General features: G+C 46.9%; 2 protein-coding genes and 1 long non-coding RNA gene across 3 annotated transcripts; all 3 read left to right on the top strand.

The window, feature by feature from the left end:
* Window positions 1-14,788: 14,788 nt before the first annotated feature.
* Window positions 14,789-73,161, top strand: TRAF3IP1 (TRAF3 interacting protein 1). Its single transcript, XM_054069294.1, has 20 exons — window positions 14,789-14,960; window positions 17,449-17,517; window positions 21,007-21,168; window positions 23,172-23,312; window positions 23,468-23,959; window positions 25,107-25,184; window positions 30,625-30,700; window positions 35,887-35,985; window positions 40,246-40,336; window positions 40,858-40,941; window positions 41,550-41,670; window positions 41,812-41,848; window positions 42,681-42,757; window positions 54,268-54,491; window positions 57,054-58,352; window positions 61,305-62,624; window positions 63,742-65,221; window positions 65,397-65,636; window positions 66,673-67,047; window positions 71,966-73,161. Exons 1-15 carry the CDS (start codon window positions 14,838-14,840, stop codon window positions 57,217-57,219), a joined length of 2,040 nt encoding a protein of 679 aa, XP_053925269.1. The 5' UTR covers window positions 14,789-14,837; the 3' UTR covers window positions 57,220-58,352; window positions 61,305-62,624; window positions 63,742-65,221; window positions 65,397-65,636; window positions 66,673-67,047; window positions 71,966-73,161.
* A 12,031-nt stretch (window positions 73,162-85,192) lies between these two features.
* ASB1 (ankyrin repeat and SOCS box containing 1) lies at window positions 85,193-97,907 on the top strand. The gene is made up of 4 exons (XM_054069293.1): window positions 85,193-85,238; window positions 85,663-85,810; window positions 91,997-92,141; window positions 93,920-97,907. The coding sequence occupies exons 1-4, from the start codon at window positions 85,202-85,204 to the stop codon at window positions 94,100-94,102; spliced, it is 513 nt and encodes a 170-aa protein (XP_053925268.1). The 5' UTR covers window positions 85,193-85,201; the 3' UTR covers window positions 94,103-97,907.
* Window positions 97,908-102,748: 4,841 nt separating this feature from the next.
* LOC128852556 (uncharacterized) lies at window positions 102,749-115,223 on the top strand. The gene is made up of 3 exons (XR_008450506.1): window positions 102,749-102,913; window positions 114,269-114,363; window positions 114,454-115,223. It is a non-coding gene; the product is annotated as an uncharacterized LOC128852556 (long non-coding RNA).
* Window positions 115,224-122,816: the final 7,593 nt, after the last annotated feature.

Below are 122,816 nucleotides of genomic sequence, written 5' to 3' on the forward strand. Positions count from 1 at the left end.
TTTCAGTGGGGTTGAACCAGGCAGCCTCCTGAGTTCCATTATTCTCCAGCCTATTCTCCAGGTGACGTGGACTTCGCTGCATCCAAGAAAGCCCAGTAACTGGTGATCCTTGTAGAGTTTATTAGGCAGTTGCAAATCATTCATAACTAAACTGAACTTCAGGTCAAATGAATATAAAGTTATCTCGGAAAAATGGTGAGACAACTAATCCAGGAACACTCAGCACAGGTGTAAGTTGTCTTGTAAAAAGGCCCTCAAGAGAAGGAGGAATCGGGTTCTAGTGTTCAGGCTGATCAAGTCATTCCAAGTTATCCTTAACAGCTGCACTTCTGAACCTGCAGCCTTAAATGAAGATAAAAGTTCTCTGCATCCACCAATATTCTGCCTGGTGTTCAGATCCCATTGGGACCTGTGGCTCCAACTCAGTTCTTCCACAGAACTTCGTGAAGGACACAGGGCTCATAACTAGACACTGACCACAGCTCTGGATGCTTTGGGTCAGCTCCGTGCTCTACCGTTTATCGTATAGGACACAGGAAGGCTATGGTGACAAAGGGAAAATAAACCTTATTTCTAGCCACAATTCCATCTTTTCTATTTGTTTTTTATGTTCCTCAAAGTTAAAAGGAACAAACTGTGAAGGATCCAGCACAGCAGCTCCTAATATTCCAGCACAAAGACAACTGAAATAACTTCGGGTTATTCACAGCTTTTGAAAGGCAAGCGAGCAAATAAGACACTTTAAATCGTGCCAAAAATTGCTAGAAACATCAGATGGAAAATTGTACTTTTCAGAAAAAAACCCAATTATGAAGAGAATTCAGCTCTTATTTCTCTTCCGATATTAGACAACATCAATACAAGCACCAATATTTAATACTAACTCTTCTTCTAAAGAATCTTCTTCCAATTCAACATCACAGATGCCAGCAACCTTTTCAACTTTTTCCAGTCAGAGAATGCGATCAAAGATCGCTTACGCTGCTCAGGGAGCTGCTCTTGGATTTCAGCCGCACCCATTTAAAGAAAGAAGTTTTATTTACATCAAGTAAATCTAACACATTCCAGCAGTTGATTGCATCTTGGCACAAAGGGAAAGGAAAGAACCAACCAAGCAAGCAGTAATAACTACCTTAAAATATCCTACGACAGACATAACCTAGAAAATACTGCACATCATGAGCAACAACGGGCATTAAACCTCGTCTGAATTCCTGCCTCCCGGACTACCCTGCAGACACCACCGTGAAAGCAATAACTGATGGCTTTTTGTATTCAGTAGCCACCCTGTGGTGGCAAATGAAGCCGTGTTAATATTGCTTTTCACAGGAAAGCAATGCTAATAATTATAACGAGTAACAAGTTGTTGCCTCTCCAAATATTATACCAAATGTAACCGTGCTCGAAAGGACACTCTCAATGATGGTTTTCATCAGGGCAATTACTGCAGTCAGCCCTAATGCATCTATATTTCACCTCGTTAACAAGCAGGCATCATGACAGCTACAAGCTCCCACCTGTACTGCAGCTCCTTGTGCCCCTTCAAAGCCGAGACTGAGGATCAGTGGAGGTTTGCAGAGCATTCACTCCGACACACAGAGCTACCTTCAAACCTCCCCAATGCCGTAAATGAAGTTCACTATTCCTCGGGGCATCCACACCGAGTTAGAAGAAAAGTTTGCCCCACGATCAAGGCTTGTGCCGAGGGCTCAGTTACACCCTCAGACTTGTCTTTAGAGCATCATCTCAGGTGAGACCCAGCGAGACATCCCTGGAGCACCTTTTGCTCTCAAGGGCACTACTGGCTTCAGTATATTTGTCATTAAGCTGAAGTAATAAACAGACAAAACAGGTAGTAAAGAGGCACAATATAGGCATCACTTTTCATAAAGAACAGAGGTTATCGTATTCCCTTTCAGTTTCAAGAGGAGCATCACTAGATACATATCTGGTCACTCACCATTTCCATTTTAGTTTTGAAAGCATGCTATTATTTGATAATCAAAATTATTTGACAGCAATCAAAAGAAGCATTTTGAAGTACATGTGGCCTTTTGTTGGGAAATGGTTAAGTGAACAAGGACATGAGGATGTTGAGAAAGGGATTGAGGAATGGCTGGATGAGCAAGGGCATGGGTCAGTGGACTGAACCTTGAGTTTCGAGTACATCATATGGGAACGGTAATGAGCTTTGAGTCCTTGAGTATTAATGAGCCCCAAGTCCTTGAGTTTTAAATACATTCTGTAAAGACAGTAAAACATCAAGATAAGGAACTTTTGAGGGCCAAGCGGATCCTTCACAAGGAAGCAAGATGAAATATTGCGCACAGCTGTAACCGCAAGGCAACTATGAAGAAATAAACAAAGTCTGAAGCTCTAGCATGGCCACAACGAATCAGTATTAGACAAGTGTTTGTACTAACCAATCAAGTTTAGGGAATGACTAAGTAGAATGTAGTGAAAGATATATAAACCGCAACTGTAATCAATAAAGTCGAAGCTTGCTTTATCACTCATATTGAGTCGTCCGCTTGCTTCCCTCGCCCGTCGCAAGTGGCGCCCGAACAGGGACCCCCAATCCCTGTTTCCACCGGACGGCGAGCTCGGTGAAGCACTGGTAAGCAGCGACCAGGGGGCGGAAGATCGGCAACACTGAATCAGTACTTACGATCCGCGCCTGAACCCGGCTATCTACGTGAGGAGGTTCGCCGGCCGAGTAAGAGACTACCTACTCGTGAGTAAAAAGGCTGCAACCTTTCATGGCTGGTCCATGAAAAAGGGTCTGGACTGGCTAACGTAAGAGGGTCTGTTAAAGCACGCGTGCAATGGAACGAGAGGTAGCATTTGAAATTCTACGCTTTTTAGAAAAGCGGGGAGCAGGTCCAATTAAGGACTTAATAGACGAGTGGAAAAATTACAGAGATTCTTTGTAAAAGTCGGGAAAAGCACCGGGATACAGCGACCGGAAGGCGAAGATTAAGAGCTTATGATTTCGTTAGGGATCGTTGCACTCTAGTTCGAACGCCTGAATCGTCAAAAAGGGATCCGCCACCCAACATCATAAGGCTTTGGAGAGATAAGACGGAACAGGGCTACACGTAAGACTTTATAAATTTATAAGGGGTTTTTTTCTCTGACCAGAAATGGATAAAGAAGTGGCTTATGAAATATTACAGAGCTTCTTAGAGAAGCGAGGACTTGACTCACAATATCTCAAACAACTTGCGGGCCTCATTGCCTTAGGAAAAACTAAGGGATGTTTTAAGGATCCAAATGAATTATTTGAGGAAAGTGAACGGCGCAAATTTGGGAACGTCCCGTGGGAGGCACTTATAGATGATGATAAAACTGCAAAGAGACTAACGAAAGCTTGGAGAGAGATTATAAATTGTATAAAATGTTACAAGGTAGAAAAACAGTTAGATATTGAAATCCAACACCAGAAAATAATAGCGAGGAATCAGAGGAGGAAGAAGATGCCACGAAAATGCTGTAACAACCAAGGACTGTTACCTGTTAAACAATTGATACAAACCTTATTTTGTGGTATATGTGCATGTTTTGAGTGTTTGTGTGTGTTCTTGTGCCATGTGTAGTTTAAATATTCTACCATCATGCTGTTCTTATTGACCGGTCGTAAACAATATTGTATAGGTATATTAAGCCAGCTCTCAAAAGAGTGGTTTTGTGTGTGTGTATGCGTGTGTGTGTTTAAAGCGCTTTAAACGTTTGTAAGACTTGCAAATTGGGTTTTGGTTATATTGAGCCTCTGTTTTGATTAATCTTTAAAATGCAACTCTGAAACCTTTCAATCTCAAACGTCCACTAAGCCGGCAAACAGGTAGATTTACCTGGGACCTTTGAAGTGAAAGGCTGCAGAGGACAAGATTTTAAAATACATAAAAAAAAAAAAAAAAAAAAAATAGAAAAAAGAAAATATGAAATACAGAAAGAAAAACAGAAAAGGAAATGGAAAAAGAAAAAAAAAATAGAAAAATAGAAAAAAAAACAAACAAACAAACAAAAAAATGGAAAAAAACCCAGCCCTGTGGCTGTGTGTGTGAGTTCCCCCCCCCCCGCCCCCCATCGCCCCCCCTCTTACTCCTGTAAGGTTTTTTATTTTGTTTCAGCTTGGGAGTTTCTATCTCTCTCCAGGGGAGTAACAGTTTAGGAAGAACACTCTGCATTCCAGTGTCCCTTATCAGATCAGCAGCTGCTGGGTCCTAGTGCAGACAACTGTAAAGGGAATTTTAGCCAGATACTAATGAAGACATGATTGGAGAGTCCAAAAGGAGTATCCTCTGAGAGTAAAAAAAAAAAAAAAAAAAAAAAAAAACAAAAACTGCAAAGGAATAGAAAAGTTAATGCATTTGCAGCCTTCAGAATTCCCATATAGGTAAAAAACAGACAAAAGAAGCCAGGGGGTAAACCGTTAACATTAAAGAACCAAGGAAACAAGCAACCCAGCATGCATTAGAGACGTGTGACAACGCGTCTGCTTGTCACAAGCAGGACAACAAATGCTCCTGCTTGGATCTTCTTCACAGCCTCCTCAGTAATAAGAGATTGAAAAGCACACAAGGTTTCGCTCCAAGCTTTTGGTCCTATTGGTAGCGGTTTAAGTGTTTTGGTTAGTAGGTCATTCGAGTGTCACTTTGCAAAGTCTTTTTGTGTAACCTGGTGTTATTAATTCTGATTTTACTGGACAAATACAAGCTATGGTTTATATTCCTTTCCCACCTGTGTATATCACCCAAAGCAGTTGTGTTACTCAATTAATACCATTTCAAAGATTGTATTAGAGAAAATAGGCCTTCAAGTCGCACCTGGAAAAAATTCAAACCTGGAAATATTTTAAGTGGAAAATTTTGAATGCTACAATTGAACCCCAGCAAGCCAAATTGTAAACAGTAGTTAAAACAATTTACAAAAGCTAAATCTTATTTGTGTATAACTAATGCAGAACTAAGTCCATTATTTGATCTTCTTAAGGGAGGACATGGCTTTAAAAGCACCTCCAGCGATGCACAACAAACTTTGGGTGGAATTGAAAAAGCCATTGCTCAGAAAAAAGCCCATAGACGACTTGATGGTCATCCAATATGTATGTTCTTGTTATTCTGTGTCAGGCATTTGCTGATCATAGACTTAAAGGACTGTTTCTTCACTATTCAGTTACATCCTAATGACACTCAAGGCTTTGCATTCACTTTACCCACAATCAATAGGGAAGGACCTGATTTGGGCTTTGAGTGGACAGTATTGCCGCAGGGCATGAAAACTAGCCCCACTTTGTGTCGGTTGTTTGCGGATAATGCTTTAAGAGAAATAAGGCGTGCATGGCCACAAACCATGATCTATTACTATATGGACGATATTCTTTTTGCACAGAACCGGCCATTTACCACTCAACAAGAGAAATATTTGGAGACACAATTAACTACACATAATTTGATTATAGCAATGGAAAAAATTCAACGTTCCCCTGTTTGGAAATATCTAGCATGGAACATAACGAATTCTCAAGTACAACCACAAAAATTAACCTTTTGCACTTCGCTTACAACAGTTAATGATGCTCAACGACTTTTAGGAGACCTGCAACAGTTGCGACCTATAGCAGGAATCCCCAATGATGAACTAGATGCTTTGCGTCCTCTTTTAAAAGGAACTGATCCAGCACGGAAAATTACTTTAACAATCGAACAACGACAAATGATACAACGCCTTAGTGAAACTCTTGTCGACCGCACAGTGGACCGTATAGATCCCAACTTGCCTGTGGACCTCACAATTCTCCAAGAGCGATCCCAATTTATCAGAGCCCTTACGCAAATAAAGAAAAAGGGGGAGATTAGAGTACTCGAATGGATCTTTACAATGGATGCATCATGATCTGAATGTAGTAACGGACTCCATGTATGTTGCCAATATAGTGAATCGTGTAGAAGATGCTCGAATAAAAGAAATACACAATCAACGCTTGTTTGATTTAATTCGACAACTACAATCAGCTATCCGACAACGAACGTGCCCTTTTTGCATAGTACATATTAGAAGTCATATGTGGACAGAAGGACTTGGAGAAGGAAATTATAGAGCAGATCAACTTGTATCTTTGGCCGCACCACTGAGTGATTTTGTGAAGGCACGAGAAGCACATAATGCCTTTCACCAAAATGCACGAGGACTACATCGACAATTCAACATTACGATGGAGGAAACAAAAGGAATTGTCCGCGCCTGCCCTACATGCAGTCATCAGGGACCTGGTTTAGGGTTAGGTGTAAATCAAAGAGGTCTCAGATCTCAAGAATTACAGCAAATGGACGTGACCCATTTTGCTGCATTCGGCAGATGGAAATATATACATGTCACCATAGACACTTATAGCAAATATATATGGGCCTCTGCGCAAACGGGTGAAAAGGCACTCCATGTTATAAGACACTTAACACAATGTTTTGCCATTATGGGAGTGCCTCAGGCGATAAAAACAGATAATGGTCCAGCATATACTAGCACGAGGGTTCGAAGATTTTTACAAATATGGGGAGTACGGCATACTACTGGTATTCCACACTCCCCCACAGGTCAAGCTATTATTGAAAGGGCTCATCAAACCCTAAAACGATATCTTCAAAAATTCATGGATCTATCTGATGTTCAAGAACGATTAGCAAAGACTCTCTTTGTTTTAAACCATGTATGTATATTTGGAGATCAGAAAGAACTATCAGCATGGATCCATAGTCATGATAGTGATGAGCAAAAGAATCCACCAATGTTTGTTATGTACAGAGATCTAACAACGGGAACCTGGATGGGGCCAGCAGAAGTTAGGTATATGGGAAGGGGTTATATGTGTGTGCTTACCCCCACAGGACCAAAATGGATTCCCAGTCGTTGGACTAAAGCTTCTATAGCTCCTGGTACCCCATCTGGCCCCGGCATTGATAATACCGCTGACCAGCAAGAAACTGCAGAAGAATAAGCAGGAATTTGAAAAAAAACGCCTATGCAACTATCGCGAAACATTCCGATAGAGGAAGACAGAAGAAGAATAGAAGAGAAGTTGTTGCTGACTCTACGACCGTCGCTGGCACAATTGAAAGGATACTCAGAAACCATCGACAGGATGATAAAGCACTGCCAGACTTTTGAAGGTCTAACTATAACTATTGGACAGTTGTCAGAATTTTATATACAAGGACCAGCGGGAAAAAATTGTCTTGACTGTAATAATCCATGTTGCGCCGCTTGGGTAGCTTTAAATTGCGGGGGGTTGTGGTAAGATTTTCTGGATAGAACAATCTTTTGTACGGGCTTTATGGTGTAATAGATGTGAATTTAATCATAACTTTAATAGCTGGCAGAGAGAACTACAGAAACAAACAGGACTAGCATTGACCGCAGCCTTAGCACTATTTGAAGCATCTGAGCAGAAAATATTGGCTTTTGGGAATTGAAAAACATTGTTAAATGAATTACAATTCAGAGCAGATCATGTATTATCTCAAAAAGATGTAAAAAGGTGCTGCCCGTAACACAGCATTCTGTGGTGGGACCCGTTAGAGGGGATCCTGACAAAGAATTGGACCAGTGTTTAAGCAAACTGCAAAAGTTGAAACTGCAAAACTTGGAACAGTAAGAGTTAAGAGGAGTAAGAGGAGAAAGAGAAAATAAAATGAGGCTTAATTGTGTTGCATTGCTTAGTAGTATTATAGCCAGCATAGTGGGAATCACACGCTTTAATCAGCCAAGAGATAACATTTGGGTAACATTAGCAAGCCAAACTAACCAATCGTCGCTTTGCCTTAGCTTAGGAGGGGTTACTAATCCTTTTCGAACTTGCTTGGTAGGTCTGCCTGTCTGGAATCCCAAGGAATTCTGTGGTTTAGTAGACGATGATACGCTATGCCAAAATCTATCCACTGTAAAAATAATGGGGGGGAGAGTTAAAGTAGACCCATTCCGAGAGGATGCTTATCAACAGTGTCAACTGATACTGTCCCTTAACACCACTTTGCACTCTCCTCCTGAAGAATTGGACCTTTTCGGGAGGGCTAATGCCAGTCTGTCTAACAAATCCCTGGGTGGCTGGGTCGGTTTCACTCCTGTCAAGCCTGTAGACCCAAGCATTATCATAGAGACCAGAAGATCTTGGGCCACCCTAGATTCTCGTCTAAAATGGACTGATGTGATCACACAAATGTATACCGGTTGTAATGCCAGCAGCATTACTTCCCCAAGAAAACTGCCCACAGGACATATTGGGTATGCTTACAACGGATGTGCAAAGCGTAAATCATGCAGTGCTGCAAGATAGAGCTGCTATAGATTTCTTGCTCTTAGCACAAGGACATGGACGTGAAGAATTTGAGGGAATGTGTTGCATGAACTTGACCGATCACTCAAAGTCTATACATGCAAAATTAAGAAAGTTGCAACAAGGCCTGCATCAGTTAAAGCAAGAAGATGGGTGGGGAATTGATACTTGGCTACAATCGATGTTTGGACCATTATCTCCTTGGCTCCTCTCAGTGATCAAGGAAATCTTGCGTGGGGTAGGCCTGGTATTATTAGTAATAATCGCTTTTAAAATAAGCTATCATTGTATTATGCAAAGCTTGGCTAAGAATCATACTGCTTTGCTTGTTCAAAAAGAAAAAGGGGGAAATGTTGGGAAATGGTTAAGTGAACAAGGACATGAGGATGTTGAGAAAGGGATTGAGGAATGGCTGGATGAGCAAGGGCATGGGTCAGTGGACTGAACCTTGAGTTTCGAGTACATCATATGGGAACGGTAATGAGCTTTGAGTCCTTGAGTATTAATGAGCCCCAAGTCCTTGAGTTTTAAATACATTCTGTAAAGACAGTAAAACATCAAGATAAGGAACTTTTGAGGGCCAAGCGGATCCTTCACAAGGAAGCAAGATGAAATATTGCGCACAGCTGTAACCGCAAGGCAACTATGAAGAAATAAACAAAGTCTGAAGCTCTAGCATGGCCACAACGAATCAGTATTAGACAAGTGTTTGTACTAACCAATCAAGTTTAGGGAATGACTAAGTAGAATGTAGTGAAAGATATATAAACCGCAACTGTAATCAATAAAGTCGAAGCTTGCTTTATCACTCATATTGAGTCGTCCGCTTGCTTCCCTCGCCCGTCGCAGCCTTTTCACCCTTGGACTTCTAAATAAGTCTTCACACCAAAATAATTCCCCATTTTAGAGAAAAAATACATAATTCCATCAAGCCCTCAAAAAAATACCCACGATGAAGCTCTTTTCAGTATTACAGTCAAAAAGTATCCTTGTACAATTCTAATAAGGATATTTCCTCTAGTAGATTGGCAGCTTTACATTGCTTCAACACAGGATATTCCTGTGAATCAGATGAGAACCGGTCATTTTAATCATAATTAAAGGTCCTCCTCCCCTGCAATATGTACGGAGCATCCTTTGTTTACTCAGCAGGTGCTGCCTGCAGGCTTGCCACAATGCAGCTGAACTGCCGCTTCATTTTAGGCAGAGGTTAAACAAACAAACAAAAAAATAGGATTAATGACTTAGCGCTTTCAGCCCTAGAAGCCAAACTTGCCAGAACCCGGATTTGAGAAAGCTATACTCTAAGCGTGCAATGCCCCTTCTTCCCATTGGGGTCTCACGGATGGGTCACACAGCACAACGCCGCAGTTTGAGAAGGTTATTTCCACTTCTATTCCATCAAATAAAGAACGCTGAGAAACACTTCCTCAACGCTAAGCGAGCATCTTTCTGCTTCATTTTCCATCACAAAATGACACTACGTACAGAACAAAATGTGCAAAGGAACACAATAAAAAAAGCCCCAAACAGGGTCCCTGCACGCGACTCTCGATGATGCTGATTTTCTTGCAGACCACCACCTGCTCTACCAGCCAGAGGCGCACCCCCCGAGAAATCTGAAAGTACCTTTGCATCCAGCTGTCTAAATCGATGCACCACCCGCCTTTTTCGGCGACATCCAGCGGCAGGACGGTGAGCGCTGCGGTGGGGTGCCCATCTGAGGCGGTGGGGCACTTCCCTGTGACGGGAAAAGCCTAGGAAAACCTAAACGGGAGCGGGGCCGGCGGCGCTCGGCTCCTGCCACGTGGCAGCGGACGGTCCCGCGCGGTGCCTGACGGGAGGGGGCGGTCCCGGCGGATACCGCGGGAGATTTAAACGGCGACTGGGAGCGCGGCAAATGGGAGCGCGGCACGTTATTACAAAGGGACAGTTTGAGCGGCAGTTCGAGCAGGAAGGGCTCAGGGAGAGGCTGGTGGCTGACCATGGTGGCTACCAGGCAGAAGATTAAAACTGCTCCGGGTGCTGCAGCGAGCAGGGTGGATACTGCCACCCAGACAGAGCCTCAGTGGGTCCATGCAGCCACGCAGACCCTGGGCTGTAGGCAGTGCCCCCCTCCCACACCAGCCCGTGCCTCTGGTACCGGCTACGCTTGTGGGAGCTGTGCACGAGTCGCAGAACTCCTTCACATGGTGGCAGAGCTGAGGGAGGAGGTGAATAGGTTAAGGACTATCAGGGAATGTGAGAGGGACATAGATCTTTGGAGCAGTGCCCTCGCACAAACCCAGCAGGCTGCTGGAGCCAATGCGGCGGAGCAGCTTGATCCTATAATCTGTGAGGCAGGGGGAACAAGAGATGGGGGATGGCAGCAGGTTCCTGTCCGGCGTAGGAAACCTGCTCCCCCCACCCAGACAATTAACCCCCAGATAGCCCTCAGAAATAAATATGAAACGCTGCAGGAGGAACCTATCCCCCAGGAAGAAGCAGAGGAAGAAGGAGATGGTCCCCACAGCCTAGAAACGTTCCCTAGGCTCCAGCATCCTCGGAGGGCCCTAAAAACATCCTCTGTCAAGAAAAAGAGGAGAGTGATCGTCTTAGGGGACTCCCTTCTTAAAGGAATGGAGGGTCCCATCTGCAGACCGGATCCGCTCCACACGGAGGTCTGCTGCTTGCCGGGGGCATCAGTGAGGGACATCAATAGAAAACTCCCTTCCTTGGTGAAGGAAACGGATTACTATCCCCTGTTAGTATTTCAAATAGGTAATGATGACTTACAGCGCAGAAAGCTGAAAGCCATCAAAAGAGACTTCAGGGCTTTAGGGAGGATGATGGAGGGCTCTGGAGCAGAAGTGGTGTTTAGCTCTATCCCAATACTAAGGAATACGGAACAGGAGGTCAGGAACATACAGATGATTAATGCCTGGCTCCGAGCCTGGTGTGAGGAGAGAGGCTTTGGCTTCTTTGATCATGGGGTGACCCACCCACCCCCAGGTTTTCTTACTAGGGATGGGTCATGCTTGTCTCCAAGGGGGACTAAAGTTATCTCTAAAAATCTAGTTAGGCTCTTAAATAGAGCTTTAAACTAGATGTGAAGGGGGAAGGGGAGGAGACCAGGCTAGTTGGGAATGAGCCTGGAAGTGGGAAACCGGTGGCTGAGAAATGGTGTGCTGGAGAGGACCACCAGTACACCATAACAGGGCAAGTGAGGGCGAGTACAAGTGGGGACAGTAAGGATGAAACTGGGTCTGTGGAATTAGTTATTCCAAGGACCAGTCAATCGAGAATAAACTCTCTTCCCTTTACGAGGGCTGAAGGTTCATCAGCCCAGCTGAAGTGCATTTACACCAATGCACGCAGCATGGGCAATAAGAAGGATGAGCTGGAAGCTGTTGTAGGGCAAGGTGACTACTATGTCATTGCCATCACAGAAACGTGGTGGGATGACTGACATAACTGGAGTACAGCTATGTTGGGATATAAACTCTTCAGGCGGGACAGGAAGGGTAGGAAAGGAGGCGGGGTAGCACTCTATGTCAAAGAGTGCTTTGATACTCTTGAACTGGATTACAGTGAGGATGGGATCGAGTGCCTATGGGTTAAAATCAGAGGAGCCCACAAGAAGGGGGACTTTGTGATAGGAGTCTGTTACAGACCACCCAGCCAAGAAGAAGCAGCTGATGAGCTCTTCTATAAACAGCTGGGGACAGTCTCTAAATCTCTGCCTCTTGTCCATGTGGGAGATTTTAACTTTCCAGATGTCTGCTGGGAGTACAATACAGCGGAAAGGAAACAGTCTAGGAGGTTCCTGGAGTGCATGGAAGACAACTTCCTTGCACAACTGGTTAATGAACCAACAAGGGAGGGTGCCTTCCTAGACCTGCTGTTTGTGAATAGAGAAGGTCTTGTTGGGGATTTGACGGTTGGAGGACGCCTGGGATTAAGCGATCATGAGATGATAGGGTTTTCAGTTCTCGGTGGGATTAAGAAGGGGGTTAGCAAAACAGTCACATTAAACTTCCAGAGGGCAGACTTTGGCCTGTTCGGAAGGTTGATTAGCAAAGTCCCGTGGGAAACAGTCCTTCAGGGCAAGGGAGCCCACGAGGGTTGGGCGCTCTTGAAAAATGAAATCCTAGCAGCTCAAGAGCAAACCATCCCTGTGTTCCGGAAAAGGAGCCGGCGGGGAGAAAAGCCAGCTTGGTGGAGCAGGGAGATCTCAAGAGGTGTCAATAATAAGAAGAAGCTCTATGAGCTTTGGAGGAAAGGACAGGCATCTTGGGTGGACTACAGGGACGAAGTGAGATCGTGCAGGGAAAAAATCAGGAGGGCCAAGGCCCAACTAGAAATAAAACTCGCTAAGTCTGTGAAAGACAACAAAAAGTCTTTCTACAAGTACATTAACAGGAAAAGGAGGACGAGGGAGAATATCCAGTCTCTAGTGGATGCAGAAGGAATAACAGTGACAGGGGATAAGGACAAGGCTGAGGTACTTAATGCCTTCTTCGCCTCAGTCTTTAATAGCAAAGAAAGTTGTTCCTTCTGTTTACAAATCCAAGAGTTAGAGGGGCAGATTGAGGCTCCCGTGATCCAAGAGGAGGCGGTTAGAGACTCGCTTGCCCAGCTAGATGCCCACAAGTCTATGGGGCCGGACGGGATCCATCCAAGAGTATTGAAGGAGCTGGCGGATGTCCTTTCCAAACCCCTATCCATCATCTTCCAGAGGTCCTGGCTGACTGGGGAAGTTCCACTAGACTGGAGGCTGGCTGATGTTGTGCCCATATACAAGAAGGGTTGCAGAGAGGATCCGGGGAACTACAGGCCTGTCAGTCTGACCTCAGTGCCGGGGAAAGTCATGGAACAGGTAATCTTGAGTGCTATCATGAAGCACATGCAAGAGAACCGGGTGATCAGGCCCAGTCAACATGGGTTTACAAAAGGCAGATCTTGCCAAACTAACCTGATCACCTTCTATAACAAAATGACTCAACTACTGGATGGGGGAAAGGCTGTGGCTGTAGTCTTCTTGGACTTCAGTAAAGCCTTTGACACAGTTTCTCACAGCATTCTGCTGCAGAAACTGTCAGCCTCTGGCCTGGACAGGCGCACACTCTCCTGGGTTGAAAACTGGTTGGATGGCCCAGAGAGTGGTGGTCAATGGAGTTAACTCCAGCTGGAGGCCAGTCACAAGTGGGGTTCCCCAGGGCTCAGTACTGGGTCCAGCTCTGTTCAATGTCTTTATCAATGACCTGGACGAAGGCATTGAGTGCACCCTCAGCAAGTTTGCAGATGACACTAAGCTGGGAGGAAGTGTCGATCTGCTGGAGGGTAGGGAGGCTCTGCAAAGGGATCTGAACAGGCTGGACTGCTGGGCCGAGACCAATGGGATGAGGTTTAACAAGGCCAAATGCCGGGTCCTGCGCTTGGGGCACAACAACCCTATGCAGCGCTACAGACTGGGGGAAGAGTGGCTGGAGAGCTGCACGGAAGAGAAGGACCTGGGGGTGCTGGTTGACAGCCGACTGAACATGAGCCAGCAGTGTGCCCAGGGGGCCAAGAAGGCCAACGGCATCTTGGCTTGGATCAGAAATGGGGTCACCAGCAGGGCCAGGGAGGTTATTCTCCCTCTGTACTCAGCACTGGTGAGACCGCACCTTGAATACTGTGTTCAGTTCTGGACCCCTCACCGCAAGAAGGATGTTGAGGCTCTGGAGCGTGTCCAGAGAAGAGCAACAAAGCTGGTGAGGGGCTGGAGAACGTCTGACGAGGAGCGGCTGAGAGAGCTGGGGTTGTTTAGCCTGGAGAAGAGGAGGCTGAGGGGAGACCTTATTGCTCTCTACAACTACCTGAAAGGAGGTTGTGGAGAGGAGGGAGCTGGGCTCTTCTCCCAAGTGACAGAGGACAGGACAAGAGGGAATGGCCTGAAGCTCCGTCAGGGGAGGTTCAGGTTGGATATCAGAATAAAATTCTTCACAGTAAGAGTCATTGGGCACTGGAACAGCTGCCCAGGGAGGGGGTCGAGTCGCCTTCCCTGGAGGTGTTTAAGGAACGGGTGGATGAAGTGCTGAGGGACATGGTTTAGGGAGTGTTAGGAATGGTTGGACTCGATGATCCAATGGGTCCTTTCCAACCTTGTGATTCTGTGTGATCCCAGAAGGATTTAAAGAGAGCGCAGACATGGCACTTTGTGACACAGTTTATTAGGCACGGTGCACTGGGCTGACAGTTGGACTGGATGAGCACAGATCTTTTCCAACCTTAAAGAATTTACGATTCATTTTGAAGATTTAATTGCTCAGATCGGCTGAGAGCCGCGGGGCGGTCTCAGGGCTTTGGGATGATCAGGGCTCTGCCTTCCCCGCCCCCCCCCCCCGCCGCCTCCCCCCGTTGCCATGGCCGCGCTGCGCCCTAGCAACCGCCCCCCCCCCACACACCGCGCGTGCGTAGCTCCCTCCGCGGTGCACGCCGGGAAGGCGGCGGTCCACCGTCGGCGGTGCGGGAGCTCCGGCGGGCGATGGATGAGGCTGTGGTGCGGCGGACCCAGGAGTCGCTGGGGCGCGTGATCCGGCGGCCGCCGCTCAGCGAGCGCCTGCTCGGCCGGCCGCCCTTCCGCTACCTGCACGACATCCTCGCCGAGGTGCGCCCCCTGTCGGCGGGGAAGGGCCGCTGCGGGGGGGGGCTCTGCTGGGGGAGTCCCGAGTGCAGGGGTTGGGGGGGCGCTGCTGGGAGAAGGGGGTCTGCACAGCTGGGAGGTCCCCACTGTGGCATTGGGGCGCTCTCCTGGGTGAGGGGTGTCCCCACTGTGGCATTGGGGAGCTCTCCTGGGTGAGGGGTACCCCACTGCAGGGTTGGTGGGTGCACTGCTGAGGGAAGGGGTCTCCGCTGCAGGAGGGATCCCGAATGCAGAGTTGGGGGGCTCTGCTGGGTGATGGGTTCCTACTGCGGAGTTCAGGGGGCTCTGCTGTGTGAGGGGTCCCCACTGCTGGGGGGCTCTGCTGTATGGTTTGGGGGGGGGGGTCTGCTGGGGAAAAGGGGTCCCCAGGTGCAGGGGGTTTGAGGACCCTGCTGGGGGAAAGGGGTCCCCTCTGCAAGATTCGGGGGGTTCTACTGGGAGGGGAGTTCCCACTGTAGGAAGGCCCCTACTGTGGGGTTGGAGGGAACTTTGCTGGGTGGGGGGTCCCTACTGCAGGGCTCAAAGGGCTCTGCTGGGGGTGGGGGGTCCCTACTGAAGGGTTCAAGGGGCTCTGCTGGGGGTAGGGGGTCCCTACTGCAGGGTTCAAGGGGCTCTGCTAGGGGTGGGGGGCCCCTACTGCAGGGTTCAAGGGGCTCTGCTGGGGGTGGGGGGTCCCTACTGAAGGGTTCAAGGGGCTCTGCCTGGGAGTAGGGGGTCCCAATTGCAGGGTTCAAGGGGCTCTGCTGGGTGAGGGATCCCTACTGCAGGTTTCAATGGGCTCTGCTGAGTGAGGGGTCCCTACTGCAGGGTTCAAGGGGCTCTGCTGGGGTGGGGGGTCCCTACTGCAGGGTTCAAGGGGCTCTGATGGGTGAGGGGTCCCTACTGCAGGGTTCAACGGGCTCTGCTGAGGGTAGGGGGTCCCTACTGCAGGGTTCAACGGGCTCTGCTGGGGTGGGGGGTCCCTACTGCAGGGTTCAAGGGGCTCTGCCTGGGAGTAGGGAGTCCCAATTGCAGGGTTCAAGGGGCTCTGCTGAGTGAGGGGTCCCTACTGCAGGGTTCAAGGGGCTCTGCTGAGGGTAGGGGGTCCCTACTGAAGGGTTCAAGTGGCTCTGCTGGGGTGGGGGGTCCCTACTGCAGGGTTCAAGTGGCTCTGCTGGGGTGGGGGGTCCCTACTGCAGGGTTCAAGGGGCTCTGCTGGGGGTGGGGGGTCCCTACTGCAGGGTTCAAGTGGCTCTGCTGGGAGTAGGGGGTCCCTACTGCAGGGTTCAAGTGGCTCTGCTGAGTGAGGGGTCCCTACTGCAGGGTTCAAGGGGCTCTGCTGAGGGTAGGGGGTCCCTACTGCAGGGTTCAAGTGGCTCTGCTGAGTGAGGCATCCCTACTGCAGGGTTTTGGGGGCTCTGCTGGGAGTAGGGAGTCCCTACTGCAGGGTTCAAGTGGCTCTGCCGAGGGTAGGGGGTCCCTACTGCAGGGTTCAAGTGGCTCTGCTGGGGTGGGGGGTCCCTACTGCAGGGTTCAAGGGGCTCTGCTGAGGGTAGGGGGTCCCTACTGCAGGGTTCAAGTGGCTCTGCTGGGGTGGGGGGTCCCTACTGCAGGGTTCAAGGGGCTCTGCTGGGGGTGGGGGGTCCCTACTGCAGGGTTTTGGGGGGTTGCTGTGCTGGGGTAGTCCCCAGCGCAGGGTTTGGGAGACTCTGCTGGGTGAGGGGTCCTCCCACTGCAGGGTTTTGGGGGCTCTGCTGGAGGGTCCCTACTGTGTGGTTTAGGGGGTTCTGCTGGGGGTGGGGAATGTCCCCCAGTTTGGGGGGAGGTGTCCCTGCTGTGGGATTTAGGAGGCTCTGTTGGGAGGAGTGTCGCCAGGCATGGGGTTTGGAGGTGTGTGTCCCCACTGTGGTGTTCCAAGATATCTGCTAGGGGAAAGGGGTCCCCACTGTGGGGTTTGGCAGGCTCTGCCATGGGGGGTGTCCCTGGGTGCAGGGCTGTCCCCTGGTGCTGGGCATTGGGGTGTCCCCCAGCTTGGGGTGCTCTGCTGGGAGGTGTGTCCCCAGTTGCAAGAATGTCCCCTGGCATGGGGTTTGGAGGTGTGTGTCCCCACTGCAGGGTTCAGGGGCCTCGGGGGGGGTTTGGAGGCTCTGCTGCGTGGTGGGGGTGGTGCCCCCCCCAGGGGTTCCCCACTGCAGGTGTTTACGTTGTGCACCTCCCAGGTTTGTCAGCTATCAAGGTTTCAGATGGAGTTAAATAAGAAGGGAGGCCTGAGCCATAAGCAAGGATTAAGGCTCATCATTCCAGGGTGTGTTTAGGGACACAGCAGCTCTCTGAACCTGCTCTAGAAATAGTTATGAGCAAGGTGTCCCCTCTGGAAGCAAATAAAGCCAACATATTCACTGTTACCAGACAGGCTTTATTGAGCAGAGGCTGTCAGGTGTTCCTAACTTAATATATTTCTTCTGTTTTGAAGGTAATTAGAGTGACAGGTTTTCTGAAAGGACTATACACCGATTTTGAATTGAAGTCGGATAACGTTAAGGTGGGTATGAAGCTTCCTTATTAGCTGTAACGTTACTACTCTTTGAAACCTACCACGGGGTACTCGTGCTCTTCCCTGCATTCGACATCAAAGACCTGCCTTTAGTTTTGTGAAGAACTTGTAAAAGCTGTTGCCTGTTGCTTGTGTTACACGTGGGGTGCACACCTACAGGTCGCGTTTGTGGGTGTGATGCACACACGCTGCGGTGTGTGAAGAACTGTTTCTGTACCAATCTCGGAACAGCAAAACCAGCTCTGGAATTCCAAAATGCTGTTGTGTGACAGGTGAAAATAATCGTTAGGTAGCCAGATTGCCTTGAAGTAGCTAGGTATTGATAATCAATCACAAACACACAGAGTGTGTCTTTTTAAAGGGTCCTCTGGTCTCCCAGTTGAATGTATGGTTTTATGTTTATTGCTTTATATATGAGTGTGTATATACGCATACATCTATATATACGCTGTATACATCTATGCAGTAAATACTCTTGCTTAACATTCCAGGGCTTAACAAAGTGTTTGTCTACTATGTGCATTCCACAGTAGGTTTATTAAAGTATGCAAATCGCAAATTACTGAAAGAAGAGGTTAATGTTGTTACTGAAAAATGCTTTTCTGAAGTATAAGAGTGACTTTAATCTTTGCTGCTCTCTTATTGTCTCCATCTTTGAGCTGATGTTGGCTTCATCTGCTGGCTTGATTGGAAACTTCGGTTGCTTATTCATTGCAAGTAGCGCAGTGTTTGTGTGTTGCTAGTTAGTAAGCTCATCCCTTGGCGATTGTTTAATGTAGCAACTGAAAAGTATGAGGTCTGTGAGCCTGGCTTGTCACTCATACAGCTGGTTGTATGGGTGTTTTATGTACTTCTTGCAGCTCATTATTGATCCGATATGTGTGTTTATTTCTGTGACTGTTCTTACTGTTGTCAGGATATCAAATCTGAGTTAGTTACACAATGAACTGTTGGTTTTGTTGGTGCTGGCCCTGCTGAAGCTTGTCAGTAGTTTCTAAGACCAAGGGTGGCTTGGCATATGCTTCCTCTTCTCTGGAAAGCATTGTGTGTTTTATTTGTGGATCGAAAAAGCAGATTTCCTAGCAACTCCTGAGTCTGTCTTTGTACCTACGTACGTGATGGCTGTGAAATTGCATCAGCCTTGAGTGAGCCTCTCAAGCGTTTCTTTCACAGTCCATGAGATCATGATTTTCAAGAGTTCAGGCAGAGGAGATCAAAATGCTGCAATGCGAGGGGAAGTGTCTCTAGCTTGTGTTCCCCTTCTCAAGACAATGGTCAGGAGAAAGACGTGGCTGTCACCAGGTGCTTCTTTACAATGATTTCTGTTAGAGTTATAGAAGATCAAGAGAGTAATCTTTACATAGAGACCAAGACTACCTGCGGAGAGCGAGAGCCCAGGAGCAGCAGCCGAAGTCCGTGTTGGGAATAGCTGTATATATTTCCATGTGAGGGTGATCTGCTGTATGTAACTCTAGGGAATGACACTTACCTGGTGTGATGATCCAGCAGCAGGTCCATGGACTTGGAATGGGCAGGATGCTCTTTTAATCTTCCACATCAGCTTTATATGGATACACACAGAAAGTCTGTATACATAAATAAAAAGCCTTACTTACCACTTGGAACAGTGGAGGTACCTTTGTTTGAAAGCTACCCAATAATGAATGTTTTCTTAAGCTCTCAGCAGTGTTTCACGTGTTTGTTTCTGTTTTGATAGAACCTTATTTAGTGATGCGGGTGGGAGCCCTAGATTTCTCCCTGGGTGCTGATTTCTGACACGGACAGAACACACCGCTACTGTAAATACTGAAAGTGATGAGGATAGCAGAGAAGATTTTAGATCTTTATTTGGAAACTTGTTTGGTTTAGACTAGTGTCCTGTCTCCTTCCCTAAATTAATCGATTGCACATGTCTTTGGAAGGACGGACAGCGATGTTAACAGGAGTTTGCAGTATTTCCTTCCTTTCTTTTTTTTTTTTCATTTTGGAGTGTAGGGAGCACTGATGAGGGTGAAGTGTTCCTGAAGTTAATGGGGGCAATCTGAAAATCCCAGCTATGTGACAGTTGTTTGTTTTAGTCCTTTTGGAAGAGTCAAAGTATCCTGACTCCGGAGACTCATCCCACGCGTTGAACTCTCATTCACGTGCTTGCAGCAGAACCTGGTTCTTGTTTACTGAGAGTGGCTCTGTGACTCGAGATAAGGCATGAACCAGTGTCACAGGGACAGGTAGTGCGCCCGGTGGCCTATCAGAGAGTTGGCCTCACTCGGTGGAGGAGATACTGGCTTCTGTTGCTTCCCTAGGTCAAATTTGATCCAGGTCGTTTTGGATCCATGCACCTGAGATACTCGGACAATAAGTGCAGTGCAGCATCAAGGGCTTTACTGCATAATTACAATAGGTTCTTTTCTGAATTAACTGGAATGGCAGCGGACTGCTTTTCAGTTATCAGTTGAATGCTGTGGTTTGTATTATTTTGAACCAATGCCTATTAGAGCAGAAATACAGAATTCTTCTCACATGGGTTTGCTTTTTCACAGACTAGTAAAATACTTTATAGAGAGGAGGCTACTGTGCTGGGCCTGATTAATATTCCTTGGATATTATTATGTTTATTAATAAAACCCTTTTTTTCCCCTTGAGTATTCTGCAACTGCAGGGACTTCACACCATGATTTCATTCTCTGCGCCTGGAACCCTCCAATAAAATTGTACTTGGTGGGGGTTGGTTTATTTTGTCTTTGTTTTTTATATGCTTTTGTATAATCACCAAAAGATGATATCCCTACTGAAGGGCACTTGGGGAATGTTGTTTGTCAAGTGTAATTATAAAACTAAAACACATCTGCTAACTGTGGAGATAAAAATGTGCTCCTATATCTCTTTCCCACCATCTTCCATATGTTTTCTTTACTCATTGTTAAGTCTGGCTTGTAAAGTATGTGTACAAGCATGTAGGTCCTCAATTTAGACTCCTTTAAGTCTCACAACTTTGGGACTTCTGTGCTGAAAAACGTTCAAGGCAAGAACTGTCCTTCTGAGCAGTATCTGCTGTAACAATCCCATTGTGACCCTTCAGTGGTTCTCTTGGTAATACTTGCATGGTTTGTTAAACACAACTTTGTCGTCTTTAACATGCGGTCTGTGAAAACAGAGGGCCAAAAGATTTATAGTGGTCTTAAAGTGCATTGGAGCTATGTGATAAACAGATAAAGAAGACAAAGTTATACTTGCACTTTGGTCATTCTGCCTCAATGTTCACCCCTTATTAATGCTGTCATTTATTAATCAGAAATAAGTAGCAAACTGCAAATTGGGAGCAGCCCTCTTTCCTGACCATACAAACCCTGTGCTGCTCTTGTTGCACAGATTCTTTCTGCAGCTGGCCCTCCCGTCAGGCTTTTTCTGGTGTTTAGGTGGTGTGTGGAATTATTTTGTTGGAGTCTCAACATTGCTTCTTAATTGCTCTTTCACCAGGATAAAGATGCCAAAATCAGCTTCCTTCAGAAGGCGATTGACGCTGTTGTAATGGTAACAGGAGAGCCACTGTCGGTAAACCCAGCGCGTGTGGTGGCTGGACACGAACCGGAGAAAACCAACGAATTTCTGCAAGCCATTGGGAAATGCTGCTTAAATAAGGCATGACATCACTATATAGATTTTGTACCCATTGTGATATATTATCAGAGCTTATCTGTAAGAGGCTTTATTGATGCTCATCTGCTATTTTTGCCTAAACAAGATAAATGTTGGGTCAGCACTTAGGGCAATACTAACAGCAACAGAGAGAGACGATCTGATCCTCAGCATGGTTTGAGCCAGATCCCCGTGCAAATACATTCTGGGTGGTTTAGTGCTTTAAATGTATACTGTTTTTTATTTTTCATCTTATTATTTGGTTATTTAATAATGTCTGTGAGCCTTGAAGAACAATATGAAGCTTCAGACCTTTTAACACATCAGTTATATGACCAGATGCTGCCACATTTATTGCCTTTAAAATTTCGGTGAAATCTCTAATTCTGTAATGAAAGTTATTTTCTACTGTGCTGCTACCTTTTTTTTTTTCTTAACTTTTTTGAGTAAGGAAATAGAGCAAAGGAGAAATTTGGTAACCTGGTAAAGATAACTGCAGGGGTAGGTCTTAAAATAATTGTTACACTCTTAAAATAATTGATGCATTAGAAGAAATGGGGAGTCTTTGCTTGTAGGTGTTACAGAGATTTTTTGAAATATAAAGTTATTGCCTCAAATCCTTGAATTAATGAGTGTGAAGTCTGTCACCATGAAATGCTGAAGTATTTGTAGGCTGTCTGCAAGTTTAGTTTGGATTATCTTTGTCTGATAATCTGCTTATTTGAATTTATATGATTTTCTTTTAATTAGTGGAGTGCTTTGAGCTTCTTCCTTCTGAATTTCTTGACATCGGAGTAGGGGAGGCTGATAAACATAGGGAGGGGATAAGAGGATAGGGCAAGTTTGAAAACGTTCTTGATTGCTCAGCCCCGTAGAACATTGTGATGAGATTTAATACCCAGAGGATATAACCTCCCCATCTGAGTTAAGATAATGAGCTTCTTGGCTTTTATTGTGAAACATAAGCCTGATATCCGTTGTGGAAAAGATTTCCTTCAGTCTCTAGCTTGATACTTCAGCGCTGAGCTGAGCATGCTGCTTGGAGTTACTTAGTTCAGGCAAGCGTTGCTCACGTGCAGATGTTAGTGTCCAAATGTGAAACCCCTCAAAACCTTCTAGTTTTTCATTTACAAACCAGGAGAGAATTGGAAGTCAGCCCCTGGAGTAGTTTTAGTGATCTAAAAGCTTCCTGTCTCAGGAAGGAGAATTCCCTGCAATGTGATGATTTTTTTTTTAACTTTTTTTTTGTTAGTATTTAGTCAAACTCGCTGCCACTTGGGCACACAAACTTGTCTTGTTGTCCAAATGATCTGAATAATAATTACTTGTCCTCCTCACAGGTGGGCTAGATGCCTGTACTAGGTACTGTAACTTCAGCTTATTGCAAGCAAGAGTTACTTTTGAAAGAAATTCTTACTTCAGTAAGAATTAAGTTCAATAAGTAAGAATTTATTTATTGAAAGTAATTGTTAATGTGGTTTTCTTTTCTTTAGTGACCATTGCTGACTGAACAAGTATTAGGTGAAAGTGGAGTGGCCCAAGAGTGGTGGCAGATACAGTACAATGTGGTTTTAGCGATGTTTAACGAATCTGGCAGTCTGGTATAAAGATTTGGCAGTCGTTTACCTGACCATTTTGAGAAGTATTTAAGTTGTTGCAATGAGAATTGTTATTGTGCTATAATGCATAAAAAGCACTATATATTTATGTGGCTCTGGTGCATATAATCATATTATTACAAGAATTACAAGAAGTTGTTTGACATATGAGCATTGTTACTCCCGTAAAAGGCTTCCAAAAGAGCAGAAATATCTTTATTCATAAAAAAATAACAAAAAACCCCCCAAACGTCCCCTCCCCATCCCCACTCTGTAAATAAAATAAAAAATAACAGAATAAACCCAAACACCCACTCCCCACTCTGTAATATTGATTACAGAGTTAGGAAGAAAGAAGATATTTAACAAAATAATTTACTCATTTCAATTTTTTTCTATTCCTTGCAGCTGTCCAGTGATGCTGCTGTTAAAAGGATCTTAGCTGGGGAAAGAGCTGGTGCTAAAGGGAAACCTCCGTCCTCTAAGTCTCGTGATAGTGAAGGCAGAGAATCCAAACCAGAAGAACAAAAAAGCCATAAAACCAAAGAAGTGGGTGTTTGCAATATTTGGGGGGGGTGCAGGGGCCACCACTCTTTGTGGGTCTGGGGGTTGTTTTGGTCAACTTGCAGTTTTATCTGTGGAAAGTAACTGCATGATAGTTGCCATGTATTGGGATTAATGTTTAGTTTTTGCTTTCTTTTTAGCGTCGAGGAGACACTGAAATTAAAGACAGAAGCTCAAGCAGAGGCAGAAAACCCGAAGGAGATTTGAAAGAGAGCAAAGAAAGAGAAAAGGAGAGTGATAGACAGAAGGATAATGAAGACAGGCACAAGGACCCCAAAAGAGACACTTTTAAGGAAGGAGAAAAACAAGAAAGGGAAAGAAACAAAAGCAGAACAACCAAGGAAGGAAGAGACACAGAAAAAAACAAAGGAAAAGGAGACATAGAGCGAGAAGATGATCTTGAGCGTGATAAAGGACAGGAAAGAGAGGAAAAAAGTGGAGGAAGAGAAAAGGACAGATTGAAAGAAAGAGAGAAAGATAAGGCTAGGGACAGAGAACGAGAGAAGGACAGAGAGAGAGGTAAAGATAGAGAGAAAGACAGAGATAGAGGTAAAGGTCGGGAAAGGGATGGACACAGGGACAAAGATGAGGAACATCCAAGAGAACATGGCAAGCATAAAGCAGAGAAAAAGGTAATTGAAATCTTATTTCAGAGAACAATAGCTTTTGGCCTGCTATCGAACATTTGTTGTAATGACCTTGCCTGTTTACATTCTCTGCTCACCTAACAGTCAAGTACTTTCTTCAACTGCAATTACTCTCATGAGGTGAAAGCGTAGATGTGGATTTGATCTGGTAAGAGTGTGACTGAGGCTGTGTGGATAACTTCATCTCTGTTGTGATATATCTCGATTTGAGCCATCTGACTCAACTGACTGTGCTTCCTGAACATCTAACAAGCATCTTTTCTGAAATCTGCATGTCTGAATTCTCCTGATCACATTAGATTGTGTATAACAAAGAGGGGTGGCAGCGACTGTTGGAGCTGCGTGCTTATATCCTCCTGTGTCTTCTGACTAATTAGTGCTGTGATTGCAGCCATAGCTGGCTTTTAGGGAAGATGGGGTTGAAGAGAGTTCCTTTGGGCCATGACTAGTCCCTTCTGAGTTTACTCCTGTAGCAGGACACACAGGATGGAGTTGCACATCTGTATTTTTCTCTGGCTTTGTAGATTAAACCACTCACTTCCAGTTTGGTGGGTTTTTTTTTCTTTAAAGAGCTGTTGGGAAGCCCATCTAGATTCTTGCAAGGGTACTCAGTTTGCAGTGGACTCCACACATCATGTTATATCTTTGAGAAGAAGCACATCCACCATTTCCCCATATTTGACGCCTTATTAGTAAAGTCCTAAATTGCCTTAAGAACCATCTCTTCACTGCTTTTCATTTGTTATTTTCATCTTCCTCCCCTCTCCTCTAAATAGTTCCTGTTCTCCTTTTCTGTTCTGCTGCGTGCTGGTTGGTGGTAGAATTCGGACATCAAAGGTGTTTCTGTCAGGGAGTAGCTTAATATCGTTAGATGTGAGAAAGCACTTCTGTCAATACCCGTCTACTGGACTTAAGGATTCTTGCCTTCCCAGTATGACTTGGAAAGAACAATGTTTAGCTGTTGATTTTGCTCAGTTGTTGTCCTCCGTGGTGGAGACAAGGTAAAGCGAGCAGGTAGATGGGTAAGAACACCGTGCTCGGTTCTACTCTATGCTCATTTCCCCTTTCAGGTGGTTCAGGTAAGTAGTTTGTTTCTCATCACGCTGAATCTAACGCAATTCATTTCTTTCAGTCTGCAGATTCTGAGGAATCCACACTTAGAAAAACGCCGAGGCCAACTAACGGCAGCAAGTGCCAGCCAGCTAGTGAGGTTAGTAGCACAAAACATCTGAAGGTGAATATTGAAAGTATTGCATTTTAGAATGATTTGGGAGCCTGCATGAAAGGAATGTAGGATTGAAAGATAGGTAGATGACAAGTTTTAGAGCTGTAAAGTAGGTGCTTGCCTGGTTGTTTGGTTTTTCTCTTTGTTTTTTTGAAGTTCTTCTAAGCTCGGATGAAAGGTCTGTTCAGTTTATTTCATTTCCAGACTTTTTTTTTTTTCTGGGTACTTCAGGAAAAATATTTATTTGTTCAAAATTTTCTTTTTGCTCTTCTGAGTCTTTCCTGGAAAGCTGTTAGGTTTTCTTTTATTGTACTTAAACAGAAGTTACTGTTTCGGAAAGAAAATTGAGTCCAATGTTGTGTTGAGCCTGTATTTCGCAGCTGGATGATGGTAGAGCAGAACAGCAAGTCAGTGATTGCCTCTGAACAGTAGCTGCTGCTTGTGATACTGTTTCGTCTGCATTTGCTGCTTCTTGGTGACCTGAGGCAATCCAGGGAATTATGGAGCCATATGGCTGAATGTTTAACGAGTGAGACTTCAATAAATTACCCCAAAGCAGCTTGGGCTAGGGAAAAATAGGCAGGATCCCAAGTCTAGCAGGAGTCTTGGTTGAGTGTCTATGGGCCACTGACATCATCATGTCTTCTACATGAGATGACGAATTTATAGCTATTCTTTGACTGAAATCCAAGCAAACTTTTTAAATTATTGTCACTTGGAGGGAGAGCTTATAAAATAGTTTTTAGCCTGGAGCAAATTTTCATGGCCAAGTCAAACTTCCTGCAAATTGGGTCTATAATGGAAATTCTGAGCCTCATCCCAAACTGTCGTAGTGCTCTTGGGCACTGCAGTAATACACTAGGGCAGTAAAGTTTAATTTCCCATCTTAAGTGCTTTTGGGAGTGATTCCAAGGCATGTGGGTTTATTACCTTAAATTGAGATGACATGCTTTTCCTCTGCTTGCTTGTGTAACGGTAGATGCTGGTTAGTTTTTAGGTGATGAAAACGCACACTTTAGACCGGTGCATGACAAATGGTGGTCGTCTTAAGACTGTAGAAGAGAGGAACAAAATGAAAATGTTCCCAATGAATTTTTAGGGCTGGAGAGCTAAGATAGCTGCACGAAGTGATCTAGAGGAAATTCCAGCATTAAATAATTGGAAAGTGCATCTGATGGACTCGGGTCGGTCTTCCTGTCCTCACAGTAGTTTCACAGCAGGGTAGTGCCTTTATTTCCAGGGATTTACCTTGATTTAAACTACTGTAACTCTGTTGAGGTCGTGTGGTAGTGAAACAAGTGTATTGAATATAAGGGAAACAATTTATATCTTTAGGCACGTGAAAGAGTGTTGAATCATAGTTTGTAGTCTCTGCTGCGTAATTAATGAATCTTCAGCATCTTTAGCTTTTTGTAAATATAACACAAGTGAGAAAATCCGAAGCAGCCATTCTCAAGCAGTAGCTGATACACCAGTACCTATCATGTCGCCCACTCTCTTCTTGTCCTCTAACAGCTACAGTTGGACTTGATGATCTGACAGGTCTTTTCCAACCAAATGATTCTGTGGTTCTACGATTCTGTTCCAAGGACTGATCTGTTCTTCTGTTCCGGTTTGTTCCTGTCATGCTCACTTACTGTGGCTCCTACTCCTGTTCTGTTTATGGTCAAGCTCTTAGACACGGCTTCTTTTCCTTTCCAAGCCTGGTCTTATGTGACTTCACATCATAATGAGCTATTTGTCTTCCACCTGCTTCCTCTGAATTTGAAATAGGTCCTTTCTTCAGACACACTGCTTGGTAGCATCAGCATATGGAAACGGGGGGGAAAAGCAGTGGGGGAACTTTCATTTTGTTTGGGATGTCCATGAATTTTCAGGCAGAATGGCTTCTATCCTGCATTTACTTTAGAGGACAAATTAATTTCATAGAATCATAGAACGGTTTGGGTTGGAAGGGACCTTAAAGCCCATCCGGTTCCAATCCCCACCATGGGCGAGGCCGTCTTACACCAGATCAGGTCGCTTAAAGCCTCATCCAACCTGGTTTTGAACACCTCTTTTCGCGTTCTACGTGTACAGCAAAGCAATCACTTCAAGTTTAGTTTCTGGCTTTGCTCTGGTAAGATTAGAAGCCTAATTAAGATTCTATCAGTCTTCATGCAAGTCTTATTTTTCCTTGCTGCTCACTATCTGAGGCCAGCTTTAAGATACTGTTTAAATTTTGGTGGGTTGGCTTCTATTTTTTGAAACGTGTTTTTCTGGTACTGAAGGGACTTTGTGTGTTACCCAGCATGTAACGGTCACTGCATGGGTATCTAATATTCTGTGACTAAAAGAATGCACTTGTAAGTAGGAATTAAGAAGAGACATGACAGTTGGAAGAGGACTACTTGCTGCTTCATGGCTGGCTGTTGCATATGACGCTGTTTGTGATCGGAGCACGTTGAGCTGTGTTCTGTTAGCCCTGAGTCCATCGTAGGTAAGAGTTGTGTTTAAAATGGACACTTCATAGCACGGTGGATTGACCTTGTAAATCATAAAATTAACTTTGGCTTTTGACCAAAGGTCATAGAGCTTCTGAGCATATGGTGCTGTTTATCCGAAAGTGGCTGCAGAAAAGGGATGTCATTTACCCCTAAGGCCAAACACATGGGAAAAGGTCTTTTCCATTTTACAGATGGCTGCTGAAACTCTTGGCTAAAGCTTTTTGTAATATCCTGTCACTTTTGGCCACTTCTGTAATGACTTTTATTTTTGCCCTACAAACTGTATTGCTCTGCAACGGGTCACTTGAATCAGCCTCTAAATCATATCTAATGAACTTCAGTTTCTGTTGGAACTCATCTCGACTGCATAATGAAATATCTACCGAATGAAGAAAAAGACATGACTGTCATGAGGCAGCAGAGGGAATCGTTCCATGGAAATCTTCTGGACATGGCTTGAGTAGTTTTGTTCCAGTGCTGTGAATGACCCTCTCTTTTTTGTGTCGATTATTCATAACTGGCTCATAAAACAGAATTCCATCGTCGAAAGTCGTGTTTTAAAAAGTAGGATTTTTCTAATAGTTTTTGCATTTGAAAGGCTTTAATTAGCAGAAGCTGGCACCAGTGGAACACCACCCTGCAAACCTTCATTTGAGGAAAGGATGATTGAATGCTATTTTCCTAAGAAGTTTTATCACCGCAGCAGTCAAATTGATTTTTCTTCATAGCTGCTGCACATCAGTAAATTATGCCTGCTAATAACGATAGCCATCTCAGGAAGAAATACTAGAAATACAGACATTTTGAGGGAGAGATGGTTGAGTTAGATTCCTATTCACAGGCTTAATTCTTGTTTATTATTAGTGAAATATCAGTGGACCTGATGAATTAGAATCATAGAATGGATTGGGTTGGAAGGGACCTTAAAGATCATCCAGTTCCAGCCCCCCCCTGGATCAGGTTGCTCAAAACCCTACCCAGCCTGGCCTGGAACGCCTCCAGGGATGGGTCATCCGTGACTTCTCTGGGCAACCAATGCTTGTGCCTCACCACCCTCACAGGAAAACATTTCTTCCTAAGAGCTCATCGAAATCTTCCCTCTTTTGGCTTAAAACTGTTCTCCCTAGTTCTCATTTATGTTATTTTTAATAGAAAAGCAGCTGAGGGGGAAATCCTGTGAGGTGCTGAACATATTTCAGGCTTTTGTATAAAGTGCAGGATGTATTATAGGGATAGAAAGTGTAGAAGCAGAAAATGATTTTCCATAAATCACCAGTGCTTCATCTCTTGTGTTCACAGGTGGTTGCATCCTCTTCAGCAACAGATGTTGGTAATGAAATTGGGGTTAGGCAAGAGGATAGGGAAGTTAATAGAGGTGTGAATGGCTTGTTGGAAGCTGTGGTTTATTACTAGGTAAGTGGTTTATCAGGTATAGTGTGGTAAGAAGTGGGGAGCTCCGTGTGTGTGCATAGTGGGTTGGGTCCCATCACCATCTCTGGGATACGTATAAGCAGGAGTCTGCCCCTTCTGCTAGTCAGGAGTGGTGTAGAGGCATGGGCTGCCTCCTTCCTACCCTGATCTTGTATCCAGGAGCTTTGTTGGGCTTTGCACCTTCTCTGGAGGCATTTGGCCCCCAGTTATGCTTCAGGTAGAGTAGTAAAATTGTAGTGGAATCATAGAACCATAGAATCATTAAGGTTGGAAAAGACCTCTGAGATCATCAAGTCTAACCGTCAACACAACACCACCATGTCACAAAGTGCCACATCACATGTGTTTTAAACACCTCCGGGGTAGTACACCCTACGTGTAGCAGCTCTCATGGACCTATTCCTCTGCCTGCTCTTGCCAGGAGGTTATTTTGAGCCTTTTTGTAGGACAGGTGCTGTAGCTGCCTTGAGACTCTTTAGCCTGTGCACAGGCTCGGTTATTCCTTCGCACACAAGGGACTCTGCAGTCCAGGTGGCTTTGCCTCTTGGGACCGGTGTTGATCTTGTTTCCCAGGATGCTGCTCCTTGTGCACATCTTTTTCCCAGCCTGAAGACCTGCTGATTTAACTTGCTTCTTTCCAGGGACAGATGACCATTAAAACACGTAACATGCAGAAAGTATTGTCCATCAGATGTTCTTGACTTCAGGCCCTGCAAGAAAAAATGAAATTATTCTTGTATGTACCTGCCTGCTTTCATTTCCTTGCCTCTCTGAATCACTTTCAGGTCAGAGTCACTAAAGTCAGAATTCTCAAAAGTGTCCTGAATTTTCCTCCAGTTTGATATTTTCCGCTTTTGAACTCTGATCCTCCTTCCTGTACCAGCTGCGCCTTCAGATCATCTATTGCTTCTCTGCTGGCCCCATTTCTTAGTTTGTGCAGGATTTTTGTCCAGGGAGGTTGAGTCAATGACTATGCAAGTCTAGTGACACAGTTTTCTAGTGACACAGTTTTCTAGTGACACAGTTTTTCAGTCTTTGCTTTTATTTTGGCGTGAAAATGAAAACTTTTCCCAGAAGGTTAAAGAGGCACCGTGTGTCCAAAGTAGCTGAAACATACACGTGATTGGAAGCACCTTATTCCTTTCTGTAGGTCACTGGCAGCCAAGCATTGTATCCCATTGTAGATGCTCTACAGGTTTTACAAGGTTGCTCTGCCTTGGATACTCTTTGTTCACATTTGGAAGTTGTCTTTACAATAATGAAATCGAATCATACAGGTTCATTTAAAAGAAAATAGCTCGCAAGGATGCAGGAAATATACTCGCAGACTCTGAGAAAAACAACTTGACGTGTAATTAATTTTACATGTGTGCGGCAGTTCTATGAGTGAATATTTTTATGTATAATACATACAGATAAGGAAGCAGCACATGTTAGTTAATTTTATATATAAATATATAATTTTTAATGTAAAATTATATACATTTGTGGCCTTTTCTTCTTTGAAGAATGAAGATACTGCAGGAATATCAAGGCAGCCTTCAACGAAAGGATCAAGGCAGCGTGCCAAACCCAGAGGAGAAGGTAACTAGAGGGAGGATATTATTTCTATTAAATATACTGGAGGGTTATTGAACAGGAATAGCATAAATACTTAAATATCCATGTTTATTATTTTCAGTGCTCGTTTTATACTCCCCATCTGCATTTATGAATCCAATAGGTAATTTTTTCTTCGTGTATTTGATACATAGAAAGTGGCACTCAGTTCAATTTTCTTGTGTTGCTCATGCACAATTGCAGATAGGAATTAAACCTGACCGTGATATTTATCGTGCTCTTTCTGAACGGGCTTTTTAGTTTATCTACGTCTATTTCTTTTTCTATTTCCTTCACAAGAACTGTTTCTTCACTTTATACTCTATCAAGTTTGGACAAATATGCCTTCCAAAACCTTGGGAGGTTTTTCTTTTTCCTGTCATTGAGGATTATTGGACAGTATGTCTGGGTTGCTAAAATTATTGCACATTACTTTTACATAAAGTCATGTGTAAAAGTTTGTTAAACATTCGCAGCAGAGCAATTTTTTTGTTTTAGTAATACTTAATATACATTGTTTAAGGTAGTTTTAGGAAGATGGAAGACATTTGTGAGGAAAGGTGTGCTTTCCTTTAGGGATAAATAATACATCCTGGAACCCATAATTTCTAACTTCATCACTTACTGGTGTTTAGGAGGAATGCTCTTCCTAAACTGGGCTAGGAAATCCAGGCTTCGTTTATTTTCAAGGATCTGAAGTGCTCATGTTTGGTCTATAGAAATTTTAGAAATCTGGGCTTTATAAATGAAAAGTTCGTATTTGTCAAAAAAAACCCCAACCAATGAAACAGCAACAACAAGAAAAGTCAGGTTCCCTGAGATTAAATGAGCACTGGCCAGTGCAAAAAGGAATTTCCTTGGGTCTTTGCTTGCTCAGCAGCACATTAAGCCATCCACTGTTGTGTAAACTTTCTGGGGTTGCTTCAGTGTAAAGGTGATTGGGTGAATTCAAGACTGGCAAAACCTTTCTGTGTGATTCCCATTGCTTGTGACAGTTACAATACTGCAAGTGAAAGCTGGAGAATGAGTGAGGATAAGGTGGTAAGTGGAACCTTCACGATTAGAGAAGATTCCTCCAAGTACTGACACAACGGCAGGTGTTGGTAGGTCTTTGACTCTGCGGTGTCTGTCATTACAGCTGTGGTCAAGTGTGTTGCACCTGGGCTGGTGTCAGGCCAGGACCTTGTGATCTGAGTTGGAGCAAGGAAGGTGAGCTGGGTGTTGGTATTGAATCCTATCTCGCATCATCTTCCACAGTAGCTTGGCCAGGTGTAAGGAACCAGGTCCTGTGGCATTTCTGTGGAAGGAGGCCAGATATTTAGTTGTTATTCTCAGGAAATGAGAATCTGTAGAAGGCCCATCTTTTTGTGGTGGCCAGGAGTAGCCCTTGGTAGCATTGCGGCCACCACCCCTGATGGGTGTGCAGTGCCAGAGCTGAGGTTGGATGGGGCCTTGGGCAGCCTGATCTAGTGTGACGTGTCCCTGCCCATGGCAGGGGGGTTGGAACCAGATGATCTTCCAACCCAAACTATTCTATGATTCTAAATAATTTTATCTGTTACGGTGCTTCATTGCAATTGGTTATGTCACCAGCTTTTGTATGTAAGTGTATTAAATGTATTTGCATGCTAAATGGGAACTAGATTCTCCTCAGAATATCCCAAGTACTCCATACTTTCCCATCAGGAAGAAAGGAATCTCTGTATGGCTAGTGTGTTGTGTATGAAAGCTATGGGAAAGAGCCGAGAGAAACACGTAAGTAAGGAATAAAACCAGAGCTCTTATAACAAGAGTGTAACTGCAATTTCTATTTGTATGGAAGTGCCCTTTCCCCATGTACTCCTATTTTGGTGACCTGGTTATTTACCCTGATTCAAGTTTTCTTGCAGTGGTTTTGTGTCCTAAGAGCTGGTGTTTTATTTCTAATGAAGAAATCGCTCTGCATAAATCAGTTTAACATCTTGGTTCAGAAGATAGAATAACACCTGTGAATTGATACCTGTTAAATAACTAATTCTGGCTAGAGACATACTGTTTAGACTAACAAAGCATGAAGATCTTTATGCACTTTGCCGGTATCGCTGTTGTTAATCTGTGTAAAGAGGTTTTGTGTTCCTCTGTCTTTGCAAGCATCCATGTTTTCTTTGGAATCGCATTTTAGCAGGTTTTCATGCGTCTGAGGCAAAATACTGAAGTCATATCAGAGCCTGGTTAGTGTTCTGGTGTCAACCAATCGCTGTGGATTCAAAAGGACTTGAGGGAAAAAAATCAAAAGGATGCTTAGGCACCTTAAATAATTTGAGAAAGATCTGGCACTGTGGGTATGAACATCTGTTGACTTAGGAGATTAATTCAAGTTGGTGCTCGAAAATTGAAAATTTTATGTGACGTCTCCTGTACTTATGTGCTATGAAGTTTTAATAATTTTGTAGATGAAAAATACGGTCTGGGTTCCATTAAATGTAGTCTTATTTTACTACTTAGTGATCCTTAGCTGATCCCATAACTATTTTATTTCCCAAGATTTGAATATTTCTTTTATATCCTGAACTGGCACTGAACTGCAGTGACATGACAGACATGGCCCATTTTATAGGATCATCCCTTCTTTAAAATCAGGATCCAGTTTTTCTGTTAAATGAAATACGGTTAACGACTTATCCCATGTTTTGGCTTTAAGGTAAATATTTTAAAGTACTCCGCTTTTCATGAAGCAGCAGGTCAATGCACTCAAGTTTCAGTTTATACAAGTGATGAATACTTTGGGGCATTAACCTTCTTCTTGTTCTAATGCAGCAGAGCTGCAATAGGCGAGTAAAGCTCAGAGATGCTCTGGTAAGTCATCCAGAAGATAGTAAAAGCCTTCCGGAGCCGTGCCAGTGCCTGTTGCGCACTGGTCTGTGCAGTTACTGGTGATGATGATCAGACCTTTCTGTATTTTTTGACATTAAGAACTGGTAAATAAATGCACAACAGGAGAAGACACAAGGGCTGGTGTCAACACTGGACTTATAATACAACTGAAGTGGTGAATGGAGGACTAGTTAAGCAAAACCAGGTTATATTTGCTACCCTAGTAATTAAAACAATCTATACCAACATTTGCTCACCTCTGTTATGAACAAATTCCTAATGGTATTGGAACAAATGTCTTGGGATTTTTTTTTATATGGTTAATATTACATTTATTACTTCTCAGGCAATGACTGGTTTTATAATTGTATTGTGCCTTGCAGCAAAGCTTGTATCACGCAACGGAGACCAGCTTTGCTAATTTAAAAATTGATTGATGAATTAAATGTAATTTTTTTTAAAAGTTGCAGTTGCTCTTAATTGAGATCTGAACAGGTTTCTTTTCACACACTGAATTAGTTCCTAAATGAAAATGATAAAGTGCTTCACTTTCACTGTTGGTTTGGCTCTCCTACTAAGCTCCAGACCTTACAGGTAACTTGTAGCATGTTTGCATAGGCTGGTGATGAATATTTAGATACTTCTTTCAGTTTTATTCAATGACAGCTCGTCCTGGCCTTAGTCAGCACAGGTGGATGGAGGTTCTGGTTGACCTCTCTCAACTGCGTGTTTATCTTCTCCTAAACTAGTAGACCTCAGTATTTCTATGGCTCTGGACTATATATCTTTGTGCCTGCTTCCTGTGGCATGGGTGAAGGAGTAGATCCTCCGCTATTGATCTCTATGTCCGAAAGCTTCAGCTTTATGTTGCCTGCAGTGGTTTCTTTGCTGGTTTTGGAAGCAGTGGATGTTTTGACCCAAGCATTAGGCAGGGCTCAATCTAATAAAACTTTTCCTGCATGCTTATAACTGTTTGCTGATTGTTCTGGTGGTGGAAACATTACCTGAGGTGTTCTGGCTGCAGACTAGGGCCCCGTGAATCTGTTCCTCACCTTTGCATTGCAGTTACCTGCTTGCAGATAAGGAGACTTGGAGGTGCTGTTCCTGGGCAGCACGTTGGGTACCTCTGTTTTAAACACGTGTGCTCTTTCTCCATCTGTAATCTTGTGTATTTCTGAATTTGTTCTGCTTCTGCTGCATTTTGAGGAGTGTGAGAATATCTTGACAAACTGTATGAATTGTTCAACTGTTCCTGACCGCTTGTGTTCCATGCACAGGTATATTTTAAGGAATGATGTATGAATTGTGCTGAATCATTTCTCCTTTGCATCCCTCTGTCCTGAATGTCTCTTCTTCCTGGGCAAATAAATAAGAAATGAGATGTATGCCTGAAAATTTCCGCTCTCTACCATTGCGTGTTACCTTTGCTTTTATCAATGTTGTCCTATTGTAACTGGGGGAATTAATTTATGATAATTGGTAGATGAAATGGTCAGTTATTTTTTTGCAAAAACAGAACTGGGGCCTACAAGAAAGCTGGAGAGGGACTATTCATAAAGGCTTGTGGTGATAGGACAAGGGGCAATGGGTATAAACTGGAGAGGGGCAGATTTAGATTAGACATTAGGAAGAATTTCTTCACCATGAGAGTGGTGAGACACAGGAACAGGTTACCAAGGGAAGTTGTGGATGCCTCGTCCCTGGAAGTGCTCAAGCCCAGGTTGGATGGGACCTTGGGCAGCCTGATCCAGTGGGAGGTGTCGCTGCCCAGGGCAGGGAGGCTGGAACTGGATGATCATTAAGGTCCCTTCCAGCCCAAACTATTCTATGAACTGTTAAATGAACAGCATTTGCGGGGTAGGGTCTCCTATGGCATTTCAAGCAATCTGTGGGGTTCAGCTAGCAGAAATCGGTTTTTCTGGCTTGAAATTTCTTAATGGCTTTCATAGGAAATGTGTTTATAGCTGAAGCTTTTGAAACAAACCAAAGTGTTTTATGCATTCCGAGTAGTATACAAACAATATTGTGTATTTTAGCAACTACTTAGGTAAATATTTCATCAGCTGTTAGGCTACTAAATAGTACCTGTAACTGTTTCTGAATTGAAGAAGTTGCCATTAGCTTGCTTGAGTTCAATCAGCGGTCATGTAAAAAGTCACTGTGATCTTTCATTGTTATTTATTTACACTCAGGATGGTTTAATAAACTAGGATAGCCCTTAAAGAAATAGGAAGTGTAACAGGTTCTTCGCATGGCTTTTTATTTAAAATTTTTATGGTATCTTTGGTTTCATTTGACTATAAACTGTTTTGTTATAGGAACCGTGGAAACAAAGAGCATGGCAGATAGGATTTCAGAGGAGAATGTCACTAAACTGCTGGAGGAAGCTGAACCAGGACGTGCAGTAAAACAGAAAGGTAGGGGGAATAAAAACTTGGCTGCCTTGGAAAGTCTAACTCAAGTGCTTTGGGGTCAAACTGGAATCCGTGCAGCTAAAGTGATTTAAGGAGGGTGATTTACACTTAATCCAACTGCTGCCTTGTGTTTTAATCACGTCTTGTGATTAATGTCCTGGTTTGAAAAATGTACATTCCCTGACCAAACAGTTACTTTATATTCTGTCCTTCCTCATTCTTATGCCAGTTTTCAGAGAAGCCAATGCTAACAGTGTCCCAAGGACAATGCAGGGATGCTTTGCCTGAATCCCTTGGCAACTTGTTCTATGCAATAACTGAATGATTGCTCACTGCCTTTTTGTACAAGTATTTGGGAGTCTCACTTAGTGTTTGCGTTTTACAGGATTTTGGAGGAAAATTCCAGTTCTGTATTCTTATTTCTCTATTTTTTTCAAGTTGAGTACAGCTCCCAAGACATACATTATTAATGAGGTATTTGTATTCAGCTACAGGATACATGAAGCCATGGAAGCAAAATGTAGGAGGAAGAACTGAGGTTTTAGCAAAAGCTGCATTTTTGTTTTTTTCTGATCCAGATGCTTGAGTGAGGTGAGAGAGTTGATACCACGTTTGTGGGAGGTCAGAGGCTGCTTCCCAGTCCACCTGTGGCCTTCAGGGCCTCCAGCTCTGTCAGTCTAATAAAACGTAGATGGTTGGCCAAGACATTTCTGTGGCCTTATACAACAGGAAGAACTTCCACGCTAATTCCCTTTAATCTCTTGGAGCAATTTTGTCTATTGGAATGTATCTGTTACGGAATATAACTTTACATTCCTTTATTTCTAATCTGGGGGTAGCCTCAGATTCATTAAGGTTTTGGATTGAATACTCAAGTGGCATGAGAATCAAATATTGTATTGGCTGTTCTTTCTTTTCAGGTTTATTCAATAAGATAGCGTAGCGTATGAGTGCACCAATGAGCCTTAATTTTCAGTGAGTTCTTATCAAGATGGAGTTCTCATTCATACATGTAATTACTTTCATAGTTAGAGGGTATAATCAATTACGACAGTTGATAAGAACAGTCATTGCAGATGGCGAAGTTAGATGCACATTTGGCAGTAATTGTAACTGAGTGCTCACCTTTCCTTTCTTGCTGTGTTCTCTTGTCTTTAACTGCAAGTGAAAGTTTTGAAAATTTCCAAAGGAAGAATCATTTATAGGATATTAAGAACATTGTTTACTGGCTGCAATAAACTTATTTTCCTGAATCTTTTGGAGTTCTAACAATACATTCTGCATCAGCCTTATATTGTGTTTCTGAGCATTGAGGCTCTGAACCTTTCTGTTGCGGGTTTTGATTTTTCATTATAGATGAGGATTTGTAAGGATAGCAGTTATTCTCCCTTGGTGTCCTCCATTTGGAATCCTCTCTAGTCCATGGCAGGCTCTTTAATAACATGTATATATTTAAAGCTTTCTGGCAAGAGGGTGTTTTGGCCTGCCTCAGCTATTTGCTGCACCCTGAAGTTACTTAGGTTCCAGTTTCTTTAGATACTTGCATGTAAATGCAACCCACTGTGGCAAGAAGGGAGGAACAGTTGTAGTTGAGGGTCTTTCCGTAATGTGTAGGTCTGCAGGAGGCTTTTTCATACACTGGTGGTTATGTAAGATTTTTCTGAACCATATTAAATGGTAAAATGAGCTTGTCTAGGAGTTTCACTGATGCAGTATATCTTCTCAGTTTTGGTGATCATAGAATCCCAGAATGGTTTGTGTGACAATAGAGTGAGAAAAGAACAGCACTGAACATTCTGATACTTCTATTAGAGCAAACAGAGCTTTTTAATAGACAAAGCACCTGGTAGTTTAATGGGTTATTTCCTTTAATGCTATGAATTATTGAATTTTTAAACTGTAACGAAACATAATTTGATTGTGTTTGAATGCTTTGAGTAGGCTTCGTCCAAGTAGCTTCTATTTAAAAGAATACAAAAACCATCAATGAAAATGCTTTGTGCTTTGAGTTAGCCGGTTAAAAAAAAGAAGTCATATTTATGAGCACTTTATGGGCTCTAACTTGAAAATAAGCAGAACCTGTGGGGAATGTTTTGCAGTACATTACAGGTAGTTATTGCAACAACCAGTTTAATAAAACATAGGTTTTCCATTTTCTTAATGCCAGTACATGACATCGTTTCCCTCTCCTATTACTCAGTGTGTTTGTGGCTTCTGTTCACGTTATAAGAGAAAGCAATCCACCGAACCTTTCCTTGAATAGCTGGCTAAGTTGGTCAGTGACAGACAGTGAATATGGAAATCAGGCACCTGTGAGGTGCCTGTGCAGCTCTGTGCTCTGTGCAGGTGTGGCAGCAATGCGCTGCTGTCACTGCTTTGTCACTGCTTTTGTGGGGCTGCAAAGAAGAGTTTAGAGGTGCTTTTAGCACACAAAGTAAATGAATGCTGGCAGGACTCCCTGAAAGTTGACTGTCTATCTCATGAGCAGCTGTTATGTCAGTGTGATGCATGTTGGGATGTAGCAAGAAATCAGCTGAGACCTTGACTGTGGCTGATACCTGCTCCTAAAGCTACATTCCTTCCGCGGGTTGCACTCCTCGCTTGGTAGTAGCTGTCCTTTTGAAAACAAAAGAGTTGGTTCTTGCAGGTGTTGTTTTCCAGGACTTGCATGTATAGAGAGGCACGGGAGGACTGTACATGCTTCCCAGAAAGCTGCTGTACTACAGGTTAGTGATGGCTTTCCAGCAGAAGCAAAGCTGTGCTATTAACAGGCTAAGTGTGTTACATTGAAAAGTAAAAAACCTGGATGGGCTTACACAGCTCCCTAAGCTTCTCTGCACAGGGACTGCCAGAAAGTTCTTCCTTCAGTCTGACTTACTTGAGTACCCAGAGTCTGTCCCAGCTCCTGTGGTTGTGTGTGCAGGCTCTGAGCAAAGCCTTTATGCAAAATCTAATGTTTTATTAAGGAGCAGGCCTCTGGTTTTTATTCCTTCATAGTTTTGTGAGCTCTATCATGTGGGAAAATTCATTTTGCTGTTTGGAAGGGAAATTTTGAAAACCCTTTGGCATCCATTAGGCGGAGATGCTGATTCGGTACCCAGGGAAGCGCAGGAAGCTCGTAGCGGTGCCGTGTTGCTGCCGCTACTTTCTGACTTGGACCTGGCTTGGCCTTAACATAGTGGCCGCTGCTGTACTAAAGGCTGTAGGACTGGCTGATGCATGATGGTTATTCCAGTAAAACTGAGGGAAAAATGAACATAGCAGTTAATTACATGTATTTACATACGTGTATTTATGTGTGTAGCATTACATGGAAGAAATACTTACTGACGGGATGTTCATCTGCTCAAGCTTTCCAGGTGAAATCCATGAATATGGAATGTTTTTTACCTACGGAAATTATTTGGAGATAGCCTAAAGCAGAAAGTGGTGAATGAAGTCCATAACCGTGCACGGTTAGGTTGGCAAGGCAAAGATGTCTTTAATCCTGCTCTCTTCCGCTATAGAGAGTGGTCTGAGCTGAGTTTGGCAGGGCCGGATTCACATCAGTAGCCACACTGAACCAGTCGGAGTAACTTGGTGGGGACTGATCAGCTGGGAAGGAGCGATTAAGCTGCTTCTGTCTGATTTAAATAGCAAATGGGGTCAAACCCTATGGTGGTCTTAGTTATGGTGGGGTTACAGAAGCAGCTCTCATCCTTGAATTGTAGACTCCTTGAGGTTGAAAGGGGTGGGTGAAGGTCAGCCAGTCCAACCCCATGCTCGAACCAGGGTTTACTAAGAAGAAAAAAGGAAGGTAAAGAAATAAAATCTTAAAAAAACCCCACCCAGAATAGAGAATATCAGGCTTTTAATACAACTTTTCCTCTTATGATTTTTTTACAATAAGCAGCTGGAAATATTGCAAATATTATCATGAAACCATGGAAGAATTGAGTGAGATGATGTCATTTGCACAGATGAGGGAATTTGACAATGTTTAGAAACGAGTAGAAAATAAAGAAAGTTGGAAAGTTTTTTTTTTTCAGTGTCCCTTTTGAATTGTGAATGCTCAGAGATGTTTAAAAACTGCAAGTTCACAAGTTATTGAACTTTTATATGCGCTTATAAGATTTTATTTCTGATTTTAGAAGTTTGTCATGTGATGTATTTCACGAGCGTGCATTCAAGTACAGTGCGGATAACATTCAAAATCCTGTTGTAAGAAAAGTTATATTTGCCTTGCCAGCTCAGCCAAAATTGTGCATTTGTTTTGTTTTGTAGAAGAAGAAGCGGAGAACGTGGCTCCAGAAAAGCCTGTAGTGTCTGAAAATGGTGAAGTACCTAATGATCTTCCACCCCAGCCTGTCCGAAGGTTCGTTCCTATCCTTGATTCTGCTTAAATCAAACAGTGATGTCTGTGGAGGGAATACAGCCAGTCCCTCTAAAAACAGCAGGGAACCTTGGATCAGGATGTTTCTGGAAGTGCTACCAAACCATAAGTATTATCCCATGTATGGTTCCCTTTATTCACTTTCATTTTCTTCTATTAAGAAAACTTTAACATTGTGAAGTGTTCCAGGCTTATTTTCTTAATCCATCGTTAATGATAAATAACTGTGTGGTGTACAGGTGACTTTTTTAGTGAGACGAATCTAGAGGCCTTTTGTTCATGGAATCACAGTTTTCTTTGGTCGAGGACACGTTTTCTAGATTTCCCTGGACTCCTACTAGGATAGCACTTACTGTGATATGGGATTGTATACTGGGGAGGTTTTCAGTGTTGCTGTGTTGGGTAATTTACTCAACTCTTGTCTGTACGTGTCAGTTCCTTTGGAGGACGTGTGAGGCTTCCTTTGATAGCATATGTGAAAAAGCCTCTTTTTGTTATTGCAGACGTATTCCCCGTCCTAGCAGTGCAAGACCAGCACCACCCCGAGTAAAACGTCAAGAAAGCGCAGAGGTCTTACCTCTAGAAAGGTAAGGGATGCAGGAGATGCAGAGCAGATGTTTCCAGCTCTGGTGCCACAGTGTTGTCAGACCCGTGCCTCACCTGCTGCTGTGAACAGCTTTAGGGTGCGTCACCTCACTGCTCGTTGATTCAGACTGGAAAATTCTAGTCGTCTTTATTTGTTTTCTTTTTTTTTGCAAATCCAGTGCATTATTTAAAAGCTGTGGTTGGTGGTCACATCTGGAAGTTCAAAAATATGATATAAGTATTCTGCCTTTTGGAACTTTGAAACATATAACCTTAGAATGTTCATCTAAATTGCCACTAGAAGAGATCTGTCAGACGTACAGCGAGTATCCCATGCTCAGAAAAGGCTGAAACAGCCGTTTGAAACTATGGCCAAAATGTCTGAACTTATCTCTGATCAGTGCCAATCACTAAAGGAATGTGTTTATAAAGAAAATGTACTTTTTTTTTTTTTTTATGAGGGAAGGGTGGCTTTTTTCAGAGATGGCCTGTGAATGGAAATGACAATTTGATGTGCTCTTAGTGGGAGGGAGGGAACTGCTGCCTCTTCTAGATCTGAGTAGGTTTGGACAGATCTTGATAAGTTTTCATTTGGTTTTGTGTCTTTCAGGAGTGGGAGTGGTAAACCAGTCTCAACCGTGATCATGGATCAGCAGGTTTCTGATGATGACGATGACCAGTTTGTGGTGGAGGCAGCCCCGACACTGCCAGAAATGCCGAACATAGAAATGGTCTGTGTTGGAAATAATAGAACTTTTTTCCATACTTTCTTTATAACTTGTTAAGTAGCTTCTAGCTGAGTATTTCTGAATAGTTGTATATTATAGCAATGCCAACTTATTGCAACTAAAGCTCTCTTCCTGCCTGTGTAGGAGCCAGAAGTGGAGCTAGTTGAGGATGACAAGCATGGTATGTTTGCTTTTACATATATTTGAATATATTTAGAATAAAATCATGGGTTTAAACCAAGTGCTGAACACTTAAAATGCTGAATAAAGCAGCAAAATACCTCCTGATGGTAGGAGCTTGCAACTTCTGCAAGAAAAACAGAAATTATTTCTAAAATGCACTCTTGTTTGCTTGAGCAGCTGGATTTGCAACTGCTGTTAAGTACGAATTTTCTATACATCTTTAATGTCAGCAGGATTTAAATTTCTGCATAGAAGTCATAAATTAATGTTTGTTTGAGTGTCAGGTACAGCTTGTCAGCTCTCAAAAATGAGATGAGATTGGCTGTTCAGGACAAGTTACAGAAAAGCTTTTAAAGAAATTAATGGACTGGTTCTTAACTAGATTTCATGCCTACTTGTGACCTCAGATCTCTTGATTTAGGGACTTCCATTATGGTTACACTGGATGTGATTTAGGCAGATGTAATTATCTGCATCCAAAAATTCGTGGCAAAGGAATCTACCTACCGACCTATTATGCAGTTCTTGAATTCTTCCAAAAGGGGGGTGCAAAGGAAAAGCCTTTGTGTTAATACAGCTCAAAGGTCTCATTCTGCACCAACAGTCCTTCAGTAAACAATACTGATGGTACAGTTTGGTTTAGAGGACACTGGAGAAAATAGATCAAATGCCAAATACCATGCATCTCATTAATTAAAATATGTTAGAAAATGCTGTTCAATTTGCTCAAAAATTTTTTTACGTTAAAACAAATTAAGCATTTGGGTTTGGTTTTGTCTTCTGAATGTTTGAAAAAAACAATGCTGAGAAATGTACTGATTTTTCAACAGGTGGACTTGTAAAAAGAATCCTAGAAACGAAGAAAGATTATGAGGCATCACAGAAATTATCAAAGATGACAGAGAGGGTAAGATGATAATGGCCTTCACAGAACTGTGAATATTAAGTATTGTCATGGGGACCTTTTTCTCTGCCTTAAATATGTTTTTCCGATTTATGATCCAGTTTTCCTCCTTAATATGTTTTGCTGCTTTTTTTTCCCCCCATTAGTCTGTCAGATGTCGTTACTCTCCCTGTGTAGCACTCTCTTTGTCACTTTTAATTATTATGGTTTGGGGTTTTTCAGTATTTAGTACAGGTTTTCAGGGAGCCTTTTTTAACCTATTCTTCTGTTTCCCAGAACAAGGTCTCTGATTTGATATGATTTGATTTTTTTCTACCATCAGTAGTTGGGAAAGGGAAGTTTTTGTTGTGGTGTGGGGGGGGGTTTGTTGATTTCTTTTGGGTTTTTTTGTTTGGTTTGCTTGTTTAGAAAGGGACTAGAAAGGCTCGAGCAGTGCAAATAAAAAGCAGAAGGTTGAACCCTCCTGATGTCAGTGTCTTTGTGTTAAAACTGGAGAGCTCTTGCTTTTTCATTCTTGCAAAGCTCACGTCACAAGAAGCAGCAAAAGGCAGAGTGGTTTAGATGGATTTTAATGATCCATCAGCCCTTTGGCAAGCTTCTAAATCACTCGGCTAGTTTGTGCTGGTGAGGAGGCACTGAGGAATGCAATGCAGAGTGCTGTTATTAAAACACAGACAGGTGCATAGTGGTTTGAAAAGGTGAATGCTTTTCATCAGCTCTTAGATCTGCAGTTCCAATCACATCTTCTCTTTTTTTTTTCAATATTAATTCAGTATTGTAGGTTTTTACTACCTATATTCTTTTCCAGGTGTGATGCGTAGCTTGGCATACTGTTCTAAAAGGCTGCATCTCATACCTCGAGAGTCCGGCTTTTCACGCAGCGTCAGGCTGTTCTGAGTAACTGCCTGAAATCAGCAGTGACTTTTGCAGCTTTGGCCCCTGGACTCTCTTTTGGCTTTATCCACTGCAGTAACTTGGCAGTGAGTAATGACCTTATGGTAGGATATGAGCAAAGGGTACAGAAGGAAAGAAATATCCCTGTGGAACTAAAACCGTGTAGACAGTAGAATGTTTTAAAAACCTGGTCTTATCTAGAATCTGTACAACTTTATAATCACCTCTATAATCTGCAGCAGTATCTTTTCTATCTGAAGTTTGGGACTGACTGAGTTCCAGGCCTGCTTGGCTGGAAGAAATTCCTTTCATGTATTGCAAGGGCTGATGTTAATGAAGAAAATTAATCCTTAAAATAGGAAAACACCTTTAGTTTCCTGCTCGTAATCCATGATGAACAGTGCAAGCTTTATCCAGCTTGCTGAATCAGATACCATTTATTATGAACGTGCGGCTCGTGATGTCCGTGTGCCAATCATTGAAACACTGTCAGTTATTTCTGGTGAATATATCTGGTGTGAAAATTTGTGTGCCTGAGTAAGTTCTGTCTTTATATAACTGTTTGGAGAAAAGAAGGTGAAAGAGTTGGTACTGGTCTGTTGATGCAGTAGCTCTGAAGCGGATGCCAGAGTGCACGTTGAGCGGGTGTTGGGAGAACAGGAGCTGCAGCTGTTCCTGGTTTTATTGCTAGGTGGAGCTCTGGAATCGGTCTCGAGAGGACCTTCTGGTGGTAACTGCATTTAATAACATCCTCTCCCAGTGCGCAGCTGTGCTGGAGGCTGCCCTGTTGGGTGCTGTCCTGCCAACTGCAGCACTGGGCACAGAAAGGGACAGTGGGCTTTGTGTTCAGGAAGGGCCCTCTCCTGTTTGTGCACAATTTTCTGGGTTTTTTTTTTGAATAACAGTAACTAGAACGATTCCCTTCTGACCCCTTAGATTTTTTTTAAATACACACGGACAATTGTGCCCTTCTACAATAACCATTTAGGCCTATTGCCCATTTCCAGTCTGAAATGTTCATTCGGTCCTTGTTTGTCTTTTGTTGCATCTTTTGAAGCACTGAGCCGTGTTAGCAGCACTGTAATAGGCAACTAATTCTGGAAAAAACTGTGCTGACTTCCCAGTCCATCACGTGAGAAGTTGCCTACAACAAAAGCTGCTGGAATATCACCTGCTCTCCTAGCCCAGCAGCTGCCTGATGCTGCAGTTGCTCTCTTGGCTGCTGCTGCTGCTGCAGTTGCTCTCTGCTGCTGCTGCAGTTGCTCTCTGCTGCTGCTGCAGTTGCTCTCTTTGCTGCTGCTGCTGCAGTTGCTCTCTTTGCTGCTGCTGCTGCTGCAGTTGCTCTTTGCTGCTGCTGCTGCTGCTCTCTTTGGCTGCTGCTGCAGTTGCTCTCTTTGGCTGCTGCTGCTGCTGCAGTTGCTCTCTCGGCTGCTGCTGCAGTCGCTCTCTTGGCTGCTGCTGCTTTCCAAATTATGTTGAGGAAGTCGTTGTGATGCAAAGAGGAGAAGCATAGTTTTCCTGAAAGCAGAGGAAAAAATCGATGGAAAAGATGATTTAAAATGCTCAGAGTTAGTGACTGGGACTTGACAGATGTAGTTTAGAAAGCATGAGCTGGAGACATGACTGAATCCTGGGAATTATTTTAGAGGGTAGAGATACTGTGACACAGGTGACAGTCAAAAATACATTTCCAACGTGGCATTGCCTCTGGGAATATTTCAGGGACAAGATATGGAGAGGTAGCAGGTGTGGTCTGTCATTCTCATGTGGCCCCTCGCATCATGAGCATGTCTCATTTCTGAGGGATGTTCCTAACGTGACAATGAGAATGGCAGCAGAACTTTTCCTTGCAAGACTGCAGCCCAGCAGTTTTGGGAAGAATAGTTCCTGGTCTGTGGAATCCCTTTGGAACAAGGCAGCAAAAGTAATTAAAAAGAAGGAAGAGTTTCAAGTGCTGTCTTCCTGCCAAGTGGTGTAGGCAGGCAGGTGGACCGATGTCCTGTGATGCTCACGGGACTGTGAGAATGGGTCAGGGAACTCTGGCCAGGGTGGGGTGTTCATACGGCTGTAAGTTTGGTGCCAGGTCCAGCTCCGCAGTCTGCTGGGAAGCAGTCTCAGTCTGAGACTGGACTGTTTCTCCCCAGACTGACAGCTCTTTTATTTAATTGGTTTTCCATCACACTCTCCAGAAGGAATATCGTCAACATCAGTGTGCAACTGTATTCCAAAAATGCATTATGCATCGGAGAGTAAAATCTTAGAATCATAGAATGGTTTGTGTTGGAAGGGACCTTAAAGCCCATCCAATTCCATCCCCCCTGCCATGGGCAGGGACACTTCCCACTGGATCAGGCTGCTCAATGCCTCATCCAACCTGGCCTTGAACACTTCCAGAGACAGGGCGTCCACAACTTCCCTGGGCAACCTGTGCCAGGGTCTCACCACCCTCATCGTGAAGAATTTCTTCCTAAGTCTAATCTAAATCTTCCTGCTCCCAATTTAAAGCCATTCCCTCTCATCCTGTCCCTGCACTCCCTGATAAAGAGCCCCTCTCCAGCTTTCCTGTAGCCCCTTCAGGTACTATAAGGTCTCCCCAGAGCCTTCTCTTCTCCAGGCTGAACAACCCCAACTCTCTCAGCCTGTCCTCATAGCAGAGCTGCTCCAGTCCTCTCATCATCTTCATGGCCTCCTCTGGACTCGCTCCAACAGATCCATGTCCTTCCTGTGCTGAGGGCTCCAGAACTGGATACAGGACTCCAGATAGGGTCTCACAAGAGAGGAGTGGAGGGGAGAATCCCCTCACTCGCCCTGCTGGCCATGCCTTTTTTGATGAGCCCAGGATATGGTTGGCCTTCAGGTAATTGTACTTCTGTCTGCTGCAGCAGGGTAACCAAAAGTTCAGTGAAAATTTGGAAGAATATTTGCTTTGGGGAGTTAATTATGATGAAATGAAGGTTCTCCTTGTGTTTGTCAGTAAGAACGTTCCTCTTCCCTCATTTTGTTAAACTATTCAATACATACAAAATTAATGAAATATTTTCCTAGTAATACTCATTAGTTTTTGAAGCCTGGTTCTGCTGCCAGCTGGGAAATGAAGGCAGAAAAAATGTCTGTAGTCTGAGTGCTGGAACTTTGGGCTTATACTTTATTAATAAGCTGATTAATGATCTGCTTGATTTATTATGGATTAATCAACTAGAAATTAGATTAAGTTAGTGAATTAATACATAATCCAAACGTAGGTCTGGTGAACTCCTGGGGATGTTTCACACTTCTAACTGCTGACTGCTGAGGAGCATTCATTTGCTTCGGAGCATTCCTCTAAAACCTTTTATGTGCTGCATTTCCCAAGCATGCATTTGCTTTTTAAGAAGTTTCAATAAAGAGAAAGGAGGAGAAAGGAAAGAAGATGGGGACTTTCATCGTCCAGGTTTTGCATGTGCAGAAACTTAAAATAATATACACAATTTGCAGGTCAAACAAAGAGGTCACTCTGGGAATACACAAGATTTTGCTGCCTTGATTAGCTGTGTTCAGCCTAACAAATTCCTAAAAAGACTTCCTAAATGTATTTGTTTAGATTGTAACCCTCTAATGTTAAACAGAGAAAGAAACAGATGTTACATTTTGTATTCCACTCCATTTATTTGATGTGTGGAAAATGCGGGCAGGTTATTAAATAGTGTAAGCAAGTGGGATCACAGAATTCCCATCTTTGCACTACCAAATACAGTTCACGGGCTTCAGAAAAGAAGCAGCTTTGAGGTTTCTGCTAGGAACAAGTGACATGAAATAGCTCAGCACCTGGATAATATTAACTTGAATTACAAATGTGAGAAATTAAGCATGGGATTCTAAGCTTAGAACAAATACAATCATTGCTGATTCTGTTTGTTTAAAGTTCTTCAGGTCGCTGACTTTTACATTAATCCATCAGCCGCAGGACACTGGGTGTCCCCCCCAGTCAGTGCAATTAGCAATGTGTCATGTTAACCAGATGTGTTTGGATGTCCCACCCTTTTAAGTATTTCGAAGGGTCTCACCATTCAAGACCACAGCTCCTCAGCATCTCGCCCGTAAGAAATGCTGACAGTAATATTTAATAGGAGTAACCTACAGAAGGGCTTTCATCTTTGCGTGCCAGCTCAGTTCACGGTGTGACGTTATCAGAGTGATCTGATTGAAGGTGCAGTGAGAAGTTTTCGGTGCAAGCATGCAGTTCCTGAAAAATGAGAACTGCACCTAGCAGATTGGTTATTACATTCATAGAATGTTTGGGATGGAAGAGACCTTAAAGCCCATCCAGTTCCAGCCCCCCATGGCAGGGACACCTCCCACTGGATCAGGTTGCTCCAAGCCCCATCCAGCCTGGCCTGGAACCCCTCCAGGGATGGAGCAGCCATGACTTCTCTGGGCAGTCTGGGCCAGGGCCTCACCACCCTCACAAGAAAAAAATTTCTTCCTAACATCTCATCTGAATCTCCCCTCTTTCAGCTTAAAACTTTTCTCCCTTGTGCTGTCCCTGCGCACCGATGAAGGCCCCCTCCCCAGCTTTCCTGGAGCCCCTTTCGGTACTGCAGGGCTGCTCTGAGCTCTCCCTGGATGAATGAGTGTGAGCGTGAGTGTCCTTGTTACGCTGCTGCCGGCTCACCGGGGCCCCACCTAATTGTGTTACCAGCTGTGAGCACGGGAACAGGATTTTTGTCACTCTTGTGATATGCCCGGCATCGCGTCTCCTCCGCTGTGCCCTTTGCACACAAGAACACAGGGTCTCCTCTGCTGTGGGGGCAGCGTCAGTGCAGCACAACGTGAGACGGCAGATGGATATGTTGAGAAGGAAGGATGTATAAAAGCGCATTGAGGCGGCTGTGGTTTCCATCCCTGGGAGAGGGCGCAGTACAGGTGACTGTCCCGTATTTTAGGGAGCTTATCACTGGATTTGGGTGGGGCATGACTGTGTGAAAGGAGTTGTTTAAGACAAGGAACAGGTTTATTGCAGATTGGTTTTGAACAGGAAAGAGTTTGGTTGTGGGCCCAGAGTTTCAGCAGCGTGAGCAGAAAAGGAAAGCTGGGCAGGACTGGCACCCCGTATGTCATTGTGGGTGAGTTAACAGTCTCTGCCGTCATTAATTACTGCTTGATTTGCCCCTTGGCGTGTGTTTGGTGAGCCTCGCCGGAGCCTGCTCAGCCTGCTGCACCAAATAATTGAGGTTTTATGAACGGGTTCTCCCCACCAAGGAGTGAATGTGGACGCAGGCAAACTGGCACTGGGGGCTCGGTTGGGGGTATTGTCTGTCTGGAAAGTCCAGTTCTTTTTAGAGGTATCAAACGTGAGCTGAAGGAAGAAGAAAAACCACCCCCGCCACCCCAAAAAAACCTTTCTGTGAAGAACTGGCCTCTTTTTATTGCCTTTCGGTGCTTTCCAACTCAGCAGCAGGTCAGACTGACTCTGGTAGAGCTAATGGTAAAGAACATCGTGTCTCCGATTCCTTGGCCTGTTACTGAACTCGGTACCTGGCATAGGCAGCCAAAGCATCGTGTTCATTTGAAATGATTTAACATTTACTGTTTTCCCTGTGTTTCTGTGAAAGAGTTTCTTGTGGTGGTCCCTAGTGGATAGTTACAATCTACTTAAAATGCAGACTCTGTAAAAACCAGGAAAAGAAAACACCCATTATGAACAAAAAATATTTTGTACAATATAAAAACCCCACCTTGTTGTTTTTGCATTGAATGTATCAAAATTATTTGTCCAAAATGAAGTTTCTGTCCTGTCTTATAGAAAGAGGTGGGAGGGAAATGGTGTAGCTCAATAAAACTATGATTACTTGGGTCTGTTTTCATAATGGGGCATAATACGATAGTTAAAAGGGGCTGAAGAAACTATTAAGTGCTTGGTGGGTGCTCGTTATAATTTGTTTCATATTTAAAAACTGTTAATTAAAAAATGAAGCAAACTTATTTTTTATATAAAATAATATAAATAGATATAAATATGTAAAATAAATAAGCATATCAGATATAAAAGTAAGCAAGTACTGTTTCTAGAAATAAACTTTTCAGACAGGGGCAGAGGGAATACCTTATGACTTCTTTAGCTTTATAGATGTCATGCGCTTCCAATGCCCTCAACAACGCAGCTATAGGAAATGGATGTCTTGTGAATGATCCGTTTTATGGAGCTGTGCACACTGCAATATTTACACTAATTGCTGTAGTGAGGGTAAATTAGATACAAGGAAGATGTGGTGGTTTCTGGAGCCCTGTTGATAATTTCCCCATTATTGATGAAAAAGAAAATTCCTGCTTTTTAATTTCTCAGGTTCCTGCATCCGTGTCCACGTTGTGCTCTGCTCACGTTGAGGTAATGGGAAAGGCAGACTTGTTCCCAGGGATCCAAAATAAACATTTATCTTGGTGCCTTATGAAAAACACGAAGGAAGGGAAGCGTGTTGGGACTACAGAAGTGATACAGTCTTTTAAATGCGGATAATTTATTGATTCTTGGGCTGTTGTGACAGGAGAGTTCATTGAGGTGAATGGCCTAATTAAATAGGCTGGAACAATTCTGATTCTGGCATTCTTCTTAAAACTGAATATATCCTGTTACACGTTTGTGCAGAATGAGCAAAGGTGGCATTCAGGGCTCTTACCACCCATGTTGCCTGTTGTAATAAACCGTCTGCCATAGTTCTCAGTCATTTAAGAGCGTCCCACGTAGATTATAACCTGTAATGGTAACTGAAACTGAGAACAGACGCTATGGTTTTTTTCTTCTCCCTGAATTCCATCAATCGCTGGCAAAGCCTGAGTGCGCCGTGGTGGTAATTCTCTGTCCTGAGCTCAGCTCTTCCTGGTGGACTGCAGGAAACGGAATGCGGCATCGTGACAGTACCGAGTGTTGGGGAAATGAAAGAAAGGACTGATGGTTGTTTTTGAACTTGTGTGAGGCGGGACAACAATATGCAGACTGAGCTACTGCATCTTCAGGTGTCGGCAAGTTTTTCTTGGGAGCTTGAAATTTAAGTGCTTCTCCTTTAGAGAGATGCCTGTTCTTACACCACTCCGATATCCTACCATGTGCGTTTCAAAGAGATGGGGGTTTCTAACAAGCCTATTGATGTACCTATTGAAATCTGAAGAGTATTTAATTGATTTTTAGTGGTTTCAGTTGTTGAAATTACTTTGGATGAGGTAATACATCAGTTGTGAAGCATTGAACACTGGAGTTACAGGGACACTAAAATATTTTTTTTGCGTCTTTATTAATACACTTTAAAGTGTATTAAAGTGTCACTGGAACAGTTGCCCAGGGACGTGGTCGAGTCGCCTTCCCTGGAGGTGTTTAAGGAACGGGTGGATGAAGTGCTGAGGGACATGGTTTAGGGAGTGTTAGGAATGGTTGGACTCGATGATCCAATGGGTCCTTTCCAACCTTGTGATTCTGTGATTCTGTAAAGGCATCTTCCTGATTCATAGGAAATATTCCACTGTGGTGTATCTCCACTTGAGCTTTACAAGCAGCTGTGTATTTTCGCATGGAGTCTTCAGAATTGTTAGCTGGATCTGTGTTTTAAAGCATCCAATTCTGGTTTGCTTGTTTACTGAAGTGTGGGATTTTCACTTGTTTCATTTTCATACCAGACTTGGTGGTGTTGAGAAGTGTGGCTGCTTGGACTGCGGTATCAGGGAGGTCATGTCAGCATTACAAGAACATAAAACGTTGAACTCGGCATTTGGAAATTGAAAATGAAGCATTCTTCGGGTTTGCACACACCCAACTGTGTTCTCAGATAATGGATTGGCTGAGTCTTCTCGCTTCCGAGACAGTTGTATTTGAAACAGTTCCCTTTTGTTCTTGGCTGTGGCTTCTTATAATATATGGCAGGGAGTAAAGTGGTAAGGGTGCACTCAGGAGGAGAGGGAAAACAAGGCAATGGGACTTCTTCCTGGAAAGCTGTTGGATACAATACAACTCTGCTGCTGAACTGAAGGTGACTTTCTTTATAGGCAACCTCCCAATTACATGAGAGAAGTATGGTGCCATGGATTAACCCTTCCCCCTGGCTTGGGTGGAGCACAACGTACAGTAAGAACTTGAGTAGGAAACCTGAGTTAGAGTAGAGGGCAAAGAGTTTGCAATGCTGTAAGAGCGCAGGTCTGTTCATACGTCTTTAATAGCTGCAGCGAGGCAGCGGAGCAACAGGGAATTTCTGGGAGAGAAACTCCTGTCAGGCTGCGATGTGTGCTGAGCTGCAGTGAGGGGCTGATGTGCAGGACCCAGTTCTGTGATCTGTGCCTTCGGGGGCAGCTGGGCAAATGCTCTCTTCTCCAGGGAGCTGCGGGATCAACAAGGAGAGAATCGGGATGACGCTTATGGGAACACCGTTGGCCATTGTGCTCAGAGCTCGGCCGAGGAGGAGAACACATGGGGGAGATCTGCTCAACCCTAAGCAGCCGTGGTTGGAATAGGGGTGCTCGCTGGCTCTTGGGGAATGAAATGGGCCAAGAAGCAGCCCTTTAATCTTTGCCTCACAAAGGATAGTGAGCACATGGATGGATTCAGAAAGTATCTAACTAACGTGTTTTGTGTAAGGTAGGATAGTGAGACACCTGCTTCTGAGAGAGAGGTATGGGTCGAGGGAGGAGGAGTTAAGGCTAGTGTTATTTTTAACAGTTTAGCCAGCACTCATGGATTGACTTAGGAAGCAAAGGTCACAAGTTCAGCAGCATTTGTGCCTTCAGCACAGTTCCTAATTAAGCAACTTTAACATCATAAAATCACAGTGAACTCAGAAGTCCCACAATTTCCGTGTGCTGCGTGTGTGGTAAAACACAAGCATCAGACCTAAGTAAATCTCAGCCTTCAAATCTTTAGAAGTATTTTTCTAATATATATATATATATTTGAGTTCATCAGCAAGCCAAGGGCTGCTGAAATGTGTTTGGCAGTAGTCCCTGCTGCCTCCAAAGGCAGCTGAACAAACAGCCCACAGCTCACACAGGAAGAGAGGCCAGTTGGGTGGGAGGGCAGGAGGGGACAGCGGGGTAGATCTGGTGGCCCAGCAAGAGACAAGCACACTGCCACCTCTGTGTTTACTTAGCCACCAGGAACTGTGCTTGGGGATTGGCTGATCCTGTGGTTTGAGGTGGCAGGGAAAGACCTTTCTAGTTTTCCAGCATACATTAAATGACCAAAATTACTTTAAATAAACTATACTTAAAGCTTTGTGTGTGTGTGCCTGTGTTAAAGAAAAACTCGGTGGAGGAATTCGACCTGTAGGGCTCTTGGAAAGAAAGAACAATCAGGTTGTTTTTCTTGATGGGAGAATAAAAACCTAGCAGAAGTTTCCTTAATGGTGATTTTTGTTTTTGGGGATGGTTTTCCTGGAATAAGGTTATTATGGTGTGTTAGTAACGTGGCATCGCTTTGCTCTTTTTAAGGCATCCTTTTGCTCTTGGTGACTCTGCTGCTTTAGGAAACCCTTTCCCTCTGTTTAACTTGCAGTAAGCTCGGACGCTTTGGGAGATTGACCACAGGGACTCTGCTGGCTCCACATGAGGGAAGTGCGCACCAGACCAAATTGGTTTGGAGTAGTGGAGTTTATTGAGGCCACATGTGCAGCCTGCATGATTTTACAATCACTGTTAACAGAAGTACGAGGCATGGAATAACCGCTGTCGTATTTTAGCTGTGGAGCATGAAGTGCTATTATTAGGGCAGCATTAGGAGCTGAAAATTCCGATACAGGCAGTGGAGGGAGAGAAGAATCTCGGAGGGACCTATTTAGAGAACTAGAAGGAGGCTATGCCCTTCAGCACTTGCTGTAGCTCCTGAGTAGCAGCAAAACACTGTAGCGAGGAGGTCCTGTGGGTGTTTATGGTGCAATAGCCTCGTGATGAGTGGGAATGCTTCTCCTTCTCCAAATTACCGCCTTTCAGGTTTCATGATCATCTTCCTCCAGCATTTAACGTGACCTTTTTTTCAGTGTCATTAAGCTCTGTGCCTTGCAGCAATATTGGCTGAATGCCAGTCCAGCGAGTGCTGGTGCAGGGCTCTGAAGTGATGCTGCACAGCCCCATGGAGCGCGCAGGGAAGGACGGATGGGGGTGTGGTGAGCGTGCTGGCAGACAGTGGCAGCGGCAGATGGATGACAGAAGTGTTACGTGTCCGTTGAGAGCTTCTGTTTAACGATGCCACATTTAGCCACAGAAATATCCCTTTCAATCCATAGAAATAGGTTGAAGTAAACCATGACTGACTGTAAAGGGGGTTTCCTTGCTTCGGGAAAGGTCATGTCAAGAATGAGAACGTCAGTGAGATCATTTGTGGGGTCAAATACTAATTTTACTTCTGTGCACTTGTGATCTGAAAAGCAATTTGATGTTGCTGCTGCTATTGCAGTTTTTCAGCCACCCTCTGTAGCAGGTGACTTAGATACAACACCCTTTCCGCTCATCTGTCTCTAGACTGTTGCTTTTTTCCTTCTCTTTCCCTGCAACCTGTCGTAAAAGTTTCTCCAGATGCTTCAAGTCTCAAATGTTCTTCATTCGATACCTCATGTGCAAGAAATGTTTTTTCTAGTTTTGATGCTTTCCTTCTTTATCTTTTCTATCAGGAGAAGCCTTTTGTGTCGGAAGCGGCTAGGAAGAAAGAGAGAGACTTGGTAGCCAAAGAAATTGAGAAGTTTCAGTTCTCTGTTCAGACGCAGTGCCAGAGTGCCCTTGCTCTGGTCATGATCATGGATTACATTCAGGAAGACATGGACGCCATGAAGAACGAGTGGCAGATGTGGCGGCACGAGAACAGACAGCTTGCAGAAGCTCTGCAGAAGGAGCAAAGGTGAGCGTGGTCAGGCGAAGTGTGATTTGTCTCTTGAGGCAGACTTCTCGTTGTAGGAGAGCGGAGAGTTTTGCTCACTTTTCAAGGCAGGTTTGTCTTCAGTCATTTTTGTGGTTTGGGGAAATTTTTTTTTTCGGTCTGAATTGTGTTTTGAAGTCTTAAGGTCTTTCCAGCTCAATTTCACATGGTATAGGTGACATCAGAGATGCAAACGTTTATGTGAGGGGAGAGGGCTCCATGTTTTGTTTTCTTCTTCTCACAAATATATAAGGAGCAGTGAGGAAAGAGCTTAGCAGACAACTTCGATTTTGAGTCAGGCCTAGCAGTGGGTTTGTGAATCACAACCGCCTCTCTTTGGGCCATCGGATTCAGCATGTGCTGGTGTTATTAGGAACAGTTGTTGTTGTCTGTGCCAAGGTAAAAAAACAGCATTGGAAAGCCAGGAGAGTGAAGGGAGTGTGCCTAATAAAAACAAGGGTCTTTATGCCCCTCGAAAGCAGAACGTCCCTTCCAGTGGTGTGTCCTCTGATCTTAAACATGAGCTAGATATCGATCTCCTTGGCTTCACTGTCAGCCTAGATAGATTTGCTGCTCGTGGAATCCACGTGCTTCGTTCCTACAGAAGCAAGTCTGTGTGGTATTCTTAGCTAAGCCCTATCTAGGTAGGTAGCAATGTGTTAAGTGTTGGAAATTTACAGCTGCTGGCTTAGCCCACGGGCTGGGGTGGGAATTAGGGCTTTAGTTCACATATAAAGTGTAATGATGTTAATTCCTTGCACTTACATAGCACCTTCTGTCCCAAAACCTTGACAGACTTTAAAACTGCGGTTGGCCTCAGAATGCACCACCCCTGCAAAGAGAAAGGAAATGGTGTTTGGCTTTATTTTGTGGTTGGAGAAACTGAGGCATTGATTCACTCGCACCACACCTAGTGACAGGGAGCAGGTCTCAGGCCTTTCTCCAGGCGTGTGCTTACTCAGTAGATCCACTTCGGCGTTGCCAAACAAGTCATTTGTGCTTCAGCCGATTTCCCAGCGCGGTGACTGTACCTTCTTCGCTGGATGTGTACGTCTCCCATGTGCTCAGGCAAAGTGTGCCGAGGACAAGACAGTCTCCTTGACACCTCTGCGGAAGGAGAGAGGGAGTAGGAAGAAGGAGCTGCCTGTCTGATTTTGTTTGCAGATTTATGTCAAACCAAGCTTTACAATGACCAGCTGTTCTGTGCAAGGCTGCAGCCAGGGTAGCATCCCCTCTGCAGAACCACTTGATGTCCTGTTGCGACTTAAGACTGCCACAGCGTATCCCAGCTCTCCACAAAGCTTGATCTGAGATCCTGATCAGATCAGCGGAGTGCTACGTCATGTCCAGTGCTTCAGGAAAGAATTAGAGAGTATCAGGCATGACGGCAATGCTTCCCATATGTACTGGAATTGGGATACATGTCTTTGCTGTCTTTGCTTCTGTGAAAGACCATTGAAGCATCCCACTGGGGAAACGTTAGTGTGATTTCTATTGATGTTTTTGTGTTTTATGCTAATGTGGTAGAGAGGAGGGGAAAACAAAATGATTTTGAGATGCAGACTTTACCTCACGAGTCCTCAAAGTGACTGGGTAATCCAGAATGACAGCAGGCTGGTTCTGTCTGTCATTTCCCTGGCAGTTCAGCGTTCCTGAAGATCAGCAAAGCATTACGGAAAGGGGCACATTTGTTTTAAAGCCAAACAGCCTCATTCACTTAAGATGCATCAGTGTACTTGTGGTTTGTTAGATTTCCTATCAGTGTGGGGTCGCCTGCCCTTGTCAGCAGCCAGTGGGGACGTCCCTCGCCTCTCCTCAGGCATCTACCTGCTGGAGCTTGGTGCTGCTGGCAGCTGCTGCTGGATTGCTGGTTTATTGTAGGAAATAGCTGGTAGCAGTCCAACAACCTCCACAGAGGTTGGATTTGTCCCTCTCTGCCACACTCTTCTCTCATTTAAGCCATTGTAATGACTCCCAGAGGGATGACTATTACCATGGGTATTGTGATGGGGCCACGGGACCCCCGTAAAAGGTCATCACATGGTTGGAAGGGGCCTTAAAGCACATCCAGTTCCAACCCCCCTGCCACAGGATCAGGTTGCTCAGAGCCCCGTCCAACCTGGCCTTGAGCACCTCCAGGGATGGGGCTTCCACGACTTCCTTGTGTTGTGTTCTGCCCCACAGAGTCGTGTACTGCTTTATCCTTGGGCGAACTGGTTGTAGCTTCTGCCTGGGTAAAATGAAAGCCGTGTTTGACATACGCATAACATGGGGTGAAGTAACTGCAAAGCAAAGAGGATTTAGCAGAAAAGCTAGATTAGCCAAGAACTGACTGTTTACTCTTGAACTCTTTTCTGTCCATGTTTTTAGCTTTGCTTTTCATAGAATGATAGAATAGTTTAGAATACTTTCTTTCCAGATGGGTGGGAACAACTTGAAATTCTTTGCAAGCTTTCAGGTAGTGAATGTGCTTTCTTGGAGGCTGAAGTAACACAGAGCAGCATAACGTTTCCAATAACATTAGGCTCTTTGTGTCTCTTTCAGCATCACAGACAGTGTTGTAGAATCATTAAAAGCTGACCTGGCTGAATTGGAACAGTTGATTAAAGACGAGCAAGACAAGATTCGTGCTGTAAAAGCTAATATTTTAAAGAACGATGAAAAAATCCTGAAGATGGTTCGTAGTATAAACGTGTCTTCAAGAAGGTGAAGAAGAGAGGAAAAAAAAGCTTTTGGACTGACTGTCATTCCTACCAAATAAAAACACAGTAACAGAGAAAACTAAAATGTGCCTTGTATAGATGTTAAGTGTTCAGGGGTCAGAAGTCTAAAAATTGTATAAAATCCCGTTATTGCATTCATGTTTAGATGTTGATATTATGCAGGGTAAAATTATATTTGTTTGAACGCTCAAGTTGCAGGGCTTTAAAAATAACTTCTGTGTTTAAATGTGAACTGCTTTTTGCTCACTGATGAGGTCTTCACAGCTCTCTTTCCCTCCCTGGCCTGTTGAGCACAATTTCTGAGCCACTTCTCTCTCCATCTTCTCCTCCTCATTTCCACTGAGGTTATTTTTGACCACACCATTAAGGAAATACTGGTATTGGATTCTTCTGCCCCTTTAAGAAAATGTTCAGACTCCTGCAGGCCAGAGGGTTCCTGAATCCTGTTGATTATTTACGAGTATAATTATCTACACTACAATGCCAAAAGATGAAGAAGTAAAGCCTCGTGTAACTTACAGTTCTTTGCATCATTACAGAGGTGACGTAATGCTTTCAGAGCTATCAGGAATCTTATTAGGAGCAACTGAAAATGCAATACGAGCATCACCACGTAAGGGAGCAGAGGTATTTTATCTGCACAGGCGTTAATTCCATTTTTATTGCATATGTTCATTTGGAAAGGATTAATTTAAGTACCTGTTTCCTCCCAAATGCAAGTTCCTGTAACTTTCTACACATGAATAATTCCACTGATTTTTTCAGTTAACTGCAGATGCCTGTACCGTTTCCTCATGACCTCTGGAGTGAACTGCACGTTGGAGTCCAGCTTTACTTATTGCTAAACCTGCAAAGCCTATTAGCGTAGACACAACTGTATGACACTGCACTGAGCACAGAAGGCTTTAGTCCCCTGCAAGGCTGTTCTCTCAAGATATCTACGATCTGTGAGCGTATCTCCTCCTCCCACATTGTTTGGATGGTGTATTACACACTAATGTCCTTTTTTTTTTTCCCCCTTCTATGATTGGCAAATCTGTGTTTCATTTTTTCTTCTTGGTTTATTTTTGTGGTATCTGGACCTTGAAAAACTCTACGAAGTGGATCATCGCCAAATAGCGTGAGTGCTGAGTGTATTGGATGTGGACATTTTGAAGGGCTGTGCTGCATGGAGTTTGGTGGGGGTGGAGGGGAAGTAGGGAACTGGTGAAGGAATAGCAGAAATATTCTGATCTGCTCTTAACGGCACATGATGCTATACTTGTTGCTTTTCAATTGTCGCTTCATTTTTAAATTTCCATATCTGAACTCAAAGGGTGAAGCAATATTCTGGGTAGTGTCCAGAGAGGCAGGACTCCTGCAGTGACCCAGCCCTGTGTTGTCGCTCGCTCCTACCATGCATTGCCTTTCCAACAGGACTGGAGCCTGTCCACTGCGTCCTGGCTCTTGTCACATGAAGAAAAAGGGGTTCAGGGTGTCCTGCATCCGCAGACGCAGCCAGCATGGTGCTGCTGGAGCACAGGGCTGTCAGGAAAGTAATAGGAGACCAGGAGAAAGGTGTTTCGGGTGTTCTCTGGGCACGTGAAGGGATTTCAGCTCTGTCCTGGATGAACAGGATTTATATTATGATTTTTCTTTTCCCTCGGCTACACCATTTAATGAAGTTGCCTTCACCAGACCCTCTCTCCTCATCTCCCCCTGCTGATGGGCGCTGCATGCTCTTTGCGTGGTGACGTGACCCATGCCTTCATCTGTCCTTGCGTTAAAAGACGCTGTCCCCTAAGTCAAGGAGGAAAGCCTCTTCAGGCCCATGTAAACCTGGTGCTTGAAGGCACAGATTTGGTGTTGGGACACCTTAGGAATGACTCCTTGCATCTTTATACACCCATTTTCTTATACTTTTCTGCATCGAATACTACTTTAAGGAAGAATCAGTTAGTACTGGGGTTTAATAACTCGCCTGACGTCTCTCGCGGTCTCAGCTGGCTCTCTTGTCTAGGTGTGCTTCGTTTGCCAGCGGGATGGAACAAAGCTAGTGCTGTGCCTTGGAGCTGAGCCTTGGGTTTAGTTTTAAAGGCAGGTTGAGGATGCAGTACTGAAAAAGCAAATAAACAGCTGTGCCTCACGAAGGGGAAAGGAGCCTCTCTGAAAACGGATCAAGAAGAGTGTCTATGTGCGCACGTCTGCCTGCGTCTCCCTGGCGCAGGATGCCTCGCCGTGCCTTGGGCTTGTGTTTCAGCTTGTGGGTGGTTTGTCAGCAAGGGAGACTTTGCCAGCGCGGTGGTTTGGGGTCTAAAGCCCTTCTATTGTCAGGCCCCTCCGGCGCTAATGGAGCCTGGCAGTTCTGGGAAGTAGGACTTGTATTTCACGACGTGCCTGACATTCCTCTCTTGCACAGGTCGCGAGGTGGCTGCCAGCCCCTCTGGGGTAGGGCTGGGGAATAGTTCTTGGTGGGAGAGGTAGAGCTGCTGGCAGCATCCTGAAATGCGGTGGCTGACCAGGGAGGGACACCAGAGGGGCAACGGGACCTGCCCAGATCAGGAGGTCTCAGCTCCAGGGGTGGAGAAGACTAGAAAGGGGATGGTGGTGTCAGCTCAGAGGACACCATCAGTGAGCAGTCAGGTTCTTGGAGAGAGTTCCCTGGTGTGGGAACGGAAGAGGCTTAGGTCTGTGTTCAAAGGTGCGGGGGTAAAGAAGGCTTTAGGTTTAAAATGCATGAGGTGGGACTAAGATGGGGTTGAGGTATCTGCAGGTCCAACTGTGTTTGTGAGGGACCCCCTCTCACCTGGGACCTCAGCCCTGAGGCACCAGTGCCGAGCGTCCCAAGAGCTGATGTGCTGGCCGGGTAGGCTGCTTCTAGATTCAGCTCTTTCCTGAGCATTCTTTAGTTCACCTCATTCGGTGTCAGGCAGAACCCAAAAATAAGGCACCCTAGAAGAGCCCGTTTCTCTGTGTTGTCTGCAAGAGTGACCTTGGGCAAGAAGGCTCAGACAAGCCCAATGACTTTGCCAGTGTCTGAGGGTGTGAGATTTGTCCCACTCACCCATGAGTTACGAGTCTTTCGGTCTGAGACCTTGCGCAAGATCAGGGGTCCCTTCCCATCTCTTGGAGGCTCTGTCTGCCAGGGTCCCTCACCGGTCACGGAGGGAGTTGCTTCTCTAATTCAACCAGCTCGCTCAAGGGAACAGCTCGCTTTTGGCTTGGTCCTGATGGGATTTGGTCCTGCTTGGAGGCGCGTAGATGTGGAATTAACAGTTTTGCAAATGAGCGGCTCTCGCCAGAGCTGCACTTCAGTGTTTGTGTTTCAGCTTTGGGGTCAAATGCTGTGGTGTTGTTTGTCCCTTCCCGAACTGTGGCTCCAGGCTGCCGGCTGACCTGGGAAGGCTACCGCCGTTCATGTTGCACTGTCCTCACCAGCCTGGGCAAAAGGAACACCAGCTTCATCATTTTTATCTTGAAATCTGAAATTCCTGATCGCATGTGTGCAACCCAGGACTCCCAGCTCGGACACAGCCACAGTGCACCTGTCCCCAGATCAGACGTGGGTTTCTCCGCTCCGCTGAGCTGGTGCCTGACGTTACTGTAGCTCCTTCTGATCTGGCTCAGTGATCCGGGGTTGCTCTGGTGCTGGGGATCTGAGGGGTAGATGGAGAATCCTTTTGCTCTCTAAGCCAGGAGAACTTAGAGGGACACGTTGCTTCCTTGGTAGCACGCCCTTGCTTTCAGCTGGCTCCTCTCAGCAACTTGCTGTATTGGATTTCTTCGTTTGTGAAGCCAGAATAATTCAGAGGCCTCAGAGATGGTCTCTTGCCTATTGGTTTACTTCCCGTGAGCACATCTTGGAATGTAAAGGGGAAAATGCCAATTACTTTTAAATGCTTTTGAACTGCAAAGCTCTAGCTGTGTTTCTGTGTCCATAGGGAAAAGCCTGGCATTTGTAAGCCAGCCCGCCCCTACGTGGTTTAGGGGGATGCAGCCCATTGAAAGCCAATTGAAAATGGGCTCCCAAACAGCTTTGCTTTAAAAATTAAAAAGCCCCAGTGATTTTTTTTTAATTCTTTTTTTCCCCAAGGTACCCTGGATCCATCCACTGAAGAGGCGACCGCCGCAGGGTGAGGCTGCAGAGGGAAGGGCAGGACCAGGGCTGCGTAAAGCCCAGCAACCGCAGGGCTGCTTTTGTGCTTCAAGGGCTCCTGGAGGTGCATCCTTCCCTGCCAGGAGAATCCGAGCGGGTCGGCCAGCACCGGGACCTGGCGGGCCCTGTCTCAGCCGAATTTGCACCTTCCCCTCTTCCCGGAGCCCCAACACACCTACGGAGGTGAGTCAGTCTGGTACGTGTGATGGAGTCCGGAGCTCCCATGCCACGGAGTCCGTGTCACGTCCATGTCGTGGAGTGATCTTCATCCGTGAGAGAGCCCCGGGCATGTCCCACAACACCCCTTGTAGCCGCCTGCGACGCTGAGGCGCGCCTCTTCCGAAACGCTTCCTGATGTGTTTTGTGACAAAACATTAAGAAATAACATTTCCGTTTTCCAGTGAGAAATTTAATTAGACAGAATTAAAAGGTATAGTTTATAGTTTAATTTAATGCGATGAAAGAAGGATTAGCTCCCTCCTCCCCAAATCCCAGCCTGGGACGGTGGCAGCCTGGCCTCCCAGTTGCATCCGACAGCCACAGAAGGAAAACGCTTACCAAGAAGAAAAGGGAGAGAAATTCTGCTCCAGATTTACGACTTGCGAGGCAGAGGTTGCAGGGGTGAGCCTCATTTTATGTCGCCCTGGGTCCCACAGACTTGACTTTGTTGTGTGCCTAGGAATGAGCTGAAAACTGATTGTTTTGGCTGCTTTTGCAGGTCAGTTGTGTGCTCAGGTGCTGGTTTGGGCCACTGAGGCTCTTAGTTGTGTGTACGTGGTAAAGAGTGTGTTCAGACACGCAGGAAGTGTGTGGTTGTGCCTCTCAGGCGGTTTCGCTGGTTTTGGCATTTTTGTTCTGCCAGTGACAGTGATTGGGGGCATCAGACAGAAGCCAGTGGGAAGGATCTGGCCCAAGGGATGTTGGCGTCGTAGGGTTTTTCCCACGCTGTGCTCAAACCACCTGGGTGGCAAGTTCTGGTGCACAGGAGAAACGCTCTGCCCGGTGGTCCCTGCTTCAGCCTTTCTCTGCCATAGACTTTCCAAAGCAAAAAAAATATACTGTCCAGGGAGAGAACTCAGATGTGGCTTCTTCCTGCAGGATCTGTCAGGCGTGTGGCGCAGCCCGATGGGAGGGAGACTCCTGCACCCTCCCAGCCCTGGTGGTTTTGCCCTGAAGTGACCTCTGGGCAATCCTTGCACATCTCAGGACTTCGGCAGAGCCAGCAGGAGGGAAGCGATCGGTGGTGCCCCTGTACTGGTGAGGCCACGCTTCGAATCCTGTGTTGTTTTTGGGCCCCTCACTACAAGGACATTGAGTTGCTGTACCGCATCCAGAGAAGGGGAACAGAACTGGGGAAGGGAGCGCAGCTCTTTAGGAGGAGCGGCTGAGGGAACTGGGGCTGTTTAGCCTGGAGAAAATGAGGCTGAGGGGAGACCTCATCGCTCTCTACAGCTCCTTGAAAGTTTATAGCGAGGTGGGTGCTGGTTTCTTCTCCCAGGTGGCAAGTGACAGGATGAGAGGAAATGGTCTCAAGTTGTGCCAGGGGAGGAGTAGACTGGATATTAGGAAAAATTTCTTTACCAAAATAGAGGTGAAACATTGGAACAGGCTGCCCAGGGCAGTGGTGGAGTCACTGTCCCTGGAGGAGTTCAGTAAGTGTAGAGATGTGGCACTTGGGGACATGGTTTAGTAGGCGTGGTGATGATGTGCTGATGGTTGGACTGGTTGATCTTAGAGGTCTTCTCCAACCTCAGTGATTCTATGATTCTATGACTTCAGGCAATGCATAACAGCACAGCGGTGCCGATTATCTTAGATTTATTCTGCTCAGAGGCAGGAGGGGATGGGAATCCTGCTCTTAGGTGGCACAGGGAATCCCTCTCCTGTCATCCTGATAATGCTTTGTCTCTGCACCGTGGGCTAAGCCGATCACCACAGCTGGGACAGGATGGAGCACGTCTTTTCCATTAACTGGAAGTTTGGGAAGCAGTGTGGCAGGATCTAAGTGGATCAGCTGCGAGACACGCAAGGCCAGAGCAAATGACGCAGTGATCCCAGAAAGCCTCTCCTCCTACTCCAGTATCTACACTTGGTGGCAAGTATGCCTGAGACATGCTCGCCAGGCCCCAGAGGCACCTAGGACGTGTGGAAGAAGGTCCCCAGCCGTTAGTTGGCCCTGTGCGTTCCCCTAAGCGCAACGCTGGGAAACGCACCATGGGACAAGCAGTGAAGTGCAGATGCCACCTTTGAAAATGCACCCAGCCCTGGAAGGCAGGGACTACACCTGCTCCGCTATCTCAGCGTCGCTCAGCCCTGCACGGGATAAGGTGGAGAAGGCAAAGGTGATGTGGAAATGCCATTTTTGGCTTTACAGGGAAAGCAGCACCTGGACACGTATGAGGACAACCTTCTTCTTCAAGCTGGGGAGAAAACAGAGGTGTTCAGCAAGTGAGTCCCCTTCTCTTAAGAAATGGGGAATGGGTGGCCTTTTTCAGCTTGTGAAGAAGTGGAAATTTCTTTTCAAGAAAAGTTGGTGGAATTTTTGTTTCTTTTTCTCTTTTCCAAACTTTTTTTCCTGCATGTGAAAAGGTCAGGTGATTGCTGTCCTGTTCTGTACTGGAAGTACTTCCAGGTGTGCTGGCTCTGCAGAGGGGTGGGACAGGGATGCCGGTCCCATACCCTGCGGGTGAGAGGCTTCCAGACACGGCAGAGGATGCGGTCTCCCTGTTCAGGGGCATTGCTTAGATAACTCCCTTCTACAAACCAGAGCAGCTACAACCCCGTGGGTTTTTGGTCACGTTGTGAGGCACAGTTGCTTTTCCGAGGGACATGGAGGCACCCAGGAGCAGGTTTAGATGCTCGGCTGCTGGAGCAGGATGGGCCTGGGGACCTTGCTGAGCATCGCTGTGCTGTGGGATGTGTGGCTGAGGAGGCTCCCTGCTCCCTCCTTCCTCCCCAGAGGATGTTGTAGAAGCAATGACCAAAACAAGTTACCCCCATATGCTCATCTTTACTGCAAGGTCTGTTAAAGGTTAATAATAGAGAAGGAAGGAAATTTACGCAGGAGAAGGTGCTTAAATAGCTAAAATAACAGATACAACCCAGAACTTGAGGCAAACTCATTTTCCTGAGAGGAAGAGCAGACACAGTCTGCGTGCCCAGGGTGTACCCAGGCCTCTCGTCTCTGTCTGCTGCTGAACCACATTTAGGGAGGTCTTGTGCTGCAGTGCTGTGGAAGGGAACAGCCTTTGCTTTCCATCCACTGTAACTGCTTCTGTATGAACGGCTAATTATGGACATAAATCCCTCCCTCCCCAGAAGGCCAGAAGAGCCCGTTCCAAATGTCCGGGATATAAACCGAAAGGACCTCTATTGATTTCATGTAAAAGGTGTATTTTAACAGAGCTCTTTTTGTTTCAGATGCCTGGCTCGGTCTAGAAGGAAATGGATGGGAAGCGGTACGGGTGAGCAGCGTGGAGCTGCACGGTATCTCTCAATTCCTGGGCTGGCAGCCTAGCCACAGGGACCGTTCTCTGGCTAACAGCTTTACGTCGGATTAGGTTGGTGGCAAGAGGTGCTTAATTTCTTCTGTGCTTTCCGATTTCTCTGTTTCTTGGAACAGCATCTGCCGATGCTGGAGACCAAGTGTCGGCTGGCGCTACAGAGAGTATTGCAGACCTGTCTGGGAAGGAGAAGCTGTTTGGATAAGAAGCAGTTGCTCCAAGCGGGAGATTCCAAGCTGGTCTGGCTTTAACCTAGAGAGAGAGAGAAAGGAAATCTTTCTGTCCAATTCAAATAACCTCGGCAGTACTTCCAGTGCACGTTACAAAGCTGGAAACTGGAGTCGACCTGAGGTAGGTCCTGAGTCAGCATCAGTGCGTGGAGAATAGGAACGCACAGGTGAGAACCAGACGTGACACTGACAGATTGTGGATGAGCAGCCGGAACGCAGAAGCGCTGGGCTTTGGCTCATCGCATCCTCCTAAAGGCAGAAAAACAGCCTTCAGATGCTTTTTTTTTTTACTGCAGAGACAGCAGTGGGAGGTGAAGGAGCCCAAGATGCTCCTCTCTGCAGCACCCGAGTTACGCCACTGACCATCACAGATTTCTGTGCTGCAGTTCCGATTGTAAGGATGGGCGGGAGAGAAATGAGAGCGCTGTTTCCATAGTTATCGACTACTACAATGACTGAAGATGTGGAGAAGAAAGAATGAATCCTCCAGCACCTTGAAATGTCTCATAACGTCAGAAAAATGGCATTAAATTCAAGTATGTATGAAACAACAGGCAGTTGTCAACAAAGCACTCACGGTTAAACGCGTGTGTAAAAATGTACTTAAATTGTATCGTGGGGAGAAAGGTGAAAGTAAACAGACTGACAACAAATAGTGACTATAAAAAGGCCATGATGAACTCTGTTCTGCTGGCATTCATTTGCCTCGGCATTAAACTCTATGAGTTTGGGAAACTGGAACAAAGTGTGAAAGTAAGTGTTTCAGCATATATGTTGACCTGAGAATAATTATGGAGTGTTTTGACTTTGCATCAACACTGATGGAAGCAGCTAAAGGCTGTGCTTCCACACTTGTGTCTGGGAAGTCCCAGGAAGTACTGGGAAATTGTGGCTCTGACTTTAGGGAGAGCATAAAGCCAGGCAAGAGCGAGCTCAGTGAGCTTCCCACCTGCCATATCTCACTTCAGCCTACACTGAAGCAGACTGAGACCTCGTGGCTTCTTGCGTTGGTTTTATAGCCAGGAGTCCCTCATCACCCATTCACTGTAAGGGCAACACATAAATCTGCCCTGCCAAATCTTTTTGGGTTTGTCGTAGCTGCAGACTCACGCCTGGCCCTGTGTGTGTTCTCTCTGCAGAGATTTGAGGGGAGGAGAGGACCAGAAAGGAAAAAAATTGTTTCTTTTTATATATCAGTTAATCCGTAATTCTTTTGCAGCTGAAGTGGAGCTCCTCTGTCTTTCAAGATGACTCTTGCCGTGTTATAATAAGCTGTAAAATCCAACTGTGCTTTGATTTTCCTCTGCAGTTTTTGCAGGAGGGGTTTTCTTCCCACCCTCAGTTTAGCATCCTTTCCAGATTTCACTCTGATGTGCTCACCTCTTGCAGGCCGGTCTCTTCACTGAGAGTTATACTTGGAGGTGGGAAGAGGGCTGCAAGGAGGGATGGATGTTATTTAGATTGAACAAAGATGCGTAGGCCTTCCTGGGATGTGCAGTTTGATAGCAGGAAGGTTTATTTGCTCTAGTCACACTAAGAGTTCTATTCATGCTGCTTCTTGCTCCTTGGCAGGGCGGGAGCTGAATAAAAGTACATCCGTGCCCCAACAATCTTCAGCGAACAGCGTCGGTCCACACACAAAGTCCTGGCAGGAGAGCAAGCCCCGTTTTGGAGGATGCGCCAAGAGACCTTGATTTAAAGTGGTCCTGAGCAGCCTGGATGCAGGGAAGCCACTGAGTGGAGAAGAGCCAGAGATTTCCAACAGTGACAGGTTTTCAGTGTGATGAAACTGCGGCTGTCGCCATGTGTGGATGTAGTGAGAAAAGGCAGAAGAGAGCAAGAAATTCCCCCTTGATGGACTCAGCATCCCTTATGGGGTCCTGGTGGCTGCAGGGGAAGCTCAGCTGAGGAACACCTTGAGCTGGAGACCAACCCTGGAGCCAGAAGGTATTCACGGGCCACCCAACGTCAGCAATTCGTAGGTAGCCCTGTGCCAGTCAGGTAGCCTGGGGGGGAGGAAAGGTGTTCTCCAGATTTGGTGCTCTCTGGCTCTCAGTTTTCCATTCATGTCCACAGAACTGTCAAGAAGGGGCTGATTTTATGTTTAACTCCATTAGATGGAGGGTTGTAAACTCAGCCCATGTAAATAGGATACTTGTCTCTCGAAGCCAGGTCAGAGAGCAGGGTGTCTCGCAGCTAAATACTGCTCTATTGTGCTGTGTTTTATATCTGCCGGTAGGAGCGACCAAAAGCTGTATGGGAATGCGCGTTAAATGTGTTATTTCGTTAAAATGTCACTTTCTCAAGTATCATGTGCTGTATTTGCATGGGGCTTGCGGGCTCTCAGTGTGTGACTGCGGAGAGCAATTGGAGCACAGGACCACCCGAAGGCATCCGGCTGCTTCCAGTGCAGCCCACGGTGCAAGGTGTGTGCAAACTCCCGCTGCTGGTCTCGGCATCCGCATCTGCTGCCACCCGGGCTGGCTTTGCCGGTGGCTGCTCTCTGTGGGAAAGCCACTGCGTGATGCAGGAGGGATGTCTCCCTGGTGGGAGAGAAGCGTTCTTGGGGAGGGAAGGAGTCCCTCCAGAAGGCGTAAAGTTCTTCCCAGGTTCATGTCAGTGGGACAGCTGGATGGCCACGAAGGGCTGAGTCCCACTCGCTTGCCGGTGCTTCTGCAGAGAAAGAGCTGGAGGAGGAGAAGGGTTTTTTGCACTGTTAAAGGCAACAACAGTTTTGGAAAGTGTTGGGTTATTAAGCACAGATTTCTCTGCGAAATTAAGACTGAAATTTGCTGAGGAGGTAGGAGGTTTTGTGTGAAGTGTCTCATGCCCGCTGGAGTTCACTTCCAGCTCGTTCCCAGAGCCTGCCCAGAAAATTTGTCCTTCATTATTTTGTGCAAGGGCAAAGTGCCCTTTCTTGTGTCCAACACTGAATTTGGATTCCTGCCACACCTTCACCTACTGGGGGCCTCCAGACCTCCTTATACTTGGTGCTGGTGAGGCCACACTTTGAATCCTGTGTTCAGTTTTGGGCCCCTTGGTACAAGAAAGACATTGAGGAGCTGGAGCGTGTCCAGAGGAGGGCGAAGGGGCTGGAGAACAAGTTTTAGCAGAAGTGTCTGAGGGAACCTGAGATTGTTTAGCCTTGAGAAGAGGAGGCTGAGAGGAGACCTGATGATGCTGACAGGTTGATCTGCAGGAGCTTTGCAAGTCGCTCTTTGCTGTGTCCCAGCCTTAGTTTGTGATCGCTGAATGTTCCTGCCTCTCAGTTCTTCTGGTCCGATGCTGGTACCAGGAATCTTTCTCCCATATCCTCTTCTCCTGCCTTCTGGCAGCTGCAAGCTGGACATCTGAGTTTCCAAGCCAGAGCTCAGAGTGAAAGACAGATTTGTGCCACCAGAAATTAATTGGAGGTGGCAACGAGTGGGACAGCTCTGCAGGGGAGACTTTACAGGGCGGGAGGACCAAAATGTTGTGGGACGCAGGCAGACCCCTCCTTTGGGACCGGGATTGTTCAGTTTGCCGAACAATCAATTTGTCTGGGGTCCTGAGGGTGGCTTGGGACCAGCGCGATGCGGTGCCAGGAATGAGGACAGAATTAAGTAAGACAAGTAGTAAATTACCTTTAGCAGAGGGGAAATGGGAATGGCTCATTCCTGTTGAATGAGGGACAGCATAAGTTTTTTAAACAATTTCCTGCTTACTGTGACTGCCTGATCTTACAGCCTGACTGTTGCCCTGGTATTATTTCTTTTGCATTTCGTTTCCTAAGATGTCCTGAAGAGCAGGGAGTGAAACATAAAATAAAAGCCTGGCAGGTATTTTACAAGCTGTGCCGGCTTCTCCCACAGATCCCATCAACCCTTTGACCCACAGCTGCTTAGATAGCTGAGGTCACTGGAAAGGCTTCTGCTGACCTCAGGGGGCTCTGAACCCGGTCTGTAAGTTGTGATGCAGTTGCAAGCGTGACCGAAAAGCTGTTTTGGTGGAAAAGCTCCTGCTGGCTCCAGGAGAGGCTGGGTCACAGCCTGACTGTGGGCTCCTGTGGTGGAGAAGCCACCTCCCTAGTGCTGTCGCTGCCGGCTGCGCTGCAAGCTGGTGGAGCTGCGTCGGCTCCGTACCACCCGCTGCCTGACAGCGAGGGAAGGAGAGGCACCTTATTTTCAAGTCTTTGGAGTGGATCAGGGTTTTCAGCCCATGGCTGGACTCCAGTCGTCTTCCTAGAATGTTTGTGGCAGCTCCCAAGCCTCAGTTTTTTCCTTTGAGCTCCACAACAAGAAGTGTGGTTAGAAATTTTTCTGAATGGGGCAAGTTTCTTGCCTCCGGCCAAACGCAGAAATGTGGAATGGATTTGAATCAAGCTTTTTTTTTTTTTCCTTTTGGAATTTTATTTAAAGAAAGAAAAAAAAAATAGCGCCTTGGGCAAAAGCTGAAGCATGGAAAATTTTATCCCAAAAGGTGGATGCTTTGTGAAATTATGAGCGTGTGAAAACAGGTGGTTAAACTGAAATGGTTTTACAGATTTAAGTACAGAGGGTGCTACCAAGAACCTGTTATAAATCCTGGAGTGAACTCTTCTTGAAAGGCAGAGCTAGAAGAACAGGCCATCAGCGAGTAACCTGAACCTCTACCAAACCCACAGGTGGCTCCAGAACTGGTAAAGAAGCCAAGCAAAATGAGGAGAGGCTTTCTGAAAGGTCAGTGAGGGAGCCAAACCAGGTCCAGGCTTCGATATTTAAACTTAGTCTCAAAAACTACACCCTAGTGACTGGTATCTGGCTGGGACAAATTTTACTTGCAGCACCTGATCCAAAACGTGCTTGAGTCAATGGCAAAGGCTCTGCAGACTTCTCCGAGTGTAGGATCAGAGCCTTAAACGTGCAGCCAGGGGGGAAAAGAGCAGGACTGTGCTGCAGCCCACGTTGCACGGCGAAGGAAGGGCTGGCGTTACATGAGAGCTAGAACTGTACTGCCCTTTGTCGTGCAAACCAGGGGATGTGCTGCTGGAGGTGGAAATACGGTCTTGGGGAGAAGAAAGTCACAGTGAGTTGGAGTTCTGCAGCTGTGAGCAGTCAGGAGGGAAGGAAGGCTTTACAGCCGTTATTGATGTCCTTGCAGCTAAAGGGCCTGATTACATCAAGGCTTTGCTGCGCAAGGTGCTGTATAAACACATGACAGGAGAGGGACCTCATCCCATGCTGATCTTGATCAGCACAGAAAGAGGGTAGCGGTGCTTTTGAGCTCCCCGGATGGTTTCCAGTGAGCACAATGTGTGGCTGTCATTGTCCTCTTTGTGATGAATTGTGCTCCTGCTGGAGTCAGGACCTCAGAAACCTACCTTCTGGGTGGACTAAGTTCAAATAAGTAAGAAAATATACTTGCTTGTTCAATTAGTGGAAAGATCTGATAGTGACAGCCCATTTTTGGTGGGTAATGGTACTTACACACGTGTGTATATGCCCCAAAGGATGCTTGACTCAGTTTTCTATAGTGGCAGACTGTTGTCCTCATGTGTCCAGTTTGTGTTCCTATGCACTCATGAGGTAGAAAGAATCTAATTTTCCTCTTTGGTCTTATCCCTTCTTCATATGTCCTTGTAGAAATGCAGGACTTCCCCCAAGGTGCCTTAGGGAGCCACCTCATCCTAATGCATAGCCACAGAGCCCTGCCAAGAAGATGCACACTGGGAAGCATCCACCTTCCAGGACCTGGAAAGGAGATGCTGCTCCCAACTTCCTTGCTTTAAGCCTCAACCCACTCAGAGAGGACCAGTGAGGACAGTGGTGGGAAGCAGTGGTGCTCCAGCGTGGTACCTCACTCCTGACTTCTTTACTAACGTGTGCTGCTTTTAGGCTCTCTGGGTTACTAAGAATGAGCTGTTTTCTGTCGTGTTACTAAAATCTAAGTGTGATTATGAAGTGTTATGATGTATGGTCTGCAGAGTTTTACAGCTGTGTCTTAAAGGGCTCATAACAACAAAAAAAAAGGAGGGCTTAAACTGGAAGCCAGGAGTACAGTCAAATTAAGGAGTACAAAGGCAAAGCTAATTAAACCCCTTTGGAGAGGAGGGAAGGAAATGACCTAATACCTAGTGCTGTCCCAGGCTGGTTACTGCCCAGGGACAGAACAGCGAGAGGCAAACCAGAGGCTGGAGAGTCTGCCTTGGGTGATGGGAGATAAAGTCTTAACACCTCCTCTCTCCCTGGCCACAGCGCAGGTGGGTGACCTTGCCTTGTCAGGAAAGCCAGGAGGGGCATGGAATTTGGTGGTAGCCTGAACGCTTTGGTGTGTGGAAGCCATTAAAGAGCTCAACCAAGGCAAAGAGCTGCAGCCTGAGGCACTTTGTCCTAAGTATTTAAACAATTTCTTTTCAAATCAGACAGTAAATCTTTTAATCAGCCACAGAGGAAGTTGCTTAAAAGTGTTTCTCTGTAATTCTTGCTTCATGACAGCGTGGGTGCAGGTTCTGCACCTTGGTAAAGAAGCATGTGCCGAGATCTTCCTGGAAAGTCCAGTGGCCAAGAGACAGTGGGCTCCGTGAGAGCCTGCCAGGGCTTCCTCCAGGTCCTGAGCGTGGAGAGGTGAACCAAGCTGTAAAGTACCATGTGCGTGAATGAGAAGCAGTGGAAAGGTGGTTCGAGATTTAGGGATTCGTTTGGACCTCTCACAGTCAAACCCTGAAAAAAAATAATAAATGAGTGTGGCACTTGTGAGCAAAAGCTGGAACCTTGTCTTTACAAGCAAGAAAGAAGTTGTAAGGTTGTCTTTCTCCTGCAAAAGCAGATTGATTGCCTTTGCACTCAGGAGATAAAAGTAATCTATTTTTGCCCTATCTTCTTGTCCTTTCTTGACATGTCCTTCACAGAAACACAGGACCCCGCCACCGTGCTTTGACCCTGTACAGCTTTGTCTTCAGTCTGTGCAAAGCAGAATGGATCTGGAGGTTTCTCCACCAGCCTCTCCAAGGAGGGCCTTGATCTGCCATCTGGTTTCGACTCAGAGTAGCATCTCTCATTCAAAGTCCAGACAGACGCTCTGAGGTCAGTGTGAAACATGCTGCAGTGGGATGGGATGCTCCATTTCAACCTTGGACTTCACATCGCTCTGGAGAGCTCCAGGCCTTTTATTCGTGCCTTGGCTCCAAGCTTGGGTTTTTCCTTCAAACCAATCCAACTGGAAAGCGCTTAGGAACTGCTAACCTTGCTGTTCCCTGTTTCATCTGTTCAATGTGTTTGCCTTTCCCTTTGAGTTTTAGGAATTAATTGGGTGAGTTGGTGCTTTCAGATCATAGCCATAACTTCAGCACCTGCTGTGGTGAAGGTCCAGCCTTTTGAGATGACTTCAACTCCACCATTCAGGTTTTCTTAGAGGTAAGTAGGAGTGGATGAAACTCTTTTTTTATATGGTGCCACTCGGCTGGGCTGCTGGATTACACAGCTCGACCCAGGTCAGTCCAAAATCCACATAAATTTAGATCAGACATCAAGTCCTGCCAAAGACTTGCAGATCAAAGCAACAGGAGTACTGTTATGGGAACACAGTAACATTCACTACGTTGGCTACCTCTGCAGTTCAGCAGCTGATCTCTGTCCGTCTGGGGCAGGCTGTCTCCCTTCCATCCCTTCGATTTAAATGGGTAGAGCCTCACAGCACAGCTTTGTGTGTTGTTTACAAGAGTGGAGCCAGGGTTTACAACAGTGCCGGTGGAGAGCAATAGTAGTCATAGAATGTCCTGAGCTGGAAGGGACCCACAAGGATCGAGTCCGTCTCCTGTCCCTGTATAGAACAACCCCAGCGTTCACACTGTGTGTCTGAGGTCATTGTACAAAAGCCTCTTGAATATTGTCAGGCTTCCCTGGGGAGCTGTTCCAGGGCTCCACCAACCTCTGGGGGAAGAACCGTTTCCTAATATCCAACCTAAACCTCTCCTGGTGCATCTTCCTGCTACTGCCTTTGGTCTTGCCATTAGTCACCAGAGAGGAGATGAGCACCTGCGCCTCCTCCCCTTCTGAGGAAGCTGCAGATTGTGATGAGGTCTCCCCTCCATCTCCTCCAGGCTAAAAAGACCGAGTGATTTTAGCGGCTCCTCATACGGCTTCACCAACTTTATGGCCTCTCCAGTAGCTTGATATCCTTTTTATACTGTGGTGCCCAAAACTGCACCCACTACTCACGGTGGGGCCACACCAGTGTGGAGTAGAGTGGGACAATCGCCTCCCTCGACCGGCTGGCAATGCTGTGCTTGATGCATCCCAGGACAAATACTGGCTGCTTCCCCATCTGTGGGAGACTTGCTTTTTCATATAACCAGGTGCAACTGTCTTTCTGCTCCAGTGTTATTGACCCACAGCACTTTCTGCGTGTTTCATAAGTGTATTTGGCAGTGTGGCATTGAAAGACTCACTTCCCACAGTTAAAGAATGGTCCTTACAGACTAATTTGTGGTACCACTAATGCACTATCTCAAGTGAACAGTGAAAGTATCCTGTCACCACAACGAGTGAGTAACCAGGACAGGTTTTTATTAGCTGGCAAAGCTGATCCACCATACTCTGCATCTGGGAAAACTAATTTGTCCGTATTTCATTTTTTTTTCCCATGTCTGAAATGACTCAAACCCTTTCCTCTGTGTTTTGGAAGGATGAGATTTTCAAGGTGGTGAAACCTTACAGCAGCGAGAACTGAATAAGTTCACAGAGAGCTGATCATACCTACTTGGAAGAACCCATGCTCCCAAGTAACAAGTGCTAGGATGAGAGGAAATGGCCTCAAGTTGTGCCAGGGGAGGTTTAGGTTCGACATTAGGAAAAAATTCTTTACTGGAAGAGTGGTGAAGCGTTGGAAGAGGCTGCCAAGGGCAGTGGTGGAATCCTCATCCCTGGAGGTGTTCAAAAGACATATAGACCAGGTGCTTCGGGACATGATTTAGTTGGCACAGTGATGGTGTGTTGATGGTTGGACTGGATGATCTTAGAGGTCTTTTCCAACCTTAATGATTCTGTGATTTACTTTTTCTGATTTAATGGTGGAAGGGAAAAGGAAGGAAGAGGATATTTCTGACAAAGGATCTGGCAGCACAGTAAGTGAGGTAGGGCTGCTTTGAAGGCAGTGCCCAATCAACCCAAGGCAATTGGGAGCACAGAAGCAGCAGAATGTAACTCAGCTTGAAGAAACTGTCTTCTCTTAAGCTGAAGAACTGTCTTTTATTAGGACAGCTGCTACCATCACAAATTTCCAGCCATGTGGGCTTTTCTTCAAGGACCATGCACAAACACAGACTGTGTGTCCAGCTGGCCACTCCTCTGGAGGCCAGAGTCTGAGGACAAATGACTCTTCCATTCCCTCTTCCCTTGCTTAACCTGTGCCTATTTGCAAACCTCCTGTCATCGTCCCACATCCTAATGCACCTCCTTTGCTGCAGCACTGGGATCAGGGTGCCCAGCGGCAGACCTTACTTCAAGCCTCCTAGAAGAAAACTCATGTGCAACAGTCCATGTGCAGATTGGAAGGGGTCACACGTGTTTTGTGCTAGAAGTCCCTTGCTGGCAAGAGGCCACTCTGGAGCGTCCAGTTCCTTGTCATTCCATAGAGGAAGAGCTGCTTTTGCCTTCCTTTGGCTTTCTTAGAAGCTGGGCTCTTTTCCTCAAAGGTACTGTCCTCTCCAAGGTGACCTGCTGCATCTCCTCCCATCAGCGCCCAGCAGATGCAAGGCAGAGAAAGTCTTTCCAAGCGGGACATCACAAAACTCAGGTACTGTCTCCAGACAGAGCCAGACTCGTGCCAAATGGAGAGCAGCCTGTGCTCTGCAGAGAAGAGAGAGGCAGGACCGAGGACCCAGAGTGTGCCTGTCCCTGTAGTCTGCGTTCAGTCACCCAGAGTTACATGGATTCTTTCTTGGCAGGGAAATGAAATGCTGCTAATTGCTATCTCCCCAAGGTCAAGATGAAGTTAGAAAGTGAAACAATAGGTAAAAGCTCCAGAAATGAGGAGTTTAAGGGTGACAAAGTGGCTGTGGTCTGGAGTTTCCATCTGTCTTTGCCACTTATAAGGGGAATGAAATAAACACTCAAGCCTGACCAAAGACCCTCCTGGAGGATACATTTCCTGGGAACTCTCGCTTTGATGGCTGTGAAATCCATAAAGTTTTTCTTCTTATATCTGGGAAACTGCAGTCAAGCTCCTATGGGGCTGTCCCCGGTTAAATAAGTGACAGTAACAATAACAAATACAACACCAACGTGGGCACGTAAATCAACGCCTGGAGTGCCCGTTAAGGTACGATGCCCCCTTTTGAGGGGAATGTCTGTAAAGGAGTCATTGTGCAAGCAAAATCCAGTCACGAGGGAGGAGGCAAAGTCCCATGAAGATATGACTTACAAATCCATCAGCAGTTTCATTTCAGAAGAGATACAAGGATTTAACGTGGCTGTCAGCAGCATTCTTCAGGCCGCACTGCTGCATAAAAGAGAGTGTTAGAACCTGGGACTTAAACTAAACAGATTTCCTATAGGAAACACACACAAAATTACATTGCTTCTAAAGTTACTTTTATAGACGTTTTCCCTGAGAAATATTTCTCCCTGGAAAAATAAATTCACAGGATGTAATTAAAACAGTTATATGTGTACACTGGACTGGCCCCTTTAAGTGCTTCACCAAATGCACCACTAATAAAGGAATGAAAGCCAGCTTTGTTTAAATCTATTAATAACAATACGTATTAATTATAAAATGAGACATTGTTCTGTTAGTTTATGGTTATGAAAATATTTTTTAATAAGGCTGAGACTGGAGTACTCAGCTCTTCACTTGTCTGCGCTGTTAAAAAGGCTTTGAAAATCTACCATAATCTACTTCTTTTACTTGATGGACCCTGAGCAGATAAAGGCAATAGGTATCAGATTCCATACCCCATGGATTCTGGTAACAACCAGATGTAGCTTTCCTGCCTGTCTCGCAATTGACTTTGTTTTTAGCTTTTGTTTAAACAAACAAACAAACAAAAAAAGAGAACTACATTGTATTAGAATTTCCACGCTTTGAGGAACGAAGCCTTAAGAGGTTTGTATTGATCCATCTCTGCATTGTGCAGGGTACATTGGTGCTCCCAAATCTGCTCAGATAATTAAGGATAGTAATTCTCTCTGGCCCTCAGTCTGCACACCACGGGCCAGTAACGTGGGGCAAATCTACTCACCCAGCTTTGCGAAGCCCCCAGGCTACAACACCCCTCTTCTGTCTGCAGAAGGGTCCTCGAGGGTGCCGAGATGTTGCAGCCTGAAACCAAGCAGGAGGTAGCTTTTTCCTTATGTGTTTTCCTGGTTTTGGAGGAGCTTTGCAGAGCATCAGGAAGGGAAGGCAGCCTACTTGATCAGTACTTATAGCCCAGCTAAAATATTTTTGAGAGGCTATGCTGTCTTTCCTTCCCACTTCTCGCACCAGGAGGACTGTGTAATGTGACACTCCTGGCCCGAGGAAGGGATGCTGCTGATACTAAAAGCCAGCTGAGATAAGCCTGACCTGCCAGAGATGCTTTCCATGTTGTGGCATCTTGCGATGTTGCCTGTCATCTCCTGTAGCTTCAGTGGGGCTGGGAGGGGTCATCGCTCTGTCTGTTCAGGCAGTGATTTAGAGGGTTAAGGGCAAGCATTTGCTGGGCTCTTGCAGGAGGAATCGGCACAGTGGCAAAGAATCATAGAATGGCTTGAGTTGGACGGGACCTTAAAGATCATCCAGTTCCAACCCTCCTGCCATGGGCAGGGACACCTTCCACTGGATCCGGTTGCTCACAGCCTCATCCAACCTGGTCTTGAACACCTCCAGGTTTGGGGCAGCCACGACTTCACTGGGCAACCTGTGCCAGTGCCTCTCCACCCTCACAGGAAAACATTTCTTCCTGATCTCTAATCTTTATCTCCCCCCTTTTATCTTAAAAGCCGTTCCCGCTTGTCCTATCCCTGCAGTCCCTGATCAACAGCCCCCACTCGGCTTTCCTGGAGCCCCTTTCAGTACTGGAGGCTGCTCTAAGGTCTTCCTGGAGGCTTCTCTTCTCCAGGCTGAACACCTTAACTCTGTCAGCCTGTCCTCACAGAGGAGGTGCTCCTGCCCTTGGATCAGTCTAACAGATCCATGTCCTGCCTACTTTTCTCCTCTGCGTGCTCCTGTGCGGGCCATTGTTCATGTTAGAATTTGTTATACTTGGCTGGGTGCCTTTTGTTTTTTATTTAATTGGTTCATTTCACCTTTTATTGTTTCTTCGTAGGAAGAGAAGCCAAAAGCCAAAATTACACTTTTATACCTGTGTGATTGCAGTATGGGTTGTTTTACAGCTATTATTGCTATTGCTGTTCTGATCACCACTGAAACATTTTTATGTCCTTCAGGCAGGACTGGCTGTATTTTCTGTATCTCCCTCAAGCAGAGCTGGGTGACATTTCTAATGCATCTCCAGTCGAGGATCTCTTTTTCTGGGGAGAGGTAAGAAATTGGGGTCATTTTATAGTATAATAGAATGACAGAATGGTTTGGGTTGGAAGGGACCTCAAAGATCATCCAGTTCCACCCCCTGCCATGTGCAGGGACACCTCCCACTGGATGAGGCTGCTTAGAGCCTCATCCAACCTGGCCTTGAACCCCTTCAGGGATGGGGCAGCCACGACTGCTCTGGGCAACCTGTTCCCGTGCCTCATCACCCTCTCAGCAAAACATTTCCTCCTAATATCTCATCTCAATCTCCCCTCTTCCAGTTTAAAACCATTCCCCCTCATCCTCTCCCTGCACTCCCTGATCAATAGCCCCACTCCAGCTTTCCTGGAGCCCCTTTCAGTACTGGAAGGTCGCTGTAAGTTCTCCGCAGAGCCTTCTCTTCTCCAGGCTGTGAACAACCACAACTCTCTCAGCCTGTCCTTGTATGGGAGGTGCTTCAGCCCTTTGATCATCTTTGTGGCCTCCTCTGGACTCATTCTTAACAGATCCGTGTCCTTTCTGTGCTGAGGACGTTTGTTAAAAGAAATGTTGCAATGAGGAGAGGGCAACTGTGAGCAGGATTAGCAGAACAGTCAGTGCTATTTCTTTACTGGAAGCTGACTTTTGGTAACTGAAACATTTCAAATGGCCTCTCAGGAGCCACTTCCAACAAGAAAAAAAACCAAAACAAACCAAAAATGAACAGGGTTTGGTCTGAAATAGCTTAAAACAGAAACCCCTTCCCTGGAAAGGTCTGGGAACAAGGGGAGGTGGTTAAACGTGTGGAGTCGAGAGTCAATTTTCATGCCTTAATTAGCTCTAAACCCCAGCGCCTTGCCACCGCCAGGGACGGCCAAGCCAGGGAAGGCCGCCCTGCTCGGCATCGCTGCATCGGAGCGGGGAAATGTTTTATGTTCACACTCCACCTCCGAGGGAGGACGGTGTCCAGAGCGTGCCGTAAAACAGGCAGGAATGCCGCTGGTTGGAAACACGCTCGTAATTCTTGTGCCCCTCTTTCCAAAAGACACCTTTCTTCATTTAATTGTTTGAAAGCCGCAGCATGTTCGCGTTACCCTCCACAGAAATCACGTCTGAAAATGACTTTGTACTTTCTTTTTTTAGCACTGGGATTTGAGCAGGGGGGTTGTTTTCGCTTTGTTTAGTTTCCTTAAGTCCCCCCCATCAGCGTAGCAGCCGGGGGCTTCTTTCCCCCTTTTATTCTCCTCGGCCTCAATTCAATAAATATACATCCGGCTCCTTCGCAGTTTTAGCCTGGCTTAATGAAATTGTGCTAGGCACTTCCAAGAGAAGGATGTTTATTTTTCTCTGCTGATTCGGTTAGGCTGGCCCGGGTCTCGTGTGCCCGGAGAGCCGCTCTATAAAGAGACCCTTGTGATTGCAGCGGGGACGCTGTGTCAGCCCGTAAGTGCCTGCACTCACTCAACACTGGGATTCTCTTACGGCAGAGCTGGGGGGCAGCTGTATTTTCTATATACAATGCACGGGGGGGAAAAAAAGCAGTCTAAGAGCACAGTGTTAAGGTGGGAAAGTCAAGCACTCGCAAGGCAGACATAGGTAGAGCTGTCTGGAGAGCAGACTTAATTCATCTGTTTATGTGAGCACATTATGAAACAGTCTCCTATTTTTGCATAGTCTCATGCTTGTTTTTCAGTTAATGGCACTTTCTAGCTTTTGCCAGAACTTGCTACTTTCACAGCATGCTTTCTCCACAGGTGTCCAACACTGGAGATCATAGAATCATAGGATCACCAGGTTGGAAAAGACCTCTTGGAACATCGAGTCCAACCATTCCTATCTGCCACTAAACCATGTCCCCGAGCACCTCATCCACCCATCTTTTAAACACCTCCAAGGATGAGGACTCAACCCCCTCCCTGGGCAGCCTCTGCCAGTGCCCCATCACCCTTGCTGGGAAAATTTTTTTCCTGATATGCAGTCTGACCCTCCCCTGGCACAGCTCGAGGCCATTCCCCCTTGTCCTGTCCCCTGTCCCTTGGGAGAAGAGCCCAGCTCCCTCCTCTCTACAACCTCCTTTCAGGCACTTGTAGAGAGCAATAAGGTCTCCCTCAGCCTCCTCTCCTCAAGGCTAAACAACCCCAGTTCCCTCAGTCGCTTCTCATAAGACTTGTTCTCCAGCCCCCTCACCAGCTTCGTTGCTCTTCAGGCATCAGATCGTGATGCCTGAAGTCAAGCATCTCCAAAAGCACAGTCTCTGAAGGAAAGTCAAGGTGTGGACGCTACCGTGGGTGGGCTCAGCGAGCCTTTTATCACTAAACCTGTGGTGGAGTGGGTTTTGGTCTCTTCTCCCAGGTAGCGAGTGATAGGACAAGAGGAAATGTCCTCTTTCCTCATTTGCAGGACTGATGGAACCAGCCTGCTGGGAGCAGCAGGGTCACCCTTCATAGCTCATTTTGTGCTGTGCTGAACATGAGGGATGGGTGGGATTTTCTCGTCTCTGCCCTTCCACGGTGTCACAGTAAAACCTCCACTCCACATCCTCCACTTTCTTATGGTCAGGATTGAAGAAGCAGAGTCCTGGACACCTAATGGAAGGTCAAATTACATCAAAAGCAGAGCTGATGTTTCAGTCCTACCTCTTTTCCCCAAAGACTGTTGTATTTAGGTATGTCAAGGCCCATTTATAGTATAATTAAGTTATTGGACTCCAAGTAACCTCTCTGTTGTCTTGTCTGTGATCGCAGCCCCAGTCCTAATGGCAGTCCTGGATGCTGGAATTTAGTTCTCCACCCATCTCATTTCTGTTTTCTGCTGCAGCCCCTTGATAATGTACATTTTTGCGTCCACTTTAGAAACTATACAAATTCTGCACAAAAATGTTGAGCTGTGCTAAAACTGGGGGAACAGGGGATGTTCCTCCCTTTCCCCCCCCCCCCCCCACAGATGCATTTATCACCAGGGCAACTTAACTTCAGAGTTCACTACAAATTCAAGCTCTTGGCTTAGATCCAGGAAGGGAGAAGTTTTATAGACTGAGCTAAGCGTGAATTACAGTTATGGTTACGGCATTTTCTCTCTCTGTCTTCCTCCCTCCCCTCCTCCCTTCCTTCCTCCCTCCTTCCTCCCTTCCTTCCTCTCTTTCTCTCTCTCTTTCTAAAATGAACAGCTTGACTGTTACTCTGGCACTGAAGCAGTTGTGATTGCTGAGTATTTCATAACACAGCTTTCTTCTGCTGCTTGGCAGGCCCAGGAGGAACCTTGGGGGGATTTAAAAGGTGGTGCCTTTGGAAAGGGCATTGGAGATGGTGGTGTTGGTGGGATTAATCACTTGTTTTAGCGCGAGGTATAAATAATTTTGCTTTTCAGTCACAGAAGAGAGAACCCCACCTGGCTGCAAGACTCTCAACATGTCCTTGTTAATCCAGAAGTGAGAGAGAAGGAGGTGCGTTGCTCTTCCTGGTCTTGTGCTGTGCAGTCTGGCACCAAATGCAATCGCTGGCTTAATCCCAGGAACTAAAAGCAGTGAGTTAATAGGAGATCACCCCTGCTGTGTCTTCTCTAACATGTTCAGGTGAGACAGACCTTCTGGATCCACAGAGGGAGCCTTTCACAACACTGAAATTGGGAACTCTCGTTTGCAATAATCCCCGTGACAAAGTGCAGAAAGAAGGGTTAAGCCGTGGGTCTCCATACGTCTGCACCCTGTGGTCTTGGCTTTATGAGAGCTTCTGCTCACAGGGGCTGCTGCCCTGCCGAAAGGAGCCCACCCGGCGCTGTGGGGCTGCTGGCGAGGGACAGGGGAGGTGGGCTGTGCAGAGAGGAGCAGGTTGGAGGGCAGGGATTCTCTAGTGGTGCCCCAGTAGATGGGCTGATGCCTTTCCAATGTCAGTAGTGCTTTAATGGGAATCCAGAACCTTGTTTTCAGGAGTGGGATGGGGTTAGCATGGGTGAACTCCCTGTTTCACTTGGCAATGAGGAGCAGGGTTGGGAGAGGATGATGAGTGGGAGGATATGTCTGCTGAGGAGAGCTGGAAGCGTTAATGAGTGTGGTGGGATGGCAGAGCTGGAAAAATCAGGAATTTACTTTGCGTTCTTTTGCTTTTGTCTTTTTTGGTGTTAGGAGCTGGAGAAAAGGTCTCGCCTGATGAGTGAGTCAGTGTGTATTGGCTGTGCTGGATTTCTGGCTATTTTTAGATACTGGGGGCTCTCCTTGAGAGAGTCATGGGCCTCTGTTTCTGGATGGATCAGTTTTCCAGTGGGGTGAAATCAGTGCAGCAGTCCGAAAGGCCACCCACAGATAAAGAACTGCTGGCCATGGAGGGAAGAAGGGCCAAGTGAGTTTACCTGCCCTGGCTGCTCATCCCTTGTGGTGGGCCTGGCCAGGGCAGGCATCGAGAAGAAATATGACCCCTGCACTGAGAGAGTGAGGCAGCAGAACCCCATTCCTCTGGAGCTCTGCTGTCTTGTGCTAGTGGAGGGCCTGCCTGGTGCACCTCAAACAAGCAGCAACTGCCTTTTGCAGTCTTTAGAAACAGTCCGTGGACTTTATCACTGTTCCAGATGCAGGAAGCATTGGCTGATGATTATGAGGATTATGGGATAATTCAGCCTGAAAGAAACCTCAAGAGTGCAAACTCTTGTTGGGGCAGGCTGCCTCAGCAGCCAGGGCTGCCCACAGCCTATGCCCCTCCCTGCTTGTAAGAAATAAGTCTGGTAGGAGCAGTTGGGTATCCTGGACCTAAAATTATTCCTCCAGACTTGGCCAAATGCAGATTCGCAAACTGACATTTTCCCATTGCAGATTGGGAAGTGATACAGATTTACATTACACATTTGTGTTTCTTCACAGAATTTCTCTTCAAGACCTATGGTTTCCCAATGCTGGCCATCTCCAAGGCTGAGACAGCAATCACAGCCACTCCCTTTCCACCACCCCTGTATGAGAACTCATCAGGTCAGCTTGGGATGGGTTGGCTTTCATGTGCATTTAAGGGAAGAAAAAATCCCTGGTTCAGGAGACAAACCTTTCCTAGAGGCTTATGTAGTGATAGCTTATGTAGTGACAGGACAAGAGGAAGTGGCCTCAAATTGCACCAGGGGAGGTTTAATTGGGTATTAGGAAAAATTTCTTTACTGCAAGAGTGGTGAAGCATTGGAACAGGCTGCCCAGGGATGCGGTGGAGTCACCATCCCTTGAGATGTTCAAAAACCGTGTTGATGGGGCGGTTTGGGACACAGTTCATTAGGCACGGTGGTGTTGTGTTGATGGTTGAACTGGATGATCATAGGGATTTTTTCCAACCTTAACAATTCTATGATTCTAGAGAGTCTAATGGGATGTGATATATATAAACCTTTCTGCCTTACATTGCAGCGTGTCTGTGGGTACATAAAAACATAAATATGTGGATGAGGTAGAAAAGAGTGGTTAAAGGAAAGCATTTTCTACAAGAAGAACGGAATGAACTTTGAATCATGAGCAATCCAGACCCTGGCCTTCCATTCCTGTCTGTCCTGTTTACCAGCCACTTTGTTCCTCACTGGGGCTCTGCTTTGTCCATGGGGACAACTACCATATCACAAGTAAACACTGCTGCGTCCTCTGCTCTCCTTTCTTGCCTTCACCCATGGGAGAAGAGCAAAGCATCAGCTCCAAATGACACAGTGAGTAAACAAATCTATTTCAAAGAAAAATTGTTGTGAGCTGGAATAGCCTGCTCCTAAGAGCCCTGAAAACTGGCGTTGTGTTCCTGCTGGGAAGGCACTGAAGTACAAAGGTTTCTGTTCCTTGGGCGCACAGGCACTATAACTTTTGGTCAGGAGCCAAATGTATGAAAGCCCCTGGACCAACATGCCTTTTCCCTCTGGACGAAACCTCATTGCTGGCCAGCAGTCCAACACAGGGCTTTGCAGCTGGAGGAGCTCATTAAATCCAATTGCATTAAATCTGTAAGGGCTGCAGACAATGTAGAACGCAGCTCTGGTCTGTGTTGTGCTGTGGTCAGGCACAGCAACCGGGAACTGAGATGTACGTGGCTGCTTCCCTGCTGGTGAGCCGGCACGGAGGGGGTCACACGGAGCCTCTGCAGCTCGATGCAGTTATAGATTGGGGTTAGAAACATAGGAAGGAATGTGCTCCTCACAGAACATTGAAGGGTGGCGAGTCTGCTCCGTGTCCCAGGGAACACGGGATGCTTGTGAAATCAGCAAAGGTGTCTCCTAAAGAGTGGGAGATGGGTAGGCAAGTCCACCTCAGAAAGCCCTGTCTGAGCCCATCTCGCTCCTAGAAAGCCTTTCCCAAGCGTCAGGGAGCACAGGCCAAGCTGCTGACAAGTCCCCTTCTCTGCTTTCCAGCTCTGGTCCCTCTGACTCAAGGAGGGCCAAACAGAGGCTGCGTCAGGTTGGCAGACAGTTCATTCCGGGGGGTGTTTCTTGGCCTCAGACCTGCCTTGTCTAACGGCATCGGGACTGCAAGCAGGGGAGGGTGGCAGTGCTGGCCGACACTGAGGGACTGAAAATCCCATTGATTCCTGTCCACACGGGACAAGGCAAACAGGTTCAATTTGCAGATTGTGCTTCTTTCCTCCAGACTGCTTGAGCCCAAACAGGAACAGTTACGAACATGTTTGCAGCCAGAGCCTGGTGTCTGTGGACTGATACCGAGCTGCAGAGCAGCAGGAGCAGAGCTGCAGGAAGGCAGATGGATTGCCGCTGTTCCCCTATGGCACCAGGGACTTAGAAATGTGCGCTCAGAGGCCGAGGGGAGCTTCAGATGCTCCGAGAGTGGCTCTGTGCCAGGGAGCCAACACAGTGACCTGCTGCATCGCGTCACCTGTGAGCATTGTCCTGGGAGAGGGGTGGGTTTGGTGCCAACAACTTTCCTTCTGGACCTTTTTGGAGTGTGTGTGTGTGCATCTTTGCTCCCAAAGCGTTGTGCCCATGCGGACACCTGGCACATCCAGGGAGCAGCTGTGGGCGCCGGTGGGGTTTAAGCGAAGCAGCAGCGTTTTGCTCAGCCCCAGCAGGTGTTTTCTCGACCGGGTTGTCCTCCCGCGTGCCCCCGGCCTGCTGCGGCTCTGCCCGCTCTCACACGGGCCATCTTCTGCCCCGGGTTAGCAGCAACCTGAGGGCTCACAGGGTGCGCTCACCCCCACGAGACCCGAGGAACTGCGCTGTGGGGACAAACGGGACAGTGTGACCACATAAAACCTTCTCTGAAACTTTTGTCTGCGGGGAACTGCTTTCCCCGGACGAGAAAGACAAGAACTGCTGTGAGCGTTCAGTGGAGGCCACGAAGGTGATGAGGGGAGCGGAGCATCTCTCTGAGCGGGAACAGTTGAGCCCTGTGTCTGTTCAGCGCCGAGAGGGGATCGCATCAGTGCTGATCAGTCTCGGAGGGGCGAAGGTGAGGAGGATGAGGCCCCGCGGCGGGACAGGGGGCACCGGGCACACAGCGGAGCGCGGCGCGGGAAAGGGAAAAGGGAAGGGAAAAGGGAAGGGAAGGGAAGCGGAGGCGGTGCGAAGGAGGACCGCCTCTGTCCGACCCACCCGCGGATCCACCTTAACCGTGCGCAGGAAACGGCGAACGGCAGCGCCAATCAGGGCGGCCGAGAGCGGGACAGGGAGGAAGGGAGGAAGGGCGGTCCCGGCGGGAGGGATGGCGGCGGGAGGGCCCCCTGGCGGCGAGCGGGCGGGTAGCGGGGGGGGAACGGGGATAGGGGAAGGGGGAAAAGGGGAAGGGGAAAGGGGGGGGAAGGAGGGGAAGGGGAAAAGGGAAGGGGAAAGGGGGGGAAGGGGGGAAAAGGGAAGGGGAAAAGGAGGAAAAGGGGCAGGGGAAGGGGGAAACGGGCAGGGATCAGAGGGGAGGTAATCGAGTGGGCAGGGAACAGGCAGGGAAGAGGGGGAACCAGCAGGGAATGGGGGGAGCGAGCATGGAACGTGCAGAGAACTGGGGGAACCGTCAGGGAATGGGGGAAAGGGGGGGGGGGGCGGAGGGAGTGAAGGGGGGGAATGTGTGGGGAATGTGGGGAAGGTGTGGCACAGGTATGGTCGGGAGCGGTCAGGGAGAGGGTCTCCTCCCCTGGTCAGGGCTCAGCGTCTCGGCCCCATCTATCTCAGGTCGGAACCTGAAGGAAAGGCTGCGGGAGCAGTTCTGCGACCACCCCCTGGAGCACTGCGAGGACACCCGCCTGCACGACGCAGACGCAGCCTACGTGGGGGACCTGCCCACCCTCGAGAGCCTTCTGCAGGAGGAGAGCTTCCAGAGGTGAGGGCATCGCGGGGAGCCCGGGGCACAGGGGCTGCGGAGGCGATGTGAGGGGGCTTCCAGACGCGAGGGGGCTTCCCTGGGTGAGGGGCGCTTCCGGGGGAAGGGGCTTCTAAGATGTTGGGTCTTAAAGGTGAAGGAGCTTCCAGGCACGAGGGGGCTTCCAAAGGTGGAGGGACTTCTAAGATGATGGGGCTTCAGACATGAGGGAGCTTCCAGGCCTTCTAACGTGGGTGTCTTCCAGGGGTGAGGGGACTTCCAAAGGTGAAGGGCTTCCAAGATGAGGGACTTCCAGAGGTGAAGAGATTCTGGGGGTGAGGGGTCTTCCAGAGGTGAAGAGATTCCAAGGCTGAGGGGTCTTCCAGAGTTGAAGAGATTCCAGGGCTGAGGGGTCTTCCAGAGCTGAAGAGATTCCAGGGCTGAGGGGTCTTCCAAAGGTGAAGAGATTGCAGGGCTGAGGGGTCTTCCAGGGTGAAGAGATTCCAGAGGTTAGGGTCTTCCAAGGTGTGGGCCATTCGGGGTGAGGGGCTTCCAGGGTTGAGGAACCTTCTTGCCCTGCCCGCACCTCGCCCTGGCTCTGGAGACTCTCACCAGGCTGTGAGGTCCTGCTTCCAAGGTTTTGGCTGGCCCACACCCTCCCCACATCCTGCTCTTTTTGGAGACCCCATCCCACGCCAGTTTTGTGGGACTGGTTGAGAGGATGCTCCTCTTGCCCCCCAAATTGTCCCCTGTGGTCTCCCGGGGGGAAACCTGAAGACAGTTTGTGGGCTGCACACAAGATCCTTTCAGAGCAGGGTGGAAATGTAATGCCATGAAAACAGAAGCCTATGGATGATGGGAAAAACATGCAGAAGGGATTACAGTCATCTACAAATCTGAAACACCCTGTGTTTCAGATTTGTGTTTCAGTTTTGTGTTACAAAATCTACCCAGCGCTAGGTCTGTGATCGTGGGGATGATTAATTTTCCCGGACCACGGAGAAATCTACTCAGAGTGTAAAATGTCTGTCAGCCTCAAAAAAGTGTTCTTTCAGCAAAAATGAGCCCCTCTTTCTGCCACCTGGGCAGCTGGGGCTATCCGGACCCTTGGTCTGAGATTTTTGCTTAGTTTTTGTCCCATGCTGCATGGGAAACCTGTGGCAGCAGCGCCAGGTATCCTTCGCTGCAGGAAACAGCAAAGTTTATTGGGAGGAGGAGGGCTGGACCCGCAGCAGCATCACACAGGTGATGAAGTAGAGAAGTGACTCCTTTGGGGGTAGGTGTGGAGTGGAGGTCCCCAGAGCTCCAAGGTTAGAGGGAGCGCTTTTATCATAAGACAACAGCTGAAGGCTTGCTGTTTATGCTACTTGTCTTCCTAAAATGTATTTGAAGGAAAAAAAAATTGTGGCATTGCTGTCCTAGCAGACACTATAAAAAAAAGTGTAAAACCTGCTTTGTCCTGTACCAGTTACGTGGGCCCACGTGGAGTGAGCTGGAAGACCAAATCCACTGCTGCGCTGGCTAAAGAGCACTTCCGCTAGCCTGTGTTAGCCTTAAAGAACTCCCTTCTCTGCATGCTCCTGCTACAGTGGTACCTGCAGAGATGTACAGAGAATTTGGAAGGGAGGACTGGATGTTTCTGAGATTTGTAGGGCTAACCTGAGCTCCGGATGAGTGTGATGGCTAATATTTATTTCAGAGGAGATCTCAGCAGCTGCGAGCCAGTGCCAAGAGCCTCTTCCAAGGCTCTTACTCCTGTAGAGCTGTCCGACAAGGATGCTAATGGCCTGCTTACGCTGTTCGGTGCAGGATGGCCACACCTCCCAAGCTTGCTCCTTTCTGGCAGGGCTGAGTTTCCCTGGATTTGTGTTTATGTCATTCCGTAGCAGCTGCCTGAACGTGGATGTTGCCGGTGGTGTGATTAGGATGTAAGCCTGTATAGCCCTACATTGCTTCCACGTCCTCTTCCTGTTTCGCTGCTGCTTTAGTGACTTTCTGCCCTTTTTGGAGCATCTTGAATTAAATCTGGTGGTCCCCAACTTGGTGTCTTCTGATTTGGGACATTTCCCTGTGAAGAGAGAGTAGGCAGTGTTTTATGTTTTTGTTGGTAATTTTGTCTGAGTTTTGAGGCAGGGTTTATCCCTCATGGTGCGTATGTGCAGCTGCAGAGTTACAATAAAACCCATTTTCCAGGCCCTGCTCCGGTACACGGCATATCTCTGTCTACCTACATGAAGGACCTACTCAGTTTATTGATGGGAGCTCTTCAGGGCTGCTGTGAAGTGCCAAAAATGGGGAGGAAAAGCTTTAAGAGATACTTGGGGTATCTCTCCTTTCCTTTTTGCTTGAAGTTAAGTTTGATGCAAGTGCAGCTTTAAGGAAGCCAGCAAACAGAAAGAAGGGGAGAGCGTCCCCCTTCTTTGCTGCTTTTTCTGCAAGCTGAGGGAAGGATGTCCCCATCTCTACATGCTTGTTGGTACTGGGTTCAGCTCCCACGCTGCATTTGTGAGAATCTCCCCTGATGTATCTGCTAAGGCAGGGCGAAATGGAGCAAACGGTGTTCCAGCAGTGCATGGAGAGCCACATTGATTTATGTGTCTGCTCCTTGGGATACCTCACCAGCAATATTAAAAGCAAGATTTTGGAAAACTTTCAGGATTAAAAATTAACTGGAGTTTGTCCAATATCTTTTTATTAGACACCATCTCTCCCAAGGCTGCGAAGCTAATACTAAATTGTCAGATTGCCCAAAACTCTAAATATCTCTGAATACGGATTTCACGTATCTGTTTGGAGTTGCTTACTTTAAAATGCAGTCTTGTGTTACAAAGCCCACTCAGAGATTTTTAAAACGTTGATCTGAAGGATTTGGCAGGGGGAATGCGATGAGGAAGACACATTCACTGAGACATATTCGGCTTGAGAGCACTTTGGTGTCCTGAAAAGAAAGCCCAGCCAAGTTCAGGCTTGCTGCAGGTGTCTACACATCATAGAATCATGGAATGTTTTGGTTTGGAAAGGACCTTAAAGATCATCCAGTTCCAACCCCCCGCCATGGGCAGGGACACCTCCTGCCAGACCAGGCAGCTCCAAGCCCCATCCAAGCTGGCTTGAACACCTCCAGGGATGGGGCAGCCACAGCTTCCCTGGGCAACTTGTGCCGCTGCCTCACCACACTCGTGAAGAATTTCTTCCTAAAGTCTAATCTACATCTTCCTCCTTCCAATTTAAAGCCATTTCCCTGTGTCCTATCACTACAGGCCCTTGTAAAAAACCCCTCCGCAGCTGTCCTGTAGCCCCCTTCAGGTAGTGGAAGCTGCTCTAAGGTCTCCCTGGAGCCTTCTCCAGGCTGAACAACCCCAGCTCTCTCAGCTTGTCCTCATAGCAGAGCTGCTCCAGCCCTCAGATCATCTTCATGGCCTCCTCTGCACCCATTCCTACAGTTCCATATTCTTCTTATGCTGAGGATTCCAGAACTGGACACGGGACTTGTGGTACATCATCTGATTTGGGTTTTTTTAATTCTGTGGTAGCACAGTCAGGATTGCTGAATCCTCCCACAACTGCTGAACCAGCTAACCAAGCAACACCTGAAATTTTATCCAATAATAGTAAAGGTGTACACAGCTGTGGAACGGTGATCTATTTTATAAGACGGCTGGTGGAAATATTTAGGGTTATAGTGCCAGTATAGATTACTTTCCTAACAGCTTGTGATGTGATTATGCTGCGATGGTATCGGTCTGTTGTGTTGTATTTGCAGCATAGCTGAGAGCTGACCCAGTGTGTTAAGGACAAGAGGATCCTTTTGCCACACTAATAAACAGTGAAAAAAAGATCTTACAAATCATCCTGATGCCTCAGGGATGTGCCTAACTGTGATAAAAGCAGAATTTTGTGTTGCTTTCAATTAGGGGTTTCCACTGAGAATTTTGGTGATGATGGTAATGGAAAAAAAGGACTGAAATGAAGGAATACCTGTGGTCTCGTCAGGATCATGGCCCTATGTCAGCCCTACAAAAGTCCCACTGCACCACAGATCCAAGTGTTTGTGTAATCTGATTTTAAGATTTAGGGTTAAAATGTGCAATTGCCTGTGGAAAACAGACACCTCTTATTTATCCCTTTGTGCTCCAACATAGGTGAAGCAATGGAGATTCAGCAAGAAGTCTTGCTGAATTGCGAGTGATGAGAGTGGTGAGACACTGGCCCAGGTTGCCCAGGGAAGTTGTGGCTGCCCCATCCCTGGAGGTGTTCAAGGCCAGGTCGGATGGGCCCTTGGGCAGCCTGCTTTAGCGGGATGTTCCTGCCCATGGCAGGGTGTTGAAACTAGACGATCTTTAAGGTCCCTTCCAACCCTAACTATTCTATGATTCTATAAGTCGCCAGAAGGTGGGAATGTCCCCTTAGCGTGCAGTGGTCCATGGGCCAGCTGCCTGGCCTGGGAAGCAAAGTATGGTTCTGTGGCTGGTTTGAGGACCAGCCCACCCTTAGTAGTGTCGTTACTGCCTCACTCTGTCCTTTTTCTACGTTTCTTCCCTCCTGAGATCTCAGCCAAGACATTGATGCTTGGGAGATCATGTGCATTGTGGTAAAAATACACTTTGTTCTATTTGCAGCTCTTAGACAATTTCCTCACCCCTTGTTCTGTGTGTGCTTAATTGAACTGAGACTGTTCCTGTCCTCAGAACGGAAGCATTTGGTTAAGTGTTTGCTGGATAGGGACCAGACCCTACTGGGTTCAGTGAGAGCTGTTCTTGCCTTGAGGCAGGATTTGACCCCAGGCGGTTCTTTATTTATTTTATTAACCGCAGAAAGGAATACAGTGCTATCTAGGAAAGGCAGAAAAATTTAGTTCTCTGAGTGTTCAGTTTGCACTTTTGGGACGAGGACTGGTGGGTGAAGGAACCTTTTATCTCTCTGTGGGGAGAGGGGACAGGGCTTTGCTTGTTCTGCAGCGCTGCAGTTAAACCCAGCTGCTCCTTAGGAGATTGCGTTGTCTTCCTCCTTGTTCCCATCTAAGCTGCATGTGAAGTAGATGGAATTACAGTGTCCCTGCTGCTTGGGTGTTACTCAGCCTGGGGGAAATAAAAACTTACTTCTGCCATTTCTGTTTTCTGCAGTGTTGCTATTGTTTAAATTCCCGGCTTTTCCAGAGAGCAACACTTGGCCTTTTTGCTCCCATTTATTTGGCCGCGTTCTTCACTTCCTCCAAAGAAATGAAAAGAACCAAAGCCAATAAGCCTTGCTTTCTCCTTGTTCACAACATGGTCCCTAAAAGAAGTATGCTGCTGGGGCTGCTTCTGTTTGATCATGCTGCTGAAGTCCATTAAGCGAGGCTTTAGCCTGCTTGCGTGCCTTCCCTGTGCCACAGCAAGCCCGAACCTGCCTGGCTCTGGCCGCAGGGCTTGTAGGGCAGTGGGGACACCATGGCACCGTGTGGCCAAGACGTGAGGTACGGGTTTCTCTGTGGGGGAGGCCAGTTGCAAAAGGCTATTTTGTGTTTTTCCAGTTTCCTGTGTGCTCAGAGTTGGCAGGTACATCCCTTCAGCTGAGCTGAACACAAGGGGAAAGGCCCCTTTTTTGATTCCTTGATGGAATTTCAGCCACCCCAGCTCCTTTGGGAGCAGGATTTTGTCATCTGTGTTTCACTGTTGAGCATAGATTTCTGTTTCCATTTCCCTGCTGTTTGCGACAGTCAGGTTGACTGTTTGTATAGCTTTACGGCCTGCTTTATCCTGGTGGGGAAGTTATTTCACTGCATCTCTTCAACTGAGTCATTTGGAAACGTCCCTGCTCCCCAACTGGCTCATTAGCATCCGGCATTGCGTGGTGCTGGCTCAGGGCTCAGCTGTACGTTATGCCGAGTCCATGCTTGGCACAGCCTTCAGGAGGGCAAGGAAGATATTCCTCAGCTTCTCCTCTTTCCAAAGCCTGGGCTGCTGCAGGCAGAGAAGCAGCTTTGCTTCTTGAAGATCGGACCACGCTGGATATGGAATCCCCACTCAGAAGCCCCACCTGGCCCATCTGAGGGTAGGTATGGGCGGTTCTTGGGTGATGGGTCCCAGAAGTAACCAAAGACAGGCAGGGTGCTCACTCTATAGGAATCCTTCAGTCTCATCCTCTGCCGTTTTATTACAGTGGGGTGCAGTCGTGGTGCTGTTGCCCTTGTTTCCAAACCTCTGCTTTTCTCTCTTCCTCACCCAGGTACGGTGCAGATGTGGATGTGAATCACCACCTCAATTCCCGGGTTCCCAGCCTCTCCGTGAGGCCCCTCACCACCCTGATGGTCTGCCCACTGTACATCAGCGCTGCCTACCACAACCTCCAGTGCTTCCGGTTGCTGCTTCAGGTAGGGTGGATGTTCCCATCCTCTCGTGGGTCCGTCTGTTCGAGTGCCTTTAACCGTGTGCTAAAAGCCCCTGTAAGCAGGTTAGACCTAAATCCGAAGTGTGAAACAATTCTGACACGCAGGAAAGATAACTGGGATTTAACAAGCTGTTAAGCTGCGTGTTAATGATCTCACCACCCCTGACAGGGCTCCCAGAGAGCTGCTGCTGGCCGGTCAGGCAGGAGAGGACCATGGGGCTGGCCTTTGTGGCTCCCTGACAGCAATCCTCAGTGTTGCCGAGCTGCTGCCTGCCTCCCGCTCTGTCAGCTCTGGAGACTCAACCTGGTGGCTTCCCCACGAGCCTCCGGACAGACTCCCTGTTTTTCTTCTGTTGCATTTTACACATTCACGCAGTCTTCTCTGTCTTGAGTCCTCAGTCTAATGATGTCTACCAGCAGCCTAGCTTTGGTAACTTTGTTTTTGTCTTTTTCCCAGTTCTTTTCCATTGCCAAGTGGTGTCCTCAGCAGCCTGAGGTGAGGTTAGGTAGCTTGGTCCTGTCAGAGCTGGACTTCTGCAAACCATAAGCAGGTTACGGCGTATCCAGTGAGACCCAGTTCTCCAAAGCCATGCGAGCGTGCCCTCACTGCTCTGGAGTGACACTGTGCTCTGCAGGGGCGCCCAGGGAGTGACGCAAGAGGTGGCCGTATCTCGGCGGGCTACTTGGGAAGGAAAGCCATCAGTGGTGGTGGCAAGTGAGCAGAAACTCAGATGGTGTTGGAAAAAAAGTAGGAAAAAGCTGGCTTTTTGAATTTAACATCCTTGGGGAAACAAATGAGTTAGAAAAGGAGTAAACCAGAGCCTCAGACCTGAATGTGCCTAAATTTAGTTGCTATTTCTTTCTTTTTATAACAAAAGCAACATAAGTCCAGTGTGCACCCTTATTCCAGCAAGGGCGGCACCTCATAAAACCACCAGGCTCAGCTGGTGAAGGCTGAGGCTTTGCACCAGGGTCGGAAATGGGGTTTCCCTCTCAAACTCCAGAGGAATTTCAAAGGGATTCGGGGTGTGCGATACAACCTCCAGCCCCCACCCCAAAGTAATTCGGCTCTGCACGTGCCTGGTTTTTAAACCTGCCTGGACTTCAGCTGAGAAGAGACACACACAAGCTGGAGCATGTGGTTTCCATTAAGCCTGGGTTTAGGAGGCAAATGGGGCTCCTCAGGTAGAGCATGCAGGGTAATGGAGTGGTGCCTTGGAGGTCCAGTTCCTAAATCAACATGGACACCACCATCCTCTTGTCCCTAGGCTGAAAGAGCTCTATGAACTCAAAAGGAGACCTCAAGAGAAAGTTGGGACGAGGCCTGAGCTAGCTGTCAGTGCTCTTCATTCCCAGAAGGTGCTATAGAGCGAAAATAAAGTTCATGTAATTTCAAAATGATCTGATGAGTGTAAAGCTGCTCAAAGCCTCTCTTGGTGTGGGTTCAGCTGTGATCTCTTGACATGCAGGGACTGACTTCTTGGTCACAACCCCATGCAGTCTCCTACTTGCCCTTCTAAACCACCCGTGTGGCAGCTGCTCCAAACCTTTGGCCAAAAGGTTTGGCCTCCTCGAAGGAAGGATTTGTACACTCTCAGCTCTCCTGCACTGCCTTCATATTGCTGTGCAGGACGTGGCCTCAGTGTTTGGAAGGGGTAAATGGCTCCTCAACTGTCGGCCAGAGCACAGCACAATTTACATGCTTTTACCCCTTTCCCTTCTTCTCTTTGCCCTTCAATAGTTTTTGTTTCTTCATTGCAGGCCGCACTCGGAGCCTCTTGTCTCTCTGCCGCACAACTGTACGAAGAACACTTGACAAATCTCATCTGGATCGGATCCATACCCTTCCAGTCCCAGACCTCGTTAAACAATTTTTACTTCACAAACACAGTTAAGACAATTAAAGGGCAACTGACTGCTTTCCAGGACAGTGTGATTTTGTAAATGAGTGCGCTGATAAATCCAGGTGCCAATCCTAACCCTTCTCCCCCCGGTGAAATACTGTATTGCTCATGGATTGCACAGAATTCACTGCCCCTGTGATTTTCTCCTCCAAATTTAGGGTGCAGTGATTTTGTGTGTCTATTCTTAAGCTACCAGTGCCAAGGCCAGGTTGGATGGGGCTTTGGGCAACCTGGTCTGGTGGAAGGTGTCCTTGCTCGTGGCGAGGGGTTTGGAACCGGAGGGACTTTAAGGTCCCTTCCAACCCAAACCATTCTGTGATTCTATGATCGAATTGGTTATCTCTTGTTTGCAACTGGTTGGGTGATGAGGCAAATAACTGTGTGTAGGTGTTACATGGGCAAATACAATATGTCCCAGAGCTGTTAGCATATGTCTGTTACGACTCTACCTCTGTTATTGCTCTGTGTTGCTCTGGGTTCCTTTCATTTCCAGTGTCTCCCTGTTGCTGTTTACCTTCCTGTCACAAGTCCACAGCAGAGTGTCGTGCTGCAGTGAGCCGAGAATCTTCCTTGGGATTTCAGGGTCAACCAGCATCTTGAAGCAACCTGGTCATTGTATAGGAAACATGTCAAAACATCATCTTCGCAAGGACAGAGATGATGGTCCCTCAGGATCTTGGGTAAAAACCCGGGGGATAATCAGTACTTGCTTTTGCTTTACTGATCCAAGTTCTTTCTAGGCTGTGTTACTAGTTGATTTTTATGACAATTTTTGTTTGCTAGACTTTCTTCTCATGCAATTGGCAAGGGGATTTTTCCAGATGTGATGCTAAAGATGTTGGGAATTGTGGGGTGTTGGTGCCTGGGAACCTGTTGTTGAGAGCCGAGTTAAGCATGGGATGGCAAGGACAGTAAGACAACCCCTCCTGTGACCAGAGAAGAGCTCTGGTTGCTCTTCTCCTTGACTTGCTGTAGTAACAGGGCAGTGGGCTTGTTCAAGCTACCTTGGTTTTTGGGTTGGGATGCCTTTGGCCAACAGCCCTGGTTGTGCTGTTACTGCAGGAGCGGGTCCTCTGGGCTGTCCCGTGGATGTTTCAGTTTCTGGTCCTCCTGCTATGGGATATGTTTAGAGTCGAGTTCAATAAGTAATGATGGACTTTCTTGTACATTTTATTATCTGCCGAAGAACATGTGCCTTTCCAAGATGCTTTCAGAGAAGGAGGAATGGGAGGAAAAGCACAGTCCCTGATTGTTTCCTGTCACTTTGATTTCGTGGCCAGGCCTGGAACATCCAGGTGGCCCTTTGTGTTGCTCTGCTTACCGATTTTAGGATAAGGTGGCAAAATTTGCACTTCTGAGAACTGCCTAAAGTGTGGCTTAGTGCACACTCAGTGCTCAGATACCAAAGCAAAGGATGCTTTCAAACCCCTCATCAGGTGAGATGTGATGGCAAGGATATGTGGCTGTAGGCATGCTTTCAAGGGGAGAAGGCAGCAGTTAGGCACTGTTTCCTTTTCAGGCTTGCAGATGGTTTAGGTTTTCACCACGCTGGGGGCCAGGGCAGCCCATGAGCACGTTGCCTGAGAGTTGTGTGCTTGCTTTATAGAAGTGTTAACATGCCTGAAAGATGCAGACAGGTTGTAAAGCCTCTTTTCACCTTGCTGGTGGAACCATAATGTTTTGCAGGACCACAGGCCAAACGTGCTCTCTAGCTCCAGTGTATAGAGACAGAAAATGAGGTAGGGTGTCTTGAGAAAACACCATCACAACAGCTTCTTTGGGTTGACTTTTTCCCCCTTGATTTTTACTTGTTTGTGCAGTTTCACAAACCGGTCACCCTTTAGTGCCTTTTGGCTGAGGGCGGTAGGATGGACGTGGAAGACACGTGCTCTTCTGGGGGGAGAGCTGCCTCCACCTGGAATGAGATACAGCGAGATGTCGTGGTGTGAATGATGGGAGGTGGCCCAAAGAAACTCAGAGTTTGGTTCTTAACTCAGTGCCTGATGTAACTGGTAGATATATGTAGCTGAAGCTAAAGCCCTGCAGATGACCTGTTCCAGTTTTAATTATGAGGCACTGGCCCGGGTTGCCTGGGGAAGTTTTGGATGCTCCCTCCCTGGAAATGTTCAGGGCCAGGTTGGATGGGGCCTTGAGCAGCCCTGGTCTAGTGGGAGGTGTCCCTGCCTATGGCAGGGGGTTGGAACTGGATGATCTTAAGGTCCCTTCCAACCCAAACTATTCTATACTTCAGTATTTGGTTTGTTGACTGTTGTGCTCTTGTCTGATGCTGTCCTACAGTGTCCTTGCAGCCAGCGACACCCGGACCAGTCTAGCGACTGTGCTCCCGCCTGGAACTGTGACTCTGAGGTGAGGGAGATGGTGAAGAGCCCCCTCTTCCCACGCACAGAGTCAATACCTGGTACCGATTCCTTGTAGGTCTCGCTGGTGAGCTCAAGGCATGCTGCAGGTAGAGGTTTTGGCTCAAGCCAAAAATCTTCACATCCAGCCCATTTGGCATCCAAAAGATTCTGCTGTCTATGGATCCACAGGTCAAAGGATCGTTCTCCCAACCCGATAGCAAACAAGCCTGAAGTTTGTTAGTCACTTGGACATTTGCCCAATCAAAGCTTTGGCCTTTTTGACTGGAGTACCCATCCCACTCCCATCTTAACTGAGGGGCTCCTGCAAAAGGCTCGGTATTAAACTTGGATGGCCTTTCTTTTGGCTTGAGGGCCTGAAGGGGGTCCAGCTCGGGGGGACAACTTGTATAATATTAGGCTGTAAGAGCAAAGACTGCTGTTAGAGGAAGTCGCTGTGGACTTGGGTTGCTGAGGCTACATAAACCCGGTTTTGCCTCAGTGAAGTAGTTTCATAGGCAGACTTGGAAGATCTGGGATTTTCATCATAGAAAGATAATGAATCTCAAAATAGATTTATGATGTTCATAGACCCTGGTGTCTTGTCCTGTAGAGCCAAAACCTATGTCCTGTGGCTGTCCCTGTCCTTTTAAACCCAAGGAACAAGTCTTCCAATATGAAATCAGAGTAATATGTGCGTATTCTATATCTTGACGCTATATAAACAGCATTTATTTTTGCCTTAACTCAGACCTCACCATTTCCTGTGTAGCAAAGTGTTGCCTTTTATAAAGGCATTCTTTTCCATGGTGTCCATCAGCTCAAATAACCTGAGTAACAGATGGGTGTCATGAAGACAGAGGTGGGAAATTAAATGTTTGCAGTGTTCATCCCCTAGACTGAAGAATGCCTAATGTATTTGTGCGTAAGATACAGACCGTGCCTTGTGTGGCCTTGCTGTAATCTTGGCTGGGCTGGGATAACAAGGTTTGGGAAATGGTTGAAGAATCAAAACAGATCTGGAATAAGCAAAGCAGATCCAAAGCAATCCTTTTCATGTGGGCTTTCTTCTTGTCTTTGTTGCTGTGGGGAATTTCCAGAGCATGAAATGCTGGTAGCTGGTACCCAAATACAATTTCCTGCTCTTTGGGAGTTCTGGAGAAGGTAGAGGAACAGCATCTGTTGGGCTGAAGTGTTTTGTTCCCCCTTTATCACCAAAGTAGAGTACTTTTTACACCAAAACCAGCCTTTGATGTACAGTACCTCTTTACCCCTTCCTGTTCCATTGAAGACAGCAGCGTAAGAAGCTGCCCAGGACAGGGTAAAGGTAACAGAGTCCCACTTCAGTCTGAGCTAATCAGAGTTTTGTGGATTGTGCCCACAGCCAGATCGGATCTGAGAGCAGACAGGAGGTGTCTGTGGTGGACCTGGAGCCGTGTGTAGCCGAATAAACCTGTTCCAGTGCAAGAGCGTGGCTGTCCGCCTCGTTATTTACTTGGCGAAGGGTGTACGCTGCTCTGCGCAGCAACGAGCAGATGCTGGGCGTGCAGATCCTGGATCCTGCAGGCCTGGGAGGCTGTGGCTGCCCTCTTGTCACGGTTTGCAGCCGCTGGATGGGGCCGGAGCACCGCGCTGCCTGCGAGGGGCTGGAGGCAAAGGCTTCCTGCACGGCTGCAGCTCCTGACTTGCCACCTCCTTTAGAGGAGGGATGCAGCAGCCAAACCAAAATGTAAATGGTGGTGAATGAGCAGAGGAGAGTCTCTGAGTCTCCCCGAGTCTCTCCCTGCCCCTCAAACCCCTCTTCCACAAGCTCACACATCCTCCCAGCGATGCCCATCTGCCCTTTCCTTGGGGTGCCAAGGTGGCTGCGGTCACCCGCAGCTGCTTGGAGCAGCCCAAAGTTCTTGGCGTTCCCCCCAGTCCTTTAAACCAGGCTGAAGAGGGTTCCTCAGACCTCATTTCTGCTCCCGCTTTCTTTCTACCCAGCGCTGAAGATGTAGCTCCTTAGTTTGTCCTGGCATAAAAGTACTCTGAAATCAGAATAATTCCTCAAAATGTTTTGTTTCCTATAACTTAGCTTTTTCTGGGATTTTCACTGGAGAACTCCCTACCAGTTTATGTTTCTGTCACTTCTGATAGTTGCTTTGTCCTCCCTGGGCTCCGTCTGCAATGCCTGGGCAATTAGCTCAGGTGACAGAAAAAGCATTTTGGGTGCCTAAGGGTTTAATCCCTGTCTCTGTCTCCAGTGAAGGGCACAGTCCCTTTTTTAGGATTTCTGCTATTTTTGTCTGGGAGATGTTTGTCTGAGCTGGTGCCAGCATTTCCTCTAAAGGCAAAAAGAGAGTTTCTCCTAAATTGGAAGAAAATGATCAAATGATTTGGAATTATGATTAAAAACAAAGCAAAACAAGGCCTAATTTGAAATTCTTACATCTCCAGCCTCCATAGTCCTCTAGGTCAGGAGCGGCTCACTCCTGCCTCCCAGTGCCTCTCCCCCAGGCTCGAGGAGGACTGGTACCCAAGACCACCGGGTGGTGGGTCAGCGACAGCGTCTCTGTGCTGCAGTGTAGAAAGAACAGGAGATTTATCATCACCTGGGAGAGGTCCGTGTGTCTGAGCTGCAGCGCTCGCGACAATAAACATGAGATTGTTGAAAGGGGTGCCCGACTCCAGCCGTGGTTTAGCGTGTTATTAACCTGTCCCCTCTCGGTTCTCTCTCCAGAGCAGACGAGCTGGGGTTTCTGGGTGGCTTTCACTGCATTTTGTGTACGGCTGGGGAGAAGAGCTCACGGGTGAGTCTGTCCTTCGTTTACATAACGGCATTGCAACATTTTCCTTATTACTCACGCTCATCAAGTTTATCTTAAGGTCTAATGAGAGTTCCCTTTCCTGCAGTAGTGAGGAGGAAAAGAGGTTTTGCCTTGCACCGTGCAATGCTCAAATATTTGCTCTGGTCTATGAGAACTGCCCGAGACTGCAGTAAATCTTGGGCAGTCTCAAAGCCTTTCCTCTCGTATGCATTACTTCCACTCCCTCGGCCGCTGCTGGGGAAGCTCCTGCTTCTCTGACTTCTTTTTGTTCCCTGTCAGCTCTTTCAGGCTCCTTTTCCCTCCCAAATGAGCTCTCTGTCCCCTGCGAGTTGCAACCTGGAGGTGAAGTGAGGGGTGTGCGGCTCCCATGTGGTGTGTACGAGAGAGAGCGGCACGCGTGGAGTGCCCTGCGCTGCGCCCACCCAGCTCTGCGCCCACCCAGCTCTGCACCCACCCAGCCCGTGTGGGGGAGAGGAGGCTGCAGCCCCCGGAGCCCAGCGCTGTGCTGCGGAGCTCATTAACCCCTCTCTAGGTACATGCATTTCCCTCTGCTTCCAGCGCTCTCTCCCCCTCCGATGCGTATGTGTGAGCCTGATCCGTACTGGGCTGGGCTGCACTTCTTTTTTTTCACTTTTGTTTTTTGTTGTTTATGCTTTAGAGACAAAAGAAATCTGCTTTTGTTTACTGGAAAGTATGCTTTATTTTCCCATCATCGAGCATCTGGTGTTTGTAAAATGCACAATGAATCTTTCCAAGAGAAAATCAGCCAGCCGGAGTATGCCTGGCCCGGAGTTCACGTGTGCCACGATCCTTATCCTATAAAGGTACTAAGATGTCCAAACGCAGAAAGTGCCGGCCAAACGCTCTGTGAATGCATGAAGAGCTGCAGGTACAATGCTGGAAGCTCACATTTCCCATCAAATGTGTGTTAGTAAAGGCTGTGAGTTACCACAAAGCTAAAGTAGCCTTTCACTGAAAGCCAGAAGGGAGCAGCAGCAGGTGGCAGTCCTGGGAACAAGCATCTCCGTAATTTTTGTAGGATGCTTGTGTCACTTGGGAGGCAGAAAGAAAGATAAAGCCAAGATGGGTAAGGTGGAGTAGGACAGACTTTGTCGTTGATTAATTCCCATTCCATTCTGTTCCAGCGGTGAGGCACCAGCACAGGGTCCCCGAGAAGCGGTGGCTGCCCCATCCCTGGAGGGGTTCAGGGCCAGGTTGGATGAGGCTTTGAGCAGTGGGAGATGTCCGTGCCCGTGGCAGGGTGTGGAACTGGATGATCTTTAAGGTCCCTTCCAACCCAAACTGTTCTATGATTCTATGATTAACAGCTTCATTCCTCCCCCAGAAAGTAGCAGGTGACGTACGATCTGTGCACAGTTCACTATAGGTTGTCTATAAGCTTTCCAAACATACCAGGGTGCGGTGATGCTTGCAGACGTGGCATTTTCTCTGGTGGAGTCTTTCCACAATCATCTGAAAGCCGCTAAGGGAATTTTGGAAGCTGGTTTCCAGCCACGATTCGCTCGGCCAACTCTGCACTTGCCTTTAATTTCAATAAATTTGGCGACATCCATTTATTTAACATTTTGCAAAGTGGGGTCTGCATTTGCTCAGAGAAAATGAGAGTTGAAGGATGGTAAAATGCCTTCATAAATTGGAAGTTAAATTAAGAAATTGCTTTAAAAGCACTGAGCGCTGTTAGCTCCATGTGGTGGTGTCCCTTAAGGCATTGTGAGCTGTGGTACCCACTGGAGGCGCGGAAGACTGAGGAGGTGCGGGGAGTGGGGTGGATTGGTTTGCGGGTGTTCCTGGCTGGTTTTGTTTGCAGATGGTGTGTCATAATAGGTTCATCCCTTGTTTCCTTTCCCACGAAACAGTTTTTACCAACAGGTCTTAATTTTAGAAAATTTCAGCAATTGAGCATTTTGCATTGTAAGCATCGAGTGTCCATATGTAAGCAGCTCCTGGAAGTTTTCTGGTATGTTTGATCATATCAATATTATCCCAGGACACTCCCTGCAGTAGAAGGCCTCTTGATGCAATATTTAATTTAATTCAATTATTTATTAGTATTTTCAAGCTAGTAATGGTAGCTGCAGCTCGGTCCCTATTGGGACATACATCAAATTAATTTGTTTAAATTCTTACTTTGTAAAATGTGAGCTGTTTTGCTTTGGTCCCCATTGTCCCGGGATGAGGTTAGGGATTAGATGCTGTGGTACACGAAGCATGTTTTCAGGGGTTACTTGGGCGCCCCTGAGGCACACGCTCTGAAGAGGGCACGTCAATGTGATGCTCTCTTACACAGATGACCGATGAAGCCTCCGTCACGCGCTGGTGCCTGGTGGCATCTCTGAACAGCACTTCAGTGCCGGGCAGTGCCGGGCAGGATGAAGCTGCTGGACCGTGGAAACCCTGGCTCTGTCTTGAGATCTTGCAGTCTTTGGGCCTTTGTGGCTGTGTAACAGCAATCTTCCCTGCAACTTAACACCACCCTAGCACTTGGACACACACTCCAGGTACTTCTTGTTGGTCTGGAAAGGAGTTTTGCTTTGCAGTCAATGTGTTGTAAGACTTTCTGTTGTTTAAAGGCGTTTGAGTCCTTACCTTCATCAAAGCAACCTATAAAGCCTCCTATTAATATTACCTAGGCAAGCAGAAGTTTCCAATTACTCTTGCTCTGCTCCTAGTACCAGTTCCTACCATTACCGGCCTCCATTAGCACAAATTTCTTAAAGCCAAAACATCAAAGCAGAGGTTCCTTCCTCAGTCAGTGACCGCCACCAATCTAGAGGTGCGTCATCTGTGCCTTCCTGTGAGCCAGCTGCTCTTTCCCTGCCTGTTCCAGCAGCCCGTGGCACAATATCGCAGTGTCCTGTCCGAATCATTCAAACCAGAACTGTCGCCTGAAGGGCATCTATGAAATATGTAAGTTGAGCATCATTTTTAACTCGGCAGCCTGAGAGAGTGTCTGGCCCCTCTCGCTGGGAGTTGTTCTTGCTGGGTGTTCAGAGAACTTTGGGTTTAGCCCATAAACCTTCGGTTTAGTGATAACCCTAAATATTTCATGCACAGTAGACTATGAATGATGCAAAGATGTTAGCGAAACCCATTGCGCCAACGCAAACAACTCTGGGAAGCTTTACTGTCCCCATTGCTGGTGCAGGAACCTCGTTCCTCTTCACTCTGTGGATGTGTCTGTGCATCAGCAGAGGCCAAACGAAAGGAGGGGCAGGTAAATACGGATCTCACAATGCTGTGCTATCCAGAGACAGCAAATAGGACAGTTAAAGGTTAGTTATGCATTCGGAGTTCTGTTACGCTGCAAGGAGCTCTGTGCGCATTGTACTGCTGCGGGTTTGTGTTTGCTTCCCAGCAGAGAGCGTTTAGAATGCCACAGAAACATGGTGAGCATACGTCGTTCCACTCTGAATCAGCACAGAATTCACTGATGGCTGGACGTCCTTTCAGGTGGCATCCTCTTCATGGTCCAATGGGAATCTGGGCAGCGATGGCTGGACGTCGTTTCAGGTGGCATCCTCTTCATGGTCCAATGGGAATCTGGGCAGCCTTGGCTGGACGTCCTTTCAGGTGGCATCCTCTTCATGGTCCAATGGGAATACGGACACCGCCACCCTGCCGTTTGGAGGAAGTGACTTAGCTGGTGATGCGTTCATGTCCAAGGTCAGTGAAAATGGTAAATGGCAAACGGGACGTCAGTTGGTGTCCGCTGTGAATTTGGCTCTTCCGATGTTCCTTTTCTCTGGTATGGAAAATGATTCACCCAGCTTTGAAGTACCCGGTCTTGTTAGTGTGGGTCAGATGTTTGAACATAACTGAGGATATTATATTGGCTAATTAAACAAAGGCATCTGGCGCGGATATTATTCTGCAGACAGGTTTCCATGGAAAACAGTTCATATGCCATGAATGTCATTCAAAGATTAGATTACAAATCAGATGGATCTTGTGTTCTTCCAGAAACTCTCTCTCTTTAAAATGGGATCTGGGCTACTAGATGGAGCTGGCTAAATAGCCCTGGCTGCTGGGGTGCCAGTTTGGCCCCTGAGCAGCTGTGTTTCAGACCCACAGACCCACTTCTTCCCTGAAGCATTTTCTGCTCATAAGAAGATATTCTTAACTTTTCTGTCCATGTGACTCCACGTGTGCATCGGTGCATCAGCATTTTCTTTTTCAAGAGTCTCAAGATGCCTTTTGCCCTCTCTGTAGCCACCAGTAAGAAAGGAGGGAGAGCATTGGGCCATCTGGTTTGACGTGGCTCAGGCGTGTGCCGTACTCGGGTCCCCCGGGTGGGTACAACCACGGGAGCCTCCAGACCTGTTCTCTCAGTGACTCGCTTCTTTTCCTTCACATCACCTCACCCTTCTCTGCTCAGGTTTCCCCAGGTCCAAGCAGGGTCGCTGTGGGCAGGAATGTGTGCTGCTGGGGTGTGGGAAGTCCAAGGCTGGCGATTCATTTCCCTGCAATTGGCAGCGCTGACGTTGGTTTATCCCCACTGAGGAGAAGGGAGAAAGCATTTTTCACCAAACTACCCCAAATGCTGAAGTCCCGTGTGTTTCAGCTGTTACTCACGCTCTCTTAAAACAGAAGTAACCCCTGAAAGGATGGGTCTGAGCCTCCCTTTATGTGAGTTGACGTGGTCCCTTGGAGAAGCAAAACCAATTTGTACCAAAAGATTTGAATTAGTTCAGGAATTTAAAAGCTCAGTGGACAACCGGGCTCTGGTGAACAATATTATTATGTTGTCTGAAGCAGTACTGTGCCTTTCACTCTTGTTTAGAACCGCCTCCCCTGTCCACCTTTACATCTGACGAGGAATCATGGGCCCTTCAAGCTCACGGTGGTTGGAATGGTTATGTCTGCAGGAGGTCCCCAAGCAACGCTGGAAGTCCTCCTGTGCACCACAATGCCACAGGATGGAGATGGCATGAGGTTTTTTGGATGCCCAGACACATGGCAGGCACACAGGATTTGCTTTTTGGGTGGCTTGTGGGGCTTTTTCAGGCTGCAGTCCGTCAGAAGCTGATCTCCTCCTGGTGCTGCCAAGATCCAGGAGTTAATTCTTATTCCATGAGAAGGCCAGAGCTTGCATCCAGCCGGTTCCCTGGGGTGCAGAGAAAGAAACTCTCTGAGAAATAAACACAGACACAAACAAACACCAGACTTGGCGCACGGCTTCGCAGGCAATGGGAATATCTTTTAGATTCCTGCTGAGGTAATTGGACTGCAAGAAGCTTCGCTGCTCTGCCCTTCGGCTCCCAGGGAGGGTCCGCTTGCCAAAACGCTTTGTGGTCCCTTGAGCCACGCCTGGGGGGGACCCTGTGCTTCTGCCCGGCCCATTCCACCCCAGCGCTCGCGTGTGCGCTTGCTGCGTTCCTCCTCTAGCCTATTCCCAAGGATGTGCGTTGAACCTTCTCCACAGTAAACCCACCCTCTTCTCATGCATTTTATTCCAATTCTTGGTGTTCCTCGTGAGAAAATTTCCCTAAGCCTCCCTTCCATCATCTTACACCTACTGAGGCTGTTCTCTCTGTGGGCTCTTTCCCGTAGCCGGGGTGGGATTTGGTCCTGGCGTGCAGGCACTGCTGTGTGAGGTGATGGCTCTCCTGAGCTTTCCTTTGCACCTTTGCATTGCTCTGTGCCTTTTTTGGAACGGAAGACCCAACCCCAGGTCTTACCTGAATGGAACAGTGCTCCGGCACTGAATAATACACCAGAGCCTGGATGCTTTCCATTATTCCGCATGGTCAACATGCCAGTGTTTGCAGGTTCTCAGAAATCACGGGAATATGGAACCCCCACATCTTACAGACCCTGTCTTTCGGAGCTGTTGTGTTTCCCCCCACTTTCCCTTCGATTCCTGCAGCTTTGCAAATTGTAAAATGCTTGCCCAGCTCTCCCCTCGGTCAGGAGGGAGAGGAACTTTGCTCCTCACCCTCAGCTGCAGCATTTCGGCAGGAGAAAACCCAGCGAGGCTCAGCCGTTTGTCGTGTTGCCGCAGACAGCATCCTCGGTGTGGGGTGGGCTGATAACACTCCCTAAGAGGGAAGCAGAAATGCGTGGCTTTTACAGGGGGTTAAATAGCTGCTCAACGTGGGCAGCCAGACTGCGCTTGGATAGCGGGTTGGTTCTTACTTTACTCTCCGTCGCACGTGCAATGATACAGGCTAATATTTCTCTATAATTTTGTGGTTTCCTTCTCATTTAATATTCATAAAGCTCATTACCAAAACTAATTTCAAGTGTAAATGGAAGCCCATCCGTGCATGGGGCAAGAAAATGAATATTTAAGTGGTAATAAAAAGGATTTAACTATGCAGAGTCTAATAGATCCTCAGTTTGGGAAACAAATGGCTGTTTTGGAGCTTAGTCTGGAGATGCTGTTAAAAAACAGATCATTCACCAAAAGTGAAAAGTGATGTATTTCTCATGGATCCTTCTTCAGGAAGGAATAGTTTTCCTCAGGACTGTCTCTGTGTCCGAGAAGCTCAACCATGCTTCATGCCAAGCAAGGAAAGTTACACCCTATGGTTTTTGAATTACAAATGGGAAATCCATACTGGTTTGGAACAAACAGCACTGGCCATTAGACAATCTACTTGGTTACTCTTTGGTTACAACTGCATAAGGAACAGCTCTAGTGGAAAAAAAAGAAGCAGCAGTAACAGTCAATCGTCACTTTTTTTTTTTCCCCCACTGCCTGGAAAACTTGGAGTTTTATGGCTTATGAACCACAAATTAGAATTGCAGGCAACAGATAAAGCTTCGCTATAAATCTAAGTAATGCCAGGGGCTGTTGGTGACTGTAGGGAGCCCCTGGGCAGTTATTGCCTGAATGAGTCCTTACCGACCAACCAGGATCACCAGATGGGTCTGAAACCTTTGGGAAAGAAAAAGAATTCCTGGTGCAATGGCCACTGCTGCTCTGGGTTCCCGGGTAGGGACAAATGCCCCTGCGGTCAGCGTCTGCCATACCAGTAAGTCTTGAAGGGCTTCTTCAGGATTTCCCCTCTTTTCAAACTCCATCTTCTCCAAGGAGCAAGCCCCAAACCTATCCTGTCCTTTCCTGCGTCAGGAAAGTAGATTGCTTGGTCAGGTGGGAAGACTTGAGTCAGCTTGTCTCTAGAAAATTAATCCCTGGGCTTCTTAGTCCTTCCTCTTAGGAAGTTTTCTCTAATATCTGACCCAAACCCCTCTGACTCTGCTGTGCTCTCCACCGTGCCAGGCTGCAGGGGAGGGACACAACCCTCCGCCAGTGTCTCATGCGCAGGGGCCGGGATAAGGTCGCTGGATGGAAAAATTGCTTCAGCCCTGGATTGGATTCAATTGCTCAAAGGTGTTGCCACTTTAGGACTAGTAAGTTAGGCTGCCAAGTCTCCCACCTCTGCTCCAGAAGGATATGGGACCTCTGTCACATCTGCCAGCGCTACTGCCCTGAGGAACTCAGAGGAGCTCCGTGCACACGACTCCCATGTTTAGCAAGAAACCCAGAAGGTCTCAAGTTGCCTTGGATGTTTCCATGCCTGTCCGTGGTGTTTATTCATAGCTTGGGTGGCTTCCAAGAGGGAACAGGAACAGCCTCAGGCAGCAGCTGGTCTTCCAGGAGCCAAGAGGGTGGTAGGAAGTGCCTCTATACCTCCATTAGGTGCGCCTGAGACATCATAACTGGGACCTTGTGGTGCCTCGGTCTGATCCAGTCCGAGGCCACCGAGGAGCACAAGCCACCGTTTTGATTTTTGCATTCTTGCTTTGATAGGCATGTTGAGAAGAACTTAAAAGCCCCGGGTGTCAGGGGAATGTGTGTTCCTGTATCGCTGATAGACATTGGGAAAGCCTGCGCTCTCCTAAGCCAGCAGGAATATCGTCTGAGCATTTAGTTGCTCAAGATGTTTGATGTATGGAGTCTTGCTGGCTTCCTTCTGCCCTTTGAGCTGAGAACTCGAGATCCTGAGTTCCAACGGGCACAAGTGCTGTGTTTATCCTTGATAATAAGGAAGAGCTCACAACCTTTTTCTTTTATTGATGCGATTGTTCTTGGTAACCAGAGGAGACGTGCTGGGCAGCGTGACGCGTTTTCCCAGCTGAGGAGCCTGCAAAATAGTTTTCCTTAGGCATTCAGAGATGGCAGACGATGATGCCAGGGGAGCAGTAGGGGAAGTTTGAGACCTTGCATGCTGCCTTGGATTTGTCAAGGCACAAGTTCTGTTGCTCCCAAACACGTTGGGTTCCTGAGATCTCTTTTAGATTGAAGGCAGAACTTCAAAGGGGTGCAGAGCCATTTCAGAGCATCCCATGATCGTTCTTAAAAGTACATATTTAGAAAATGAGAAAGTAATGTGCTTTTTCCCTTGCTCTCCATGCCGACAACTGAGATGGAGTATGGCTTACGGGGAAATGTATTTCATTCCCCTTCAGGATGTCTTCTCTCTTTTTAAAAATGTTTTTAGTGGAGGTGTTCCTGGTGACTCCCCAGGATTTGAAAGACAGGTTTGTGAATAAAATCCACACAAAGCCCATAGCGATAAGACTATGGTTTCACAGGTTGACTTGGGAACTAACGCGAGGGGCAGGCGCTGCGTGGCACTCAAACACATTTCTTCCTTTTTTTTTCCTCCCCTATTAACCATCACCATTAGAAATTGCACTCAAACAAACAAACAAATAAGTGCATTTAAATACTGGATTTTTTTCTGTCCTTTCAACCATGAATAATTACGAAATAATCACCAAAGTCTGTTTTCGCTCAGCAAATGTTTCCAGGTTTTGTTTTCTTCTTAAATAATTCTGGGTTCCAGCAGTCCCACTTCCCCCTTACGCCCCCTCTTTTATTTTTGGGAGGCAGTTTCGGTTGGTCACATTTACTGATGCCTGGCACAGCACGACCAGAAAGCACGTGAGCTTCTTTAATGCATTTCATCTTTATAGTGGACCTTTTCCCTGCCTTTGCTAAGAGCCCAAGCACGCAACTTTTCCAAGCATATGTGGCCCCAAACTACACCCCATTGCAAAAGTGGTAACATCTGCTGGCAACGCACTTTTTCTCCCACTTAAAATGCAGGCAGGACCTGAAAAAAATCCTTTAATCGGGCTAATTGCATGTGGTCTAAACCACGTTGAAGCTCAGTTCCAAGTTTGATGTTAGATTTATGTGCTACAGGCTGGTGTAGAGAGGGTCTTGGATGCGTGGAGGTCAGTGGTTTGGGTTCATGTGAGTTCAACAGAAGACAGTTTTTCATTTCAGCTTACCTGATTTCCCTCTCTGCCCTTTGCCTTTTCTCCTGTTTTCCTTTGTGCTTCAGTTTCGCCCCAAAGCAAAGTCGAATCATAGAATCATAGAATGGTTTGGGTTGGAAGGGACCTTAAAGGCCATCCAGTTCCACCCCCACCCGCCATGGGCAGGGACACCTCCCACTGGATCGGGGTGCTCATATCCTCCTCCAAGTCCAAGCCTGCTTTGTTTCGAGCTCAAAAGGGAAACAACTGAATTTCATCTGATTTTCACTCAATGCTATGGATCACCTTGAGCTGCCGGTGCAGGTTTATGGAGGGCAGGGAAACCTTTTAGGCAGAGCAGCAAAAAATATCAAGTTCAGGCTCTTAATGCACCCACAAAGAAACCCCGAACAAACAAAACAATTTTCACCTGATTGCACAATGCTACGTTTATATGGAGGTGGGAGTTTTTCTTTTGTTTGCAGCTCACCTCATCTTAGTCACCAGGTGTCCAAAATGAAGGTTTTCCCTTCTTTTACTCTTGGAAAACTCGCTGGTGCCTTAACATAGCATCATGCTGGTTGGTTCAGGAAAGGCGGGGGGTTCCGTAGACAAGCTGTGTTGTTTTATTGCCCGCATTTTTACTGTGCTGTGTTATGCAATGCTGTGGGAAAAGCTGCTAAGGCAGATTCCTGGGGAGGGTTTTATACAGGCCCCCATCAGCTTCCTTCTCTAATAGCATCCTTCACATCCCCCTGTCCTGAATTACTCCACTACTCCCAGGGAAGCCTGTTGGGAATAGCACTTACCACTTTGCTGATTTGGTAATTTTCCTTTTGGCAACTCTCTTATATTCCCATTTATCCTTTTAAAAAGAGTTTTAGGGTTTCCCCAAAGATGTTATTTGCTAATTTAGTGTGAAAATACGCGTAGGCAGGAGAGAAGGTGGGTGCACGCGCATTGTCTGCAGTTGAAATGCTATGGCTGTATTAATATCCGATGTTTATCTTCCTTTTTGTTGCTGGAGTCTCTGTGCTGTGGCAGACGGGGCAGCAGCAGAGCAGTGCTTGAGTCACCGCAGAAGAGAAGCGGCTCAGCATTGAGGAGAAGCGAAGGAGTTGAGTTCTGATGACCGGTGAGAGGGGGTGTACTGCAAGTGCTGCAGAGCCAACTGTGAGAGTTGTCTCCTCAAGGATGAAGGAGAAGAGATAGAGGGAAGCGAGCAGTGATGCCACCTTACAGGCATAAGCCTTATTTATGTCCTCAGAAAAGTTATTAATCATTTGATTGTTTGAAGCTTGGAGGTAATCTGGGAGATGGTTATATTTATACAGAGGCTTTTTCTACCTACTTTGCCTTGCAAACCATGACTTCCTAGACGATCTGTCCTGAGGATAAGACGAAAGGTTCAGTTTGTGCGTGCCCCCGCTTTACAGAAGGCATCCTGAAGAGAGCAATCGCCTTTGGAAGCACAGTGATGCTGTTTGGTGGCTGTGCTTAGTCTCGGCCTCACAAGCAGATGGGTGCTCCGGTATGGGCTCCTAAAGGAGCCCCATGATTGCTGTATTGTCCTTGTGTGTGGGCTGGGTGCTGTGAGCCCGGCTGTGCATCTTCCGGCTCTGCGTCTCGGGGACCGTGGGACCTGGTGAGCAGCAGCTTTTGCAGCTCGCAGGCTGTTGGGGCAGGAGAAGCGGCTGGGCAGAGGTTGCGGTCATTGAGAAAAAGCAGGAGGATGATAGGTGGAAGATCTGGCTTGCCTTGTGCCATCAGAGACCGCCTGGACACTGTGCACCCTGCGGACGCACAGAGAGAACACCTGCAGGATGCTAAAGAGCGTGGTGATGAGTCCTGGGATAACTCAGCTGTCACCTTCACCACCACACGCATTTTCCCGTGCTGCCTTGCACTGCTGCACAGGGGGAGCAGGGCAGAAATACTTCTGCAATGATGAAATGCTGCGGATTCAAGTTGTAAAACAAAAGTGCAGAAAAGTCCTGGATATTGCAGCCAAAGGCATGGGGACACACTTCTCAAATGCCTTTGTTTATGCCGGGCTCATTGTCTCAGACACAGCTCTGCCTTCCTCTTTCCTTGCCACAGGGTTGGGGGCACATCTCGGTTGCAGGGAAGAGCACTAGCTCGTCTCATGCTGGGCAGGTCCTGCTTCCCTTCTCTGGAAGCCTCTCATGATACAAAACCTGTTTTCTCCATGCCACCTGGATGCAAAGTTCAGCCTGTGCCTTGGGTGTCAAGCTCAGCCCTTTGCTTTCTTGCAGGATGAGCTGAGGTCCCCGTTCCTCAGCCAGCATCCGAGGAGGGATCCCACTCAATCACCACTACAGGGATGGATCTGGAAGTGTCTCTGGGAAGATATTTTATGCCACGGATCTTCTGATTCATCCCTTCTCCCAAGGAGAAGCGCTTGGCACTCAGCTTTGAGGCAGTAACACAGCACTGCTAATGCCATGCAGTGAATATTGAGAATAGCATTATGCGAATCCAGGGCCTGATGGCAGGATAAAACCTCACCATCACATCCTGAAGAACAGGGATGCCGAAGGGCAGCGTTAGGTCTTAGTTGAAATTAAGACCATCTAAGTTCCCTGTGTGTCTGCAAAGGACACTAGCCAGTGGGCAATAAGGAAAGGCGCTGATGGCCATGGGCAACCTGAGCCACAAACAGATAGAAACCAGGCTCAGGTCTGATTTATGGAGCGATTCTTTCCTTTAGCTGATGCGATATGATGCACGCACCTTGGCAGCTGGGTTCCTCCTCTGCATGGCTATCTGTATGCATTCGGTCTTTCACACTTTTTAGGAGCCTTTATGGGTTTGGATTCCAGAAGTCATTTCCTTTGAGACACCAACAGTTTCAAGGCTGCTGGAGCACTAGCTGGAAGGAGCTGACTCCGTGTTTTCAGTAGTTTTCTATGTTTCCAGTCTGCCTGTGCCTCTGCTTACTGGGAAATGGTTGTGGTTGTCAACACAGGCAGTTTGCACTCTCTCTGCCCAGCTGTGGATTTCCCCACTGACACCGATGTTGGTAGAGCACACCGAGGGATTTGGTTGTAGCCGACTTGAAATAAGTATTGCGTTTGCCTTCAGAAATCTCTCTTTCTCCCCTTCTTCCTTTGTGCAGGTCCTTTCTCAGAGTCAGTTTTCTGGCCAGCTGCAGTCTAATGTTTACTCAGCTGGGATGCATAAATTTCCTTTCTGTCTCTCTGCTGCACTCTGTGTTCATTCATGGGCCAACAGCAACGTCCTCCTTGCTCCATCCATACCAGCTTCTGACCCAAGTTATCTGCTGGCGGACTGGCGCTGGCGTCAGGGTGAAGGCAGACACCCATGCAGACCTTTTGGAGTGACTGAGCTGTCATTGTCCTGAGAGAGCTCGGTGGGGTTGGAGAGCTTTCCGAGCCGATAACATGGACCCTGAGCACCAAGCGCAGCGAGGGCCTGAGAGCAGGAGGAACCCCGTACTCACATCTTAAGGCACAAGGAGACCGGATAAGTCAGCCTTCATTTCACAGTTTCTTATTGTTATTCTGCTGTTTCGTGGGTGTTATTTATTTGCAAACAGTAGAAGATGGTGGATTTTGACAAAACACATTTTCTGTGTTGCGTTCAGTCCAATACCAAAGGAGAAAAGGAAGGATATCTGTCAAACTTGGGAAACATTAATTCTACTTCCAGTGTTTCCTTTTTTTTTCCCCCCCTTGTTCTAGTAGGCACATCCCCTGCCCTTCTTTCCTTCCGAGGACCTTGGGGCTTCTCTTGGCTTTTGAGGCTCCGGCGGTGAATCTTTGGCTGGTCCCAGTTGTGGGAGACTTATTCAGATCAGGACAGCTCCAAATAATATCCCTTCTGCTTTAACACTGATATTCCACTGCAGAGGGCTTCCAGATCCCAAGCTTGCAGGGAGAAAAATTGTATTTTAACCCTTTTGAGGTTTTGGGACCTCCTTGTGTCCTGTCAGGCACATAGCTTGGGGGCCTTCTGTTTCATGGAAGAGGGGGGGAAAGCATTTATGGCACAGAGCATACACAGGGATGTATTTCAAGGTACTTCCCATCAAAAGCTTTATTTTCTGTGGATTTGCAGCAGTAATAAGGCAGTGTTACGCGAAAGTGCTCCTGAAAGGGAGGAAGATTGAATTAAAGGGTGATCGGTGTTGAAGCCTTGCAGCCAACATGGGAATGAATCCAATGCCTGGAAGGAAAAATATTATTAATAATTATAAGATGATGGAGATGGCCAAAATCCGAAACATGGTCTGGAGCCCTCCAAAAATAGTACAAAAGAAATGCCAAACCTAACAAGCGTGGTAAATCTCTTAGGGCAGGGGAAGGGGAATTAAAACAGTGAGGGGAGTTTAAGATGGACATCGTAGAGGGTGATGCTCTGGCTGTTTCCTAAACTTAGGAGCATCAGGGGGTAACTCCGGTCTCCTGGAATGCTTAATGATGTTTGGAGTCCTCCACCATGGTCTGCTTGCTGCATCAGTTATTGCCAATAAAGTATTGCCAATAATGACCGAGTGCTCCTGAGATTTGAACCTATTAGCTCCCAAGGGGACTTTGGGACCAGGATTGTCACAACAGGTGGAGAAAAGGCGATGCCTCGACTCTACTGTCATTCTTCTGAATAGAATCATAGAATCTTTTGGTTGGAAAAAACCTTTGAGGTCATGGAGTCCAACCGTACCTGTCCACTACTAAACCGTATCCCTGAGCACCTCATCTACCCATCTTCTAAGCACCTCCAGGGGTGAGGGCTCAACCACCTCCCTGTGCAGCCCATTCCAGTGCTTGATAACTCTTTCGGTGAAGAAATTTTTCCTGATCTCTAGTCTTAACCTGCCCTGGCACAGCTTGAGGCCATTTCCTCTCTTCTTATCACCTGTCCCTGGGGAGAAGAGACCAGCGCCCACCTCGCTACAGCCTCCTTTCAGGTAGCTGTAGGCAGCCGGTAGTGGCATGATGACTTGCTCCTGTCCTGCTTTTACTGGTTCGGAATGGGCTGGGGTGATCTGTTTGCTGCCTTCATCTGTAGAGAGACTCCTGGGACAGACGTGAAATGCAGGAGCATCACTGATGTCTGCTTTAAAAAAATAGCATAGACGCTGTTGATCTGGGCTCGTGCCACATCAGTTGCCATGCTGAATTCACCTGCTCCCATTTCGCTTCTTTCAGATGCATTTTGAGTTACTCAGCTGTGATTTTTGTAATCTCTTGCTCCATGAGGGAAGGCAGCGCCCTGACCACACACAGTCTTCAGGCTGCCCCGGTGAGCCCTCAGGAGCATCCCAAGCAGTGAGCAACCGGCACTGCCGAGCCCACCAACCACTCCAAGCACCCAGGGTCAGCGACAGCTGTCCAAACAGGTGCACGTGTTTGTGGAGACTGAGGCAGGAAGACCCAACAGAGCCAGATTGCTCCTAGGCTCCAGAGGCAGCGCCGTGGCTCTCTGAACCTGCCCTTGTCTTTTGATCTTCACCCTACCTTCCCCTGCTGCTCCACTTCATCCCTGGTTTGTTTTCTTCTTCTCGCCCTGGGTAGTTCTGATCTCTGTTCAAGCACCGATCCACCTCAGAGACACCGCTTGGGCTTTCAACAGCATCTGAGAACGTGTCTTTCCTCCAAAACTCCCTCAGCTTTCACTGAGTGTCCTCTTCCCCATCTGAATGCTTCAGCCCCCGTCAGGACACTGAGCTAGGAGGCAGGAGTAGTAGGCAAGCCACGCTTTTCTTGTATTTCACACGTTTCCAGCTATAATTTCTCTTCTGTATTTTACTCTTCCATTCAGGAGTCACGTCTTACTCCAGGGATCCCCTCCTTCGCTGGGATACTTCCATTTCCCATCTCAAAAGCAGCTCCATCAAAGAAGAAAATGGGAGCTAGGTACTCTTTCTTGCTTTAGTCAGATATTCTGGAACTGGGCATGCGCTACGCATTCATTCATCCCATCTGATACATTTGTTTCTCGTTTAGATCCATTCAAAATGAGACCCAGTGCGGACATCTGTCTTATTATCCAACAGTAGGCTAAAAAAAATAAACTCTGCTGGCTCTGTGGGAGGGATGTCAATAAATGGCAGCTGGATACGAAAGTGGACTTCCAGAAGCTTTCATCCATGAATCAGGTAATGAGCCTCAGTGAGGAGCATCCCATCCCATGCTCTTGCATTTTCCAGAGCGGTGAGGGAGTTTGTGGCATTGAGGAGAAGCTGGTATCCAAGATTTTCATTGTGTATGTGCTCAGACATGCTGTGAGAACCAGGGGTCAATGAAAGAGAGATTTGCCCATAACCCAAGGAGATTGAACCTCGAGAAGGTTTCTTTGTCAGTGCACCTTTGTTGCCCTGAGGATCCCATCAGGGATCCCCCCCTCCCCTCTGCCTGTGGGCTCGTGCCCGTTTATCCTCAAGGCAGGAGGCAGGACATTCAGTCATCACCTTGTCTTCTGGATGGACTCATCTCCAGCCTTTACCGCTGCTCCATCTCCTGATCATGCTGGCTGGACCACTCGCTGGATCCTGGTGTTTTCCATGCCTTTGCCTTGTCTGGGACTGCCAGTGGACCCTGCAGGCAGGTGGTGTGGGAGGGCACGCTGCTGGTGTGGGACCCACTTGCACCAGGGTGCCCCTGGTCCCCCGATTGTCCCCCTGCGTGGGGCAACGTGCAGATTGCTGGCAGTCTTCGGTGGCAGGCAAGAGCTGCTCTAACAGGTTATACTGGACTGAAACATGGCTTAATTCCAATGTTAATGGCTTTAATGTAATTTTAAAAACAGAAAACAGACACTTCTAAAATGTCACACTGGAAGACATTGATGTAATTTCTTTTTTTTGTCTTTTCTCCTACATGAAATCAATATTAAACTGATGCATTCCTGAAATCCTTGCGACTGACCAAATGGCCATATCTGTTTGGGAGGCTAATTGCTTTATTTGGGATGATAAAAAGCAACAACTTCTCCAAAGCTTCTCTAGGCATTGGCTAGAAAGAACAATCTAGTGTGGAATATTTAATGAAGAGTCGAACTGGTTCCTCTTCATTTCCTTAACTGAATGGATGAGCTCAACTTTATAACGGGAGATCTTCACCTTTCGGTGCAGGCTTTGTGCATGCTCTGCTCGGCTTCAGTGCCGCGAGGGATGCTGCGGGAGGGTGAGGTGCGCCTGTGGTGGCTATGGAGGGAGGAGAGTACGGCTTAGCGTAGGGATATAATCTGGGGGTTGTCACGACAGTGAAGCTGAGCAGATTCTTACCCTCCTCTATTTTTCTCTTCGTTCATCCGGCATTTGTGTCTGCTATATATGTTCCCTTATTGCCAGAACTATGACAGAAGGAAAGGGCAGGGAAGGGGTTGGGGAGGGAAAAGAAACTCAGTAAAGTTTCAGTTCTGGAGAGAAAACAGGACTTTATCAAAAAGTTAGCAGAGCGCCAGCTGGTGCCGATTAGCATAACTCACTCTGGGTGTGAGTTTTCCATTTACCTTGTGATGTTTTTCTTTCTCTGGGCTGCACATGGCCTTTCCCGAAGTGCAAAGGTTTTGGCTACCGAGATTAATCTGTTCTTCTCATGCAGCTTGGGCATCGTTTCTGAAGCCTCGGTTCGCTCAAAAGCCCCTTGCTGGGGGGGGGCAGATATCGCTGTGTCCCCATCGTACGGGCTGGTTCAGGCTGGATGGATAACAAGACACGAAGGGTCACGAGAACTGAAAATGTGTTGTGCAGACGCTCATTAACGGCACAACGTGGCTGGAGCGCCGGCGCCCCGATAGCGGTCTGCAAAGGTGGCAGCACGAGGCTGGGTCTGACTCCCAGACCGTTTGAGGGGTGTGGATGCAAATGCTCTGCACCTTTGCAAGAAATGCCTCTGCATCCTGGACTCCAGCCCGGTGCTGGGCTCTTACGGAGTGAGGAAAGTATTTCTCATTCATAAATGCATGTTTTTAGGGGCATTATTCCTGAATATAAAGTAGAACCAGCTTTTAGAAGCAGAGGATAAAGATTTGGCTGGGAACCTCCGAGCTGGAGGACCAATAACTTGGGAATTGCTCAGAAGTGTTTGATCTGTCCTGGGCCAGCAAATGCTGAGCCAGCGCCTGCTGTTAAGTGGAAGTTATTTTCAGCATCCACCAGAGTCCTATAAAACCATTTCCTCTGGGACCTACAGGGACAGCCAGGGCCGCTCCCCCCCTCCACGATATCAATTTGTGAGTGCTAAGGGAAGGAGGACGTGCTGTGTGACAGATTTAGGGGGAGCCTTGGGGCTCTGTCTCCTCTCTCCAAGCATCTTAGCCAGAGCGCTGGAATTGCTTCCCATTCATATATAGACAAGTCTGGTCTGGTGCTTAACAGGCAGAGCTGGTGCTCAGGAAGCCTGGATCCTGCACCCATCGCTGCTGTCAGCCCGAGGAAGTTATGTAGTCCTGCAAGGTGGGGGAAATGGCCATCTTCCCAGGCTCCAAGGGGAGTAAAGTCAGTGCCTACATGCTTGGGGGGTGCCTTAAGTAAGCAGAGTCCAAACCCACAGGGCAGGACCACCTTGATGTGTTGGTACTGTGCCTGGCATGGAGGAGCTCAAGTCCCAGACCCCAGCTGGAGCCTCACAGATGAAAGATCTAGCCCTGCATCTAGCCAGGCTTGGGTGCTCCTTTGTGATGGTACTTCTCTGGAGACAGCCTCCATGCAAACCTCTTCCAGAAGCCTCTGATGGCTTTCTCTTCCAGGGCTTCCAATTCAATGCTGTCCAGACTGAAGCTGCACTGATCTTTATTTTAATCATCTCGTTCTCTGTGTGTGATCAAGGAAATGGACCTCGTGCAGATAGCACAGACCAAGCTTCCTTCAAGTATTTCTGTAGCTGCCTTGAATTTTCAGACATGCTCTCCCTGTGCCCCGTCCTCCTCGTGTCGCCCCTCCTCCTCACACTTGCTTCTTGGAAACCTTCATCTGCTCTTTGAAAGCATGATGGCACTTTACTTATTCATCATGCTTTGGTTCCTTTGGGGATCCCAACACTTTGTTGAAGCATATTTAATCCTGAAAAGTGCAAGCATGAAGGTTGGGCTCCAAAAGTGCCAACACCTTCCAGGTACCAGGGACGTGGGTTAGTGGCAGGTAGGAATGGTTGCTCTCGGTGATCCAAGAGGTCTTTTCCAACCTGGTGATCCTATGATTCTATAATAGCCTCAGAGGTCAGCAGCTGGATGTTCTGGGAGTACATTTCCTTCAAGAGGTGGGTGCTTTGGCAATGAGAAACCGAAGGAGTCATGGGAAAGGTGACGCCTCCACTTGCCAAGCGATGCCTTTGTTTGCCTGAGCCAATTATTTTGTTTGCCCTGGAAGTCCATTTTCAAAGGCTGAAGGAAAGAAAAACAACCCTCTCTCTGCCTCTGCCCCACCACCTAAGTGCTAAAGCAGACCCTGCGAGGTGAGGCACTGGGAGGTGTAAGTGGAAGAAGACCTGGCAGGAGATCTTGTTCTCCGGTTGTGCCTGGGGGCTTTTCCGTCAGAGCCCCTGGAAAGCCAGCAGGGAAATGATTCCAATTCCAGGCTCTCTAGCTTCCACGCTCATTTAACCTGAACCATTTCCTACTCTCCGAGAGGGAAGCAGGGATGAGGTTTGCAGATTCAAAGGCAGGGGAGACTGAAAATGATATCAGCAGTTTTATGGTTATTTCTTTTCTTGGCAGGACATGAGGCAGAACGTCTCCGCACCTCTAGGACAGAAGGTGGAGGAGTGCAAATGCTGGAACATTTTTCAGTTTGTCCTGACCCTCTTTCTGCACCTAGCGGTTTTATTAGGGTTCATAAATTCATCCCCAGAGCACATATTCCCATGTGTCTCTTAACCCTCCATGGCCTTGGAGGTCACTGGTCCTGAGAGATTGCTGGCTGTCCAAGAAAAGCCACCCTTCTCCACCAGTACCGATTCTGGAGGCTGTGGTAAGCAACCACATGGTGTCATTTCCGTACAGAGATAATAGAAATCACTGGGGAAAAGTGTGTCTGAGGCAAAGATTCACATGGAGCGGTTTTTTTTCAGTCATCTGTGTCTCATCCCCTGGTATGATGCTGCGCAAACACCTTGCTTAACCTAAACCCACCAAGCAGAGGCAGCTGGTATGGAACCCAGAGACAGCATTGGGTGGCTGTGGTCGTCCAACACTGGAGAGTGCTATCCCCCAGTGGCGATCCTGCCTTTCAGGCTCAGATTTTCCCCACATTCAGGCTCAGCCTTTCCCTGCATTCAAGCTAGCTTCCCTGCTCCTGCTTCTAGGCATCTAAAGAAGAATTTCGCAACTAAGACTTGGGTCCCGTTTCCTACCTCACCTGAACATGAAGACCACAGTGCATCCTTTGATTTAAACCCTCTATGTGACATATCAGGTCCTTTTCTTGGAAGTGCCACCAGCTCCCTGTGCAGCCTTTTGTAGCTCACTTGGTTGGAGCCAATTTTCCATGCAAAGAAAGGAAAATAAAAGGAGACATTTAGCTGCCCTGCTGCTGCCCCTGCTCCGATGTATCCATTTACACCCACAGCATTTGGAGAGGGGGATATCTCTTGTGATTTTCCAGTCTTGAGCACAGTGAGAGCTTGCGGCACGAGTGTAATTTAAATAACAACCCTAATAATGCAGAGAAATGGGTAGGTGAGGATGTGACTGAGGAGTGTGATATAGTCTCAGAAGCGTCTCAGCACGGTAGCTTCGGTTCTGTGCTCCTCAGTGGGAAATTCTTCAGTCCCAGCACAGCCCATTGCCCACTGCCCTTATACAGAGAAGCCACTGAGGTAATAGAGACCCTTTGGCAAAAGCATTTTCTTCACAGCAAGACAAAATATATCCAGTAATAGAGGAGAGTCCCATAAGATGCAGCATGGTAGGAAGCTGTTAAACCCATCATGTCTGTTGGACCGGTGCCGGGGTTCGTCAAGCAGTGTGGTGGTGCAGCCCCACACTTGCCCGTCCAGGGTAAGATGTGCATCCGTGACGAGCAGCCCACAACCCTTCCAGAGAGCGTGATGTTTCATGGTGTATTTTATAGATAGTGTTTGCTGTGCAGTGTTATTCTGGCATCAAAGTCTCAATTTTCCACCCAAGGCTTGCTAAATTGCAAACATTTTTTGCAGTGACATAGAATTTTTGATGAAATTCCTTGCTGATCCGGAGCTGAGTATATTTTCCCGTAGGGGGGGGACCATCAGCTTCTCCTCAAACAGACGGCTCCACAGCATCTCTCCACATCTACAGTCACTCGCAGCGTGGGGGCAAACACCCTACTGTCCCTCCAGGTGTCCTTGGTGGTCCTCAGACAGCCCTGGTGGTCACCAGCGCTAAACTGCCTGGTTCTACAAGGAGAACCACCTCTCCCTCCCGATCAGAGTGTACACCAGCCTTGAAACGGGGGGGATTTGAGTATGGTTCTTGCAACTACAGCTCTTTCCCTGCCTGCTGACTTGGATAATGCCCCCAAGAATCATAGAATCATGGAATCATAGAATGGTTTGGGTTGGAAGGGACCTCAAAGAGTCTCCAATCCCACCCCCCACCCCCTGCCGTGGGCAGGGACACCTCCCACTGGATCAAAGTCTCATCCAACCTGGTCTGGAACTCTTCCAGGGACGGAGCAGCTGTAACATCCCTGGGCAGCCTGGGCCAGTGCTTCACCACCCTCACAGGAAAACATTTCTTCCTAATATCTCATCTAAAACTCCCCTCTTTCAGCTTAAAACCATTCCCTGTGACTCTATCCATGCAGTCCCTGATAAAAAGCCCCTCCTCAGCTTTCCTGGAGCCTCTTTAAGTTCTGCAATTCTCCTCTAAGGTCTTCCTGGAGCCTTCTCTTCTCCAGGCTGAACAATTCTCTCAGCCTGTATGGGAGGTGCTCCAGCCCTTGGATCACCTTTGTGGCCTCCCCTGGAAGATCCACGTCCTTCCTTTGCTGAGGGCTCCAGAGCTGAACGCAGTTTGAGCAGAGTGATAGAATCACCTCCCTCGCCCTGCTGGTCATTCTGCTTTTGATGCAGCCAATAAAGACGGCAGGTAATAGGAATTGATACATTTTTAGAGCATTGAAAACGTCTGGAATAAACCTGCTCCGAGTTTGGCTCATTCCAAGGGGCAAAATCAGTTTTGCTTTGGAGAAAGCAGAAGCAGTCAGTGCATTATTTGCTTGCAAGGGAGGGGAAAGTCAGAAAAGCACACTGCTATGCTGTGTTGCTTCGGAACAAAATATTTACCTTTTTTTCCACATGTCCCATAAGGAATTAGCACTCTTCCAAATGTGGCATAGGAGAAGCAAATGCTAAGTGGTCTGTGGATCTAATGTTTGCTTAAGCACCATGACATATGTGTGTACACATGCACACACGTGAGATATTTTGGTTCTACTATTTAAATTAAGGGTGGGACACCCTTCAGCACCGCATTTCTCAGCATATGTGTTCGTATACTCACTTATTCTTTGTTTCTGCCAATGCCTAAATTGGGAATACTAAACAGCCACAAATATGCAGCTAGCGGAGACGCAGGAATCCATTTGGAGGGAGCAAATTTTGATCTCCACTTGATATGTTTACAAGGGAAAGAGTTGCTGCAGCTTAAGGAGAGGAGATTTCTGCGGTGGTATCTGTCTGTAATGTGTATCACGGCCTTGTTTTCGCAAGTGCCTCAGGGCAGAACTGAAGCTTTTAAACAGAAAGCAGCGAGTCGTTTCAGTGCCACGTCAGGGGCATATGTGTTTGTACGTATATCTATATATAGGAAACACCTGTTTGCACGCTGGGTTTAGTATTTACACCCTCTTGGCCGCCAGGAAATACCCCGGAGGAGGTAGGTGGTGGGTGCCTGGGAGGAGGCAGCATCCCCAAAGCAGGGTCCCTTGCCTTCCAGCAAAAGTGAGGTCCTCTGGGGATGGGGACGTGTCCGAGAGGGGCTCTGACCTGTGGAGCGCTTGCTGTGCAACCCCTCGGTATGTGCAAAGTCTGCCTGTCATCACCCGGGACGGTGCCGCAATGAGCAACGAGGTGACGGTGGCTGGGAGTGTGGTGGGAGCAGCAAGGGAGGGCTGGAGAGTAACAGGCAACTGCGGAGGTGCCGGGGAGCGCAGGAAAGGGAAATTCAACACAAACGCAAGTGTTTTACCTTATAAATCATCTTAGAGCTCCCTGGCCAAAAGCGCTGCTTTGGCTTGGGTTTCTGGGAAGCCAGGCCACCTCCCTTCAATATTTGGCTACCCACTTTTGAGCCCGACTATTGGTCACCCGAGGAGATATTGGTCACCTCCAGCCTTGGATTCCTCAGGAGAGCATTGCGGTCTGGCTCTGCCGCCCACGTGCTCCCATCTCCAAGGAGGACCGGGCTTTTGTGGGAGCACCACTCTCATGCCCGGGCACAACTCCCAAGCTCCCACTCGTGTTGTTTACAGTTTACGCCTGTGCAACTGGCAAATGATTAACCAGTTTCAGGATAGCTCAGCAGCTCTTTGCCCCATCGTTGTGCCCTGGACATGGGGAACTCACTGCACCTCCGAGCCTGAACCTACTTGCAAGCTGTAGCCTTGGCCACCTCAGGCTTGTAATGATGCTCAGAAGGGCTACGTTTAGGGATGGGGGCATTCCTCGTGCTGGGAAGCGGTGTGCTCAGTGACGAGAGGGGGATGGCAGCTGAGCTGTGTGCATGAGACATGGTGGATGAAGCTAAGTTGCAAGGAGGTGCCTGGAGAGCTGCTGCTGCTGACACCCCCTTACAGCTAAGGGAAATCGTGCTGTAATATCCACACGATAACAATTTTGGCAAAGAGGAAGCGTCATCCGAAGGTACCCCATTTTAGACAAGAAATGGAGGTCAAGGAGCGTGGCTAAGGAGGTAGGACGCATGGTCGTAGAGGAACTACGGGCAGAACTGGAACTGTTTCTCCTGCCTGAGACCCGCACCAGCAGCACTTGTGCCAGCGGGCACCCAGGTCCCTCGTGCAGCCGTTCCAGCTGGGCTGTGTGTGGCTGCTCTTAATGAAGGTCTGCATGAAGCAGGAAGCCAAGCCGAGTTTTCATATTTTTCCCCATTGACTTAGAGCTTTGAAGTTACCTTTTCAGTCTCAGGTTAGGCGGACAGTGTAAGGATGGCAGAGCCAGGTCCTGAGTTTGGAAAAATCCTCATGAGCTCGCCCCAACGTTTTGTTCAATGGCCAAAAAGGTGTAAAACCCGTGGGAAAGAAGCTTGTCCTGTAGCACACTGAAATGGAATACTTGCTGTTAAAATGCATTGGTCTGTTTGAAAATCAAAGGGCGAGGGTGTCTATATGAAAAATTTGCTTTTCTATGGTCTCTGTACACCCATAGTG

The sequence above is a fragment of the Cuculus canorus genome, chromosome 6 (assembly GCF_017976375.1).
Source record: "Cuculus canorus isolate bCucCan1 chromosome 6, bCucCan1.pri, whole genome shotgun sequence".
Lineage (NCBI taxonomy): Eukaryota > Metazoa > Chordata > Aves > Cuculiformes > Cuculidae > Cuculus > Cuculus canorus.

Coding starts and splice junctions, on each gene's coding strand:
- ASB1 (XM_054069293.1), top strand. CDS start 85,202: ATGGCGGCGGGAGGGCCCCCTGGCGGCGAGCGGGCGG. Junction 85,239..85,662: donor CCCTGGCGGCGAGCGGGCGG/GTAGCGGGGGGG, acceptor CATCTATCTCAG/GTCGGAACCTGAAGGAAAGG. Junction 92,142..93,919: donor GCTTCCGGTTGCTGCTTCAG/GTAGGGTGGATG, acceptor TCTTCATTGCAG/GCCGCACTCGGAGCCTCTTG.
- TRAF3IP1 (XM_054069294.1), top strand. CDS start 14,838: ATGGATGAGGCTGTGGTGCGGCGGACCCAGGAGTCGCTGGGGCGCGTG. Junction 14,961..17,448: donor TGCACGACATCCTCGCCGAG/GTGCGCCCCCTG, acceptor TCTGTTTTGAAG/GTAATTAGAGTGACAGGTTT. Junction 41,671..41,811: donor AAATGCCGAACATAGAAATG/GTCTGTGTTGGA, acceptor CTGCCTGTGTAG/GAGCCAGAAGTGGAGCTAGT.